The sequence below is a fragment of the Natrix helvetica genome (genome assembly GCF_964273705.1).
Source record: "Natrix helvetica genome assembly, chromosome: 13".
In the NCBI taxonomy this organism is placed as follows: Eukaryota; Metazoa; Chordata; class Lepidosauria; order Squamata; family Natricidae; genus Natrix; species Natrix helvetica.
In genome coordinates this window covers 4,790,227-4,926,017 of record NC_138557.1, presented here as the reverse complement: position 1 = coordinate 4,926,017, position 135,791 = coordinate 4,790,227, and the positions used below count along the sequence as shown (strand labels likewise).

At 47.1% G+C, this 135,791-nt stretch overlaps 2 protein-coding genes across 2 annotated transcripts; one reads left to right on the top strand and one right to left on the bottom strand.

Annotated features, from left to right (window-relative positions):
• Positions 1-2,846: 2,846 nt before the first annotated feature.
• On the bottom strand, positions 2,847-12,041 carry TMEM130 (transmembrane protein 130; the record flags this gene model as incomplete). Its single annotated transcript, XM_081965682.1, has 6 exons — positions 11,581-12,041; positions 7,664-7,780; positions 5,853-5,937; positions 4,811-5,013; positions 3,826-3,938; positions 2,847-3,032 (listed from the first exon to the last, which is right to left on the bottom strand). The coding sequence occupies exons 1-6, from the start codon at positions 11,654-11,656 to the stop codon at positions 2,847-2,849; spliced, it is 780 nt and encodes a 259-aa protein (XP_081821808.1). The 5' UTR covers positions 11,657-12,041.
• Positions 12,042-14,192: 2,151 nt separating this feature from the next.
• Positions 14,193-113,049, top strand: TRRAP (transformation/transcription domain associated protein). Its single transcript, XM_081965686.1, is given in 74 exon segments — positions 14,193-14,438; positions 15,898-16,068; positions 16,439-16,488; positions 17,799-17,909; positions 18,280-18,384; positions 18,501-18,584; positions 19,397-19,453; positions 19,683-19,808; positions 20,828-20,905; positions 21,601-21,689; positions 22,487-22,583; positions 22,737-22,875; positions 24,010-24,088; positions 24,529-24,763; positions 25,887-26,214; positions 26,520-26,617; positions 27,355-27,549; positions 28,555-28,746; positions 30,005-30,170; positions 31,388-31,644; positions 33,069-33,269; positions 34,619-34,770; positions 35,659-35,858; positions 36,943-37,160; positions 37,265-37,462; positions 38,322-38,582; positions 39,435-39,596; positions 40,609-40,705; positions 42,260-42,267; positions 42,269-42,382; positions 42,792-42,813; positions 42,816-42,961; positions 44,142-44,210; positions 45,735-45,788; positions 47,797-47,916; positions 48,719-48,838; positions 49,250-49,414; positions 50,605-50,786; positions 51,941-52,139; positions 53,239-53,367; positions 54,117-54,383; positions 55,443-55,649; positions 56,168-56,326; positions 57,226-57,360; positions 58,293-58,403; positions 59,469-59,615; positions 60,638-60,851; positions 62,785-62,910; positions 63,613-63,759; positions 65,008-65,210; positions 65,732-65,853; positions 67,845-68,058; positions 68,345-68,524; positions 69,490-69,636; positions 69,796-69,915; positions 71,731-72,018; positions 73,437-73,574; positions 74,769-74,881; positions 75,378-75,513; positions 80,193-80,384; positions 82,515-82,710; positions 83,545-83,810; positions 84,394-84,494; positions 86,444-86,645; positions 87,441-87,605; positions 88,439-88,529; positions 89,195-89,394; positions 90,104-90,365; positions 96,697-96,922; positions 98,944-99,161; positions 103,259-103,443; positions 106,042-106,245; positions 109,138-109,332; positions 111,767-113,049. Coding segments are annotated over 73 exon segments (11,565 nt in total). The 5' UTR covers positions 14,193-14,438; positions 15,898-15,968; the 3' UTR covers positions 112,052-113,049.
• Positions 113,050-135,791: the final 22,742 nt, after the last annotated feature.

The window sequence follows — 135,791 nt, the reverse complement described above, 5'->3', positions numbered from 1 at the left end:
CTTCTCTAGGAATCTGCTCGGATGCCCCGCGCCTTCTGCCTCCTTCTCTTGAACACAGTGGGGGGGGGGGAGGCGTTCAGCCTAGGGCACCCAGCCCCACTTCTGTGGCTCAGCGTTCCAGCAGGGATCTCTTTTGAAGCAAATTCCGCCTGGGGCTTTGAGTGAGTGGTACACACCATCTGATGTTTCTTCCTCCCAATGCTCCTGACCTAGTAGCTGCCTTCGCACAACTTATCTTTGCACAATAAGCCGATGGCCAACCGATGAATTCATGGGAGGTGTGAAGCAGAAATAAAGGGGGGTGGGATGCGAAAGTTGAGTCAACTTAACTTGCCGATATTTTTTGTGCCGATATTGCCTTTATTACAGAAAGTCCCCAACTTATGGCAGATTTCTGACCGAGGCTTCCCAAGAGCAGGAAGGAAACTCCTGGTCCCGACAAAAAACCCCTTTTATTAATTGACTGTGAATTCTGTTCCTTTGCATCCAGCAAAGTCTTTCAAGGGAGGATTTATGGTCACAGATCTTATCTGGCATGGAGAACTGCCAGGCCGATATCTGCAAAATTTAACAAGGAGTCTCGGAGAGTCATGAACCAATTAAGCGAACTAATGGCCTCCTGCAAACTCCACTCCCCTTCCACTCCTCTTTTATTTCCTCTGGGAGGGGCCATTCGTCATCCACCTGTGGCCTTACTCCCAAGTCGACCCCTGTTCTTTAGCTGTTCCCTTTGTCTGGCAACTCTGTGCATACGCACACTGGGAACAGGCTTCAGCTGTTCTTCTACCCCATTGATGTCTGACTCCGAAGGCAGCTGATAACTGTCAAATGGTCCTGGCCCCCTCTCTGCCTCCCACACAGAGCCCTCATCCGAGCCTTCCCCAGACTCCAGGACTGGCCCATGTTGCTCCCAAACTGCCAAGTGACTGCCAAGCCACTCCCACTCGGTCACATGGCTGGCAAGCCACTCCCACAAAGCAGGCCACACCTACAGAAGAGGTTCTAACAAAATTTGAAACCCACCACCGGTCCAGAGGTATTTCATGAGAAGAGACCTCCACTCCTCTGCTCACAATATGCCACCAGGTTCAAAATGTTGGGGTTCGACAACCTGGAACTACGCTGTCTTTGGTCTGACTTGAGCATAGTACACAAAATTGTCTGCTACAACGTCCTACCTGTCAACGACTACTTCGGCTTCAACCACAATAATACTCGGGCAAACAATAGATGCAAACTCAAGGTCAACCGCTCCAAACTCGATTGCAGAAAATACGACTTCAGCCACAGAGTGGTCAACGCCTGGAATGCTCTACCTGACTCCGTTGTTACGTCCTCAAACCCTCAAAGCTTCAACCTTAAACTGTCTACCGTTGACCTCACCCCATTCCTAAGAGGTCTGTAAAGGGGGTGTGCATAAGCGCACCAGCCTGCCTACCGTCCCTGTCCTACTCTCCCCATTTATTTGTAACCATTTCCTTTGTTCATGTCCATGTTTATACTTACACCTGTTATCTCATGCATGTTTGACTAACTAACTAAGTAAAATTGTTTACTACAAGTGTTACAGACTGCAAGCAATGATCCTCATTCAACATCCTCTTCAGATGTTCTTGGGGAAGAGAGACCTCTGCTGGCAAAATTTTACTTTATCTTTTATTTGTGGTTTATTTTTCTCTTTGCTTGGCAAAATACGACATTTGGAGGCCTTTGTGTATTCAGGGTCACCTACCTGGGGCGCTATTTTCTTACTGGATCACTTGACTATGTGCTCTGCACAAGAAATGAAAGTTATAATGCCATTTTCTCGGAGACTGTGCGACATAGGAAAACAGCCGTTATGGTTAAGGTAAAGGTTCCCCTCGCATATATGTGCTAATAGTTCCCGACTCTAGAGGGCGATGCTTATCTCTGTTTCAAAGCCGAAGAGCCAGCGCTGCCCGAAGATGTCTCCGTGGCCATGTGGCCAGCGCTGTTCCTTTCCCACCAAAGGTGGTTCCTATTTTTCTACTTGCATTTTTACGTGCTTTCGAACCGCTAGGTTGGCAGAAGCTGGGACAAGTCACGGGAGCTCACTCCGTTATGCGGCGCGAGGGATTCGAACTGCCGACTTTTCTGATCGACAAGCTCAGCATCTTAAGGAGAGCTACAACTTGTAAAAATGCACTGTATTTTTTTTAAAAAAATTCACGACTTAAAACAAAAGTGCTACCACTGCATTTCATTTGAGCTGGGGGGAAAAAACACTTAAAGGCTTTTTTGTCTTTCCCCAGAGAATAATTTGGTGACATTTTAAAAATACATTGAATAACAGAGCATCATTGATCAGGCTTTCGCCGAAGGCTGCTTAGGAATCTCCTGCTTTTTATTATTACTTTTATTACTATGATAGTATCTCTAATATCTTACAATTTCTTGAGTTTCCCTTGATTTGATCATGGTCCAAGGAAAGATATTAGCCAAAGCAACAATACCACCACCACCCTTACTCCTGGGGAGTTTTTCAAGTTCAGAAAAGACAGAGAATGAAGCCTGCAGCATGGAGAGAAGAATCATCAAAAACAGCAGCGCTTGGCATCTCCCACCGTTCACCCTTCTGAAATTCTGAAATTGCAAAGACATTTTTCAAGCGTCTTGAGCACAAGGCAGCACAACAGAAACCTCTTCCCCTGCCCCCTCCCCACCCCCAAAGGCTGCAAGGCAGATTTTTGGTAGAGTGACTGCGTGAAGCTTGCTCTCTTTCTGGACCGTCCATTCACCCAACCTCGGCGGAGTCACCGATGATTCACGAAGCACTGAGGAGCGGTGAAGCGAAGTCTCTAGACTCTCCCCTCCCCTGCCGTCTTTCAGGCACCGTACGGCTGTCTGGATTTGCAGAGGGGCTGAAGGAGGCGGTGGTTCTCTTTGGCTGGATGGCAAGGCTCCGGAGAGGACCAAGGGAAGCAGATTTCAGGGCACATTTGGCCGCAGCAGCTCCATCTGTCTCTGGAGGGCTTCTTGGTGGAGGTGGGGGAGAAGTCAAAATTGGCAACCTGTAACTCAGCAAGAGGCCAAAATCTTAGTTGGGCCGGAGAGAAACTCGGCTGCTGGAGGATTAGCAAGGAACTCTCAAGGGAGTGTCACGTCAGAGAACTAGAGAGGAGGACAAGGAGAAGACAGGGAGTAATAGGGAGGACTGGAGGTGGATGGGGGGACTGGGGGGACTGGGGAGGACTGGGGAGGAGGACTGGGAGGAGACAGGGAGGACTGGGGAGGACTGGAGGTGGATGGGAGGACTGGGGGAACTGTGGAGGACTGGGAGGAGGACTGGGGAGGATTGGGAGGAAGACTGGGAGGAGACAGGGAGGACAGGAAGTGGATGGGAGGACTGGGGAGACTGGGGAGGACTGGGAGGAGGACTGGGGAGGACTGGGAAGAGGACTGGAAGGAAGCAGAGAGGACTGGGGAGGATTGGGAAGAGGACTGGAAGGAAGCAGAGAGGACTGGGGAGGACTGGGAGGAGGACTGGAAGGAACAGAGAACACTGGAAGTGGATGGAAGGAGTGGGGGAAGACAGGACTAGGCAGGACTGGAGGTGGATGGGAGAACAGGGAAGACTGGGGAGGATTGGGAGAAGGCAGGGAGGACTGGAAGTGGATGGGAGGACTGGGTGGACTGGAGAGGACTGGGAGAAGGACTGGATGGGAGGCTGGGGGAGGGTGACAATCCTTGCACATGAACAAGTTTTCAATCTTGGCTTGGAGTATCTGGGAAGAGGTATCCAAACAAGGGATCAAAGCTACCAGGTTTACTAGTTAAGGGTCTAGTAAAATAAAGATTGCTCACCTCCACCAGATCCTTCTGCTGCACGGGGCGTCGAAAGGTCAAGTAGATGGCTAAACCCAGCATGGCCAGCAAAAGGACGACGCAGGGCAAGACGAAGAACACCGGGGAGATACCTGTTGAAGGAGAGAAGGAAAAATCCTTGAGCGAGGACCAGCAGCTGCCTGCTGGCCTCATTTAGGCAAGGCTCAGCTTGCAAACATTCACAAATCGCCAAGGTTTCTCCCAGTTCCAAGGACAACGAGAGCCGAGGAGAGCTTCCGAGGTCAAGAGAAGGATACCTTAGCGTGTTATATTTAGCAACAGCACTTAGACTTATGCACCGCTTCCCAGTGCTTTCCATCCCTCTCTAAGTGGTTTACAATGTTAGCATATCTCCCCCAACAATCTGGGTCCTCGTTTAACCGACCTCAGAAGGATGGAAGGCTGAGTCAATCCTGGATCGAACTCATGGCAGTGGGCAGAGTTTGCCTGCAATGCTGCATTCTAACCACTGCGCCACCATCAGTTATAAATGTACATCCCCATCTCCCCTTTTTCTTCTCTGGCTTCCCCAGGTCCTCCTCCCTGTGACCATGGGGGATGTTGTGAGAGTTGTTATATAATTATGCTAGTCATCATTTATTTTTTCCAACGCCACTGTAAATTCAGTCACTAAAAAGAATAGGTCGGTGTTATTACTTATGTTGACCCCCAGATGGCAGCACATGATGCTTCTAAACCAGGGGTGTCCAAACTTGGGAACTTTAAGACTTGTGGACTTCAACTCTGGGAGTTGAAGTCCACAAGTCTTAAAGTTCCCAAGTTTGGACACCCCTGCTTCTAAACCATTGGGACATCCATTCTGGCTTGAGAGTTTGACCTCCGTAGAGAGAACTTGCCTTCAAGCTGTAGAAGTATCGCAGGTGGGAAGGCGGAGGAGGAAATCAGGTGGAGAAGAATGAGGGGGCATAGGCAAAAGAGCCCCATAGATCCATCCACACCTCACCTGAGGGCCTTATCTGAATCTCCTGGTAGGACTGCAAGATATTGACTCGGTTCTCCACCCGGACACTAAGGCAGTATTGTCCAGCATAGTTGAAGGTGTGGTTCAGAGAGTATTGCGTGCTGTTCATCACCACTAGGTGGCACTGGTCTCCCCCAAGCGGGATACACTCCGTCTTGATTAACCAGCATAAACTCAGGGGAGGACTAAAAAAGAAACGAATGCAGAGAACAGTGTTGGGCTCCCAAAATAACAACAACAACAACAACAACAACAACAACAATAATGACACGTAATTCTTCCCAGCAGATTTCATTATTGTTCCTCACCTACAGACAGAATCTTGCCAAAATAGAGAGAGAAAGAGAGGGAGAAAGAGAGAGAGGGAGAAAGAGAGAGGGGGGAGAGAGAAAGAGAGAGAGGGAGACAGAGAAAGAAAGAGGGAAAGAGAGAAGGAAAAAGAGAAAGAGAGAGAAGGAAAGAGAGAGTGAAAGAGAGAGAGGGAGAGAGAGAAAGAGAGAGAGGGAGAGAGAGAGAAAGGGAGAGAGGGAGAGAGAGAAAGAGAGGGAAAGAAAGAAAGAGAGAGAAAGGAAAGAAAGATAGGGAGACAGAGAAAGAAAGAGAGAAAGAGAGAAGGAAAAAGAGAAAGAGAGAGAAGGAAAGAGAGAGAGAGAGAGAAGGAAAGAGAGAAAGCGACAATAGTTCATTTAGTAACCGTTCAAAGTTACAACGGCCCAGATACAAAGGACTTAGGACTTTTTTCACATTTACAACCTTTGCAGCCTCCCTACGGTCACGAGATCAAAATTCGAATGCTCGGCGACTAACTCATAGTTATGACGGTCGTAGCGTCTATGGGGCTCACGTGATCCCCTTCGGCGGCCTTCTGACAAGCAAAGTCAACTGGGAAGTGGTTCTACAATTTTATGATTCTAAGAATCCTAATGATACGATTTTAAGGATTCTAAGAAGAAAGAGGACAACTTGGGGGAAACATTTTGGATGTCTTTTTTTATTATAAAAACAAGCCAACCCTATGGCTTACCTCCCTTGGATATGCAGAGATAAATTCAAGTTTTCCATGACGCGAGCTTCGGTGGCGCCTGTGATATTAATGCTTCTCACAGCGTCTGGGAGACGGAGGGAGATAAAGGAGAAGAGATAACAAGGAAGGGTCAGCAAGAAAACTGCCCTCTTTGTCCTAACTTCTTAAGCTGAGAAGTCTCAAAGGTTGACTTTCCCGGTCTAAACAACCCACTGACTTAACAGCCGGGGATGGGCTGTGTTTCCCTTTGCTCTCCGGTCTGCTTTTCCTTTGGTGCAGCAAATTTGAGGGCAGGGCCACCACAGCTGAAGATTGGTACCCAATTCCAAGGAAATGCAACTCAGTTAATACGGTACCGGAAGCAGCTTAACCTAACTAAGAAGGGCGAGGATGGAATAGATCAGGGGTGAATAGGCAGGGGAAAAATGCTTTAAAAAGTGGGGTGGGGGGATGCTGCGAAAGAGAGAGAGAAAGAGAGAGAGGGAGGGAGGGAGAGAGAGAGAGAGAGAGAGAAAGAGAGAGAGAGGAAGGACCACAAACCTGTCACTAGATGCAACTTCAGAGGATGCCTTGAAAGAGCACAGCAATCCAGGGCTGGAAGGGACCTAGAGGTCATCTAGTCCAACCCCCTGCTCCAGGGGTTTGAGTTTCTGACTTTTAACCTCCCCCCCAGTCACATGACTACATAGCCAGTCACATGACCTCCCACCAAGCCACACCCACAACCGGTAGGAAAAAAAAATAGATTTCACCACTGGAATAGACAGTTATATGCATTTGAGAAGGGGGCATGTGGTTGGACCCAGCAGCAAAGCATTCGATTGGATATAGCCGCACGTGATATTTAGCGAGGGAATTTGGGGGAGGGGGGCTGTGAGCGTAGGACTACAAAGGCAATTATTTGGAGAGAACAAAGAGAAAGGGTTTCCTGATTATATATTCCCCCCCCCCCTAAGAAGTTACTATTAAACCGGCTTCTAGTTTCTACTGCTTTTATTAACATCAATTGGCCTTCTCTATGTGTTTTATAGCTGAGCTGACAAAGTGTGTTGGATCTGAAGTCCCTGGGGAGGCAGTTAGAGGAGGGGAATCGATAAAGGAGAACGTCTGGAGCTGGGGGTTGAAATGAGGGGCCCTTGGTGATCTCTGAGCTTGGGGGTTCTCTTGCAGACATCTCATTACCCAACTAGGTAACATCATCAGTGTGAGATGGGAGCGGGGTTTGTGGAGGAGGAGGAGAAGAAAAAGGGGAGGAGGACAAGGAGGAGGACTATGGGGGTCTTTGATGCTATCTGAGCTTGGTGGTTTTCTTGCAGACATTTCATTAGCCAACTAGGTAATATCATCAGTGCTAGAAGAGAGAGGTGTTTGTGGAGAGGAGAGGAGGAAGACTATGGGGGTCTTTGATGCTCTCTGATCTTGCAGACATCTCATTACCCAACTAGGTAACATCATCAGTGTGAGATGGGAGTGGTGTTTGTGGACGAGGAGGAGGAGAAGGAAAAGGGGAGGAGGAAAAGGAGGTGGACTATAGGGTCCTTGGTGCTCTCTGAGCTTGATTGTTTTCTTGTAGACCTTTCATTACCCAACTAGGTAACATCATCAGTGTGAGATGGGAGTAGGGATTTGGAGGAGGAGGAGGAGGAGGAAGAGGTTGTGGGATCCTTGGTGCTCTCTGAGCTTGTTTACTCACAGATGTTTCATCACCCAAACTAGGTAACATCATCAGTGCTAAAGTAAGCTGAATGTTTTTTAATATATTCATATTTTTCCCCCTAAAGCCCCTGAGATTTCCAAACTCTGCATCTTGCCTTGAATTTCTCGCTCTGCTTGGTCTTCCTCCAGCAACCTCAATGCCGGGATGAAATGCCCTCTTTTCTGGACAATCTCCTTGCGATCCGCCATGCTTGTTTCCTCTCGTCTCCATTCTGCAGCAAGAGTGAACATCACAAGATCCTGTCAATGGGACCTTACTAGGAAATAGAATCAGCCTTTCTAGCTGTGCTTCTTTTCTGCTGCACCTGGAAAGGTGATGTCAGTCTTGGAAATCCAAAGGTAACCAATCTCCCACTGCCTTCATTAACCATCTGTCCCATCAGGGTGGGTCTTCCTAGATTTTTTCCCCTCTGCCCATTAAGCCACTGGGGCTTCCCCACTCTCTTATCTGATGTTTTTCAAGGCATTCCTCTTCCCCCCAAGGTCATTCTCACATACCACTCTAATACCACTCTATAAAGCTTTAGTAACGCCACGCCTTATTAAGGGATGTGGAGGCTCAGTGGCTAAAGACGCTGAGCTTGTCGATCAGAAAGGTTGGCGGTTCGAATCCCTAGCGCCGTGCAACGGAGTGAGCTCCCGTGACTTGTCCCAGCTTCTGCCAACCTAGCAGTTCGAAAGCATGTAAAAATGCAAGTGGAAAAATAGGAAGCAGCTTTAGTGGGAAGGGAACAGTGTTCCGTGCACCTTCGGTGTTTAATCATGCCGGCCACATGACCATGGAGACGTCTTCGGACAGTGCTGTCTCTACGGTTTTGAAAGGGAGATCAGCACCGCCCCCTAGAGTCGGGAACGACTAGCACATATGTGCGAGGGGAACCTTTACCTAAGGCCACACCTAGAGTACTGCATCCAGTTTTGGTCACCACACTATAAAAAAGATGTTGAGACTCTAGAAAGAGGGCAGAGAAGAGCAACCAGGATGCTGAGGGGACTGGAGGCTAAAACATATGACAAACGGTTGCAGGAACTGGGCATGGCTAGTCCACTGAAGAGAAGTAGCAGTCTTCCCATATTTGAGAAGCTGCCACAGAGAGGAGGGGGTCAAGCTATTTTCCAAAGCACCTGAAGGCCAGAGAAGGAATCATGAATGGAAACTGATCAACGAGAGAATCAATCTAGAAATAAGGAGGAATTTTCTGATAGTGAGAACAATCAACCCATGGAACAGAAGTTGCCTTCAGAAGTTGTGGGAGCTTCATCCCTGGAAGGTTTCAAGAAGAGATACAATACAATAGTAGAGTTGGAAGGGACCTTGGAGGTCTTCTAGTCCAACCCCCTGCCTAGGCAGGAAACCCTAAGATTGAACTGCCATGTGTCAGAAATGGTGTAGGGTCTCCTGCTTGGGTGGGTGAGTGGGCTGGACTAGATGATCTACAAGGTCCTTTCCAACTCTGTAAATCTGTTTAAAATACCATTAGGCCCAATTCCGAAACCCACATCAAATCAAAGAAGAATTGAATAGTTGGGTGAGGCACATCTTTGTCCATCTTCAACTCCAAAAACTGAGTGAAGAATATCCAAACATTCATTGCAAATCGCAGGAATGATTTTTAGATGCCAGGGGTTGGCAACTTATAGCCCAGGGACTGCCTCTGCCCATGTAGCTGAAAATAGGTGGGGCAATTTTCCAACACGCTAAAATAAGGGACTTGCAGTGTAAAACCCTAAGAGAGATTTAATACAGATTTAAACAGAAAATCCAGAGGAACACTGATTTTATTTTAAACTATTCCTGCAATCTCATTCCATATTTAGTTCAGTCCTTTATCAGGGCTTTGACGTTTCTGATCCACTTTAAAAAAAAGTATCATTTATCAGGGTTTATTTTAGCTCCCTTCATTTCACATTTCTTGCTTTCCTGACCAAAGGCAGAGATATTTTCATTAAAGAAAGTCAGGATTTCTTTGGCAAAGAGTCCTGGCTTGTTTCAAGTCTTTGGCAAAGAGTCCTGGCTAGTCAAGTCATTGTGGCTTGATTTTTAAGTTTAAAAACTTAGCTTGGGTGCAAAGCCAACTAACTGCAACGGCCAACAAATCCTGATTGAAAAAAAAAATTCAAAGCTTGAAAGCATGAATCCAGCCAAAGCCAGTTTTTTTTTCAGAATATTCCCCCCCCCCCAAAAAAAAGTAGCTGATCAAACGTAAGCTGGTTGTGTAATCTCATTCAGTAGACCAAAATACTTGTCCCCTTGGAGTGAAATGTTTCACACATTTGTGTGATGAACTAAGCATAAAAGGTAACATTCAGAAGTTATTTAAAGCCAGCAAATTTATCATGATTGATGCAACGGGCTTGGTTTTGGGGGTTTCTTTAACATGGAGAAAGCAGACGGCCAAACAATGTTAGTCTAAACAGTATTCAGCTAATGAGGGCTTTACAGAATTAATTACAGGGCAACAGAGTTGGAAAGGACCTTGTAGGTCATCTAGTCCAACCCCCCCCCCTCTCCCAAGCAGGAGACCCTACACAGTTTTTGGACAGATGGCAGTCCAGTCTCTTCTTGAAAGCTTTAGCATGTTGTATGGATAATACAGCCACTGTCTCGGGGATACCGGCGGGTGAGTGGCTGGCTGGCTGTGTAGAATACATTTTAACTTTGGAATAATGTTTCAAAAATAAAATATTGAGCAGGCAGGGATGTTACTGAGCGGGCTCAATTCTGAGATGGATCTTTTCGCTGTATTGATTTATTTTCCCTAATCACCGTGCTTTGTAACAGAGCAGAACAGAATAATAGACTTGGAAGGGACCTTGGAGGTCTTCTAGTCCAACCCCCTGCTCAAGCAGGAGACCTAGTATACACCATTTCAAATGGGTATCCAACATCTTCTTAAAAACCTCCGGTATTGGAGCACTCCCAACTTCTAGAGGCAAGTCGTTCCACTGATTCATTGTCCGCACCGTTAGGAAATTCCTCCTTAGTTCTAGGTTGCTTCTCTCCTCGGTTAATTTCCATCCATCATTTCTTCACTTGCTTTCTGGTGCTCTGGAAAATAGGTTGCCCTACCTCCTTGTCTTTGTGGCAGCCCCCCTCCCAAATATCAGAACATTGCTCTCGTGTCAGTCCCTAATCCTTCCTTTCATTAAACTGGACATACCCAATTCCTGCAATCCAGAAGTGGGTCGCAGCCGGTTCGGCCCGATTCAGCGGAACAAGTAGTGGAATTCAGGCCTGGGTCACAGAACCGGCAGCGACCCAGGCTTAACATGCCCCTGAACCGGTTCCCTCGTTCCTGCTGATGTTGCCGCCATGTTGCATTTTACTGACTGCGGGTGCGCAGTTTACTTTAAATTGTTCTGCGCATGTGCGAGGGTTGGAAACCGGTAGCTGCGAGTATTCTTCGTATGAATTTGTTTGTTTGTTTGTTTTGTTTTTATTGGATTTATATGCCGCCCTTCTCCCAAAGGACTCAGGGCGGCGTACAACATTAAAAAACACCCATCCCGAAAGTTAAAAAGAAATTAAATACATATCCAAAAAAAAACAAACCCAATTTATAGCACAATACATTTAAAAAATGAGTTAACAGGCCAGGCTGGCTTGCTGGAAAAGCCAACTTTTTAGGGTGCGTTGGAAGGACCGGAGGTTTAGGGCGTGTCGGAAGGACCGGGGATTGGAGTTAGCCTCCAATTCCCTAATCTTCTTCTTGTCTCTTCTGCTTCCAGAGGAGACAGCAACATCTCCACAGCTTCAGGTTGGGCAACCCGGTCTTTTAATCTCTTAGGACTGCGAATCTTAAAAGTCATTTTCCTCCCCTTCCCCATTCACAGGGCCGAGAGTTCTGGAAGCCCCATAAGGTAAATAGAGCAACAGTCCTGGCATTATATGACGTTGGCCTCTGGAAGACGAGGGCATCTTATCATGAATCTGCAGCCAACGGTTTGACATTCCAGAACGTTGTCAGTCCTGTTTTCTTCCTTGTGGAAAAGAGCAGCTGGTCTGACTTACCTGCAGCTCGGGTGGCCAGAAATAGCAGCCCCCAAATCACCTGGACGAAACCGAGGGCAGAAAACGGCAGCGCCATTTAGGAGAGGAGGGTGGCCTTGGGAGGAAATCTTTTCTGCTGTCTGCTCAGCGCCAAGAGAGGGAAAGAGTCGGATGTCGTGTTCGGCAGCGCTGGCTTTGCTTTCCCTCTTACCTCCAGGAGCAAAAGAGCCCGTGGGTAGCTGCTGACCTCTGTTGGCAGTCGGGGAAAGGTGCCTACGCCTCCGCATTCTTCCAGCTCCTTCTGTAGCTGAGGCTGTCTCTCCACGCAGGAAAAGTTCTTGTGAAATGTTGCTCAGGATTCTCCCCTCCCCTCCCCACCCCACACACCCAGGCTGCCTTACAAGGAGCCATTTGGTTTAAGGCACCGGGTTAGAAGCTTGGAGACAGGGAGTTCTAGTTTTGCCTTAGCCATGAAAGCCGGCTGGGTGACTTTGGGCCAATACCCAGGAGACTGGGAGTTCTAGTCTCGCCTTAGGCATGAAAGCTGGCTGGTTGGCTTTGGGCCAATCACCAGGAGAGGGTGAGTTCTAGTCCCGCCTTAGGCATGAAAGCTGGCTAGGTGACTTTGGGCCAATTACAAGGAGACTGGGAGTTCTAGTTCCACTTTAGGCATGAAAAATGGCTGGTTGACTTTGGGCCAATACCCAGGAGACTGGGAGTTCTAGCTCCACTTTAGGCATGAAAGATGGCTGGTTGATTTTGGGCCAATCACCAGGAGACTGGGAGTTCTAGTCCCGCCTTAGGCATGAAAGCTGGCTAGGTGACTTTGGGCCAATCACCAGGAGAGGGTGAGTTCTAGTCCCACCATAGGCATGAAAGCCGGCTGGGTGACTTTGGACCAATCACCAGGAGACTGGGAGTTCTAGTCCCGCCTTAGGCATGAAAGCTGGCTAGGTGACTTTGGACCAATCATTAGGAGACTGGGAGTTCTAGTCTCGCCTTAGGCATGAAAGCTGGCGAGGTGACTTTGGGCCAATCACCAGGAGACTGGGAGTTCTAGTCCCACCATAGGCATGAAAGCCGGCTGGATGACTTTGGGCCAATTGCCAGGAGACTGGGAGTTCTAGTCCCACCTTAGGCATGAAAGCCAGCTGGATGACTTTGGACCAATTGCCAGGAGACTGGGAGTTCTAGTCAGGGGTGGGTTGCTCCTGGCATTACTGCCTTTAGGCAATATATACAATTATAATGATGACGATGATGTTTGCACTTTTGTATGTTAACACCTTGGACGCCTAGAGAGCAAACTGCTCAACAAAAACGATACAAACATTTTTATACGCCAGTTGGAACATCCTTGCTTTATTTCCAATCGAGTGAAACAAATAGAAACTGTAGCAACTAATTAAAGAGATGACTTTGGTGAGAAAAAATATGTAGCATTTTAAAAGACCCACAAGATGCATAATGGCCACAGTTGACTGCTTTATAGAATATAGAATAATGGAGTTGGAAGGGACCTTGGAGGTCATCTAGTCCAACGCCCCCCCAAAGCAGGAGACCCTACACCATTTCTGACAGATGGCAGTCCAGTCTCTTCTTAAAAGCCTCCAGGGATGAAGCTCCCACAACTTCCGAAGGCAACTTCTATTCCATGGGTTGTTCTCACTGTCAGAACATTTCTCCTTATTTCTAGGTTGACTCTCTCCTTGATTAGTTTCCATCCATTGTTTAGTACTTTCCCACTTTAAGGGGAACGTTTTATGTTTGCAGCGCTCGTCCCACTTTGCAAAGTCAAATAAAAGATGAAAGGCACCCAAAAGCCCCTAGAGCCCAAAACTACTGATAGGGAAGTTGTAGTAGTCCCTATACCTCTGGGAATCCTCCCCCTCCCCTCCCGAGGAGTCTGCAAGGCTCAGTTTTGTATTGTGCTGCAGAGGGTTGCATGGATTGGTTGAGAAGAGGCGAGATCGGCGCGCTGATTGGCTACATCTCAGAAGAGAAGGCGAGGAATAGAGATAGGAAAGTGTAAAGTCTCTGCACCCTTCACACATTGAAAGCAAAGCATGAATCTTCACGTGGGTAACAAAAAGCAAAATCTATGCACAAGGCATTACTCAGGACGAGGAATGGCTTTCTTTCTTTCCCTCCCTCCTTTCTTTTTCTCTTTCTTTTTTACTCTCTCCTTTCTTCCTTTCACTTTCTCACCCTTCCTCCTCTTTTTCTTTCACTTTTTCTCTATCTTCCTTTTTTCTTTCCCTCTTTTTGCTTTCTTTCTTTCCCTCCTTTCTTTTGCTTTCTTTCTCTCCCCCTCTCCCTATCTTTCATTTTCTCTTCCTCCCTCCTTTCTTTCTTTTGCTTTAATTCACTTTTTCTCTTCCTCCCTTTCTTTCTTTTGCTTTCTTTCACTTTCTCTTCCTCTTTCCTTTCTTTCGCTTTCTTTCACTTTTTCTCTTCCTCCCGTCTTTTGCTTACTTTCCTTCCCTCCTTTCTTCCTTCCTTCCTTTCTTTCTTTCTTTTCCCCTTCCACCCTTATTCATTCATTCGTTCCCGGATTTCTGGCTTGATTTTTTACACGCCTCCATTCTCAGTTCAGGGGCGCCTCCCATCTGCACTTTCATTCTTTGCTTTAGGTTTTTAAAGGCGCTTGAGGAGGAAGGCGGAAATGACGGCAGCGGGGCTCCTCTCAACTCCTGCCTAGCTCTAGGGAGGGTGAGGAGGAGGAAAGGACCGGAAGTGGCGCCGCCAAAGGCTTCCGCCGCGGGCAGGTGAAGCAGCGGAGCCAGGGAGGCGGCCGGGTCTCCGGGGCTGCTGCGGCCGCGGAGCTTCGGGGAGCCTCCGAGGCGGGCATGAGGCGGCGGCCGGCGCGGCCCGGGCCGGTGAGAGGAACCGGGCTGGGGAGGGGAGGGGCAGGAACGGATGGAGGAGAGCCACGCTTCCCCGCCCTTTGCGAAGCGCAAAAGTGGGCGTGGCGGGGAGGCGTGGCTTTCGCGCGGGAGGCGTGGCCGACGCGGAGATTGACAGTCGGGCTTCTGCCGGCGGGATGGGAGCGGGCTGCTTCTCCAAGCGGGCGCCCTCGGGTTTCGGGGACTGCCGCTCCCATCGTTCCCAGCCGAGCTGATCGTTCATGGGGGGGGGGGGAAATCCTTCTTGCTTCCTGCCATGCGAAAGGGGTGATGAGTCCTTTCAAGTTGGGGGGGGGGAGGTTCAAAGGATGCTGAGCCGGATTCAGGGGCGGCTGGGGATGATGGGAGTTGTTGCTTTGTGTTTGGAGCATGGAGTAGGAGTTAGGATAGATTCAGCCCTTGGGTACGTGTGTGTGTGTGTGTGTGTGTGTGTGGTGTGTGGCAGAGCTTTTAATCTACCGTAGATGCATTGGATTGATCTCTTGCTTTTTGCACAATGGATGGCAGGGCATGGAGTGTTGTGTTTGTCTCTGCAACAACAACCCTGCAAGGGAGGCTGGGACCGGTCTGAAGTCACCCATGAAAGCCATGAAAGAGTTGAGTTTATGCCAACCACTAGAAGAAGAGGGGGAGTTCTAGTCCCGCCATAGACTTGAGAGCCAGCTGGGTGACTTTGGACCAATCACCAGGCGATTGGGAGTTCTAGAGCTCTTAAGCATCAAAGCGAACTGGACTTTGAGTCTATCACCAGGAGATGGTGAGTTCTAGTCCTGCTTTAGGCATGAAAGCCAGCTGGGTGACTTTGGGCCAATCACCAGGCGATTGGGAGTTCTAGTCCTCTTAAGCATGAAAGCCAACTGGGTAACTTTGAGACTATCACCAGGAGACGGTGAGTTCTAGTCCCGTCCTAGGCATGAAAGCAAGCTGGGTGACTTTGGACCAATTACCAGGAGACGGTGAGTTCTAGTCCCGTCCTAGGCATGAAAGCAAGCTGGGTGACTTTGGACCAATTACCAGGAGATGGGGAGTTCTAGTCCTGCTTTAGGCATGAAAGCCAGCTGGGTGACTTTGGGCCAATCACCAGGCGATTGGGAGTTGTAGTCTTCTTAAGCATGAAAGCCAACTGGGTAACTTTGAGTCTATCACCAGGAGACAGTGAGTTCTACTCCCGTCATAGGCATGAAAGCCAGCTGGGTGACTTTGGACCAATTACCAGGCGATTGGGAGTTCTAGTCCCGCCTTAAACATGAAAGCCACCTGATGTCAGGCCTGGAAACTATCTGACACCTGAGTGACTTTGGGCCAGTCCATTTTGAGCCGCCTTGAGTTATTTAAAAAAGAAAAGTGGGGTAAAAATAAATAAATCTCTCCTGTAATATCACAGCATCCGTGTCGTGAGGCTAAAATAGCCCTGCTTTCTCTCTTCTTTTAGGCTGGCTGATCGCTTGAGCCCTTCGGTGTCTTCCTAAATATTCACTTCACCTTCAGAATTTTTTTTTAAAAATGGCGTTCGTTTCAACCCAAGGGCCCACCGTGGTCGACCAGACCACCTTAATGAAAAAATATCTCCAGTTTGTGGCGGCTCTCACCGATGCCAACACACGTAAGTTTTGTTTCCGTCGCTGGTTTCCTTTGGGCGCAAACGTGCAAGGATGCAAACTCAGATTTTTCTGCAGTGGTGTCATTTCCGGTCTTCTTGGAGACGTAACGGAGAAGCAAATGATGATCTCTCTTTCTCTTGAACCCCCACGAAAATCACATGGGTGTGAGTGCGTGGAGAGGAGTGTGTGTGTGTGTGTGTGTGTGTGTGTGAAGAGGCGTGGCTGGGAATGGTGACCTGTGATGCCTAAAGCGGGGGTCGTGTGAGCCAAAACTGATAAGATCTGATTGCTTCTTTCAAGGGGTTCAAATGATACCTCCCTCCTACAGGTAAGTATATATTTCAACGCCTGCCTTTCATTCTTGCTTTGCAGCCGATGAAACGAAACTGAAGATGATGCAAGAAGTTAGTGAAAACTTTGAGGTAACCGTCCCGGTTGAGAGGGGAGGGGGGGGTGCTTGATAGAGCTGGACATTGGGGCCATTGTTGATTGGGGTTCACTTCCTGGTTGGAAAGTTTTTTATTAGAAATCTGGGGAGCTGCTGGTAGATGTTGGAAAACTCTTATCATGACTACAAGTAACATAACAACAGTCCCCCAATATTTATGCGGGCGTCACAAAGAAGAGGGGGTCAATCTCTTCTCCAAAGCACCTAAGGATCGGAAAGAAATATAGGTAGTCCTTGACATTCAACCATTCATTTAGTGACCGTTTAAAAGTTAATCGGCACTGAAAAAAGTGACTGATGACACTTGCAGCATTCCCTTGGTCACATGATTAAAATTCAGACGTTCAGCCACGGACTCACAGATATGACGGTTGCAGTTTCCCGGGGTCATGTGATTCTCCTTTTGCAGCCTTCTGGCGAGCAAAATCTGTATTCTCTTGTCCTGGTTTTGGTTTGACAAATTCCAATAAAGAAAGAAAATAAATAAAAGTGAAGCCAGAGTCACTTAACAGCCGTCTCGCTAACTTAACAACTGCAGAGATTCGCTTAACAACCGCGGCAAGGGAAGTCGTAACACGGGGGCAACATCCACTTGACTTGTTCTCGCTTAGCCACAGGAATTCTGGGCTCAATTGTCGTAAGTCGAGGAGTACCTGTAACGGAGGCTGGCTGGGGGAATTCTAGGAGTTGGAAGTCCACCCATCTTAAAGTTGAGGTTGAGAAAGCATCGGACTTCTATAAAGTATGGAATAAAATGTACAAGTGGCTAGAAAACAGAAGCCAAGACAGACAATAGAGAATACAAATATATGGAGATATAAATAATGAATACTGTTATAAGTGTTAATACTAGGTTTGTGAAATTATAGGACAAGGTTATAGTGAGAGGAAGGCAACGCAGAAGGGAGAATTATAAAAGCCAAGAAGGAAAGCTGTTAAATTACTGTATATTGTTATGTATGTTCTGTGTTTTGTTTTGTCTTATTGTGTGTTTTTTTCTTTGCTGTGTCTTCCCTCTTGTTTTTAAAGGTTAAAACATTTAGTAAAAATTATTTATTAAAAAAACAACAAAGGAGATAAAAAGAAGTGGAAGAGACAGTACCTATGATAACAAGGAATTTGAACTGGGTTAAAATAAATATTAGTGTTTTACCTTTTAGTCCATAACGTGAACAATTAAAGGATTGGAGAAAAATGAAAAAGAAAAGAGAAAGCAGTATTTTACACCCTCCGCGTGGTTGGACCCCCCCCCCCAAAAAAAGTCTTTTATTTTTCTCTTGCTAGAATGTCACTTCATCTCCTCAATATTCCACATTCCTGGAACATATCATCCCTCGCTTCCTGACGTTTCTCCAAGATGGGGAAGTCCAGTTCCTGCAGGAGAAACCTGCGCAGGTATGCTACAGGAATAATCAGGCTTCGTTCAACTGGGATGGCTTTCAGCCTCTTTCATGGGCCTTTTTTCAAGCAGCTGGCTAAAATCCATGCTGTCCAAACAGCCAAAGAGGGGATGAATTTCCAAAGAAAAACAGATGTTTCCTTGTCTTGTAGATCAGGGGTGTCAAACTGGATTTCTTCGAGGGCCAAATCAGCATTGTAGTTCTCCTCTGTGGGCCAGTCGTGGTGGTGGGGGAGATGGAACGGCTGCCTCCTGCAGTACCCTGCTAGCCAAAACAGCGCATGGGTCTTACATTTTAACGTAAACATGTTTATCATTCAAAAACCAAGTTCTGTTCCTTGTTTTTTTCTCTCTCGCCTTCTGCAGCAACTGAGAAAATTAGTTTTGGAAATAATCCACAGAATACCAACCAACGAGCATCTGCGCCCCCACACCAAAAATATCTTATCTGTGATGTTTAGATTTCTAGAGGTAATCCTGTTTGATTCTTCTCTTCGCATTTTTGTTCCAAACAGTTTGCAGTATGCGGTGCTGATTTTTGCTATGTAATAAGCCCTTTTCCATCTCTCTTCCACCCTCATCTTTAGACCGAAAATGAAGAAAATGTTCTTATTTGCTTGAGGATAATTATTGAGCTTCACAAACAATTCCGGCCGCCCATCACACAAGAGGTAAATAGTTCCCTGGCCAAAGTTTTTAATTCAGTGACCTGCGGTTGCGTGGCATAGTCAAAGCTCACCAACTTTTGGGGGGTTTCCACGTGTAATCTTTGGGGGGGGGAGAAGAAAGTTAAGGTAGGGTGGGCAACAGGTCTTGGCTTGTGATCTCCTCAAGCAGCAGATCCTGGGACTCGGTTGGACTTCTTTGGTTTGGTTTAGTTTACTTTATTGTCATTGCACCTTGTCCAACAAAATTAAATGCCACCTTCAGGGTACATTATAACTATAAAAATAAAAACACAAATACACATCCTCCACATGCTATATAATTGAAGTTGAAAACCCCTGATATTGCATTAATATTGCACTATACTGTAGAATTCAATAAAAGTTACTGCTCTGAGATAGAAGCTGTTTTTCAGCCTATTTGTCCTTGTTTTTATTGTCCTGTACCGCCTGCCAGATGGTAATAGTTCAACAAAAAAGGGTGCCCAGGATGAGATGGATCTTTAAGGATGTTTCGGACTTTCTTAAGGCATCGGGAGCTATAAAGCTCTTCCAAAGAGGGGAGGGGGCAGCCCATGACCCTCTGGGCAATGACGTTGACCCTCTGGAGTGCTCTCCTATCTGCCACTGTGCAATTGGCAAACCAGACACAGGAGCAGTAAGTTAAAATACCCTCTTATGGTGCAGCGGTAGAAGGTCACCAGCCTTTTTTCATTCAATTGTTGTTTCCTGAAAAACAACAACTTCTTCTTCCAAGGCTAGAATGATTTCAGATTTGGAAATCAAATTTCTCACAACGCTGTCCCCTTTTCTGGCAGATTCATCACTTCTTGGATTTTGTGAAACAGATTTACAAGGAGCTTCCAAAAGTAGTGGTAGGTCGTACGATGATGACATTTACGTTCTCCTTCTATGCTGCATGAAAGTTTCATCGGAAAACCCTTGGTCTTAGTCCAGCAGCCCTGAATCGCTAAGGTTCCTTTACTGTTGGGCTGGTTTCCCTCAATTCCTTATCCCAGAATCCATCCGTTCCAATTTAACTTGCGCATCGCAGCCTGCGATCGGCAGCTCGAGTGACGCTTCGGTTGTGTTTCTTAACCATAGAATCGGTACTTTGAGAATCCTCAAGTTGTGCCCGAGAACACCATCCCTACCCCAGAAATGGTGGGCTTGATCACGACGGTTGTAGTGAAAGTAAATCCGGAGAGGGACGACAGCGAAACCAGATCGGTGAGTGCCACACCAGTCTTTGTTGCAGAAGTGGCAGAACCTGGGGGCAGAGTCAAAAGAGGAATTAGTCTAGAATCCCTACGTAGTCACAAGCGAACTAAGCCTTAACCTCCCTTGAGTGCTACTGATTATTACCTGTCTCCAAGCGGGTGCTGACCATGAGTTTAGAAGATTCCTGTGCATAGGGTGTTTAGCAATAAATCACTTTAATTGGACCTTCTTGTGTGAACCTGGCCTTATGCCACCTGGCAAGAAAGGTATGCAGAGAGAGATGGGTATTCTGATCCAGGCTTCCTTAGAAAGCAAGAATGAAAGTCTTGGTCCCGACAAAACCTCTTTTATTTACACAACTGTGAATTCCTTTCATTCAGAGTAAGCAAGGCTTAGTAAACAGTCTTTCAGAGGAATGTTTATCTACACACACCTTATCTCGCTTGGAGTGCTGCCAGATAACTAGTTTCCAAATTAGTCTAGGGCAAGGCAACACTTGGCACAGAGTCTCTTATAATCCCAAACAAAACTTTCCAGACTCAAATGAACAAATTGTTTCCTGCAAAAGCCCACTCCCCGTTTGTTCCTCTTTTGTTTCCTACGAGAGGGACCAATCACCTCCAAGGTGTGGCTTTACTCCTAAGTCAACCTTGCTTCCTTAGTTGTTCTTGTCTTCTGGCAGCTCTGCGCATGTGCACACTGGGAACAGGCTCCAGCTGTTCCTCTGCCTCACTGCTGGCTAGCTCCCTCTCTGCCTCCGACGCAGAGCCCTCGTCTGAGCTTTCCTCAGCCCCCAGGACTGGCCCATGTTCCTCCCCAACCTCCTCACTGTCTGACTCTGCTGCCAGCTCTGCTGGCCACAACAAGGGCGATAAGAGGAAGGAGATGTGTAGGAGAAGAGATGAGAAGAGAACCTAGGGTGGAGTTAAAAGAGGAATCGGTCTAGAATCCCTACATAATCACAAACGAACTATGTCTGAAGTCCTTTGAATTCTATTGACCATTCCATTTTTTAAATCCTTTTCCAGCACGCAGTCATTCCTCGTGGCTCCCTTTCCTTGAAAGTTTTAGCAGAACTTCCTATAATCGTGGTCCTCATGTATCAGGTTTGTATGAAACGATGTTCACCCATGTCTAAATTCCCATACTTCCCCCACTGCTTTTTTCTTCTTTCCCTCATCTTATTGTTCGGAGTATAAGACGCACCGCAGTATAAGACGCATCAAGATTTTGAAGAGGCAAATTGAAAAAAAAAGTTTTTGCACTCTGTAGACCTCCCAAAAACGGCATGCCGACCCTTTAGGAGACTTATAGAGGGCTGCTGGGGCCTGCCCTCCCCCCCCTCTCAATGAGCAAAACTGGTTCATTTTTCATGAAAATGGGCCCGTTTTCTGTCAAAAAAAGAGGCATGCATGGCCTTTAGGAAGCTTATAGAGTGCTCCTGGTGGCTGCGGAGGGAGGTTAAAAATGAGCAAAAAACGGCCCATTTTTCACTCATTTTTGCCCTCCCCAGCCCCCAGGAGCACTCTGGAAGTCTCCTAAAGGCTCTGCATGGCCATTTTTGCGAAGGGGGCGGGCTTTTGGGAGGCCAAAAATGCTGTATTCGGTGTATAAGACGTACCCAGATTTTCAGCCTCTTTTTTTTGAGGGAAAAAGGTGCATCTTATACTCTGAAAAATACGGCAGGTGTAATTTTGTGTGTATCTGAACATTGTTGCTGCCCTCCTCAAAAAAAAAAAGGGAAAATAAAAGGTGGTTTGGTTATCCTTGCCTTAACACACCACTTTGTTTTTTCCCTTAGCTCTATAAGCTAAATATTCACAACGTGGTAGCCGAATTTGTGCCCTTGATCATGAATACCATCATTATTCAGGTGTCCAACCAAGCCAGGTAGGTATAAGGGACTAAAACTTTTAACAAACTCTGAACTGTGTAAACAGACGTATTTCTATATTCCTTATTCTATTCTACTCTATGTCTATTCCATTTCTATTTCTATATTCCTTCTATTCTTTTCTATTTCTTTTCTATTTCTATTTCTATATTCCTATTCTATTCTATTTCTACTCTGTTTCTATATTCCTTCTATTCTATTCTATTTCTATTTCATTTCTATTTCTATATTCCTATTCTATTTTATTTCTATTTCTATATTCCTTCTATTCTGTTCTATTTCTATTTTATTTCTATTTCTATTTTCCTTCTATTTTATTCTGTTCTATTTCTTTTCTATTTCTATGTTCCTATTCTATTCTATTTCTATTCTATTTCTATTTCTGTATTCCTATACAATTCAATTCAATTCTATTTCTATATTCCTATTCTATTCTATTTCTATTTCTGTATTCCTATTCAATTCAGTTCTATTCTATTTCTATATTCCTATTCTATTCTATTTCTATTTCTGTATTCCTATTCAATTCAATTCTATTCTATTTCTATATTCCTATTCTATTCTATTTCTATTCTATTTCTATTATTTCTATTTCTATTCTTTTTCTATTCTATTCTATTCCTATTATTCCTATTCCTATTCCTATTCTTTTCTATTTCTATTATTTCTATTTCTATTCTTTTTCTATTCTATTCCTATTATTTCTATTCCTATTCCTATTCTATTCTATTCTATTTCTATTTCTATTTCCACTCTATTCTCATGATCAAATGTGCCTCCTTCCATAATTCAGGCAGAATAAAAACTACAATAAGGAATTGTACGCCGACTTCATTGCTGCCCAGATCAAAACGTTGTCCTTCCTGGCTTACATTATAAGGATTTATCAGGTAAGCCTGGTCATCGGATGAGCCAATCCCACCCAGTCCTTCCTCTTCCTTCCTCTTTTAAGTTCCCCTTCATTGGGGATGTAAACAACAGAGGTCCCATCCATCACAGGGAGGTGCATTTTCTTTTCTTTTTCTTTTTCCTCGCCTCGCCAGGAGCTGGTAGCGAAGTATTCCCAGCAGATGGTCAAGGGAATGCTGCAGCTACTGTCCAACTGTCCAGCAGAAACGGCGCACCTGAGGAAGGAGCTGCTCATCGCAGCCAAGCACATCCTCACCACCGACCTGAGGAGCCGTACGTACTTTGGCCCTCTTCAGATGGTTGCATGTAGTCCTCGACTTACAACCTCGACGTGAGCCCAGCGTTTCTGCTGTGAAGCGAGGCGCTGGTTGAGTTGAGCTTTGGCCCCTTTTTACGGCCTCTGTTGCCCTCATTGTGAAGGGAATCGCTGCAGGTGGTAAGGGAGGACCACGGCGGCGGCGGGAATCTGGCTTCCCCCATTGACTTTGCTCGTCACTAAAAGAGGATCACGTGACCTTGGGACGCAGCAACCGTCATGAGCCGGGGTGGCGCAGTGGTTAAGAGGCAGTATTGCAGGCTACTTCTGCTGACTGCTGGCTGTCGGCAGTTCGAATCTCACCAGGCTGAAGGTTGACTCATCCTTCCATCCTTCCGAGGTCGGTAAAATGAGGACCCGGATTGTTGGGGACAAGAGGCTGACTCTGTAAACCACTCAGAGAGGGCTGTAAAGCAGTATATAAGTCTAAGTGCTATTGCTTTCCTTCCTTCCTTCCTTCCTTCCTTCCTTCCTTCCTTCCTTCCTTCCTTCCTTCCTTCCTGTAAAAGAATGGTAAAGCAATATATAAGTCTAAGTGCTATTGCTATCCATCCTTCCTCCTTCCTTCCTTCCTTCCTTCCTTCCTTCCTTCCTTCCTTCCTTCCTTCCTTCCTTCCTTCCTTCCTTCCTTCCTCCCTCCCCACAGTGGTTAAAGTGAAGTATTGCAGGCTGACTGTCCCCACAGCTAGGTGTTCAAATCTCACCAGGCTCAAGGTCGACTCAGCCTTCCATCCTTCCGAGGTGGGTAAAATGAGGACCCAGATTGTTGGGGGCAAATAGGGTGACTCTGTAAACTGCTTAGAGAGGGCTGTAAAACCACTGTGAAACAGCATATAAATCTTATTGCTATAAGTATGAACTACTTGGCAAGCCTCTGAATTTTGATGACACAATCATGAGGAAGCTACAAAGTGTGAAAAACGTACCTCCTAAGTCACCTTTTCCAGCACCGTCGTGACTTTGAACGGTCCCTAAAGGAACCGTTGTAAGTCCAGGACTACCTGTGCCATCTTAAGTTAATTGAAGCATCTTAATTAAACCCTGTTGCTTTCCTTACGACCCTCTCATCCTGTTGCAAATTTTTGTTGCAGAGTTTATCCCGTGCATGGACAAATTGTTTGATGAATCCATACTCATAGGCTCTGGCTACACGGCCCGTGAAACGCTCAGGTGGGTAAACGCGCGCTACTACCTGGAGGCCTTTACTTACCCACTGCCATGATTCACTTAACAGCGGTGGCCAGAAAGGTCATAAAATGGGGTAAAGCTGAACAAACGCCTCGCTTAACAACAGAAATTTGGGGCTCCATTGTTGCCATGCGTCGAGAACCATCTGTAACATTCAACCCTGTTGAATGGGGTTTGTTCCCAGGAAAGCACAAAACGTTGGCTCACGACATAGGGCCCCACCCGAATTAATATTTAAGTAATTTAATATTTCATTTTACTTACCGTAAGTAAGTCTTTTAATTGCATGGACCAATTGGGAGGACCCCGCGTCCGTTAAAGCCAAATGTTCGCGAAACCCAACGTTACGTAAAGCCCGTGAATGTTACGTAATGTTCATAATATTTATGTCATGTGCTTTACAATTCCCCCCCCCCCTTTAGGCCCCTTGCGTACAGCACCCTGGCCGATCTGGTCCATCACGTCCGGCAGCATTTACCCCTCAACGACCTCTCCCTGGCTGTCCAGCTCTTCGCCAAGAATATCGATGACGAATCTCTGCCCAGCAGCATCCAGACCATGTCGTGCAAACTTCTGCTGAACCTGGTGGATTGCATTCGGTCCAAGAGCGAGCAGGAGAACGGAAACGGCAGAGATATCCTCATGAGGATGTTGGAGGTAGGAAGGCTCGTACGAGGGAACGAGGGGACCACGGTGGTGGGAATGCTAGCCTGAGATGAAAGAGGCAGAAGACGACCCCTTTCTAACGGTTCCCAGAGTCTATACTTTGTGGTATTTTATGTCTAACCTCGGCAACTTTTTAAGACCTGTTGTCTTCAACTTCAACGTGGCTGGCTGGGAGATGAAGTCCGCAGAGCTTAAAAGTTGCCACGGTTGGACAATCCAGCTTTATGGAGATGGTAGCATGCTTTAGTTCGGCAAGATTCTTCTATAGGTGAGAAACAATAAACCAGTCGGCTTGAAGGAATCACAACATGTTCGGAGCTAGGCTTCCCCAAAAAGCACGAGGCAGAGTCCTGGTCCTGACAAAACCCCTTTTATTAAACAAATGTGAATTTCTCTCATTCACATTCAGCAAAGGCCTGGTAAATAGTCTTTCAAAGAAGTATTTATGACCACAGAGCTTATCTAGCTTGGGAAGCTGCCATGTAAATATTTTCCAAATGAGGTTCTGTGCAAGGAAAGACTGGGCACAGAGTCTCTTGAGATTCACGGACAGATCTTCACACTCCTGAAACGAGCGAACAAATTGGTTCCTGCAAAAGCCCATTCCCCTTTTGCTCCTCTTTTATTTCCTATGGGAGGTTCCAATTACCTTCCACCTGTGACTTTACTCCTAAGTTGACCCTGCTTTCTGAGCTGTTTTTCTACGAGCTCTGCGCCTGCGCACCCTGGGAACGAGCTCTGCGCCTGCGCACCCTGGGAACAGGCTCCAGCTGTTCCTCTGCCTCACTGCTGTCTAGCTCCGTAGGCGCCTGATCACTGCCAGATGGCCTTGGCCCCATCTCTGCCTCCAACGCAGAGCCTTCGTCCGAGCCTTCCCCAGCCTCCAGGACTGGCCTGTGTTCCCCCACAACCTCCTCACTGTCCCACTCTGCTGGCCACTGGCGGGCCACAACATATGTCTTCTTTGGCGCCTGACAATGAAGGGGGCATTTAAATGACTTCAAAGCAAAAGGAATTCCAGCTGCTTCCTTCCTCCACCCCCTATGGTACTTTAATGCCAGTGTTATTCCTGATCTCCCTTCCTCTTCTCCTTCTCCTCCTCCTCATTCCTTAGGTATTCGTCTTGAAATTCCACACCATTGCCCGCTATCAGCTTTCCATTATCTTTAAAAAGTGCAAACCCCAGTCAGAGCTGGGGGCAGGAGAAGCCGCTTTAACGGGCGCACCGGCAGGAGGAAATGCACTTCCGGTTACGGTGCCCTCCCCTGCGCCCACCACCCCGGTAGCCCCAGCTTCAGGACCGGTCTTTGAGAAGCAAGGGGAGAAGGAGAAGGAGGACAAGCAGACTTTTCAAGTCACCGATTGCCGGAGCTTGGTGAAGACTTTAGTCTGCGGGGTCAAGACCATTACATGGGGCATCACATCTTGTAAAGCCCCCGGAGGTAAAACTGACTGATGTTTAATTTTAATTTAGTTTAATTTAATTTAAAACTGACTGTTTAATTTTAATTTAATTTTTCTTTAAAAAAAAAAGAAAGCAGAATGTCTCTTCAAAGATATTTGTTGCCTGCCCAATTGAAGGTGGCATCTTTTTATTGCATTAAGATGTTGGAATAAATTAATTATGCTGGATAAATAGAACAAATGGGGCAGCGCTGTTTTATTGTTATGCAAACTAGTGATCTTTTACGGTTAAAATAAAACTCTGATTTCAGGGATTTCTTCTCTTCCCTCTGTTTTTATTTAGAAGCCCAGTTCATTCCCAATAAGCAGCTTCAACCTAAAGAGACCCAGATCTATATAAAATTGGTCAAATATGCCATGCAGGCTTTGGACATTTATCAGGTATGTATCAGGATGGATGCGGCTTATAACTCTAGTTTGGAAGATGATTATAGGTGGTTCTTGACTTATGACTGCAATTGGGATTTGGAACTTTTGGTCACTATGCAGTGCAGTCATTAAGTGAATCCTGCAACATTGTACAACCCTTTTTGCCATATTTGTTAAGTTTGTTATCTCTCTATGTCTGTCTGTCTGTCTGTCTGTCTGTCTGTCTGTCTGTCTGTCTATCATCTATCTATCTATCTATCTATCTATCTATCTATCTATCTATCTATCTATCTATCATCTATCTATCATCTATCTAATCTATCCACTCATCCACCCACCCACCCACCCACCCATCTTGCTATCTATCCATCCATCCATCCATCCATCCATCCATCCATCCACTCACCCATTCATCCATCTCTCCATCCATCTCCATCCATCCATCTCTCTCTCCATCCATCTCTCTCTCCATCCATCCATCCATCCATCCATCCATCCATCCATCTCTCTCTCCATCCATCCATCCATCTCTCCATCCATCTCCATCTATCTGTCTCTCCATCCATCCATCTCTCTATCCATCCATCCCGCTATCTATTGGTTGATGCTTTATCTAAACCTATATATTGGTGATGACCTCTGTAGGTTCCATATGCTGAATCAAGAAATAACAAAGCTCAGTGTTTTCTCATTAAAAGTCATTAAGGACTCCTTATTTTAATTCTGTTAAATTTATCATTTGCACCCAGGTCCAAATTGCCGGGAATGGGCAGACGTACATTCGGGTCGCCAACTGCCAGACGGTCAGAATGAAGGAGGAGAAAGAGGTCCTGGAACACTTTGCTGGGGTCTTCACCATGATGAACCCCCTGACTTTCAAAGAGATCTTTCAGACGTCTGTCCCTTACATGGTGGAAAGGATCTCCAAGAACTACGCGCTTCAGGTAATATATTTGGTCTACTTCACAGTGACCGACCCATGAAACTAGGCATCAAAGATCAACCATTCTTCTCCAGCACCGATTTCTAACAGTCAGGGGATTTTATTCGGAGCACATAGTTGCAGGGAGGCTTTGCACCAGACGTGGTTTTCAGCAGGTTCCGACCAGTTCTGGAGAAATTAGTGGAAATTTTGAGTGGTTTGGAGAACCGGCAAATACCACCTCTGGCTGGCCATGCCCCCATCTATTCTCTGCCTCCCGAGTCCCAGCTGATCGGGAGGGAATGGGCATTTTGCAGTAACCTTCCCCAGGAGTGGGGAGGGAATGGGCATTTTGCAGTATCCTTCCCCTGCCACGCCCAGTAAGCCACGCCCACAGAACTGGTAGTAAATTTTTTTGAATCCCACCGCTGCTGTGCATCCGAGATTGGACTGTGACCGTCACGATTGAAGATGAAAATAATTGAAGTGGGAAGATCTCTCTAAAAAGATCCACACCCAACTGATCTAAAAGAGATTCCCCCCATCCCATAACAACAACCCTGTGAAGTGATTTGGGCTGGTCCAAAGTCACCCAGCCAGCTTTCATGGCTAAGGTGGGACTGGAACTCTGAGACACCTGGTGACCGGCCTTAAAGTCACCCAGCTGCCTTAGATGCCTGAGGCAGGACTAGAACTCACTGTCTCTTGGTGATTGGCCCAAAGTCACTCAGCCATCTTTTATGCCTAAGGCGGGACTAGAACTCCCAGTCTCCTGATGATTGGCCCAAAATTAACCAGCTGGCTTTCAGTGGGACTAGAACTCACAGTCTCCTGGTGATTGGCCCAAAGTCACCCAGCCAGCTTTCATGCCTAAGGCAGGACTAGAACTTACCAGTACTTGATTTCTGGCCTGTTACCTTACCTGCTGGACCAAACTGGTTCTCAATTTAACATTTTTAATATTTTAGCATTAACGTTGCAGTTTTGGAGGGAACTAAAAATCAATTGCTTTTTTCTCTTTTGACAGATCGTTGCAAATTCTTTCTTGGCCAATCCTACGACGTCCGCTTTATTTGCCACCATCCTGGTGGAGTATCTGCTTGACCGATTGCCTGAAATGGGTTCCAATGTGGAGCTCTCCAACCTGTATCTCAAACTCTTCAAGTTGGTCTTTGGTTCGGTTTCGCTCTTTGCTGCGGAAAATGAGCAGATGTTGAAGGTAAAATTGCTAGAGAAATGGAGAATGACCACAATAGAATAGAATAGGATTCTTTATTGGCCAAGTGTGATTGGACACACACGGAATTTGTCTTTGGTGCATCTGCCCTCAGTGTACATAAAAAGATAAGATAGATTCGTAGAGAATCATAAGGTACAACACTTAATGATAGTCATAGGGTACAAATAAGCAATCAAATCATACTAGGAATCAATCAATATAAATCGTAAGGATACAAGCCACAAAGTTACAGTCATAAGTGGGAGGAGATGGGTGATAGGAACGATGAGAAGACTAATAGCACATTTTAGGGCACGGTTTGTTGAAAGAATTCAACAGGCTGTTGATTAAATCCAGAACACCTTAACACGTCACCTTGACGTTAGGAAGTGAGGTCTCTGTGTTGAATAGACCTATCAAAAGCTAGAGAGGAAAATAATAGCAATAGCACTTAGCACTTAGACTTATATACCACTTCATAGTGCTTTTACAGCCCTCTCTAAGCGGTTTAAAGAATCAGGCTGTTCCCAAAATATCAGCATACCTTCTGGCAGAAGCCACCGGAACCAAACCCCTTTTTCAAATAGATTTTTCGCTAGAAGCGAATATTTTTTTCTTTTATCTCTGACTTTCTTTGGGATTTGTTTCAGGATGACTATCTCTCTATCCTTGTATTTTAACATTTGCCCCCTTTGTGCACTCAGTATCTCATCTCTTGTAGCATTTACCACTTAGACTTATATACCACTTTATAGTGCTTTTACAGCCCTCTCTAAGCGGTTTAAAGAATCAGGCTGTTGCCCCCAACAATCTGGGTCCTCATTTTACCCACCTCAGAAGGATGGAAGGCTGAGTCGACCTTGAGCCGGTCAGCTTCGAATTGCCAAACTGCAGCTAGCAGTCAGCTGAAGCAGCCTGTAGTACTGGACTCTAACCACCGCAGATTAAAATTGGCATCCACTTCTCCTGAACCGGCTAAAATCCCACCCCTGACACTCATCTCAATCAATGACTTTGGGCAGTTTGCCATTAAAAATTTTTTTTACGATCAAAACCATAATTTTAAAACAGTAAAACACATTCGAAATAAATAGACTCGGCGACTTACTTAACCGTTCTTGCAGGAGACGCTTAACCTGCGATCCAGCGTCCCGACCATTTTAGCCATTCAATGCTTCCTCCAGACAGATAACTAGCAAACGGGTTTCATTTTTGACTTGGTCAGTAATCGCCCCCCACCTTCCTTTCTGTCTTTCAGCCACATCTCCATAAAATAGTCAACAGCTCCATGGAGCTTGCGCAGACGGCGAAGGAACCTTACAACTACTTCCTGCTGCTGAGGGCCCTTTTCCGATCCATCGGGGGAGGCAGCCACGATCTCTTGTATCAGGAATTCTTGCCCTTGCTGCCTAACCTATTACAAGGTCAGTAATACTCTAGGATTGGGGTCCCCAGCCCCATGCCTGTGGACTGGCCACTGGGCCACTGCATGCCAAAAACTGGGCCGCTCGAACAAACGAAGCCCCGTGGGATACAGGCAGCACTCAAAGCCACGTCCCCCTCCAGTCCACACAATAACCTCTGTCCGCGGAAGCGGTCCCTGGTGTCCCAAAAGGTTGGGGGCTGTTACTCTAAGCTCATCGAGCACCCTCCCCCATCCTCCTCCTGCCGCCCTACAGGTGGGCCTCGACTTCACAGCCGGTTCTTTAGTGGCCGTTCGGAGTCACCAAAATAGCAATAGCACTTAGACTTATATACCTCTTCACAGTGCTTGACAGCCCTCTCTAAGCGGTTTACAGAATCAGCATATTGTCTCCCAACAATCTGACTCCTCATTTTACCCACCTCGGAAGGATGGAAGGCTGAGTCAATTTTGAGCCGGTCAGGATTGAACTGCTGGCAGTGGAAAGTCAGCTTGAACGTCTGCATTCTAACCACTGTGCCACCAGGGCTGGCTGGCTGGCTGGTTGGCTGGCTGGCTGGCTGGCTGGTTTCCTTCCTTCCTTCCTCCTACCTACCTACCTACCTACCTACCTACCTACCTACCTACCTACCTTTACAAGCAATAGCAGACTTATATACCACTTCACAGTGCTTGACAGCCCTCTCTAAGCGGTTTACAGAGTCAGCCTCTTGCCCCCCAACAATCTGGGTCCTCATTTGACCCACCTCAGAAGGACGGAAGGCCGAGTCAACCTTGAACCTGGTGAGATTTGAACTGCCAAATTGCAGACAGCTGGCAGTCAGCAGAAGCAGCCTGCAGTACTGCACTCTAACCACTGCGCCACCGAGGCACAACGAAAAGGGGGATTTCCAACCCAAATTCCAACTTCTGATGACTGCCTCCATCCAGGGTCACATAACTAAATTTTGGACACTTAGCACCAAATTTCTGGCCATTTGCAGCATCCCACAAGCACATGACCACGTTTTACGATGGTTTTTTTTTTTTACCAAAACTAGCCTTGGTCAGAACAGGTGGTAACTATGAAAAACAGGCCAAGGTCCTTTTTTTCAGTGCTGTCATAACTTCGAACTGTCACCAAACGATCCGTTTGTAAGTCGAGGATTACCTGTATCTCCTCCTTACGGTTTGGGGGTGGGCTAGATGATCTGGCTTTTGCTCCTTGTCTCTCTCCAGGTCTCAACATGCTCCAGAGCGGTTTGCACAAACAGCACATGAAAGATTTATTCGTCGAGCTCTGCTTGACCGTCCCGGTTCGCCTCAGCTCCCTCCTCCCTTACCTGCCGATGCTGATGGATCCCTTGGTATCCGCCTTAAATGGATCCCAGACGCTGGTCAGCCAAGGCCTGCGCACCCTGGAGCTGTGCGTGGATAATCTGCAGCCGGATTTCTTGTACGATCACATCCAACCTGTCCGGGCTGAACTGATGCAGGTAAAAGGTGTCATTCCGTGAACAGCAACCTTTGCTTTCGTTACCGTATTTTTTCAGAGTATAAGACGCACCTTTTTCCCGCAAAAAAGAGGCTGAAAATCTGGGTGCGTCTTATACACTGAATCCAGCATTTTTTGCCTCCTGAAACTCCGCCCACTTCACCAAAATGCCCGTGCATAGCTTGTAGGAAGCTTTTAGAGAGCTCCTGGGGGCAGAGGAGGGCAGAAATGAGCAAAAAAACAAGCCGTTTTTTACTCAATTTTGCCCCCTGCAGGCCCCAGGAGCACTCTATAAACCTCCTAAAGGGTATGCATGCCCTTTTTCTGACCAAAAATGGGCCCTTTTTTGCAAAAACGGGCTCTTTTTTGCTTGTTTTTGCCTCCCCCCGGAGCACTCTGTAAGCCCCCTAAAGGCTATTCATGCCTTTTGGTGGGTGGGGGGGAAATCGGCCCGTTTTTGCAAAAAACTGGCCATTTTTGGGAGGTTTGCAGAGTGCAAAAATCTTTTTTTTCAATTTGCCTCTTCAAAATCTTGGTGTGTCTTATACTCTGGTGCGTCTTATACTCTGAAAAAGACGATAATTCAGAGAATTAATCTCTGAATTAACCATCTCTCAGATTATGATTGAAAGTGGATGATGGTCTGTTAAACAGAACAAGCAAGCTTGCTTTCTGGCGAAGCTGCTGAAAACTGGAAACGGTTGGCAATTAGTCGGAGGGAGGGAAAGAGAAAGGTTTGGCCTCTTTGAGAACTGTTGAATTGTAACAGGGGAAGTGTGAAACTGTAGCTTGCATGAATTCCTGCTAGCCAGGATGAGTAGTTCATTGTTACGGCTAAAACATGAAGAACGGTTGCAGGAACTGGGCATGGCTAGTTTAATGAAAAGAAGGACCAGGGGAGACATGATAGCAGTGTTCCAATATCTCAGGGGTTGCTCCAAAGAAGAGGGAGCCAAGCTATTCTCCAAGGCACCTGAGAGCAGGACAAGAAGCAATGGTTGGAAACTAATCAAGGAGAGAAGCAACCTAGAACTAAGGAGAAATTTCCCGACAGAACAATTAATCAGTGGAACAACTGGCCTCCAGAAGTTGTAATGCCCCAACACTGGAAGTCTTTAAGAGGCTGTTGGATAACCATTTGTCTGATGTAGTGCAAGTAGAAAAATAGGAACCACCTTTGGTGGGAAGGTAACAGCGTTCCGTGCGCCTTCGGCATTGAGTCATGCCAGCCACATGATCATGGACAGCGCTGGCACTTCGGCTTTGAAACAGAGATGAGCACCGCCCCCTAGAGTCGGGAACGACTAGCACAAATGTGCGAGGGGAACCTTTACCTATACCTATATTGCGTTGAAGAGCTATGAAGGTTTGGAAAACTCATCCTTCTGAGCTCTCCCTTAGAGCTTTCACCCCCTTGCTTCTTAGGCTCTGTGGCGGACTCTGCGCAATCCTGCCGAGACTATTTCTCACGTGGCTTACCGCGTGCTGGGAAAATTCGGTGGAAGCAACCGGAAAATGCTGAAGGAGTCCCAGAGGTTGCACTACGTGGTGACCGAGATTCAGGGGCCTAGCATCACGGCGGAGTTCTCTGACTGCAAAGCATCCATTCAGCTGCCCATGGAGAAAGTAAGGCCTACCTTGAGTTCTTTTTGGATTGAGCATTTTCAGCCTGAAAAAAAATTGCATTCGCATACAGATTCTGGTAGAATTCTGCGGTGGCCTGGAGATGGCGCTCTCGCCTCACAATCGGGAGGCTGTGAGTTCAATCCTAGGCAGAGGCAGATATTTCTCTCTCTCTCTGTCTCTCTCTCTGTCTCTGTCTCTCTCTCTCCAAAATGAGAATATATCTGCTGAACAAAACTCCGCATTGGTGACAGGAAGGCATCCGGCCAGTAAACACTCCACTCCATTCACCCTGCAAAGGGATTATGGGGTCGTTTTAAAGACGTTGATGGGAGCATATAAAGATATCATTCGGAAAATCTTAAGATTGTGCCGAGATGGACAGACTGACTTTAAAAATAAAAGACAAAAGAAGACACAGAATATTACTTGACATGGAATAGGTTTTATGAGTGGTTACCGACAGGAGGTAGAAATTAGACGACCAAAGATCACTGCTATGTATGAATTAAACAAAAAGAGGATTCATCATTATAAATACGGCGATATAATCAACAGAAGCATAAATAAGCCAATATAAAGACAAATTTCGCTAAAATTACTCTGCTACATTTCTACTATTATTAAGTGTGTGTGTGTGTAAAAGAAACAGACATTGCGATCTCCAGACCTTTAAAATATATTGCTCACTTTAGCTTTCGTTAGCCGCTGCTAACATCGTCAGGGTGTAAGAACCATTAAAGAGATAACCTGCCTTTATACACTATTAATCATTTTAGCCATTGTGCGCGCGATAGGCCCATCCACCCGCCTCCCACCTGTAATGAGCTTTGTTGGTTTGACATCAGGCATGTTAATCGATGGCCAAATTGATTAATAGTGTATAAATTGAAAACGTCTTTAATGGTTTTTACACTCCGACGACGTTAGCAGGGGCTAACGAAAGCTAAGCGAGCAATCTATTTTAAAGTTCCAGAGATCGCAATGTCTGTTTCGTTTATAACGACACCCGGGACTCCTATTTTTAGGATCATTCGCAATATACTACGCGCTGCATTCAAAAATGTTTTATGAATAAAAAAAGATGACCATGATGATATAGATTCTGGTAGCCCCGAATGTCTCAATTTGGGTCAGATTTGACTTCTGGTGAGAGTTATTCCTGGTGGCGCAGTGGTTAGAATGCAGTATTGCAGGTTGACTCTGCCGAGTGTCAACAGTTTGATCCTAATTGGCTCAAGGTTGACTCAGCCTTCCATGCTGAAAGAGCAAGGGTTGGGTGTTTTCCAACGTGGTGGTGCTTTGGGGTTTTCGACCGGTTGACCAAGAAAGATCCTTTCCCATCATCGTAGGCCATCGAGACGGCCTTGGACTGTTTGAAGAGCGCCAACACGGAACCCTACTATCGGAGGCAAGCTTGGGAGGTCATCAAATGCTTCCTGGTCGCCATGATGAGCCTGGATGACAACAAGCACGCTTTGTACCAGCTTCTTGCCCATCCCAAGTAAGGACACAGGTGGATCCGTAAAGGAGAATATCTGGAGCTCCGAGTTGACACGAAGGGTCCTTGGTGCTCTCCGAGCTGGCTTGTTTTCTGGCAGACGTTTCATGACCTGGTCATGTAACATCATCAGGGCTAGGAAGGAGGGGGATTTGAGGAGAAGACGAGAACCAAGGAGTCTCTGGTGCTCTCTGAGCTTGTTTGTTTTCTTGCAGATGTTTCATGACCCAACTAGGTAACATCATCAGTGTTAAAGTAGGAGGTGGAGGTGGAGGAATGTGGGGTCCTTGGTGCTCTCTGAGCTTGGTGGTGGTTTTCTTGCAGACATTTCATGACCCAACTAGGTAACACCATCAGTGTTAGAAGAGAGAGGGATTTGTGGAATGGAAGAGGAGGAGAGAAGGAAGAGTACTGCGAGGTCCTTGTTTTCTTGCAGACGTTTTATTACCTGACCAATTGATGTCATCAGGGTTAGGAGGAAGGGAGGGGGTTTGTGGAGAGGAAGAAGGCCAGACAAGGAATAATGGATGGAAACTGACCAAAGAGAGATTCAACCTAGAAATAAGGAGAAATTTTCTGAGAGTGAGAACAATCAACAGGCGGAACAGAAGTTGCCTTCAGAAGTTGTGGGAGCTTCATCCCTGGAGGCTTTCAAGAAGAGACTGGACTGCCATCTGCCAGAAATGGTGTAGGGTCTCCTGCTTGAACAGTGGGGGAGAGTTGGACTAGATGACCTACAAGGTCCCTTCCAACTCTGTTAATCTGTTATCTGTTTCCTGGATCCCTTGCTTGGATCCCACAGCTTTCTTTCCCCCAGGGAGACATCCCTCGGAGTAAATTGACGGGGTTCTTCTTAGTGTGTGTGTGAGTGTCTCGCTTTGGTTTTGACAGCTTCACGGAGAAGTCCATCCCCAACGTCATCATCTCTCATCGGTACAAGGCCCAGGACACGCCGGCCCGGAAGACCTTTGAACAGGCCCTGACTGGGGCCTTCATGTCAGCCGTGATTAAAGACCTGCGACCCAGCGCCCTGCCGTTCGTGGCCAGCCTGATCCGCCACTACACCATGGTGGCAGTGGCTCAGCAGTGTGGTAAGGATTCGGCAACGAGCCAGACGTAACCGCAAAGTACGTTTGTCCCCGATTTTGCCTGCCGGCGTAGAAGCTGGTAACCTGTAAGAAATCCTGCATCCAGTTTTGGTCGCTACGATGTAGAAAAGATGTGGAGACTCTAGAAAGAGGGTAGATAAGATCAACAAAGAGGATTAGGGGATCTGAGACTAAAACATATAAACAACGGTTGCAGGAACTGGGTATGTCTAGTTTAATGAAAAGAAGGACTAGGGGACTCATGATAGCAGTCTTCCAATATCTCAGGGGTTGCCCCAAAGAAGAGGGAGTCAAGCTATTCTCCAAAGCACCTGAGGGCAGGACAAGAAGCAATGGGGGGAAACTAATCAAGGAGAGAAGCAACCTAGAACTAAGGAGATAGACAGACAGACAGACAGACAGACAGACAGACAGACAGACAGACAGAAAGATAGAAAGATAGATAGATAAGGTATATAGACATAAGAGATAGACAGACAGACAGAGAGGCAGACAATATAGATAGATGATAGATAGATGATGGATGGATATAGATACATAGACATAAGAGACATAACAGACAGACAGGCAGATGATATAGATAGATAATAGATAAATAGATAGATAGATAGATAGATAGATAGATAGATAGATAGATAGATAGATAGATTGATGATAGATTGATAGATAGATAGATAGATAGATAGATGATAGATAGATGATAGATAATAGATAGATAGATGATAGATGATGGATGGAGACAGGAGATATAGATTGATAGATGATAGATTGATTGATAGATAGATAGATAGATAGATAGATAGATAGATAGATGATAGATAGATAGATAGATAGATAGATAGATAGATAGATAGATAGATAGATAGATGAGAAATTTGGAAATGGAACTGTGGGGCCTTTGATGCTCTCTGAGCTGGGTTGTTTTCTTGCAGACGTTTCATGACCCAACTAGGTAATGTCATCAGTGCTAGAAGGGAGTGTGTTGTGTGAAGCCAAACTACCCCTACGCCCTTCTTTAATGTCCTCCTTCCCTTCTCCTTCCGTTCCCCATGTGGCCGACCCCCAGGCCCTTTCCTCCTCCAGTGTTACCAGGTGGGCAGCCAGCCCAGCACTTCCATGTTCCACAGCGAGGAGAACGGGTCGAGAGGCATGGATCCCTTGGTGCTGATCGACGCCATCGCCATCTGCATGGCTTACGAGGAGAAGGAGCTCTGCAAGATCGGGGAGGTGGCCCTGGCGGTCATCTTTGACGTGGCCAGCATCATCCTGGGATCCAAGGAACGGGTAAATCCCCTGGCCACCCGGCCACCCTCTCCTCCTTCGGAAGGCTTCCCTCCCTCCCTGGCCCTTTGGGTGACCCCTTTTCTCTTCTCCTTCCTGCCCTCCAGGCCTGCCAGCTGCCCTTGTTTTCCTACATCGTGGAACGCCTCTGCGCTTGCTGCTACGAGCAGGCCTGGTACGCCAAGCTCGGCGGGGTGGTCTCCATCAAGTTCCTGATGGAGAGGCTCCCTCTGATTTGGGTCCTCCAGAACCAGCAGACCTTCCTCAAGGCTCTTCTCTTCGTCATGATGGACCTGACGGGAGAGGTGGGTCCCTCTTAGGAAGGGCCAAGGTTGACTCGTCCTTCCGTCCTTCCGAGGTCGGCAAAACGAGGACCCAGTTTGTTGGGGGCAAGAGGCTGACTCTGTAAACCGCTTAGAGAGGGCTGTAAAAGCACTGTAAATTTATGTGTTATTGCTATTCCTTCCTTCCTTCCTTCCTTCCTTCCTTCCTTCCTTCCTTCCTTCCTTCCTTCCTTCCTTCCCTCCCTCCCTCCCTCCCTCCCTCCCTCCCTCCTTCCCTCCTTCCTTCCTTCCTTCCTTCCTTCCTTCCTTCCTTCCTTCCTTCCTTCCTTCCTTCCTTTCCTCTTCCCTCCCTCCCTCCTACCTTCCTTACCGTCACATACCGGAATAGAATAGAGAATAGAATAGAATAGACAATAGAATAGAATAGACAATAGAATAGAATAGAGAATACACTAGAATAGAGAATACACTAGAATAGAGAATATAATAATACAATACAATACAATAGTAGAGTTGGAAGGGACCTTGGAGGTCTTCTAGTCCAACCCCCTGAATAGAATAGAATAGAGAATAGAATAGAATAGAATAGAGACTAGACTAGAAGAGAACAGAAGAGAACAATAAAACAGAACAATGGAACGGAATGCAATGGAAATGCAAAATAGAATGGAACAGAACAGAATAGAATACAGGGCTGGAAGGGGCCTTGGAGGTCTTCTAGTTCAGCCCCCTACTCAAGCAGGAGCCCCTGTACTACTTCAGTGTTGGAGCATTCACAACTTCTGGAGTCACGCCCTTCCACTGATTAATTGTTCTAACTAATTTTTTTTAAAAAGTTTCAAATAAACTTTCCTTGGGGGTCCAACGCCCGCCCTCCCAGGTTTCCAACGGGGCTGTGGCCATGGCCAAGACGACCCTCGAGCAGCTCTTAATCCGATGCGCGACGTTGTTGAAAGAAGAGGAGAAGACGGAGGAGATCCTCACCGCCCAGGAGAAGTCCTTCCACCACGTCACCCATGACCTGGTGCGGGAAGTGACCTCGCCAAACTCCACCGTGAGGAAGCAAGCCATGCATTCCCTCCAGGTGGTGGCCCAGGTGACGGGCAAGAGCGTCACGGCAATCATGGAGCCCCATAAAGAGGTGAGGCTGTGCATTGTTGGCCCGCAGTTCCACAATTGAACCTTGAATGTTTTCTTGCGGCATTGTTTACCCCTAGTCCTCGTGTTCTGCCCCAGCTCCCCAAACACGACAAAGCCTCTGACGTGAACTCAGAAGATTCCTTTATTAGGAGCACCAGCAGCTCCGGCAAAAAGTTTCTCTCTCACCGCAGGCTAACAAGTCCATCCGGCAGGGAGATGAATAGTTATCTGCCACATCTATTCATCTCCGCTCTCTGCCTTTGATCCCCAGAGCTAGGGTGGGGCTTCGCTAGCAGCGGTGGCTCTTCTGTCCCAAGGACCGGCCCATAGATTTCCACTGCTCTCCTTTCCTCTGTCTTCTGCTCAGCCGCGTGTCAGGCACTGACATTTGAACATTGGCACCTGACAGGCCTGCAGCCATCTTTTCTTTTGGATCTTTGGCCTGCCACACTTTCTATTATTCTACTATGCATTGTGGGAAAATGGGACGGGGGGATTGTACAGAGTTCGATGATATGTAGCCATAACAAAATTCTTTCTAAAAAGCTCAAGGTCATCTTTTGTCTCTGCACCTCTGCACCTGACCGGAACTGGATGGGTGAAATCTGTCTTCATGGCAATGGGAGATTGGACCGTGTGATGGACTTGTGGGTGTGGGGGGGCAAGATCATGAACTTTCAATTGGGTGGGGAAACTGGAAGCTTTCAGATTCGGGTTTCCCCAGATGTGCCAACGTGGCTCTCTTAATTGGAACTTGAGCCATACTTTGCCTCGGACTCTGATTTAATTTTGGATGCTATTGGGGACCCTGACAACATCATGTTCTTGATCACCCCCCCCCTCCCCTTATTAGGTTCTCCAAGACATGGTTCCCCCCAAAAAACATTTGCTTCGACATCAACCTGCGAATGCCCAGATCGGTTTGATGGAAGGGAATACGTTTTGCACCACTCTGCAACCCCGGCTGTTCACGATGGACCTCAACGTGGTAGAGCACAAAGTCTTTTATACCGAGGTATTTCTCCTTTGTTGCTTTTGGATCGTTTTTTTTTTTTAAATTGAGCCATGTAAATCCGCAGCCCTGTGGATGCTTTGATTCATCACGAGTGAAAAGGTTTGCCATTCATGAATCTTTTTATACTTGCGTATCTGCATGGGACACGGTGGCTCAGTGGCTAAGACGTTGAGCTTGTCGATCCGAAAGGTCGGCAGTTCGGCGGTTCGAATCCCTAGCGCCGCGTAACGGAGTGAGCTCCCGTGACTAGTCCCAGCTTCTGCCAACCTAGTAGTTTGAAAGCACGTAAAAAATGCAAGTAGAAAAATAGGAACCACCTTTGGTGGGAAGGGAACAGCGTTCTGTGCGCCTTTGATGTTGGGGCATGCCAGCCACATGACCACGGAGACGTCTTTGGAGAGCGCTGGCTCTTGGGCTTTGAAACGGAGATGATCACCGCCCTCTAGAGTCAGGAACAACTTGCACATATGTGCGAGAGGAACCTTTACATTTACCATAGTGTACCTCTGCTTGGATTATTTTCTCCTAACGTCGGGTTTTTTAATGTTGAACACAGAGATTATGAACAAGGGATCCCAAGATAAATCTCAGAGGGTTTTGGTACAGAAAGGACAACTTTGGGTCCAGGAATCTCTCTATCTGAAATGTAGATTTTCATTCAATAGCACGTTAGAGGCAAGGAAATAATTCACAGTCTCCAGACCTCCTAAATCCCACCACGAAATCTAGCCTCATTGGTTTTTGCCTCACTGGTGCAATCCATAACAAAAAATACAAGCAACATAAATAGCATAAAGAATAATCCCTATGCAACTCATTAGGTGGGGGAAAAGAAAGGAAAAGAAAAACCAGTGCGTGGAGTGATCGTGGTTGTGTTTTAAGAGTGTTGACAACCCAAGGATAGAAACTGTTTTAAATCTAATTGTTCGGCTGGCTATGCTTGGTTTCTCTTTGGCCTGGAAGTCAACCAGGTTGTGTCCAAAGCTGACTTGTCTTCTCTTTGAACTTCCAGCTGCTGAATCTGTGTGAGGCTGAAGACTGTGCCTTGATGAAATTGCCCTGTTACAAGAGCCTGCCTTCTCTGGTGCCCCTTCGAATCGCAGCTCTGAGTAAGTCGATCCAGCTTTGAAGCAGAGCTAGTAGAGGCTTGCTGCATGAAAGGAGCCAGTTCCAAGCCTTAAAGACATCTGTGTTGGGCAAAAAAAAAATGGTATTTGTTGGCTCAGCGGTTCACCCTGACCTTGGTGTAAAATTTCCAGGATTCCTGGCCAAAATTACTAGCAATGAGGGATCCTTGGTGCTCTCAAAGCTTGGTTGTTTTCTTGCAGACGTTACCAAACTAGGTAACATCATCAGTGTACAGTCCTCCTCCTCCTCCTTCCTTCCTTCTTCTCCTCTTCTTCCTTCCCCCTCTTCCCTTCTCTTCTCTCCTCCTCCTCCTCCTCCTCCTCCTCCTCCTCCTCCTCCTTCCTTCTTTCTTCTCCTCTTCTTCCTTCCCCCTCTTCCCTTCCCTTCTCTTCTCTCCTCCTCCTCCTCCTCTTCTCCTCTTCCTTCCTTCTTCTCCTCTTCTTCCTTCCCCTCTTCCCTTCTCTCCTCTCCTCCTCCTCCTCTTTCCTCCTCCTCCTCCTTCCTTCTTTCTTCTCCTCTTCTTCCTTCCCCCTCTTCCCTTCCCTTCTCTTCTCTCCTCCTCCTCCTTCCTTCTTCTCCTCTTCTTCCTTTCCCCTCTTCCCTTCCCTTCTCTTCCCCCCTCCTCCTCCTCCTCCTCCTCCTCCTCCTCCTCCTCCTTCCTTCTTCTCCTCTTCTTCCTTCCCCCTCTTCCCTTCCCTTCCCTTCTCTTCCCCTCCCCTCCTCCTTTTCCTCCCTCCTCCTCCTTTTTCTATCTTCTTCTATCTTCTTTCTATATATATATATAAATGGCTGTGTGTTCCACCATAATTCTGGAACACCTCGAGCAATTTCAACCAAACTTGATACACGGATTATTTACCCTTTGTAAACAAATACCGTGGGGGATAAGACACCCCTAACATTCCCTCGGGGTGTGTGCTCTGCTAAGATACAGCCTGTGCTGCCTTACAATGGCTTCTACCGTCCTGCCATAAAATGGCTTTCTACTGTGCAGCACAGTGGAGTCGTCATGGTAACGGCTTCACCGTACTCCGCAAGGGGGCTCCCTCAGGCAAGGGGGAAAATCCAACATTAGAAATTAATGGGGTATCCCTTGGCGCTTTTGGGGGCACAAGGAAAACATTTGGAAAGAATGTAATTGTCGCCGGCTTTTCCTGTCTAATACAGGATTAGTGTCAGCGGTCAGGTGCAGAGACAAAGGATGACCTTGGATTTCTAGAAGAATATTGTTATGGCTACATATCATCTAACTCCGTACAATCCCCTCCTCCCATTTTCCCACAATGAAAACTGCATAGTAGAATACCCGAAAATGTGGCAGGCCAAGAGCCAAAAGGAAGATGGCTGCAGCCTGACAGTTAGGATTAAAAAAAAACCTGGGCAGCATCGGTTATTAGCTAGTAATGAAATAAAAAAATGGGGGACTCTTGATGTAGCAGAATATCCACCAGAAGAGGCTGGGGTGTTTTGCTTGGGTTCTGCGTTTTGAATTCCCGCTTCAGGAAGGGGACTTCCTTTCCCCCCGCTTCACGCAGATGCCTTGGGCTGCCTGCAACTACTTGCCCCAGTCTCGGGAGAAGATCATCGGTGCGCTCTTCAAGGCCCTCAATTCGACCAACAATGAGCTTCAGGAAGCGGGCGAGGCCTGCATGAGGAAGGTTGTGAGGTGGGGGTGGGAATGAAGCTTTGTCAGAGCGTGGCTACTATTAGGAGAAAACTCAGGGGCGAAACGCAGCATGCATGTTGGTTGATATACAGCATACACCCGAAATATACGTGGTAGCAAATACAATTCGCTATGGGCACCGTTTGCCAAAACCGGAAACGCTGGTTTTGGAGGGAAAACCGCCTTAAAAACGTGGTCGCGTGCCTGTGGCATGCTGCAAATGGCCCCGTGGAGGTTGTAACTTGAGGACGACCCATACCGTAGATCACAAGATCTTTGTCGGTCCAGTGATAATAGCCAAGAATGACGTGGCTCTACTACGATTGTGGTTATGGAAGTGTCATGGGAGCATTTGCGTTCTCGGCGTTTTCTGATCCTTCCCTCTTTTCGGCCCCTCACAGTTTTTGGAAGGCGCAACCATCGAAGTGACCAGATCCACACCCACATGAGGCCGCTGCTTATGATGCTGGGTGATTATCGGAGCCTAACCCTCAACGTGGTCAACAGGCTGACATCGGTGACGAGGCTCTTTCCCAATTCGTTTAACGACAAGTTTTGTGACCAGATGATGGTAAGGCTCTGGAAGGAAGGCAGAAGTTATGGGGGAAGGTACTGACCGTATTTTTTTAATGTCTACGGAGATTCTCCGTCATCCAGGTCATGGTTGTCCCAAAGGTGTTGTGTTTTAGGAGGCAACTGGACTTTCTGGTTTTTTCTTTTTCTTTTGAAGACTTTTCACTTCTCATCCAAGAAGCTTCTTCAGCTCTGACTGGATGGTGGGGAACAGAAGGATTGATACTCCTTGCAGAGAAAGGAGTCATTTGCATCCTTTTAGAGAGTCCTTGAGGCCACTTGTAGTTTTGTCTATGTCCTCAGAGTCACCCGAGAGGTGTAAATGGATGTGGAGCCTTCTTGGAACTGTTGAAAGGACCGTGTTGTAGACTGGAGATAGATGATGTCTCATCCCTCCTCCTCTGTTGAGAGAGGGATGTCCAATTTGGACATAGATGACCTCTTCGACCCCTCTTCTTTCAAACTAACCTCCAAGTGACCTCAATGACTCTCTAAAAGAATGCAAATGACCAGCTGTCTTGTCATCCAAGACGCTTCTTCAGCTCTGACTGGATGGTGGGGAACAGGAGGATTGATATTCCTTGCAGACAGAGCTGGTCATTTGCATCCTTTTAGAGAGTCCTTGAGGTCACTCGGAGGCTTATCTGTGTCCTCAGGGTCACCCGAGTGGTGAAAATAGGCGTGGAATCTCCTTGGAACTCAAGGATAAATCTCCAAGTGGCCTCAACGACTCTCTAAAAGAATGCAAATGACCAGCTGTCTTGTCATCCAAGACGCTTCTTCAGCTCTGACTGGATGGTGGGGAACAGGAGGATTGATATTCCTTGCAGACAGAGCTGGTCATTTGCATCCTTTTAGAGGGTCCTTGAGGCCACTCGGAGGCTTATCTGTGTCCTCAGGGTCACTCGAGTGGTGCAAATGGTTCCTGTAGCCTGCAATTTTTCCCCATTTGGAAATCCCTTCATCACCCAAATCTAATTTTGGAAATTTGGCGCTTACAAAATAAAAATCAAAATAATGGCGCGGAAGGGGAAATCGACCACAGGAAAAACAAAAATTGTGGATTTTTCGGTCGGGACCCCATTTGCTCGTGGTCAGAAGGGTTGGGGACTACATCCCTGCCAGTCAGAAATCCTAGCAGACAGGATCTGACGGGGTCTCTTTAATCCCCTTTGTAGCAACACCTTCGTAAATGGATGGAGGTAGTGGTCCTTACTCATAAAGGAGGCCAGAGGAGCGATGGAAACGTAAGTCGCAGGTTCTTTTTTTGTGGGGGGGGTCTTTGAACGCGGAAAGAGAGACGCTTACGGTAGAAGGGAGAAACGTCACGTTTAACTGCCAGGTTTCGATTCTTTTCAACTTCATACGTGTTTTTTCCTAGGATGGAAGCATTTTTTTTTTCATAAGGTAGCCCCTCCATGGCATTGAGAGGCAGCTGGTGGGACATAAGCTGATGGAGCTGAAGTGCGAGGAAGGCCCCCTTTCCCCCCTCCCCCGAGTGAATGGTGTGTGAGATCTTTGTGGGGTGGAAAGTGTGGCTGGACCACAACGTTGGCAATTTCTTCTCAGTGAATTGCTTGCTCGGTTGTTCCCAAACTTCACCCTTGGAAGCTCTTCTTGTTATCTCCACTGGGACTGGAGATAATTATAGAGCACCAATGAGGAAGGAAGGAAGGAAGGAAAAATTAGAAGAGGGAGGAAGGAAAAATTAGAAGAGGGAGGGAGGAAGGAAAAATTAGAAGGAGGGAGGGAGGAAGGAAAAATTAGGAGGGAGGGAGGAAGGAAGGAAAAATTAGAAGAGGATGGAGGGAGGAAAAAATAGAAGAGGGAGGAAGGAAGGAAAAATTGGAAGAGGGAGGATGGAGGAAGGAAGGAAAAATTAGGGGAGAAAGAAATTAGAACAAGAGAGGCTGGGGGGGGGAAGAAGGAAGGAAAAATTAGAAGAGAGAGGAAGGAAAAGTTAGAAGAGGGAGAGGAAGGAAGAAATGAGAAGAAGAGAGGGAGGGGGGATGGAAGGAAAAATTAGGGAGGGAAGGAAGAAAAAATAGAAGGAGAGAGGGAAGGAAGGAAAAATTGGAGGGAGGAAGGAAAGAAGAAAGGAAGGAAAAATTTGAGGAAGGGACAAAGGAAAGAAAAATTAGGGAGGGAAGAAAGAAAAATAGAAGGAGAGAAGGAAGGAAGGAAAGGAAAAATTGGAGGGAGGAAGGAAAGAAGAAAGGAAGGAAAAATGTGAGGGAGGGACAAAGGAAAGACAAATTAGGGAGGGAAGGAAGGATAGATACCGATGATTTTGCTGGGGAAGAGTGACTGGGGAATTCTGGGAGTTGAAGTTCCCTAGTCTTAAAACTTTCCACGTTCGGAGCCCCCGATCCAGGGGGTCTCAAAAGCGGGTGCTTCGTCCTGTCCTCTCGCCAGAAATCCATCTCTCCACTTGCATGTTTTTTTCTCTCTCCCTTATTTGGACGGTTTCCTTAAAACATTCCGGAAGTCGTGTTTGCGTGTATGTGAGAATGAACAAGACTGATGCTCTCTGGGTAGCCTTTTTGCCCCTCTCTCAAAGAACATGAGTTCTGCTTCTCAGTGTCTTGTCCAGCTCTAAATCTTCCCTCCTCCCCTCCCCGACCCCCCCCCCCCAGTCTGCTTTGGTTTTTGTTTTCATTTTTGGAAATACGGGGAACTCTTGTGTATTCCGTGTGTGTGTGTGTGTGTGTGTGTGTGTGTGTTTTCCAAGAACAAAAAAGAAGAGAAAAAGTTGCTTTTCCCATCCTTAGGACAGTATTGCAGAGAGCAGGAAATGTTCCTTGTCTTCATTCGGTCAGTTGGAGGTGAGAAAACACGAATCCCTTCTTTAAATACCAATAAAAATCAAGTTGTTGGTTGTTTGTTCTTTTCCTTCCCTGACTGCAGTCCAAAGCAAACAGCACATCCACGGTTTTTGTTTTTTGTTTTTTTGTTTTTTTGGCATTTGTGTCCCCTTTTTTGTTGTTTGTTCATGCTGTGAATTTTTGTTTTTTCTTTTCTTTTCTTTCTTCTGTTGTTTGGTTCAGCCTGCCGTGGAAGGGGTAGAGGTGAGAATTGATGGTAGAGGCACAAGGAAGTGGTGATTTCTCCTCTCCTTCCCCCTCCTTTTTCCTTCTCAGCTTCCTCTTCCTCCTCCTCCTCCTCTTCACCTTCCTCCTTCTATTCATCCTCCTCCTTATCTTCCTCTGTCTCTTCCTTCCTTGTTATCTTTCTCCTCACTTTCCTTGTCATATCCTTCTCCTCCTCCTCCTCCTCTTCCCTCCTTCCCTCCCTCCCACCTCCCCTCCCCTCCCCTCCTCCTCCTTTCATTCCTTCCCTCCCTCCCCCTCCTCCTTCTGTCCTTCCTTCCCTCCCTCCCCCTCCTCCTCCTTTCATTCCTTCCCTCCCTCCCCCTCCTCCTTCTGTCCTTCCTTCCCTCCCTCCCTTCCCTCCCCTTCTCCTTCTGTCCTTCCCTCCCTCCCCCTCCTCCTTCCTTCCCTCCCTCCCTTCCCTCTCCTTCTCCTTCTGTTATTCCTTCCCTCCCTCCCTTCCTTCCCCCTCCTCTTTCTGTCCTTTCCTCCCTCCCTTTTTCTGTCCTTCCCTCCCTCCCTTCCCTCCCCCTCCTTTTTCTGTCCTTCCTTCCTTCCCTCCCTCCCTTCCCTCCCCCTCCTCTTTCTGTTCTTCCCTCTCTCGCTTCCCCCTCTTTCTGTCCTTCCTTCTTCCCTTCCCTCCCTCCTCCTCTTCCTTATCTCTTCCCTTCCTCCCTCCCTTCCCTCCTCTTCCCCCTCCTTTTCTTCCCTGTCCTTCTTCTTCTTCCCTCTTTCCCTCCCTCCCTCCTCCTCCTCCTCTCTTCCTTCTTCCCTCCCTCCCTCCCTCCTCCTCCTCCCCCCTGTTGTTCCTTTTTACTACCTTTTTGGTTCCATTGTTACCTTTGCTGTGTGTTGTTAGTTGTCTTTGTTGCCCATCGGGGCCGAAAGCATTGTTCCTTTGAGTGCAGTGCTGTGATTTGTCCTCTTGTTTTCTTGTCTGTGACAGAGTCGTTTATGTAACTCTTGCCGTGCGAAGGACTTTTAAGCATGTTCCTTATTTTTTTTTTCCACTAGGAGATTTTGGTGTGTGTGTGTGTGTGTGTATTTATATATCTCTGAATGCTTTGAGTTGTCAAATGCCAAAGCGCCAAGAAATAACCGAGAGATTTCCCCCTTCTGGAAGCTTCTCTAAATCCTTGGAAATGCAGTCACACCTTTCTAGATTTAATACAGATTTTATTTATTTTTTGGTTTTTTTTTTTTTGGCAATCCCGTGTTAAAAAAAAAAAAAGCTGGTAGAAAATGGCAACCTTGTAAAAAGAGCTTTTAAAGCCGCTAGTCCTCATGAGTGGCAAGCATTGGCTTTTAAAGCAGCTAGACCTCATGAATGGTAAGCGTTGGCTTTTAAAGCAGCTAGTCCTCCTGAATAGCACAAGTGCCGTGCTGGAGAAAAATCTCTTGAAAGCCAGAGAGATGCAGTCTAATTCCGCTTCTACTGTCAATTCCTTGAAAAACAAAGGTGAAAAGATTTCACTGCCCAAACATAACACAATGATCTCAGATAACACACACATACACACATACCCCTTTTCCAAACCAGTGCAACTTCTTAAATGGCCTGGGGTAAGTAACCATGGTTTAACTCCTCACTCTCTGGCTTACTAGCCATCATCCCCCATAGAAAACAGGGCTGTAGCTTCAGGGTCAGCCATGGGGTGAAAAAGATAAATCTATCTATCTATATATATATATAGAGAGAGAAAGAGCTGCTGGAGGCTGTCTGATATTTCCGTTTTGTCTGCAGGAAATGAAGATTTGCTCAGCAATTATAAACCTGTTTCATCTGATCCCGGCTGCTCCTCAGACTCTGGTCAAACCTTTGCTGGAAGTGGTGATGAAAACAGAACGAGCCATGTTGATTGAGGTAAAAGGACCCTGACTTCCTTCATGTTTTCCAAGTTACAGTTGTTTCTTCTATTTTTTCCCCTCCCTCCCTTCTCCCTTTTTCCTTCCTTCCTTCCTTCCTTCCTTCCTTCCTTCCTTCCTTCCTTCCTTCCTTCCTTCCTCCGTCCCTCCGTCCCTCCCTTTCTTCTTCCAGCCCTCTCTTCTCCCTTTTTCCTTCCTTCCTCTCTCCCTCCCTTCCTCCCTCCCTCCTTCTCCCTTTTTCCTTCCTTCCTTCCTCCCAACCTCCCTCCCTTCCTTCCTCCCACCCTTCTCCCTTTTTCCTTCCTTCCTTCCTCCATCCTTCCCTTCCTTCCTTCCTTTCTTCGTCCAGTCCTCTCTTCACCCTTTCTCCTCCCTCCTCCCTCCCTTCTCCCTTTTTCCTTCCTTCCTTCCTTCCTTCCTTCCTTCCTTCCTTCCTCCGTCCCTCCGTCCCTCCCTTTCTTCTTCCAGCCCTCTCTTCTCCCTTTTTCCTTCCTTCCTCTCTCCCTCCCTTCCTCCCTCCCTTCCTCCCTCCCTCCTTCTCCCTTTTTCCTTCCTTCCTTCCTTCCTCCCAACCTCCCTCCCTTCCTTCCTCCCACCCTTCTCCCTTTTTCCTTCCTTCCTTCCTTCCTCCATCCTTCCCTTCCTTCCTTCCTTTCTTCGTCCAGTCCTCTCTTCACCCTTTCTCCTCCCTCCTCGCTCCCTTCTCCCTTTTTCTTTCCTTCCTTCCTCCCTCCCTCTTAAAAACCAACCGGTGGCCCTTTCCGCCCGCTCACATGTTAACTTTGGAACCCACTGTGCAGGCCGGCAGCCCCTTCCGAGAACCATTGATAAAGTTTCTGACCCGCCATCCGTCTCAGACGGTGGAGCTCTTTATGATGGAAGCGACCTTGAATGATCCACAGTGGAGCAGGATGTTCATGGTAAGAACCAGCTTACCACCAAGGCTGTTAAATGGCAGTTTAGCATGGAGGCCTTGGGCCAGGGGTGAAATCCAGCAAGTTCTGACCAGTTCTGGAGAGCCGGTAGCGGAAATTTTGAGTAGTTTGGAGAACTGGCAAATACCACCTCTGGCTGGCCCCGCCCCCATCTATTCTCTGCCTCCCGAGTCCCAGCTGATTGGGAGGGAATGGGGATTTTGCAGTATCCTTCCCCTGCCACGCCCACCAAGCCACGCCCACCAAGCCACGCCCACAGAACCGGTAGTAAAACAAATTGAATTTCACCACTGCCGTGGGTCTTTTTCGTAAACGTTTCATGGCTATCCTCACCAAACAGTTTTTCTTTTCCTTTTCTCCCCTTTCAAAAACCCCCAACGACCCCCGAAACTCCAGAGTTTTTTAAAACACAAAGACGCCAAGCCTTTGCGGGACGTCCTGGCGGCAAACCCCAACCGTTTCATCACCTTACTCTTACCTGGTGGGACCCAGGCGGCTGTTCGGCCTGGTTCTCCCAGCACCAGCACCATGCGGCTCGATCTCCAGTTTCAAGCCATTAAGGTACGGCGATTCCTTTTCAACGTGGGCTGCTAAATAAAAGGTAGCCAGCTGGGTTTAAGAGAAGCCTGGTGGCGCAGTGGTTGGACGGCGGTATTGCAACCTAATTCACTGCCCACTGGCAGCAGTTCGATCCTGATCAGGGCAAGGTTGACTCAGCCTTCCGTCCTTCCGAGGTGGGTAAAAGGAGGACCCAGATTGTTGGGGGGCAAGAGGCTGACTCTGTAAACTGCTTAGAGAGGGCTGGAAAGCTCTGCTCTTCCTTGGGAGGGAAGGAAGGAAGCCAGGAAGGAAGGAAGCCAGCCGTGGTGGCCCAGTGGTTAGAATGCAGAATTTCAAGCTGACTCTGCCCACTGCCAGCAGTTCGATCCTGACCGGCTCGAGGTTGACTCAGCCTTCCGTCCTTCTGAGGTTGGTAAAATGAGGACTCAGATTGCTGGGGACAAATGGGCTGACTCTGTAAACCGCTTAGAGAGGGCTATCAAGCACCGTGAAGTGGTATATAAGTCTGCTATTGCTTGTGAAGGTAGCTAGCTAGCTAGCTAGGTAGGTAGCTAGCTAGGTAGGTAGGTAGGTAGGAAGGAAGGAAGGAAGGAAGGAAGGAAGCAAGCCTGCCGTGGTGGCGCAGTGGTTAGAATGCAGCATTGCAGTCTCTGCCCACTGCCAGCAGTTTGATCCTGAAAGGCTCCAGATTGACCTTCCGTCCTTCCGAGGTGGGTAAAATGAGGACCCAGATTGTTGGGGGCAAGAGGCTGACTCTGTAAAGCGCCTAGAGAAGGCTGTAAAAGCACCATGAAGTGGTATATAAGCCTGCTATTGCTTGTGAAGGAAGGAAGGAAGCCATGGTGGCACAATGGTTAGAATGCAGAATTTCAAGCTGACTCTGCCCACAGCCAGGAGTTCAATCCTGACCGGCTGCAGGTTGACTCAGCTTTCCATCCTTCCGAGGTGGGTAAAAGGAGGACCCACATTGTTGGGGGGCAAGAGGCTGACTCTGTCAACCGCTTAGAGAGGGCTGTAAAATATAAGTCTATTGCTATGGCCTCAGCCTTCCATCCTTCCGAGGTCAGTTGGGGGCAAGATGCTGACTTCGGCAACCGCCTTGAGAACATTAAACGGACATCAACTGACCGACCACCCGCCGAAAGGCAATTTATCTTGGTTTATTTATTTTCTTCTTCTTCTTCCAACAGATCATCAGCATCATTGTCAAGAACGATGAAGGCTGGCTGGCCAACCAGCATTCCTTGGTGAGCCAATTGAGGCGTGTGTGGGTCAGCGAGACTTTCCAAGAGGGGCACCGGAAGGAGAACATGGCGGCCACCAACTGGAAGGAGCCGAAACTTCTGGCCTACTGCTTACTGAATTATTGCAAGTGCGTCTTTTGGGGAGGGGGGTCATTCAAATGGAGCCCCCCATCCCCCCCCCCGGCCTTTCTGGTTATGGATGGACCTCGTCCGGTGGGCTGGTCCCTCCCTCTCGCAGGGAACTCCAAAAGGGAATGGGATGAAGCTCCGGAGGGAAGGGGGGGTCTTAGGGGGAGGGGGGAGGTAGGGAGGGAGAAATAAATGAAATAGACGATTTCTTACAGGCTTGTCTGTAAAATTTACTTTTTTAAAAAATTGAGGGTCCTTTCCCCAACTTTTCTTTCCCTTTCCTTTCTTCTCTCCTTCCTCTTTTCTTTCTTTCCTTCTCTCCCGTCTCCCTTTCTCCTCTCCCTTTCTTTTCCTTTCCTTTCCCCTCCCTCCTTCCCTTCTTCTAATTTTTCTTTTCCTTCCTTCCTTCCATCCCTCCCTTTCTAATTTTTCCCTCCCTCCTTCCCTCCAATTTTTCCTTCCTACCTCCCTTCGATCCCTTCCATCTTCTACTTTTTCCTTTCCTTCCTTCCCTCACTCCCTTTCTAATTTTTCCCTCCTTTCCTTCCTTCCATCCCTCCCTTTCTAATTTTTCCCTCCCTCCTTCCCTCCATTCTTCTAATTTTTCCTTTCCTTCCTTCCCTCCCTCCCTTTCTAATTTTTCCCTCCCACCTTCCCTCCCTCCCTCCATTCTTCCAATTTTTCCTTTCCTTCCTTCCATCCTTCCCTTTCTAATTTTCCCCTCCCTCCTTCCCTCCAATTTTTCCTTCCTTCCTCCCTCCCTCCCTTCCCTCCCTTCCATCTTCTACTTTTTCCTTTCCTTCCTTCCCTCACTCCCTTTCTAATTTTTCCCTCCTTCCCTTCCTTCCTTCCTTCCTTCCATCCCTCCCTCCCTTTCTAATTTTTCCTTCCCTCCCCTTCTCTCCCTCCCTCCAATTTTCTTTCCTTCCTCCCTCCCTCCCTTCTTCCCTCCTTTCCATCTTCTACTTTATCCTTTCCTTCCTTCCCTCACTCCCTTTCTAATTTTTCCCTCTTTTCCTTCCTTCCTTCCTTCCTCCCTCCCTCCCTCCCTCCCTCCCTCCCCCCTCCTCCTTTCCCCTCAGGAACAAGGCAGACCCTTTTCCCACACAAGGGGACTCTCTTCACCCCCGGTTTTCCCTCCTCAACCCCTCAGGAGGAACTACAACGACATTGAGTTGCTCTTCCAGCTGCTCCGAGCATTCACCGGCCGCTTCCTCTGCAACCTGACCTTCTTGAAAGAGTACATGGAGGAAGACATCCCCAAGAGTTACACCATCGCCCAAAAGAGGGCGCTCTTCTTCCGCTTTGTCGACTTCAGCGATCTCGGTTTCGGCGACGAACTAAAAGCCAAGGTAAGAAAAAGCCATCTTGGCCCTTCCTTGTTCTCCAGCCACAAGGAGCTCCTGCCTTTTAAGGGTTTACCCCAGGCAGTCCTCGACTTACAGCAGTTCATTTAGTGACCGTTCGAAGTGACCACGGCACTTACGGAAAAATGACTTGCGGCCGTTTTTCACCCTTGGGACCGTTGCCCCCCCCCCGATCAAAATTCAGACACTTTTGGCAACTGACTCGTATTTATGACGGTCGCAGCATCCCTGGGTCATGTGTTTCCCCTTTTTCACCAGCAAAGTCAACGGGGAAAGGCAAGAGTACCCTCTTACTAATGTAACATTGGCCGTGATTCACTTAACAATGGGGGCAAGAAACCCCCTGAAACAAGGGGGTAGAACTCACAAATGGCTCACTTGGTAACAAAAGTTTGAGGTTCAATTATGGTTGTAAGTTGAGGACTTTGAGGGACGCAGTGGCTCAGTGGCTGAGACGGTGAGCTTGTTGATGAGAAAGGTCGGCAGTTCGGCAGTTCGAATCCCAAGCGCCGTGTAATGGAGTGAGCTCCCGTTCGTTGTCCCAGCTTCTGCCAACCTAGAGTTCGAAAGCACATAAAAAATGCAAGTAGAAAAATAGGAACCACCTTTGGTGGGAAGGTAGCAGCGTTCCGTGCGCCTTTGGCATTAAGTCATGCCGGCCACATGACCACGGAGACGTCTTCAGACAACGCTGGCTCTTCGTCTTTGAAATGGAGATGAGCACCGCCCCCTAGTCAGGAACGATTAGCACATATGTGCGAGGGGAACCTTTACCTTTAAGTTGAGGACTATCTGTCATTAACTGGTCCATTTCTGGAAGAATTTTGTACCCATGGAACAGAAATAAGAATAAAAGTCAGGAATTGATCCGACTCCTTTTCAAATATGCCTCTTTGGGGATATGGGTGCCTGAAGCTTTTCGGCGAAAGAGATTGAATTTCAGGACGGATCTTCGTGTCCTTTGGAGATCTACTTAGGCTTTTTTCTCCCTAATATTGTAGCTCGTTGACTCCCTTCCGGGTTTCACCTGGGCAGGTTTTAAAAAAATCATGATTTCCTTTTCCTTTCCCCTTGGCGCCTGTAGGTCCTGCAGTACATTCTGAATCCTGCTTTCCTGCACAGCTTTGAAAAGGGGGAAGGGGAGCAGCTTCTGGGCCCCCCCAATCCCGAAGGAGATAACCCTGAGAGCATCACCAGTGTTTTCATAACAAAGGTAGTTTTATCAGTCTGTCTGTCTAATCTATCTCTCTTTCACCTATATCTGTCTTCCTCTTTCTCTGTCTGTCTGTCTCTCTGTCTCTCTCTCTCTCTCTCTCTCTCTCTATTTATATCTGTCTTGTCTGCCTATCATCCACCCATCTCTCTCTTTCTCTCTATCTATCCATCTATCTGTCTGTCTGTCTGTCTGTCTGTCTTCTATTTACATCTATCTGTCTTGTCTCTCTCTCTCTATTATACATCCATCTCTCTCTCTCTCTCTGTCTCTGTATCTATCTATCCATCCATCCATCCATGTCTCCATCCATGTCTCCATCCATCCATCCATCCATCCATCCATCCATCCATCTATCTCCATCCATCTATTGTCTGTCTGTCTGCCTGTCTCTTTCTCTCTCCATCTATCTATCATCTCTGTCTGTCTGTTTGCCTGTTTGTCCGTCCATCCATCCATTCACTCATCCATCCATCTATCTCTAATCTCCGTCTCTCTGTCTTTCTTTTGATGTCTTGTCTCTTTGCCCATGGGGACCCGGGTTCACTTAACAACCAGGTTCACTAACTGATTCGCTTAACAACCGTGGCCAAGAAAGGTGGCAAAATGGGGGGGGGGCAAACCTGCTTCAGCAACGTCTCCCATAACCACGGACCCGTTGGTGCTCAGCGGTGGTCGTACGCTCGAGGACTGCCCGTGTGCGCTTCTGGACCTTTCTCTCTCCTCTCCCCTCCCTTTGGGCGATTCAGGTTCTGGATCCAGAAAAGCAAGCCGACATGCTGGATTCGCTCCGGATTTACCTCCTGCAGTTTGCCACTTTGCTGGTCGAACACGCCCCGCACCACATTCACGACAACAACAAGAACCGCAACAGCAAACTGCGCCGCCTGATGACCTTCGCGTGGCCCTGCTTGCTCTCCAAAGCCTGCGTGGACCCGGCCTGCAAATACAGCGGGCACCTGCTCCTGGCCCACATCATTGCCAAATTCGCCATCCACAAAAAGATCGTCCTGCAGGTACGCGTGCGGGGCGAATGAAGAGGTGGAAGCATCTTTTGGAAGCAGCCTTCTGCCATCGTGGTCGTTCTGGGTTTATCCAGCCCTGCTTTTTTTCTGTTCTCGTGTCCATAAACGAGGAAGGGTCTGAATTAGGTAGGCAGGATGAGAGCAACAGCACTCAGACTTATATACCGCTTTACAGCCCTCTCTAAGCGCTTTGCAGAGTCAGCCTCTTGCCCTCCAACAATCTGGGTGCTCATTTGACCCACCTTGGAAGGACGGAAGGCTGAGTCGACCTTGAGTTGGTCAGGATCGAACTCCTGGCAGCGGGCAGAGTCAGCCGGCAATATTCTAATCATTGTGCCACCAACAATCTGGGTCCTCATTTTACCCACCTCGGAAGGATGGAAGGCTGAGTCAACCTTGAGCCTGGTGAGATTCGAACTGCCAAATTGCAGGCAGTCAGCAGGCAGCAGAAGTAGCCTGCAGTACTGCACTCTAACCATTGTGCCACTATGGCTGTTCTATGATGATGTTATCCATGGAGTCTTGTCTGACTCTTAGTGATTTAATGGGCCAGGTCTCCGTACCTTCTCCACATTGAAATCATGCCTACCTTAAAAAATAATAATAACAGAGTTAGAAGGGACCTTGAAGGTCTTCTAGTCCAACCCCTTGCTCAGACAGGAGATCCTATACCATTCCGGTTGTCCAAACCCTACATCACTTCAGACAAATGGCTATCCAACATCTTCTTAAAGACTTCCAATGTTGGGGCATTCACAACTTCTGAAGGCAATCCATTCCACTGATTAATTGTTCTAACTGTCAGGAAGTTTCTCAGTTCTAAGTTGCTTCTCTCCTTGATTAGTTTCCACCCATTGCTTCTTGTTCTACCCTCTGGTGCCTTGGAGAATAGCTTGACTCCCTCTTCTTTGGGGCAGCCCCTGAGATATTGGAAGACTGCAATCATGTCTCCCCTGGTCCTTCTTTTCATCAAACTAGACACACCCAGTTCCTGCAACCGTTCTTCGTGTGTTTGAGCCTCCAGTCCCCTAATCCTCTTCCTCTGTTCAGGTGTTCCACAGTCTCTTGAAGGCTCATGCAATGGAAGCTCGGATCATTGTCCGACAAGCCATGGCTATCTTGACCCCTGCGGTACCTGCTCGGATGGAAGATGGCCACCAGATGTTGACTCACTGGACCAGGAAGATCATCGTGGAAGAAGGCCACACCGTACCTCAGCTGGTCCACATCTTGCACCTGATAGTTCAGCACTTTAAGGTAGGAACGCAGCCTATACAAAGGTGATGCAAAGCAGGGGGCCGCTATGCTACTCTTAACTGCCTCTTAACTACTCTTAACAGTTTGTGCAGTGACCGAAGTTACAATGGCACTGCAAAAAAAGCGACTTAGCGTATTTTTTGGAGTATAAGACGCTCCGAAGTATGAGAGGCACCTAGATTTTGGGGAGGAAAACAAGGGGAAAATATCTGCCTCTGCCTCCCAGCAATTTGCCTCCTTGCAACAAACAGCAAACAGTACAGACAATATACACAGTTTGTAGTGTTATATTTCAGACTATACTTGTACAGATGCTGTTAAAATCGATGTGCTGTCTGGGAGTATAGTTATCCTCTGCTATTTAGAAGAATAGCACTTTTTAAAACAATAGCGCTGGGCGTCTTCGGATCAAGCGTTTATTTTTTAAAAGGTCGACCTATTTCGCTAGTGCCTTTCTCAGCCGAAAGGGCCAAGTTTGGAGCAATTTTCCCGAGCTCTTCGGTGACACCCCTTTGCAGGTGTACTACCCGGTGAGACACCACTTAGTGCAGCACATGGTCAGCGCCATGCAGAGGTTGGGCTTCACCCCCAGCGTGACCATCGAGCAGAGGAAGCTGGCGGTGGATCTGGCGGAAGTGATCATCAAGTGGGAATTGCAACGGATCAAAGATCAGCAGGTAAACCCATTGGGGGAAGCTGCCTGCGGGAAATGGGGGAAGGAACGAATGTGTTGTTGCTTGTCGGCCACTGGCCTCTCCAGCAACTGAATAAGGGGAAGAGGAGGAGTGGGAGTCAGTCAGCATCAAGGCAACCTGAGAGCTCTCTTAGAGAGGAAAGAGGGAATGGAGCTGGCAGAGAGAGAGAGGGAGGGAGGGAGGGAGGGAGGGAGGGGGGAGCCTGGGCTGTCCGTCAGTCCTCAGGTGGAGAGTCAACAGCCCCCAGGTCTGGAGGTGGCTGATGAGGAAGAGGAGGAACAGCTAGGTCCACTGCCTGACGCGCAGATGCATAGAAGGCAGAGGAGAGGAGAGCAGTGGAAATCTATGGGCCGGTCCTTGGGACGGAAGAGCCACCGCTGCTAGCAAAGCACCACCCTAGCTCTGGGGATAAACGACAGGGGGCGGAGATGAATAGGTGTGCAGAAGACAGAGGGGAGAGGAGAGCAGTGGAAATTTATGGGCCGGTCCTTGAGATGGAAGAGCCACCGCTGCTAGCAAAGCGCCACCCTAGCTCTGGGGGATAAAAGGCAAGGGGCGGAGATGAATATGTGTGCAGAAGACAGAGGGGAGAGGAGAGCAGTGGAAATCTATGGGCCGGTCCTCAGGACAGAAGAGCCACTGCTGCTAGCAAAGCTCCACCCTATCTCTGGGGATAAAAGGTAGGGGGCGGAGATGAATAGATGTGGTAGACAACTATTCATCTCCCTACCGGACAGACTTGTTAGCCTGCGGTGAGAGAGAAACTTGGAATAACTTCAGAGGGTTTGCCGTATTTGGGGAGATGGGTCAGAACAGAATGGGGGCGATTTCCGATTCCTGAGCCTCTGCTTTCTCCCTTTCTTTCTCCCCTCCCCCAAAAGCCGGATTCAGACATGGACCCGGGAGCCAGTGGCGAGGGCGTGAGTACTGCCTCGTCGGCAGTGAAAAGAGGACTCTCGGTGGATTCCGGTCAGGAAGTGAAGCGGTTCCGAACGGCGACCGGAGCAATGAGTGCAGTAAGGATTTGTGGGTTTGGGCATCCCGTCCCTCGTTTCTTTGATTCCCTCGGGGCTTGTGCTGCTTTTCCTTCCGAAGGAGCCCAGAGAAGTTTCATTTCTTGTACTTCTTTTTAATCCCACATTTTTATTTTATTTTTATGAATAACTCAGATTGGCAAACGTAGCTAAGGCTCCTACCCTCTGCTATTTGCTCCGCAGAGACAGCCCGGTCAGGTGGGTTAGGCAGAGAGAGAGTCACTGGCCCCAAATTACCCAGCCACTTCTTATGCTAAGGTGGGACTAGAACTCACCGTCTCCTCGTGATTGGCCCAAACTCATCCAATCGGCTTTCATGCCTAGGGCAGGACTAGAACTCACCGTCTCCTGGTGATTGGCCCAAACTCCTTCAGTTGGATTTTTTGCCTAAGGTAGGACTAGAACTCACTGTCTCCTGGTGATTGGCCCAAAGTCATCCAGTTGGCTTTCATGCCTAAGGCAGGACTAGAACTCACTGTCTCCTGGTGATTGGCCCAAAGTCATCCAGTTGGCTTTCATGCCTAAGGCAGGACTAGAACTCATCGTCTCCTGGTGATTGGCCCAAAGTCATCCAGTTGGCTTTCATGCCTAAGGCAGGACTAGAACTCAACATCTCCTGGTGACTGGCCCAACATCACCCAGCTGGCTTTCATTCCTAAAGCGGAACTAGAACTCACTGTCTCCCGGTTTCTAGCCAAGTTCCTTCACCAGTAGACCAAACTGTTGATTAAAGAACATTTTAAAAAAGGGGAGGGGGGAAATAATCGGCCATAAAACTCAGCAATCCTCAAAATAAGGACCCAGGAAATGCAGAAAAACTGAAGGACCAACCGTGCCTGGTGACATAATTAGAGCACCTTGAACTGGGTGTCTGTTCTGTTGTAACATCTGGCTAACCCTTTCCATGTCCTCAGGTGTTCGGCCGGAGTCAGTCCCTTTCTGGTACGGATGCTCTCTTCTCCAAGTCTATCGATAAGCAACATACTGACACGGTGATCAATTTCCTGATTAGAATTGCTTGCCAGGTACGATGCTCTTCTGAAGTAAACACGGTCTGGCTTGATTAGTATCAGAGTGTTGTGGCCCACTAGTGGCCATCGGAGCTGGCAGCAATTTCGGACAGTGAGGAGGTTGGGGAAGGAACATGGGCCAGTTCTGGAGTCTGGGGAAGGCTCTGATGTTGGCTCTGTGTTGGAGGCAGAGAGGGGGCCAGGGCCGTATGCCAGTTATCAGCTGCCTTCAGAGTCAGACATCAGTGAGGCAGAAGAACAGCTGGAGCTTTTTCCCCAAGTGTGCATCCACAGAGTTGCCAGACGAAGGGAACAGCTAAAGAACAGGAGTCAACTAGGGAGTAAGGCCACAGGTGGACGGTAAATGGCCCCTTCCAGAGGAAATAAAAGAGGAGCGACAGGGGAGTGGAGTTTGCAGGAGACAATTAGTTTATTCCTGCATTCTTGCCAAATATTCTGAGAGATATCAGCCTGGCCGCTCTCCAAGCCTGATAAAGGTCGGTAATTATGAACTATCTTGAAAGACTGTGGGCGAGGAAAGACTTTGCTGGAGAGAAATTCACTGTCAATGGGGCCGTGCGTCCTAGTCGGGAACGTGCGCTGCGCATGCATGTGCATGCCACTGCCTTGCGACACCCAGCTGCTCAGCGGAGGATGTGCAGGCACCACACGCTGTGCGCACATGTACATTTGGCCGATCACATTATAAACAGCTATGGAACGCGGGCAGGGGGTGGGCCAAACAAGCCACCATACCGGTACGGTGGCTGCTGCTCCTGGTACGACCGTACCAAGCTGTACCGGCCAAAACCCATCACTGGATACGTAGGTGATATTTTCCCCATTTCTCACTTCTACCTCTATCCCAGTTCTCATGCACCACAACTCCTGACTCAGAAGGTATTCTACCTCTATCCCTCCGCCATTATCCTTAATCAGTCATCTCCAGGTCTGTTTGGAGAAGCGAAATGCCATTCCCCGCGTACGCGGGAGGGACGGTGGCCTTAAAATATTAATGAGCTCTAAAAGATGATGATGACAAATATTTGCCACCGGGTAATTATTCTGCTTAATTGCTAGGTAAATGACAACTCAAACACTGCCGGCTCTCCAGGAGAAGTGCTCTCTCGGCGCTGTGTTAACCTTCTAAAGACAGCTTTACGGCCAGATATGTGGCCAAAATCGGAGTTGAAACTGCAGTGGTTTGATAAGCTCCTAATGACCGTGGTAAGTTGTGAGCGGTGGCTTTTGAAAGACCTCATCAGCGTAATTAAGTGCTTCATAAAGCACCTTGGTGTTTGTTATTATGGGCTGTCCTGCGGTGCCCATTCAGTTTTCTTGTTTTTTGTTTTTAAACGACGGAGGAAACGAAATCGGTTGCAAAGGGCTGTTCTGTGGATGGGAGTAAAATGTCATGTTGGCTTCTTTAATGGCCAATTTAATTTGGTGTCATGACTTGGAAAATGCTCAGCGTAATGGGATTGATTTATCGTCTCAAATAATTAACGCTCGTCCCCCGTTCTGGACTCGGGGATGAAAAGTCGATGGCTTGTGAATGGGGACGGAACGGCGAGGCAGGAATGCTGGGCCTCGAGATGGGATGTGGATGAAATGTTAGCTGCTTGTCTTTTTCCTCCCCCCAAGACAAGGCTCCTCTTTTTAAAACTTTTTGAGTTTCCAGAGAATTATTTCCGAGATGAGCATTTAGGTGTCTGATGGGAGCTTCGTTCTTTCAAGTAGCTCAGAATAGCTTAAACCTAATGAGCCAGCCGTGTGCAGCAGCTGCCAAAAAAGCCAACACAGTTCTAGGCTGCATCAACAGAGGGGTAGAATCAAGATCACGTGAAGGGTTAATACCACTTTATAAGGCCTTGGTGAGGCCAAACCTGGAATACGGCATCCAGTTTCGGTCTCCACAATGTAGAAAAGATGTGGAGACTCTGGAAAGAGTGCAGAGAAGAGCAACAAAGAGGATGAGGGGACTGGACACTAAAACATATGAAGAACGGTTGCAAGAACTGGGTAGGTCTAGTCTGATGAAAAGAAGGACTAGGGGTGACATGATAGCAGTCTTCCAATATCTCAGGGGTTGCCACAAAGAAGAGGGAGTCAAACTGTTCTCCAAAGCACCTGAGGGTAGAACAAGAAGCAATGTGTGGAAACCGGAAGCCTCCTTAGATGGCCATGCAGGTGAATTTTGGGGTTGTGCCGTCAACTTCTCTTCTTCTGTGTCCCATGTTTTCTTCCAGGAGCAGCCCAACCAAGCCAACTTCGCCAACATCTGCACCGGGTTGGAAGTCCTCAGTTTCCTGCTCACCGTCCTCCAGTCTTCGGTGATTCTGAGCAGCTTCAAACCACTTCAGCGAGGGATCGCCTCCTGCATGACCTGTGGGAACACGAAAGTCCTGCGAGCCGTCCACATGCTTCTTTCTCGCCTAATGAGCAACTTCCCCACCGAACCAAGTACGTAATGGCCGCGGGGAATGGAGACGGCCTTCCAGGGGCCTCCTTGGAAATCAGGGGGGGATAAAAAATGATGCTTTAAAAAAATAGATTTTTTATTTAAATCAGTTTTTTATTTAAATAGGTTTTTTATTTAAATCCCTTTTTTATTTAAATCCCTTTTTTATTTAAATCCCTTTTTTATTTAAATCATATTTTTTATTTAAATCACTTTTTTATTTAAATCACTTTTTTTTATTTAAATCAGATCTCTTTATTTAAATCATTTTTTATTTAAATCAGACCTTTTATTTATATCGTTTTTTATTTAAATCAGCATTTTTATTTAAATTGGTTTTTTTATTTAAATCGGTTTTTTAATTTAAATCGGATTTTTTATTTAAACTGGATTTTTAAAATTTAATTTGGATTTTTTAAATTTAAATTGGATTTTTTATTTAAATCGGATTTTTTTTATTTAAATCGGATTTTTTAAAATTTAAATCGGAAAAATATATATTTTATATTTTTATTAAATTCATTTTAATGAAATGCTTTGGGAGTAAACATCTATCTAAAAATAGTTTTCTATTTAAGAGACATTAATAACTTAGGGACGCAGTGGCTCAGTGGCTAAGACGCTGAGCTTGTTAATCAGAAAGATCGGCGGTTCAGCACCGCATAACGGAGTGAGCTCCCCTTCCTTGTCCCAGCTTCTGCCAGCCTAGCAGTTTGAAAGCACGTAAAAAATGCAAGTAGAAAAATAGGAACCACCTTTGATGGGAAGGAAACAGCGTTCCGTGCGCCTTTGGCGTTGAGTCATGCCAGCCACATGACCACCGAGACGTCTTCAGACAGCGCTGGCTCTTTGGCTTTGAAATGGAGATGAGCACTGCCCCCTAGAGTCAGGAACAACTAGCACATATGTGCGAGGGGAACCTTTACCTTTACCTTAATAATTTAGTTTATTCAGCATGAAACGGAGCTTCGTTATGTAGCACGAGGCTCCATATTCTGCAGTATTGGGACTATCCGTATGTCAACAGCAGATCAGAGGAGGAGCTGCTGTGGGACAGAGATGACAGTTGCTCTTTAAAAATTGGGATTTCAATCAAGTTGATTTCAATCAAGCTTTTTTACTAGTGATTTAAATCATGATTTATATTGACTTGATTTAAATCAAATCCACCCTCTTGAAAACAGGCAACTAAGAACCCAGGGCACAGCATTTCTCTTATGTCTCTTTTCTCCGTTGTGCTTGTTCCTTCTTTCTTTTATTATTTTGAAAGTTGCACTCACATTACCCCAATTGAAACAATAATAATAATTAAATATATATATATATGCGGAACTAGGAAACCACTAGAAATCCATCATTATCCGGTGGCATAAAAACTTAATAACCTGTGGCAGTTATTACTTTGGCTCAAGAAATGCATGTCATAAATTTAATGTCTTTTTTTTTTTTTTTTGCAATTACCGGGTTTTTTTTCCCCCTCCAGCTTCGGAAGCGCTGTTTTGTTCAATTGTTGCACATGGTTGTATTAATAAGACAAGGAAGGGAAATTAGTTGTAAAGAGAGACTTTTGATAAGACAGAGAGAAGGGAAGACAATTCTTGCCTGGGGAGAGGCCTCACCCGTCTTCTAAATCAGGGGTCCCCAACTTTTCGGACCATAGGGGCCACTAAATTCATCATTTTAAATCCCGCTAATATGATCTGCCTAACGACCGACTGGGTGGGCGTGACCAGGTGGGCATGTGACTGGGTGGGCGTGGCCAACTCAATGTCACTCACGTTGAGGGGCGCCTCACCGGCCTCTCCTCGCCCCTCCCCTCCCAGCCCCTCCTCGCCTGCCCGCCCGGACTCCTTAGGATTCACTCAACAACCGTGTTGCTGACTTAACAACTGCAGTGATTCACTCTCTCACGTTCTGTCTACTCCTCTTGTGTAGGTACTTCAAGCGTGGCCTCCAAATACGAAGAGTTGGAATGTCTCTACGCAGCTGTTGGGAAGGTCATTTACGAAGGTCTCACCAACTATGAAAAAGCTGCCAGTGCGAATCCTTCTCAGCTTTTTGGTAAGGCCTTTGATTGATGGCATCGTTATGATTCAGCACGTAATCGGGAACATTTTTTTTTTTTGCCCTGTTTCATTTATATTAATATTTTGAGAACTGCCAAGGAGATTGCTGATAGGAAAGCAAAGTTGGAAGGGACCTTGGAGGTCTTCTAGTCCAACCCCCTGCTTAGGCAGGAAACCCTACACCACTTCAGACAAAGAGTTATCCAATCTTTTCTTAAAAACTTCCAGTGTTGGAGCATTTGCAACTTCTGGAGGCAACTTCTGTTCCACTGATTCATTGTTCTCACTGTCAGGAAATTTCTCTTCAGTTCTAAGTTGCTTCTCTCCTTGAATAGTTTCCACCCATTGCTTCTTTTTCTACCCTCAGGTGCCTTGGAGAATAGCTTGATTCCCTCTTCTTTGTGGCAACCCCTGAGATATTGGAAGACTGCTATCATGTCACCCCTAGTCCTTCTTTTCATTCAACTAGACATCCCTAGTTCCTGCAACTGTTCTTCATATGTTTTAGCCTCCAGTCCCCTAATCCTCTTTGTTGCTCTTCTCTGCACTCTTTCTAGAGTCTCCACATCTTTTTTACATCGTGGCGACCAAAACTGGATGCAGGAATCCAAGTTTGGCCTTACTCTGTACTTTTTCCAGATGGGATTGATCCTCTTCTTCCAATAATGCCCGGTTCTGTTTTCTTGATCTCTTGTAGGTACTTTAATGATCCTCAAATCTGCCTGCAGCAATAACCCGAGTTATATCGACAGGCTTATTTCGGTCTTCATGAGATCCCTGCAGAAGATGGTGAGGGAGCATTTGAACCAGCAGGCTCAGTCAGGGACTGCGGAAACCAATACAGGTAGGCTGCGAGATTGGAACTGCCTACTTGCCCCGTTGAACTTCGTGCTGGAGTGAATTTTGATCCCTGGAGAGTTTGGCTGGTTTTCGTGGAAGGATTTGTTTTTCATAGCTATCGTTTCTTGTTTTGGAAAACAGAGAAAACTTGTTCGTTCATGAAAAGGAGATCCAGAAATATCCCCTCTTACGGAATCGATCAAATGGCTAGCATAATTGTATTTGTAACCGCTGTTGAGTGTTGGTCATTTTTGGGGGGGTTTACGTGGTGGATTCTTAATGCTTGCAAGTCACAAAGGTGTTTTTTGCATAAGGCAACTGGACTTTATTTTTCATTGAAGACGTTTCGCTTATCGCCCAAGAAGCTTCTTCAGGGTGAGAAGCAAAACGTCTCCAAGGAAAAACAAAGAAAGTCCAGTTGTTTCTTGAAAAAACACCTCTGGGACATCCGTGACTTGGATGACTGAGAATTTCTGTAGGCATTAATGTTGTAAGCTACCTGGGCGAGTTGGGAGGCCGTAACGATTCATTGAATAAATAAATAATGGTTCTGACCGAGGCTTCCCAAGAGCCTGAAGCCAACTCCTTGTCCCAACAAAAAACCCTTTTATTAATTGACTGTGAATTCTGCTCATTCATATTCTGCAAAGTCTTTCAAGGGAGGATTTACAGTCACAGACCTTATCGGGCTTGGAGAGCTGCCAGGCTGATCTGTGCAGAACTTGACAAAGAGTCTCGGAGAGTCACAAATCAATTAAGAGAACTGATTGTCTCCTGCAAACTCCACTCCCTCTTTTGCTCCTCTTTTATTTCCTCTGGGAGGGGCCATTCATCGTCAACCTATGGCCTTACTCCCAAGTTGACCCCTGTTCTTTAGCTCTTCCCTTTGCCTGACAGCTCTGCGCATGCGCACACTGGGAACAGGCTCCAGCTGTTCTTCTGCCTCACTGATGTCTGACTCTGAAGGCAGCTGATAACTGGCATATGGCTCTGGCCCCCTCTCTGCCTCTGACACAGAGCCCTCCTCAGAGCCTTCCCCAGACTCCAGGACTGGCCCATCTTCCTCCCCAATCTCCTCACTGTCCGAATCTACTGCCAGCTCTGCTGGTAGGCTGCAACAATAATAAAGAATTAAGGGGTTCTGGACCCTCATTGTGTTAAACTGGATTTAAGACACTGAATCGTGCCTTAAACCATGGCCTGTTGGTTGAGCCACACTCGATCCGGGTTGCTATTTTGGTTGTGTTTGCAGCTGGCACCAGTGAGTTGGTCATGCTGAGTTTGGACTTAGTCAAGACCCGCTTGTCTATGATGAGCATGGAGATGAGGAAGAACTTCATTCAAGGCATCCTGACTTCGCTGATCGAAAAATCAAGCGATGCCAAAATCCTGCGCGCGGTGGTCAAAATTGTGGAAGAGTGGGTCAAAAACAGCTCGTCCATGGCTGCTAACCAGGTAACTTAACGGGAGTATGTAGAGGGGGAAGAATAGACTTGGATTTGGTCTTGTGGTTAAGGGACCAGGCTAGAAAGCTGGGGACGATGAGTTTTAGTCCCACTTTAGCCAAGAAAGCCAACTGAGTGACTTTGGGCAAAATCACCAGGAGGACGGTGAGTTCTAGTCCTGCCTTAGGCATGAAAGCCAGCTGGGTGATTTTAGGCCAATCACCAGGAGATGGGGAGTTCTAGTCCCACCTTAACAGGCATGAAAGCCAGCTGGGTGACTTTAGGCTAATCACCAGGACACTGTGAGTCCTAGTTTCACCTTAGCCAAGAAAGCCAACTGGGTGACTTTGGGCAAATCACCAGAAATAGTGAGTTCTAGTCCCCCCCCTTAGCCAAGAAAGCCAGCATTGATATAGGTAGTCCTTGACTTATGACCGATGTCTTAACGATTGTTAAAAGTGATCGAAACGGGGTGGGGGTGGGGGAAATGAACATATTTTTTTTCCTCCCTTTTTCTTTTTCCCTACACAGATTCCAACGCTGCGCGAGAAGTCCATTCTGCTGGTAAAAATGATGACCTACATTGAAAAACGTTTTCCCGAGGACCTTGAGTTAAACGCTCAGTTCTTAGACCTTGTTAACTACGTCTATAGGTAAATTACAGCAATTAATCAAACCCAGCTCATAATTTGTGCCATGGGTGACCTTAAGAAGGCATCATTCATCTTTTGAAGTCAAAAGCCGAGGGATCGGGAAGACGGTTTGCGGCAAGGGGGGGGGGGATGATCAATTTTCAGCTCCCCAAGGTTTTAGCTCTTCTTCATGCCGCTCAAACCTTAAATGTCGATCTCTTGTTGGTTCTTCGAAAGGAAATTCGATCCCCCCCCCCCGATCCTGTAGATCAGGGGTGTCAAACTTGATTTCATTTTTAAAAAAATGTTTTTTATTTATTTTTTATTTAAAAACAAACATTTCATCATTCATCGGTGTGTCGTCTGAGTACGCATTTTTTGTGTGTGTAATAGAAAATTACAAATTGTAGGGAAAAAAATGCAGTGTGCAGAGATGGATAAGCTCACGAAAGAATTAAAAGAGAAAGAATAATCTGAATATTACTCCCTATGGGATTCATGGTACAATTGGCTAGAGCAGGGGTGTCCAAACTTGGGAACTTTAAGACTTGTGGACTTCAACTCCCAGAATTCCCCAGCCAGCTGAAGTCCACAAGTCTTAAAGTTCCCAAGTTTGGACACCCCTGGGCTAGAGGAAAGGGGGGAAAAACAGGAATGCAAAAAAGAAAGGAAGAGCAAATAAATAATAAGAAATGGATATAAAATAACTCAAAGGTAATAAAGGTTGTTATACATTGAAATAATATCAATGCAGATATGTATAAAGTTATAAAAGACTTATTTGTACAGATAAAAGAATCACAAAAGATATGTAATGTGTTGCAAAGATGGGAAGTTTGTATAAACAAAATAATGATTTTTTTTAAAGAAAGAAAATTACAAATAGTTTTTGCAACAGTTGTAGCTTGCCACCAAATTCTTTATCTACATCTGTTCTTATTTTAACGTTACAACTTAACGTATCTCCCGTTATAACATTTCTCTTCTGAAATTAGTTAACTTTATATATTTTTATCCATATTCATTTTCTAACCAATGATAAAATAACCCCCTTATATTATAATTAATCCGATTCTTCCTTTCCTTTAATTGCTAGTCTTAATCTACTCATTTCTGCACAATCTTAATATTTTCTTCACCACGTTTTCATCTTTAGGGATTTCTTCAGCTTTTCTAATTTTGTGCAAATAGAATTCTAGCCGCAGTTAGGACATGAATAATCAAATATACATTTTCTTTACTATATTTCCCTGATAAGATACCCAACAAGGACAGGTTTTAAGTCAACGTGTTTCAATATCAATGAAACCGAACTGGTAGTAAAAAAAAAAAAAATGCTTAAAATTAGTAAAAAAAAAAACCCAAACCTTCTGACCTTAGGCTGTGGTCAATAATCTGTGCCGCGTGATTTCTATTCCTTAGAAAGCAGAAAATCCTGCTTTCTGGCAAATCTAACTCACGCGGCAGAGCTGTCCCCCCCCCCCCCTTACTGTTTTACTTACCTTATTTTTTGGAGTATAAGACACCGGAGTATAAGACTCACCAAAGTTTTGAAGAGGCAAATTAAAAAAAAAAAAAAAGCTTTTGCACTCTGCAAACCTCCCAAAAGTGGCTCGTTTTTTTGCAAAAACTGGCCCGTTTCTCCCCCAAAAAATGGCATGAATAGCCTTTAGGAGGCTTGCAGAGTGCTCCTGGGTGTTGGGAGGGGGGGGGGAAATGAGCAAATAAACGGTCCGTTTTTTGGGAAAACAGCCCCTTTTTTGTTAAAAGATCGGGCATGGATAGCCTTTAGGAAGCTTATAGGGTGCTCCTGGGGGCGGGGAAGGGCTCTTATACTCCGAAAAATACGGTACCTTTGCAGACATTTGGAGCGTATGTACAGCCAAAGCAAACCCGTAGCAGACTTCAGGGCCTTTCACCCCTGCTTTCAACCCAGTAGCTTCTGAGACAACTGCAAAACAAACAAACCATCAGGAGCAACTTAAGTTCCTCCTTCCTTTGTTTCTTCCTAGGGATGAGAACCTTTTGGGGAGCGAGCTGACCGCCAAACTCGAGCCGGCCTTTCTCTCCGGCCTGCGATGCACCCAGCCGCTCATCAGGGCCAAGTTTTTTGAGGTCTTCGACAGCTCCATGAAGCGGCGAGTCTACGAGAGGCTATTGTACATCACCTGTTCTCAAAACTGGGAAGCCATGGGGAACCATTTCTGGATCAAGCAGTGCATCGAGGTGAGGATACAAAGAGGATGGGTTTTCTGTGTCTCCTCCGGAAGCAGGAGAGACAAGAAGATGATCAGGGGGGAAACACACCAAGGATGGTTGCAGGAATTGTTTGGTTTAATAAACAAAGGTCCAGAGGTCACACAGTAGCAGTTTCCTTGTACTTGTTGACAAATAAAAATAAATAAGTCAATTAATTAATGGACCAGGTTTCGGAACCCCTGGTCTAAAGCGGTTAAGCATGTGTACGGGTTGTGTCTCTACATCCTCCTCCCTTTTTAAAAATCCTTTCCAGCTCCTGCTGGCAGTTTGCGAAAGAAACACGACCATCGGGACCAGCTGTCAAGGAGCCACACTTCCCTCCATCACCAATGTCATCAACTTGGCGGATAGTCACGACCGGGCCGCGTTCGCTATGGTGACCCACATCAAACAGGAACCTCATGAGCGAGAAAACAATGAATCCAAAGAAGAGGTAAAGTTTTATTTCATTTCTCCCCCCCCCCCCCCCCCCCCTGTCTCCAATGTTACTGTGGTGGCCTGTCAATGGCCAGCAGAGCTGGCAGCAGATTCAGACAGTGAGGAGGTTGGGGAGGAAGATGGGGCAGTCCTGGAGTCTGGGGAAGGCTCTGATGAGGACTCTGTGTCGGAGGCAGAGAGGGGGGCAGGGCCGTATGCCAGTTATCAGCTGCCTTCAGAGTCAGACATCAGTGAGGCAGAAGAACAGCTGGAGCCTGTTCCCAGTGTGAGCATGCGCAGAGTTGCCAGATGAAGGGAACAACTAAAGAACAGGGGTTGACTTGGGAGGAAGGCCACAGTGGAGGATGAATGGCCCCTCCCATGGGAATAAAAGAGGAGCGAAAGGGGAGTGGAGTTTGCAGGAGACAATTAGTTCCCTTACTTGGTTTGTGACTCTCCGAGACTCCTTGCCAGGTTTTACAGATCTCAGCCTGGCAGCTCTCCAAGCCAGAGAAGGTCTGTGACTGTAAATCCTCCCTCGAAACACTTTGCTGGATGTGAATGGGAAGAATTCACAGTCAATTAATAAAAGGGTTTTTTTTTGCAACGAGTTCGCTTCACGGTCCTATTTTTCGCCCTCCCCGAGCCTCCGGGTGGGCCCCGCACTTACCTGCATTCAAGATGGGCTGCGTGAAGACTCCTAGGAGGGGAGGGGCAGGCGGGGTCAACTAGGAGTGGGATTTGGCGGTTCACCGAACTGCACAGCATCTTCGAACCTGGGCGAAGCCAGAGCAGCCCACTCCTGCTAGCAGTCCCTTAAAAAGGCCATCAAATCGACCGTCCCGCGTTATGACCACAATGGGCAGGCTTTATCACCGTCGTAACTCGAGGCTTTCCTGTATCCCTGTACATTGCTTAAGTAGAGGCATTTATGGGGATACCTGAACGTTTTTAGTTGCAGCTTCTCCCCTTTATCAACAGGATGTCGAGATAGACATCGAGCTGGCTCCCGGCGATCAGACGAGCACCCCGAAAACCAAAGAGCTCTCCGAAAAGGACATTGGCAACCAGTTGCACATGTTAACCAACCGGCATGACAAATTCCTGGACTCTTTGCGCGAAGTGAAGGTGAATTCCGTGGGGCCCTTTAGAGCATCGGAGCCTATCCTGCTGTACATGCGCGCGACTAAAACCCCTTTGGGTGGGAGAGAGGTTGCGTTGCAGGTCATTCATTAGGATGTCTAATTATTCATCCTTGAGAATGCCTAACCAGCAGTTTTGTTCCAGACGGGAGCTCTGCTAGGGGCCTTCGTTCAGCTTTGTCACATTTCCACCCCTTTGGCTGAAAAAACTTGGATCCAGCTGTTTTCCAGATTGTGGAAAATCCTTTCAGACAGACAGCAGCATGTAAGTGTCGTTTTGAAAAACAAAGTGGTGATGAAAAACTGGTGAAATATTTTGGGTCTGTCTGTCTGTCTGTCTGTCTGTCTTCCTTCCTTCCTTCCTTTTTCTTTCTTTCTTCCTTCCTTCCTTCCTTTTTCTTCCTTCCTTCCTTCCTTCCTTCCTTCCTTTCTTCCTTCCTCCCTCTCTCTCTCCCTCCCTCCCTCCCTCATTCCCTCCCTCCCTCCCTAGTTGTCTGCTAGGTTGGTTAGGAACCTATTGGAGCTTCCACTTGGTGCAGAGTTTGTTTCCAAGTTGATGTCAGGGTAGTTAAAATCCCCCACTACTATTGTGGTGCGCTTCCTACATACCTTAGTTAGCTGACTAGCAAAAAGTTCATCTACTTCCTCTGCTTGGTTAGGTGGCCTGTAGTATAGACCTATGGCAATGCCATTTCCCCCCCCCCCCCAACCTTTAATATTGACCCAAATGCATTCAAGATAGTTCTCATCATCACCCTTCTTCTATCCGTCCCTCCCTCCCTCTCCCTCCGTCCTTTCCTCTTCTTTTCGCTCTCCTTCTCCCTCTGCCTTTCCTCCCATCTCTTCCTCTCCTTCTCTTTCTCCTTCTCCCTCTGCCTTTCCTCCCATCTCTTCCTCTCCTCTATCTTCCTCTCCTTCTCTTTCTCCTTCTCCCTCTGCCTTTCCTCCCATCTCTTCCTCTCCTCTATCTTCCTCTCCTTCTGTTTCTCCTTCTCCCTCTGCCTTTCCTCCCATCTCTTCCTCTCCTCTATCTTCCTCTCCTTCTCTTTCTCCTTCGCCCTCTGCCTTTCCTCCCATCTCTTCCTCTCCTCTACCTTCCTCTCCTTCTCTTTCTCCTTCTCCCTCTACCTTCCTCTCCGAGTTATAATTTGCAAAAAAAAAAAAAGCCCTTCTCCAAAACCAGGAAAGGATTGTAGCCTCAGATGCTTAGATTTGCGTGAAAGGAACAACATGTTCATGGGCTTATTGGCTGATCGATCTGACGTGGACGCCGCCAGTTCTACCTAACCAGTTGGGGTCCGGCAGAGAAAATGTCCTTGATTGATCACGTTTGATCGGTTGCTGGATCCAAACGATTTGACACAGGCGGCTGAGAGGGAAACCGAAATGTTTCATTCATGGCTTTAAATGGCCAGAGCTGCCTTCTGAATCTTATAGGAGACCCTGCTCAACAAGGCTTGTCTCTCTAATCCCAAAAGCGCAAAACCTCCCCGTTGAAAGCATACCATATTTTTCCGAGTATAAGACGCACCAAGGTTTTGAAGAGGCAAATTTAAAAAAAAAAAAGCTTTTGCACTCTGCAAACCTCCCCAAAACGGCCCATTTTTTGAAAAAACGGGCCCGTTTCCCCCCCCCAAAGGCATGAATAGCCTTTAGGGGGCTTGCAGAGTGCTCCTGGGGAGGTGGGCCCCCCAAAACGAGCAAAAAACAGCCCGTTTTTTGCAAAAACGGGCCCGTTTTTTGTCAAAAGGCATTGATAGACTTATGGAGGGCTTGCTCCTGGGGGCTGGGAGGGCAAAATTGAGGAAAAAACGGCCTGTTTTTCACTCATTTCTGCCCTCCCCAGCCCCCAGGAGCACTCTGGAAGCCTCCTAAAGGCTCTGCCATTTTGGTGAAGGGGGCAGGGTTTCGGGAGGCAAACAAATGCTGTATTCCATGTATAAGACGCACCCAGATTTTCAGCCTCTTTTTTGAGGGAAAAAGGTGCGTCTTATACTCCGAAAAATACGGTAATTACTGCTTGGGATGCCAACTTTGCCCTCGGAATAATGACCGGTTCCCTCCCCCCTCCTTTTTTTAGGCTCTTGCTGGAGAAATCAGCCCGTTCTTGTGCAGCGGAAGCCACCAGATGCAGCGTGACTGCCAGCCAAGCGCCTTGAACTGCTTCGTGGAAGCCATGTCCCAGTGTGTGCCCCCCACCCCCATCAGGCCCTGCGTGCTGAAATACCTGGGGAAGACCCACAACCTCTGGTTCCGCTCCACCCTCATGCTGGAACACCAGGCCTTCGAAAAGGGGCTCAGCCTGCAGATCAAACCCAAACAGACGGCGGAGTTTTATGAGCAGGAGAGCATCACTCTGCCCCAACAGGTAGCCCCCCCCCCTGCCCCACCCCATTTGGGATATCTGTGCTGGAAGGCGCTGGGCATCTGTGCCTGGGCAAAGAATGATCCAGCAAGGTGTTGTGGCCCCCCAGCGGAGCTGGCAGCAGTGAGGAGGTTGGGGAGGAACCTGACAGTGAGGAGGTTGGGGAGGAACCTGGGCCAGTCCTGGAGTCTGGGGGAGGCTCTGATGAGGGCTCTGTGTCGGAGGCAGAGAGGGGGCCAGGGCCGTATGCCAGTTATCAGCTGCCTTCAGAGTCAGACATCAGTGAGGCAGAGGAACAGCTGGAGCCTGTTCCCAGTGTGCGCATGCGCAGAGCTGCCAGACGAAGGGAACAGCTAAAAAACAGGGGTTGACTTGGGAGTAAGGCCACAGGTGGACGATGAATTGCCCCTCCCAGAGGAATAAAAGAGGGGCGACAGGGGAGTGGAGTTTGCAGGAGACCATTAGTTCACTAAATTGGTTCGTGACTCTCCGAGACTCCTTGCCAAGTTTTGCAGCTCTCCAAGCCAGAGAATATCTGTGACTGTAAATCCTCCCTCGAAAGACTTTGCTGGATGTGAATGAGAGGAATTCACCATAACTTAATAAAAAGAGGTTTTTGTTGTGACGAGGTTTTTGCTGCTTCATGGTTTGGGGAAGCCTAGGTCAGAACACAAGGGGAGTAAACCTGGGTAGAGGACAGATGTGAAGTCAGTGGAGCTAGGCAGTGTTTAGAACCAGAGCCCTTAAGGCTCACAAAGGTAACTTTTGCGTCCCCGGCATAATGGTGGGAGTAGGAGGCAGTCACTCAGTGAGGGCCGCCTGCATGCCCCTTCAAAGTCATTTGCAGTTGGAGTGACCGATAGATCTGGATAAATAAATAAATGCCTTAATGCTGCCACGCCCTTATGTCTGGATGTTTGATCTTTGTAAGGACCGTAGGGAAGGAAGGAAGGAAGGAAGGAAGGAAGGAAGGAAGGAAGGAAGGAAGGAAGGAAGGAGGAACGGCAATTTTAAAGAGGAAGGGAATTAGGGAGAGGGAAGGAAGGAAGGAAGGAAGGAAGGAGGAAGGGGAAGGGAGGAAGGGCAATTTTAAAGAGGAAGGGAATTAGGGAGAAGGAAGGAAGGGAAGGAAGGAAGGAAGGAAGGGCAATTTTAAGAGGAGGGGAATTAGGGAAGGAAGGAAGGAAGGGGGAAGGAAGGAAGGGCAATTTTAAAGAGGAAGGGAATTGGGGAGAGGGAATTAAGGAAGGGAAGAAAACTTTGAAAAGGAAGTGAGAATAGAAAAAGGAAATTGATTTTGAAGAGGAAGGAAGGGAGAGAGGGAGGGAGGAAAGGAAGGGGGGAGGGAAGGATATCTCGATGGTTCTACCAACTTAATTATCAAGTAATCCTTATTGATCTTTTTTCTCTCTCCCTCCCAGGAAATCCTCGACTCGCTGGCCGAATTGTATTGCTTGCTACAAGAAGAGGACATGTGGGCCGGATTGTGGCAGAAACGGTGCAAGTTTCCAGAGACAGCCACCGCGATTGCCTACGAACAGCACGGCTTCTTCGAGCAGGTGTGTGTGTGTGTGTGTGTGTGTGTGTGTGTGCGTGTATGTGTGTAAAATCCCCTCCCACCAGGGGTGAAATCCAGCAGGTTCTGACCAGTTCTGCAGAACTGGTAGTGGAAAATTTTGAGTAGTCTGGAGAACCGGCAAATGCCAACTCCGTATGGCCCCAGAGTGGGGTAGGAATTTTTGCAGTATCCTTCCCCTGCCACGCCCACCAAGCCACGCCCACCAAGCCACACCACGCCCACAGAACCAGTAGTAAAAAGAAATTGAATTTCACACTGCCTCCCATGTACGAAAGACAAGACTATAAAAGTCAGCTTAAGGTTGTCATTTCTTTGTCATCAGAAACAGGTGATGTGTTTCCTTTATTGATGAACAGTGGAGGCTGTTGGTGACCTTAGCCAAGGGCCTCTGGCAAGCCAGGATAAATCCAAGCCCTGAAAATTTAAATTAAGGACTTCTTCACAAATTTGAGGTGCTCAGCGGTAGATGCATTCGAGGCTGGAAGTAGCCTTTTCTAGCCGAAATCCTTCCTAAAGAAACTGTTCTGAGCTAGGATGCCCAAGAGCATGAAGCAAACTCCTTGTTATGACAAATACCCCTTTTATTAATGGACTGAATTTCTCTCATTGACATCCAACAAACTCTTTCCAAGGAGGATTTACAGTCACCGACCTTATCTGGCTTGGAGAGTTGCCAGGCCGATCTCTGCAAAACTTGGCAAGGAGTCCCGGAGTCACAAACCAATTAAGAGAACTAATTGTCTCCTGCAAACTCCACTCCCCTTTCGCTCCTCTTTTATTTCCTCTGGGAGGGGCCATTCATCGTCCACCTGTGGCCTTACTCCCAAGTCGACCCCTCTTCTTTAGCTGCTCCCTTCATCTGGCAACTCTGCGCATGCGCACACTGGGAACAGGCTCCAGCTGTTCTTCTGCCTCACTGATGTCTGAAGGCAGCTGATAACTGTCAGACGGCTCTGGCCCCCTCTCTGCCTCCGACACAGAGCCCTCATCAGAGCCTTCCCCAGACTCCAGGACTGGCCCAGGTTCCTCCCCAACCTCCTCACTGTCTGAATCTGTTGCCAGCTGTGCTGGCCACTGGCAGGTCACAACACTCTGCTCCAAAAACCAGTGGGGACTGGGAACAGGCTCCAGCTGTTCCTCTGCCTCACTGGTGTCTAAATGCTTTCCTTTCAAGGCCCAGGAAACCTACGAAAAAGCCATGGAAAAAGCGAAGAAGGAACACGAACGAAACAACGCTTCGCCTGCTATTTTCCCTGAATATCAACTCTGGGAAGACCATTGGATTCGGTAAGTTGGTGGAACCTGATTGCTGCTCTCTTTTTTTTTTCTTTTTTTTTTTTTGAGGATGTTATTATGAATGTTTGAGGGCGGCTCAGTAGCTAAGACACTGAGCTTGCCGATCAGAAAGGTCGGCAGTTCAGCGGTTCGAATCCCTAGCGCCGCGTAATGGAGTGAGCTCCCCTTCCTTGTCTCAGCTTTTGCCAACCTAGCAATTCGAAAGCAGGTAAAAAATACAAGAGGAAAAATAGGAAGCAAATTCCTTTTTGGCCTACCGGGAGTTCTAAAAGTCTTCAGAAGGAGTTTTCGCCCTCCTAGAGGCTCGGGGAAAGCCTCCAGGGTTTGAGGAGGGTGAAAACAACACCCCCCCCTTGCCGTGAGGAGGCTGAGGAGGCCACACCCTGCTTAGCCCCCCCCCCCCAGCATCCGGTTGCTAAACTTTTTCAACCCCACCCGTTCCTCTTGGACTAGGAAACGGGATTGATGTTGCTTTTCTCGTTCCCAGGTGTTCCAAGGAGTTGAATCAGTGGGAAGCTCTCACGGAATACGGCCAGTCCAAGGGTCACATCAACCCCTACCTGGTTCTGGAGTGCGCCTGGCGTGTTTCCAACTGGACAGCCATGAAGGAAGCTCTGGTACAGGTGAGCTGCGAACGGGACCAAAGGCTCTGGCCCCGTTGATCTGGCAGAAGGGAAGATTCTAAGGCGATGGAATCTCGGGAGTGGCTTGAATATACTGCAAAATCTCCATTCCCACCCCACCCTGGGGCCAGACAGAGTTGGCATTTTCCCGGTTCTCTGAACTACTCAAAATTTCCACTACCAGTTCTCCAGAACCTGCTGGATTTCACCCCTGCTCCGTACTGGTGCTCCTTTGGCTTTTAAATGGGCACAATGGGGAAATTGCCAAATTGTCTGAGAATTAGAATGGAGCCGGAAGGAACCTCGGAAGTCTTCTGGTCCAACCCCCTGCTCAGGCAGGAAACCCTACGCCCTTTCAGACAAATGGTTGTCCAGTCTCTTCTTAAAAACCTCCAGTGATGAAGCACCCGTGATGTCAAGAGGCCAGCTGTTCCACTGGTGAATTGTCCTCCCTGATAGAAAGTTCCTCCTTAGTTCCAGGTTGCTTCTCTCCTTGATGAGTTTCCATCCGTTGTTTCTTATCCTGCCTTCAGGTGCCTTGGAAAATAGGTTGCCCCCTCTCCTCTTTGTGGCCCCCTCTCAAATACTAGAATGCTCTATTTTTATCTTCCTTTCATTTTCCTTTCTATCTCTCTTTGTGTTGTTTGCTTGCTTAATGCCAGCTCTGGAAGCAGAGGCACTTATAATCCTGCTGGCGCTAATTGAGATGTATTTCAGTTTGGATGGCATGATTTCAAAGGAAAAGTGCATTAGGGATCAGCCGGCCCCGGTTTTATTTCACATCGCCGTGCCCTGCGGTATGGCCGTGAGTGGTGGCGAAGATTGGCAACCCAAAAAGGACCAGAAATCAATTTGATGCACGGGAAGATTTTATCTGGGAAGATTTTAGCGTGTTGCAACAATCCCGAGGCACGGTGGTGCAGTGCAGTACTGCAGGCTACTTCTGCTGACTGCCGGCTGCCTGCAATTTGGCAGTTCGAATCTCACCAAGCTCAAGGTTGGATTCAGCCTTCCATCCTTCCGAGGTGGGTAAAATGAGGACCCAGACTGTTAGGGGCAAGAGGCTGACTCTGTAAACTGCTTAGAGAGGGCTGTAAAAGCACTATGAAGCGGTATATAAGTCTAAGTGCTATTACTACCTTCCTTCCTTCCCCCTGCCAGTGGTTAGAATGCAGCGTTGCAGTCTAACTCTGCCTACTGCCAGGAGTTCGATCCTGACTGGCTCAAGGTTGACTCAGCCTTCCGTCCTTCCGAGGTGGGTAAAATGAGGACCCAGATGGTTGGGGGCAAGAGGCTGATTCTGTAAATCGCTTAGAGAGGGCTGTAAAAGCACTGTGAAGCAGTTATATAAGTCTGCTATAGCCTAGGAAGGAAGGAAGGAAGGAAGGAAGGAAGGAAGGAAGGAAGGAAGGAAGGAAGGTAGCAGTAGCATTTAGATTTATATACTGCTTCACAGTGACTCACAGCCCTTTCTAAGCGCTTAGAGAGGGCTGTGAAAGCACTGTGAAGCGGTATGTAAGTCTGCTATAGCCAAGGAAGGAAGGAAGGAAGGAAGGAAGGAAGGAAGGAAGGAAGGAAGGAAGGAAGGAAGGAAGGAAGGAAGGAAGGAAGATATTTCTCTTTGGGCACGCAGGTTGGCACACGGTGACGAAAAAGGTTCGCCATCACTCTGCTAAGTCACCTCCACACTTGAAAGGAATGTGCTTATTCCTTTCTCTGCAGGCAAACTGTTTCGGTGAAATTTGAGATAAGTAAGCGCTAGAGAGAAAGGCTGGTTTTCAAAACACGGCTTCTCTTCCCGAAACCTGCTGAGATATTGGAGAACTTCAAAGATAATGGTGCTTTAAAAAAGCAAAACAAGAAGAAGCCTCTTTGTATAGCTTGCTCAAGTGTGTATTTTAAGTAGGTCCTTAGCGGGGGTTTATCCAAGGTAGTCTGCCAAGAACCCAGCGGAACCGTCCTTAAGCGAAATGATACTTCAGTTAAATCAGTGGGTCTCAACCTTCCCCATGCCGCCACTCTTTAATACAGTGCCTCATGTTGTGGTGACCCCCAACCATAAATAGAATAAGGAAGGGTAGGGTAGGGTAGGGTAGGTAGAAAATTGGTGTCTCGGTTCCTAAGACCATCGAAAATATGTGTTTCCCGATGGTCTTAGGCGACCCCTGTGAAAGGGTCGTTTGACCCCCAAAGGTCGACCCACGGGTTGAGAACCACTGAGTTAAATGGATGCGGCATTAGAGGCACTAAATTATATATATATATGTGTGTGTGATAGTGATGCCCCTGTTATTCTATCCTATCCTATCCTACCCTACCCTTCCTTATTCTATTCTACCCTACTCTTCCCTACCCTACCCTACCCTTCCTATTTCTATCCTATCCTACCCTACTCTTCCTTATTCTATTCTATTCTACCCTACCCTTCCCTACCCTTCCCTTCCTATTTCTATCCTATCCTACCCTACTCTTCCTTATTCTATTCTATTCTACCCTACCCTTCCCTACCCTTCCCTTCCTATTTCTATCCTATCCTACCCTACTCTTCCTTATTCTATTCTATTCTACCCTACCCTTCCCTTCCTATTTCTATCCTATCCTACCCTACTCTTCCTTATTCTATTCTATTCTACCCTACCCTTCCCTACCCTTCCCTTCCTATTTCTATCCTATCCTACCCTACTCTTCCTTATTCTATTCTATTCTACCCTACCCTTCCCTACCCTTCCCTTCCTATTTCTATCCTATCCTACCCTCCCCTTCCCTTCCCTCCCCTTCCTTATTCTATTCTATCCTCCCCTCCCCTCCCCTTCCTTATTTTATTCTATTCTATTCTACCCTACCCTACCCTACCCTACCCTACCCTTCCTTATTCTACCCTACCCTTCCCTACCCTTCCCTTCCTATTTCTATCCTATCCTACCCTACTCTTCCTTATTCTATTCTATTCTACCCTACCCTTCCCTACCCTTCCCTTCCTATTTCTATCCTATCCTACCCTCCCCTTCCCTTCCCTCCCCTTCCTTATTCTATTCTATCCTCCCCTCCCCTTCCTTATTTTATTCTATTCTATTCTACCCTACCCTACCCTACCCTACCCTACCCTTCCTTATTCTATTCTACCCTACCCTACCCTTCCTATTTCTATTCTATTCTATTCTATCCTCCCCTCCCCTTCCTTATTCTATTCTATTCTATCCTCCCCTCCCCTTCCTTATTCTATTCTATTCTATTTATTCTATTCTATTTATTCTATTCTATTTATTCTATTCTACTCTACTCTACTCTACTCTATTCTATTCTATTCTACCCTACCCTACCCTACCCTTCCTATTTCTTTTCTATACTTTTCTTTTCTCGTCTATTCTATTCCATTCCCTTTGCACACCTCCGAAGATAATTGTATAACGAGTGTATCTGGGCGGCCGAGATTTGGTGTGCGTTTGTCTGTGTGTACCTCGACTGCAGCTGTGCGGTAAAGAATAAATTGCTGGGTAGGCTAAGAGGCCTTGAATTTGCAGCCGAGTGAATAGATCATTTGTGACAGCTCCTCCTCGCGTAGTAGGCTGGCGAGCTAAAAGGATGAGACAGCCCACCGGGATTTTGGACTTTCTCTCAATGGGCTTGGGGAGAATGAGAGATGTTCGATCATGAAGATTTTACTAATGAGGGGAGGGTGAAACTCCCGTTCCCCCCCCCCCCCAAAAAAAACCCTAAGGGTATAAATTGAGCTGCTCTTGATTTTCTTCTTATTTCCTTTTTTTTCCCTCTTAAAAAAAAAAAGAAGAAATTCCATAAATGTAATTTTGCAAAGCAGTAATTATCTTCACGCTGCTGGTTTGCCTTGGTGGACTTTCCCTGGGAGGTCGTTTAATGTCCAGAGAGTCTCGACTTAATGACCGCAACCAAGCCCCGAATTTTTGAGACATTGGTTCAGTGAGCTGTCCCCCCCCCCCCGTTTTACGACCTTCCTGGCCACCGTTGTGAAGTGAAACACCGCAGAGAATGAATGAGTCACCCAGTTGTTAAGTGAGTCCAGCTTCCCCATGGACTTGGCTTTTTTTTTTTTTTTTTTTTGCCATCACCGTAGCAGAAAACAACAACAAAAAACCCCCATAAAATGGAAAATGAGTCACTTAACAACTGCCTTGCTTAGCATCAGAAATTCTGGTCCCAGTTGTGGTCTTAAATCGAGGACTACCGGAAAACATATCAAAATTGATTTCCTTAGCTCTTTCACAACCGAAGGGCCCCGTTTTGAGTAATTTTCCTGAGCTGTTAAACAATTAGACTTAATTGAATGAAAGGGAAAGGAAAAAAAACCAAGAACCTTTGATGCAATTAATGTAGGTCGCGATTTCATCTCATATCTAAAATCATCCATTGTTTTTTCTTGCAGGAGGGGGGGGATCCAGGGGTGAAATCCAGCAGGTTCTGACTGGTTCTAGAGAAGGAGGGATTGGAGATTTTGCAGTATTCTTCCCCTGCAGTGGGGAGGGAATGGAGATCTTGCAGTATCCTTCCCCTGGAGTGGGGAGGGATTGGAGATTTTGCAGTATCCTTCCCCTGACACGCCCACCAAGCCATGCCCACAGAAGTAGTAAAAAAAAATGAATTTCACCACTGGAGGAATTCCCCTCGTTCCTGACATCTTCTCTGTGCTCTTTGTTTGCTCCAAGGTGGAGCTCAGTTGCCCCAAAGAGATGGCATGGAAAGTCAACATGTATCGGGGATATTTGGCCATTTGCCACCCTGATGAACAGCAGCTGAATTTCATCGAGCGCCTGGTGGAAATGGCCAGCGGCTTGGCCATCCGAGAGTGGCGAAGGCTTCCACAGGTGGTTTCTCACGTCCACACCCCACTCCTTCAGGTAAGACCGGTTGACCTCTGGAGGTGCTCAAGTCTCTTGAACTCTAAAACCCAAGAGACACACGCTAAGGTACTTCTAAGTAGCTTCCTTTATTGCAGCGGTGTCTAACTCGCGTTGTCACGGCAGAGTCACGTGATGTATCGGGACTTTCCCCCCCTTTTGCTAAACCAGGTGTGGGTGTGGCCAGCGCTTCATGCATCCGGCCAGCGGGCTGCGAGTTTGACAGCCCTGCTTTATTGTTCTTCACCTATAGACAGAACCTTGCCAAACTAAAGCAGACTACTTGCTCCATAAAACATAAGACTCTGGGAACTGTTGAGGAGGAGCTGTCTTCACCCTCTTTCTCATACACAAACTATCTAAACAGCATTGTCTCTCACTTCCCTGGAATGCAGCCTCTCCCTCCTGGGAATGCAGGCCACATTCTACACGGTGGCTCAGTGGCTAAGACGCTGAGCTTGCCGATCAGAAAAAGTCGGCTGTTTGGCGGTTCGAATCCTTAGTGCCGTGCAATGGAGTGAGCTCCCATGACATGTCCCAGCTTCTGCCAACCTAGCACGTTGTAAGCTTTGTAAGCACATAAAAAGGCAAGTAGAAAAGTAGGAACCACCTTTGGTGGGAAGGTAACAGCGTTCCGTGCGCCTTCAGCATTTAGTCATGCCGGCCACATGACCACGGAGACGTCTTTGGACAGCGCTGGCTCTTCGGCTTTAAAACGGAGATGAGCACCGCCCCCCTAGAGTCGGGAACGACCAGCACATCCGTGCGAGGGGAACCTTTACCTTATTCAACAAACTTTGGTTCAACCAATGGTGGCTAAGAGGGAAGGATGACCTCAATCATCATCTCATTATTCGGTTGCTTAGGTGGGCTGTGAATGACAAGTGAGCAACACAGCAATAAAGCAACTCCACAGTAATTACTCCCCCCCCCCCACTAGATCAGATAGTAGTTGATTAAGCACCTGCTTGAAAATTAAATTTGTATGATGAATGGGGTAGGAAGAAGGTGAAGCTATTGCGGGAAGCTGATACTGTGGCAATTATGGGTGAGTGGGAGAAGGAGGCCACTGGGCTTAATTTATTTTATTTCCAGAGCTGGTGCCAGAAGTCTAACTTTTTGGGGTACAAGAGACAGTTCCCCGAGTTCGTTGATGAATAGCTCACACAAATCTTATCTTTCTGGAAGGAGGTCTGCAAATGGCTTATATCAGTTTACTGTCTCTCTGGGATTTGAATTCCAGCCATGTTCCTACGTCTGCTGGGACTGGCTATGTAGAGTCTCTCTCTGTGAAACGGCTGGGGAAATGTCCCTGGTTTCTGTGCCTAGTAAGTAAAGTTACTCCTCGGCTTGCAGCCTCGATGGACTGAGTCCGTTATAGTTGCAACTCGAGGACAAGCTGCATTGGAATCTGTTAATGTGTGAATGAAGTAAGGAAATAGAATGTAGAATATAGAAAATATAGAATGTACGGTGATAAATACGTTGGATGATTCTTCTTCTTCTTCTTCTTCTTCTTCTTCTTCTTCTTCTTCTTCTTCTTCTTCTTCTTCTTCTTCTTCTTCTTCTTCTTCTTCTTCTTCTCCTCCTCCTCCTCCTCCTCCTCCTCCTCCTCCTCCTCTTCTGCTTCTCCTCCTTTTCTTTCTCCTTTTCCTCCTCCTTCTTCCTCCTCCTCTTCCTTTTCCTTCTTGTCCTCCTCCTTCTCTTCCTCCTCCTCCCCTTCCTCTTCCTTCTCCTTCTCCTCCTTCTCTTCCTCTCTCTCTTCCTCTTCTGCTCCTCCTGCTCCTCCTTTTCCTCTTCCTTTTCCTCCTCTTCTCCTTCTCCTCCTCCTCCTCCTCCTCCTCCTCCTCCTTCTCCTCCTCTGCTTCTCCTCCTTTTCTTTCTCCTTTTCCTCCTCCTTCCTCCTCCTCCTCTTCCTTTTCCTTCTTGTCCTCCTCCTTCTCTTCCTCCTCCTCCCCTTCCTCTTCCTTCTCCTTCTCCTCCTTCTCTTCCTCCCTCTCTTCCTCTTCTGCTCCTCCTGCTCCTCCTTTTCCTCTTCCTTTTCCTCCTCTCCTCCTCCTCCTCCTCCTTCTCCTCCTCCTCCTCCTCCTCCTCCTCCTCTTCCTCCCCTACTTCCTCCCCCTCCCCCAGGCTGCCCAGCAGATCATTGAACTCCAAGAAGCTGCCCAAATCAACGCAGGGTTGCAACCGGCCAACCTCGGGCGGAATAACAGCCTCCACGACATGAAAACTGTGGTGAAGACCTGGAGGAATCGGCTGCCCATCGTGTCTGACGACCTGTCTCACTGGAGCAGCATTTTCATGTGGCGGCAGCATCATTATCAAGGTGAGAGACCCTCTCCTTGGGCGGACCCCCTGGGGATTCTTTTCCTTAAGACCGTCGGAATTTCCGCCCGTTTGCGAAGCCGAAGGAAAACACTGATGGCCTCGTCAGCACCCCAAAATTGCGTGATCCACATTTGCAGTCTTGCCAGCTGACTTCGCTTCAGCAAACGAAGTTGGTGGTGGGGAAACCGGATTTGCTTAATGACTATGTGTGACTTGCTGAACGACGGCTTCACAACCAGGACAAAAACGCTCATTACATTGAGCACAGCTCTCATAAATCTCTTGCTTAGCAGTAGGAATTCTGGTACCCATTGCGGTCGTACGTCGAGGAGTAGGGGTAGCTGTGTCAGCGCTCCAAATATCATCCAGAATTAAATCAGAGTACAAGGCGCCTCTTTCCTCGAAGTTCCAATTTAATAAGAGAGACACGTTGGCACGTCTGTGGGAAACCCGAATCTGAAAGCTTCCTGGGTTTTCCCCATCCAGTTGAAAGTTCATGATCTTGCCCCCCACACCCATAAATCCATCACATGGCCCAATCTTCTTCAGCCACGCTGGCATTTCCACCCATCCAGTTCCGGTCAGGTGCGGAGGTGCAGAGACAAAGAATGACCTTCGGCTTCTAAAAAGGAATGTTTTATTTTGACAGCAACACATTCTACAATTCTACTCCTTACTATTCCCCTTCCCAGTCCCCCCACTAATGAAACAGCATAGTAAAATGAGAGAGAGAATGTGGCAAGCCAAAGATCCTAAAAGGAATATGACTGCAGGCCTGACAAGATGCTCATGTCACGATGTTTCTAAACCTCCTTTCTTACCACTTTCCCAGCCATTGTGAGCGCCTACGAGAACAGCGCCCAACACGACCCGAGTTCGAACAATGCCATGTTGGGCGTTCACGCCTCGGCCTCCGCCATTATCCAATACGGCAAGATTGCTCGGAAGCAGGGCCTGGTCAACGTGGCTTTGGACATCCTGAGCCGCATTCACACCATTCCCACGGTGCCCATTGTGGATTGCTTCCAGAAGATTCGACAGCAAGTCAAATGCTACCTCCAGCTCGCGGGCGTGATGGGCAAAAACGAATGCATGCAGGTACGGCAGCCGTGTTCTCCAGATAGGGGTTTCTCGACCTTGGCAGAGGCGTGGTCTGCAACTCCCAGAATCCCCCAGCCCCCATGTTTTAAGCTATGTGGCCTGCAACTCCCAGAATCCCCCAACCTGCATGCTTTAAGACGTGGACTTCAACTCCCAGAATTCCCCAGCCTCCACCTTTTAAGCTATGTGGCCTGCAAATCCCAGAATTCCACAGGCAGCTATGAGTATGTGGTTTGCATGCAGCTAGTCTTCAGTTTATGACCAATCGCTTAGCGACCACTCAAAGTTACAACAGACACCCTCCCCCCCTAAAAGGTCCTCCCGATTTCAACGTTCCGACAGTTGCATCCTCATCCCACAGTTGCCTTTTGGTAACTTAGCAACTGCCCTTTAAAACCCCTCAGGGTGTGTGTTCTGTTAAGATGCAGCCTGTTGTGCCTTTAAACGGCTTCTACTGTACAGCACAGTGGAGTTGCGACACTAACGGTTTCACAGTACTCCACAAGGGGGCTCCCTCTGTTAAGCGGAAATTGGAAATTACGTTTAGTCCAGACATTTCCCCCCCCTATCTTTTCGACAGGGCTTGGAGGTAATTGAGTCCACAAACTTGAAGTATTTTACCAAGGAAATGACGGCTGAATTCTACGCCTTGAAGGGGATGTTTTTAGCGCAGATTAACAAGTAAGTATGCTGGCTGAAACGTGACGGGCAACAACCTCTGAAAATGTGTGTAAACAACAGGCAGGGATTCGGAGGCTGGTTTGCTTTTCTTAATTCTCAAGGTCCTGAGTGCCAAGCGAGAACTTCAGCGTGGGCAGTGAGTAGTCATAATAATAGTTACTTGCACCCTGGGCAGTACAGCAGGAAGACGGAGGGGTCCTGCCCACTTCTTCGTTTAGCCTTTGACTTGGGTTTCCGAAGTTAAAACGAGATGCGATAGAAGAATAATTTGTTTCCCTTCTTTATCCTTGAACAGCCTTGAAAGAAAGGCTTGCGAAAGAGATGCCAAGTTAACCTCTGTTCTGGGTAATTAATATCAGCCCTTTAAATCAGGGGTCACCAACCTTTTGGACCTCACTAAATTCATAATTTTAAATCTCGCGGACGGCTAATAGGATCTGCCTAATGACTGGCTGGGTGGGCGTGGCTGGGTGGGCATGTGACTGGGTGATTTATCCAAAAAGTTATCAAAAGTATTCACGATCGAAAACCCCAGACAGGAGGCAGAAATGGAAGCAGCAGCCGCAGCAGCTGGAAGACAAATCCAGTGGTTTAGCCATTGAAAGGAGAAATATGGCTGGTCATTTATCAGCTTATTTGGGAATAAGTTGTTCGGCTTTGCAAGCGTCTCTGGGACGCTTGAAAGCCATTAGCCGGAAAGGAGCAGACGAAGAAGAGGACAGAACTGAGTTAATACCGAGGCTAATTAGCTCTTTAATAAGCTATTTGACAGGGCTATTTTGCATTTGGTGATGTGTTTCACCCAGTCTCAGTCCCCTTTTTTCTTTTTTTCCCTGCACGGGAGACAAATTCCTTGTGTGTCTAATCAACTCCTGGCCAAATAAATTTGGTCTGGTCTATATTTTGTTCTGTTCCGTTCCGTTCCGTCCCATCTCATCCCATCCTATTCCTTTCTCTCCTCTCCTCTCCTCTCCATTCCATTCCATTCTATTTTCTATTCTATTCTATTCTAAATTTCTATTCCATTCCATTCCTTTTTCTATTCTATTCTATTCTATTCTATTTTCTATTCTATTCCCCATTCTATTCTATTCTTAATTTTTATTCCATTCCATTCCATTCCATTCTCTATTCTATTCTATTCTATTCCCTATTCTATTCTACTCTCCTATTTTCTATTCTATTCCCTATTCTATTCTATTCTATTTCCCATTCTATTCTATTCTTAATTTCTATTCCATTCCATTCTCTATTCTATTCTATTCTATTCTATTCCCTATTCTATTCTAATCTCCTATTTTCTATTCTGTTCTATTCTATTCCCTATTCTATTCTATTTCCCATTCTATTCCATTCTTAATTTCCATTCCATTCCCTATTCTATTCTATTCTATTCCTTATTCTATTCTATTCTACTCTCCTATTTTCTATTCTATTCTATTCCTATTCTATTCCCTATTCTATTCTATTTCCCATTCTAGTCCATTCTTCATTTTTATTCTATTCCATTCTATTCTATTCTTAATTTTTTTTCTATTCTATTCTATTCTTTATTACGCATCATTCATTCATTCATTTTGTCCCGTTTATGTAGTGTATATTGGAGGTGGTCACCCTTTTTGAGAGCTGCGCGCAACGAAATTTCATTTCAATCCGTGCCGATTAGTGTACATTCAAAGTGGCAATAAAAGTTATCCTAAGTCTAATTGCGGTTGTAAGTGAAGGTCTGTCTATAAACTGCTTGGCTTCTGATGTCAGAGGCAGCAGGATTTGGGAATTTTTTTGGGGTTGTGGTAGTGTTGTATGTGTGGTTTTGTTATTTTTCAAGCCTGGGAAGAAACAACAACAATTGTCCGGCTATTTGAACTGGCCAAGTTCCATCCTTGTCTTCTCCATGTTGTTGGCTTAATGCGCCGCCCATAAACTTCCCATCCGTGATCTCCCGCCAGGTCTGAAGAAGCCAACAAGGCTTTCTCGGCAGCCGTCCAGATGCACGATGTGTTGGTGAAGGCCTGGGCCATGTGGGGGGATTACCTGGAAAACATCTTTGTCAAGGAGCGCCAGTTGCACCTCGGGGTCTCCGCGCTGACTTGCTACCTCCACGCCTGCCGGCACCAGAACGAAAGCAAATCCAGGAAGTATTTAGCAAAGGTGAGTGTTTTCTTTTAGAGAAGAAATGGCCTTGAAGGGGAGATGTGGGCACTTTCTTTCTTGGCAGAATCCTTCCTGATCTCGGAAGGATGGAAGGCTGACGTGAACCGCTCAGGATCGAACTGCTGGCAGCTGGCAGAGTTAGCCTGCAGTACTGCATTCTAACCACTGTACTATCGCAGCAGTAGCTATTAGACTTACATACTGCTTTGCAGTATGCTTTCCAGCCCTCTCTAAGCAGTTTACAGAGTCAGCCTCTTGCCCCCAACAATCTTGTTCCTCATTTTACCGACCTCGGCGGGATGGAAGACTGACTCAGTCTTGAGCCGGTCAAGATCGAACTCTTGGCAGTTGGTAGAGATAAGCTGAAATACTGCTTGTAATAACTGTGCCACTATGCCCTCCCTCCCTCCCTCCCTCCCTTCCCAAGCTATAGCAGACTTATATACCACTACACAGTGCTTTTACAGCCCTCTCTAAGTGGTTTACAGAGTCTCCATATTGCCCCCAACAATCTGGGTCTTCATTTTGCCCACCTCGGAAGGCTGAGTCAACCTTGAGCCGGTCAGAATTGAACTCCTGGCAGTGGGCAGAGTTAGACTGCGATACTGCAACCTTTTACTTCTTATTTTGCAATTTGCTTCAGTCCCAGAGTTGCGGGGGGGCTCCATCCCTGGAGGCTTTTGGGAAACGATTGGGCAGCCATTTGTCCTGGATGTATAATAAGGTCTCCTACTTTCAGCAGGGGGTTGGACTAGAAGACCTCTAAGATCCCTTCTACTTCTGCGATTCTAGGTTCTTTGGCTCCTGAGCTTTGATGACGACAAGAATACGTTGGCCGACGCCGTGGATAAATATTGCATTGGCGTCCCTCCCATCCAGTGGCTGGCTTGGATCCCACAGCTGTTAACGTGTTTGGTCGGATCTGAAGGAAAACTCCTCTTGAACCTCATTAGCCAGGTACGGAGGTGGAGGAGGTGAAGATGGAGCCACCATTGTCTTACCCCCACAGTATTTTAATCCAGAGACTGTGTACCACGTTTGGTTGAAATTCACTCGAGGCATTCCAGAGTTACGCTGGAAACACACACACACTCAAGACATTTATTTTTGGGATTACAAGACACAGCTGACTATAAGACACACTTCGATTTAGAAGAGGAAAACAAACAAACAAAAAAGGTTTTTTGCTTCTGCACGATGCATTTTCAGTCCTTTTTGGGGCGTATTTTCAGCCCTTTTCCAGCCTTTTTTCTACCCATTTTTAGGGGTTTATGGCCTGTTTTAGAGGCGCTTTTTTGGCTGTTTTGTTTCAAAAGAAAATGGGCCAAAAAAGCCTCAAAAACGGGCTGAAAAAAGCCTCAAAAATGGGCCGAAAAAACCCTCAAAAACGGGCCGAAGAAAACCGAACAAAAGGTGCCCCAAAAAAGCCTCAAAAATGGGCTGAAAAGAGCCTCAAAAACAGGCCGAAAAAAAGTCTCAAAAACGGGCCACAAAAAAGGCTGAAAAAAGGCATGAAAATGGGGCGTTGAGAGGCCAAAAAAAATGGCCGGCGGGTTGGGCAATATTTGGTTTATAAGTCACACAGACATTTTCACCCCCTTTTAGGAGACAAAAAGGTGTGTCTTATAGTCTTTTTCAGAATATACAGAATATAGATGATGACTTGATTTCACAGAGTCAAAAAGCTAGACGTGAAGCGGTGGGCAGATCTCCGTGTCACCATACTTCAGAGACGGCTGTTGAATTTTAACGCACACTTCTTCTTCTTCTTTTTTCCTTCCATGCAATAGGTTGGACGTGTGTACCCTCAAGCGGTTTATTTCCCCATCCGGACTCTCTATTTGACTTTGAAGATAGAACAACGGGAGCGCTACAAGAGCGGTAAGCGGGGAATATCGCCATGCCACATCCTCGGGGGGGGGGGGGCGATGGTTGTTAGGTCAGGGGAAATGGAGTGCCTTGGCCGCGGCTGGAGAGACGAGGCAGATTCTTCGTTAGCCGCCTTTGCTAATTAAAGAACGGGATTGGATGGTCTTCGTTGAACCGCCTTGAATTGCCGCATTAATGATATTTTCAACGAGGGATGGAATTTTAGCCGTTCTAAAATTGCGGCTGCAGTCACTGATTTGTTTGCTGCTGTTTGGTGCTCTCTGAGCATGGTTGTTTTCTTGCAGACATTTCTTGACCAAACTAGGCAACATCATCAGTGCTAGAAGGGAGTGGGGTTTGTGGGAGGAGGAGTTAGAGGAGGAGGAGGAGGAGGAAGGGGAGGAGAAGGGGAAGAAGGAGGAGGAGGAACGTGGGATCCTTGGTGCTCTCTGAGCTTGGGGGTTTTCTCGCAGACATTTCTTGACCAAACTAGGTAACCTCATCAGTGCTAGCCCTTGAACTTGGATATATAAAGCACTAGACATGTCCCCCCCCCCCCTTCTGTTATTACAACCTATAACAATACAGAGTTTTCCCGAAGTCTCTGTTGTATCGCTTTCCCAACTTGGTTACTTCGAAGGGCTGACCCTTTCTCCTTCCCATTCCCCCAACCAAAGATTCCGGTCAGCAGCAGCCGAGTTCTGTCGGGAGCCAGTCTCATTCCGCGTCGGACCCTGGGCCGATCCGAGCAACGGCCCCGATGTGGCGATGCAGCCGTATCATGCACATGCAGCGGGAGTTGCACCCGACCCTCCTCTCGTCTCTGGAAGGGATCGTGGATCAGATGGTCTGGTTCCGAGAAAACTGGCACGAGGAGGTAGGCCGTCCTTGCGAATCAGCCGGTGGGCTGACATTGCGGAGTTGGGGGGCTTAAATTCCCTTTTGCCGAAAATAGGACATTTCGATGAACACGACACAAAAATCATCAGGTTTTCAGGATCGTGTTGGGTTTTTGGCTACCTGTGGGTACTTCTTGGATCTCTTGCAATATTATGTTGTGGGTTTGTTGTGTATTTTCCATTCACAAGACCTCCTTTGTGTTCTTTCTCTCTCCTTCTCTCCATTATTTTTCTCCCTCTCTCTCTTTCTCTCCTCTATTTTTCTCCTTTCTCTCTCTCTCTCTTGCTTTCTCTCCTCTCTCTTTCTCTCCATTCTCTTTTTCTCATCTCTCCTTCCTCTTTCTCTCTCTGTATTTCTCTAATCTGTTTTTCCCCTTTCTCTTTTTCTCTTTCTGTCTTTCCCTCGTTCTCTCCCCTCTCACTCGCTTTCTTTCCTTCTTTTTCCCTCTTTCTCTCCTTCTCTCTTTCTCTCCATTCTCTTTTTCTCCTTCTGTTTTTTTACTCTTTCTCTCCTCTCTCTCTCTTTCTTGGTCTCCCTCTTTCTCTGTCTCCCTCTCTGTTTCTCCTCTCTTTCCCTCTTTCTCTCTCTCTTTTTCTCTCTCCCTCTTTCTCTTTCTCTCTCTCTCTCTGTCTCTTTCCCTCTTTCTCTCCCTCTCTCTCTCTGTCTCTGACGTGTCCCACTTTTAGGTTCTTCGACAGCTTCAGCAAGGCCTCGCCAAGTGCTATTCGGTGGCCTTTGAGAAGAGCGGGGCAGTTTCCGATGCCAAGATCACACCGCACACCCTGAATTTCGTCAAGAAGCTGGTCAGCACCTTCGGGGTGGGCCTGGAGAACGTCTCCAACGTCTCCACCATGTTTTCCAGTGCGGCTTCCGAATCGCTAGCCAGGAGGGCTCAGGCCACAGCTCAGGATCCCGTCTTTCAAAAACTCAAGGGCCAATTCACAACAGGTGAGATATATTCTAGATGGGCCAGAAATTCAGCTTGGATTTCTTTTGTCCTGATCCTGACCTCTGTTTTAAATTAACCGGGTTCCCCAAATGTTGGAATTCAGAACATTCATGCTTGTCTTTGAAGCAGGACATGCTCTCTTCTGAATTTGAGAGGAGGGGGTGGTGGTGGAATTCATTTATGGCTTTCTTCATCCTGATCTTGTCAACTCGCAAAGCATTCCTGGCCTGCTCTCGAGTTGCCATAGGCAGGAGGGGGGGAGAACTGACGGAGCAGCTCAGCAGCCACGACCGGAAGCACATTCCATGCATATCTTTCTCCAGGCTGTCTCTCAGGTTCCCAGAGCCAGCCGGAGAGGCGTGTTTTCTACAGCCCAGGAAAGTGCTCTGTTGGAGAATGTGATTTATGACACATGCTGGGAGCAGGGGGGAAACAGGGTCATAGTTGGGTCGTAAAGTACGTGGGGCAGAGCTGACTTCACTGCACGTGACACACTGCAAACAGGCTCCAGCTGTTCATCTGCCCCACTGATATCTGACTCCGAAGGCAGCTGATAACTGTCATACGGCCCTGTCCCCCTCTCTGCCTCCGACACAGAGCCCTCATCAGAGCCTTCCCCAGACTCCACGACTGGCCCACGTTTCTCCCCAACCTCCTCACTGTCCCAGTCTGCCCCCAGCTCTGCTGGCCACTGGCGGGCCACAACAACCCCTTTCAAAAATCTTCAGAGTCTTTTATTTTTCAATTATGATTAGGCCCGACTAATTAAGACGAAAATAGCCTTTTTTACGTCGCCCCAAAATGAGATCGCTTGTAATCTGTTCAAAGTTGGGCCTTTGAAATAATGTTGAAAGATGGAGGGGAAACGGCTGCTATGAAATCAGTCAGTTTGGACTTCAGGTTTGGCGTTGTGGGATTTAATTCATTTGGCGGAAAATAAGAATTTTGATTAACGGGAAATGGGAATAGCCTCTCCGTGCGGCTGGATTAATGGCAATTTAATCACCCTATAGTTCCGCAGCTGATGAGAATCTTCCGGATTTAGAATTTCTTTGCTGCAGTTGTACAGGCACCGTGTTTCCCAGAAAATAAGAAAATAATTTTCTTTTGACCCCCGATATAAGCGCTTGGCCTTATTATTTTTGAGGTGCAGGAGGCGGCGAGCGTGGTCACCTCATGGCTTCTGCTGTGTGGCAATATTTTCGGGGAGGTCTTATTATTTTTGAGGTGCAGGAGGCGGTGAGCGTGGTTACCTCATGGCTACCACTGTGTGGCAATATTTTCGGGGAGGTCTTATGATTTTTGAGGTGCAGGAGGTGGTGAGTGTGATCACCTCATAGCTGCCGCCGTGTGGCAATATTTTTGGGAGAGCTTATTATTTTTGAGGTGCAGGAGGCGGTGAGCGTGGTCACCTCGTGGCTGCCGCTGTGTGGCAATATTTTCGGGGAGGTCTTATTATTTTTGAGGCGCAGGAGGCGTCGAGCGTGCTCACCTCATGGCTCCTGCTGTGTGGGAATATTTTCGGGGAGGTCTTATTATTTTTGAGGTGCAGGAGGCGGTGAGTGGGGTCACCTCATGGCTGCCGCTGTGTGGCAATATTTTCGGGGGGGTCTTATTATTTTTGAGGTGCAGGAGGTGGTGAGCGTGGTTACCTCATGGCTGCCGCTGTGTGGCAATATTTTCGGGGGGGTCTTATTATTTTTGAGGTGCAGGAGGTGGTGAGCGTGGTTACCTCATGGCTGCCGCTGTGTGGCAATATTTTCAGGGAGGTCTTATTATTTTTGAAGTGCAGGAGGCGGTGAGCGTGGTTACCTCATGGCTGCCGTTGTGTGGCAATATTTTCGGGGAGGGCTTATTTTAGCACATGCGCTCAAAAGCCCGATTGGGCTTATTATCTGGGGAGGTCTTATTTTCGGGGAAACAGGGTAGAGTCAGTCCTCCAATGCCAAAGCTCTTAATCCACCTGTCAGTTATTCCGGGGTTTCGGGAGAAAATTCAGAGCCGAGTCACAAAATGTACCTTTCCTTCAACTCGATTGTCCTGTTTTTGTTCCAAGTCCGAAGCCCTTCAAAACCACCGCAGGTAATCAAAGATTGGATTTCGGGATTGATGCCAGAAAGAGATTTTGTTTCTAACCTCATTAAGCTGCCGGCAGAACGGGCAACCGCGGCGGCTCGTGCCATTCACGTTGCCGGTAATCCTTTGCCTCCCCCCCCTTAAAAAAAAAAAAAGTCCTGGATGTCGTTAGACGAGGCCAGCATGAAGCCTTTTTTTATATACGAACAAAGGCACCTGATTAATTGCGTCGCCTCTCACCATTCTCCTCTGGCCCCAGAAAGCCAAACAAGAACCAGGAGGAAGACAGAAGGGAATCTCCTCTCCTCTCCTCCTTTCCCTTTCTCTCTCTTCTCCTCTCCTCCCCTTGCTCCTCTCTTCTCCTCTCCCTCTTTCCCTTTCTCTCTCCTCTCCTCCCTTGCTCCCTTTTTCCTTTCTCTCTTCTCCCCCTTTCCCTTTCTCTCTCCTCTCTTCTCCTGGCCTCTCCTTGCTCCTTTTTTCCTTTCTCCTCCCCCCCTTTCCCCCCTCTCTCTTCTCCTCCCTTGCTCCTTTTTTTCCTTTTCCTCTCCTCTCTTCCCCTCTCCCCCTTTCCCTTTCTCTATCTTCTCCCTGCTCCTTTTTTCCTTTCTCCTCTCCTCTCTTCTCCTCTCCCCTCTCCCTTTCTCTCTCTTCTCTTCTCTTCTCGCTCCTTTTTTCCTTTCTCCTCTCCCGCTTTCCCTTCTCTCTCTTCTCCTCCCTTGCTCCTTTTTTCCTTTCTCCTCCCCTCTCTCATCCTCTCCCCTCTCCCTTTCTCTCTCTTCTCTTCTCCTTGCTCCTTTTTTCCTTTCTCCTCTCCCGCTTTCCCTTCTCTCTCTTCTCCTCCCTTGCTCCTTTTTTCCTTTCTCCTCTCCTCCCTCTTCCCCCTCCTTCCCTCCCTCCCTTCTTTCAGACAATGAAACCATCTGCTTCCTCAAAGTCCAGCTGGCCTGAGTCGAGTAACAACCTCCAGGACACTCGACTTAAAACAAAATGTTTTTGGCGGAGGAAAAACGATTCCTGCCGTGCAAAGAATGACTCACTTTTTTAAAAAACCTTAACACTGCTGATTTTTTTTCCCACCCCGATTTTGCATATAGTTGGCAAAGAGCTTGTATTTCCCCGTTTGATGGGGGGGGGGGGAGCGCATATTTTGGCGCTTCAGGTAACTGGAATTACCAAACGCGACTGCGTCTTTCTCACTCGTCCGCCAAACCTTTTACTGCAATTGTTCACTAGAGGGTAGACTTGGAATTAAAGTTGAGTTGTTGTTTTTTCTTCTTCTAACCTTCATGATCGAGCCAGGAGATGCTGGAAAAGATTTGGGGCATTTCTTTTCTTTTTTTTCCCTCCTTCTTTTAAATGTGTTTCGTACAATCAATCTATGGTGAGGTGAATACGAGCCATCCATTTCGTTCTTAACGGGGGCATCCTGCAAAATGTTTTTGATCGGTTGGCCTGTTGGTAAATGATTTGTTGACCAAGGCACACAAGCTGGTTGGGTATCGCGATGCATTATCAAGCGGCTGGACGGTCCTCCGATCGAACGCGAGGACATAAATCTAAGCAAATCAACGGGTTGGCTCCCCGCGAAACCCGCCGGGGAGACCACATCTCTTTCCTGCTCCACCTGTCCTCAGGTACGCCCGCTATTCAACGAGGAGGCTGTTGACAGAGATGAGTTGAAGCCGCCTCAAAATGGAAGAGGCCCTTTTTGTATTCTTTCTCCCCCACCACCTCTGCAAATGATTGGGTTATTTTGATGTATGGGTCGTACTCCGGAGCAGGGCTGAAAATTTTTAGTTTTGAGATGGCAGCTTGTTTCCATCTTCGGTTCCCTCTGGGCTGGCAGGGGATGATGGAGGAGATTGTCAAGCATATTTAGAGGGCATCACATGGGTAAACACGGGGTATGACTGTCTTTCCGCAGCTTTGAAGACTGGGGAGGGCGGTTGGGGATGTTTTGAGAACCACTGCGATGTGCGGATAGCCTGTCTTAGTCCCTCTTCAAGGGATTAAAAATATTGGTATTTGAAAACGGGGGAATCCAGGTGTTGAAAGCTGCTCAGCAAATCTTTTTAATGTCTTGCTTTTGAGTAACATGGGAGGAGGGGGAAGGGAGGAGGAGGTGCAGGAGAAGAGGAGAAGCACAAGGAAGAGGAGAAGGAAGGAGGAGAAAAGGAGGAGAAGCAGGAGAAAAGGAGAAGAAGCAGAGGAAAAGTAGAAAGGAGGAAGAGAAGGAGGAGAAGCACAAGGAAGAGGAGAAGGAGGAATAAGAGAAGCAGGAAGAGGAGAAGAAACGGGAGAAAAGGAGGAGCAGCAGAGGAGAAACAGAAAGGAAAAGGAGGAGAAGCAGAAGGAGGAGAGAAGCAGAAAGAGGAGAAGCACAAGGAAGAGGAGGAGGAAGAAGAAGAGAAGCAGGAGAAAAGGAGGAGAAGCAGAGGAAAAGTAGAAAGGAGGAAGAGAAGGAGGAGAAGCAGAAGGAGGAGGAGGAGAAGCAGAAGAAGGTGAAGGAGAAGCACAAGGAGGAGGAGAAGCACAAGGAAGAGAAGAAAGGGGAATAAGCAGGAAGAGGAGAAGAAACGGGAGAAAAGGAGGAGAAGCAGAGGAGAAACAGAAAGGAAGAGGAGGAGAAGCGGAAGGAGGAGAGAAGCAGAAAGACGAGAAGCTCAAGGAAGAAGAGGAGAAGGATGAAGAAGAGAAGCAAGAGGAGCAGGAAGGAGAAGCAGGAGAAGAGGAGAAGCAGAAAGGAGGAGGAAGTGGAGAAGCAGAAAAAAGAGGAGGAGGAAGAGGAGATGCTGAAGGAGAAACAGAAAGAAGATTAAGGAGGATGGGCAGAGGCAGAAGGAGGAGGAGAAGCAGGAGGAGGAAGAGGAGAAGGAGAATTCCAGATAGAAGCCTTTTATTAAATATATACATTTCTCTTTAAGGAGTATTAACCTTACCACTCACCCATTTTTTTCAGGATGGCCCTGAAAATAGAGATTTCCATTTTGAGTTAACGTGGAGCATAACAAATCCCAGCCACCAGTTTCTTTACTTAAACACAGCGGGTGGCTTTGGCGTAAAAATACTCCAAAGACACCGAAGTCTTGTCTTTTCCCATCCTCGGATTCCTCTTTCAATTAAATTTTATACAACCCTTCCAAAGCGTCTCACAGTAAAGCAACTAATAACACAGAATCTGGTGTTATTAAATATGATTACAGGGCTAATAAAAGCGAGACGTTTAGGGGACAAATGGAATGCAAAGTAGAAGGCAGGACATGAAAATAACAGGGTGGGGTGGGGTGGCGGGGAACCCCGGATTAAAACTATCTAGTGTCAACTGCCTGTCAATTGCTGTTTAGGAACTGTCTTAATGAAAATGCCAGACCAAAATAGAAAATATATGTGCTGTCAAAAATCTTGAAAGGCAGATATTGGCAACTCTCGGCAAGATAATTCCGGTGGCACTAACAACTCATCTATTGCTATTTTCCTGATTTAACTGTTACGGATAGTCTTTTCTTTCTTTCTTTCTTTCTTTCTTCCTTCCTTCCTTCCTTCCTTCCTTCCTTCCTTCCTTCCTTCCTTCTTTCTTTCTTTCTTTCTTTCTTTCTTTCTTTCTTTCTTTCTTTCTTTCTTTCTTAGAAAAAAATGTTTTCTAACCTGTTATGAAAACAGAATAACAGAGTTGGAAGGGACCTTGGAGGTCTTCTAGTCCAACCCCCTGCTTAGGCAGGACACCCTACACCACTTCAGACAAACAGATATCCAACATCTTCTTAAAAACTCCCAGTGTTGGAGCATTCACAACTTCTGGAGGCAAGTTGTTCCACTGATTAATTGTTCTCACTATCAGGAAATTTTCCCTCAGTTCTAAGTTGCTTCTCTCCTTGATTAGTTTCCACCCATTGCTTCTTGTCCTGCCCTCAGGTGCTTTGGAGAATAGCTTGACTCCCTCTTCTTTGGGGCAACCCCTGAGATATTGGAAGACCCCTATGGAACAGCTTGCCTCCAGAAGTTGTGAATGCTCCAACACTGGAAGTCTTTAAGAAGATGTTGGATAGCCATCTGTCTGAAACGGTATAGGGTTTCCTGCCTAGGCAGGGGGTTGGACTAGAAGACCTCCAAGGTCCCTTCCAACTCTACTATTGTATTATTGTATTATTGATAACCAACTTACAGAGTCTGCACCACAGACGCTTAACGCTTTTCATCCCAGTTTCTAACAGACGGTTTGTGTCGTCTTCTTTTTTTCCCCTTCTCTCTCAATAGATTTCGACTTCAGCGTGCCTGGTTCCATGAAACTCCACAATCTCATCTCGAAGCTGAAGAAATGGATCAAAATCCTGGAGGCGAAAACCAAGCAGCTGCCCAAATTTTTTCTCATCGAGGAGAAGTGCCGTTTTCTTAGCAACTTCTCTGCCCAGACAGCCGAAGTAGAAATTCCTGGGGAATTCTTGATGCCAAAACCGACGCACTACTACATCAAAATTGCCCGGTAAGGGAAGGCTGGTAAAATTGAGAACTTGGTTGTAGTTTTGTGTGGTTCTGGATACGGTTGTCGTAAGTTTTCTTTTAAGGGATATTTGCAACTCAGGGTTTGAACTGTGGGGTCCTTGGTGCTCATTGAGCTTAGTTGTTTTCTGGCAGATGTTTCATTACCCGTCTAGGTAATGTTATCAGTGTTAGATGGAGAAGAAGAGGAGGAGGAGGAAGGAGGACTGGACAGGGACTAGGAAAACGGCCCAAAAAACAGGCACGTGTGCGCCGGCCAGTTAGTCTTCGCTGCAGCGCGCCGGAAAACTGCCTGAAAACACCCCATCAAACAGCCTGAAAACAGCCCGAAAACACCCCAACAAACAATCTGAAAACGGCCTGGAAACACCCCAGGAAACAGCCTGAAAACGGCCTGGAAACACCTCAAAAAACAGCCTGAAAACGGCCTGGAAACACCCCAAGAAACAGTCTGAAAACAACCGAACAAACAGCCTGAAAATGGCCTGGAAACACCCCAACAAACAGCCTGAAAATGGTCTGGAAACACCCCAGGAAACAACCTGAAAACGGCCTGGAAACACCCCAAGAAGCAGCCTGAAAACAACCGAACAAACAGCTGAAAATGGACTGGAAACACCCGAAGGAACAGCCTGAAAATGGCCTGGAAACACCCCAACAAACAGCCTGAAAATGGCCTGGAAACACCCCAGGAAACAACCTGAAAACGGCCTGGAAACACCTCAAAAAACAGCCTCAAAATGGACTGGAAACACCCGAAGAAACAGCTTGAAAACGGTCTGAAAACACCCCAACAAACAGCATGAAAAACAGCCCGAAACGGCCAAAACCCAGGCCATTTTCCAGGCTGTTTTCTGGCCTGTTTTTCAGCCATTTTTGGGGAAATGGAGCACCTGAAAATGGCCCCCAAAACAGGCATGCGCGCACCAGCCAGCTGATCTTCGGGTTTTCAGCTCTCACACATGAACTTGCATGTGTACCGTGTTCCGGTTTGGCCACTCAATGCCGAAAAAAGTTTGCCATGACCGACCTGGCATACAGACCAGCCTTTCCCAAGGTGGTCCAAGCTTAAAGCAGACTGGGACTCATGGAGCCTGTAGTCCAATCTTCCTTGAGGATGCTGGAATTCAACAAGGCTGCCGCTCAGGAAATTCCATCCTGCCTAGGGGTTGTGTTGTTTCTGGCTCAGCAAACGTCTTCCTTCTGTCTCCCTCTGCGCGTGTTTGAAAGGCGTTTTTGTCGTTCCATTCGGAGGAAGGCAAAAGGACCCCGCGTGGATCTCCAGAAGCTTTTCACGGAAAACACTCCGCTCAGCTCAGCCCCATAATAGAAAAATGCCCTTGCTTAAAAGCTTGTATCATTAGAAAAATTCATAATGCCGGTCTTCGCCGAACGGCATCATGTGCTTCCTATTGTTAGCTTTTTAAATAAGGTAATAGAATTTCTCCACTCTCTGTCTCTCTCTTTCTCTCTCTGTCTCTCTTTTTGTCTCTCTCTTTCTGTCTCTGTCTGTCTCTTTCTGTCTGTCTCTCTTTCTCTCTCTCTCTCTCTGTCTCTGCCTCTCTTTCTGTCTCTCTCTGCCTCTCGTTTTGTCTCTCTCTTTCTCTCTGTCTCTTTGTCTCTCTCTCTCTCTCTCTCTGTCTCTTTTTGTCTGTCTCTGTCTCTCTCTCTTTCTGTCTGTCTCTCTCTGTCTCCGTCTCTCTCTGCCTCTCTTTTTGTCTCTTTCTGTCTCTCTCTGCCTCTCTTTTTGTCTCTCTCTTTCTCTCTGTCTCTCTTTTTGTCTGTCTCTCTCTTTCTGTCTGTCTCTCTTTTTGTCTCTGTCTCTTTCTGTCTGTCTCTCTTTCTCTGTCTCTCTTTTTGTCTCTTTCTGTCTCTCTCTCTTTTAAAAAAATGGCTTTCATCTCAAAGGAGAGAAACGAAGCTTTAGAATTGGGGAAACTCAGCTCCTTTTTAATCTTGTTTTTCCCCCCTTGTTCTCTCTTCTTCTCTCCTCCCCCCCGATAGATTTATGCCCAGGGTAGAGATAGTGCAGAAACACAACACGGCCGCTCGAAGGCTGTACATCCGAGGCCATAATGGGAAGATTTACCCCTACCTTGTCATGAACGACGCTTGTTTGACCGAGTCGCGTAGAGAGGAACGAGTCCTGCAGCTCCTTCGCCTCCTCAACCCTTGTTTGGAAAAGAGGAAAGAAACCACAAAGAGACACCTGTTCTTTACCGGTGAGTTTGAGAAGATGGAGAGGCCGCTCCCCCCCCCCCCCCAAATGCCATGCTCAGGCCTGGAAGCCATCTTGGGCCTTGGATCTTCAGATCCTGGCACATTTAGTCCTGTGGGAAACTGGGAGAGGGAATCGCATGGAGCTGGGGAGAGACGTAATCAAAATAACATTCCTTTCTCCAAGAGTCAAGGCCACTCTGCCGTGTACCTGGTGGGGTGTGACTGGGCAGTATCTCCAGTTAGGACGGTGCATTGATTGGACATGGGATGGACCTGTGGGCAGGGACTTGGACTTCCTTTTGGGTGGGGAAAACCCGAATCTGAAAGCTTCCAGGTTGGGGGGGGCTCTTCTTTTGTTGGGGGTGTTACTTGGAATTCTGACAGCTTTATCGTTGGGGAAGGAGAGAGATTGCAGTGGTGGCTGAATGGCAAGAAGAATGGGCCAAACAATTAGAATAGAATAGAGAATAGAACAGAATAGAATAGAATAGAATAGAATAGAATAATAGAATAGAACAATAGAATAGAATAGAATAGAATAGAATAACGAATAGAATAAGAAATAGAATAGAGAATAGAATAAAATAGAATATAGAATAGACTAGAATAGAGAATAGAATAGAGAATAGAATAGAGAATAGAATAAGGAATAGAATAAGGAATAGAATAGAAATGAATAGAATAGAGAATAGAATAGAGAATAGAATAAGGAATAGAATAGAAATGAATAGAATAGAGAATAGAATAGAATAGAATAGAATTCTTTATTGGCCAAGTGTGATTGGACACACAAGGAATTTGTCTTTGGTGCAGATGCTCTCAGTGTACATAAAAAGACAAGATACATTCATAGAGAATCTTAAGGTACAACACTTAATGATAGTCATAGGATACAAATAAACAAATCATATTAGGAAACAATCAATATAAAGTTTTTAAGAAGATGTTGGATACCCATTTGTCTGAAATGGTGTAGGGTTTCCTGCCTAAGCAGGGGGTTGGACTAGAAGACCTCCAAGGTCCCTTCCAACTCTGCTATTCTATTCTATTCTTCATTGGAGGTCCACGGACAGAGGCTGGATGATTATCTTTCAGAGCAGCAAGTTAGACGGTCGTAAATGGTCATAAAAGTAGACATTATACACTTAACAACCATCTTGCTTAGCAACAGAACATACAGTCGCAGTTGTAGTCTTACCTGTAAAATGTCTGTTGGCAAAATAGCATAATACTGGCATTGTTAATTCACAGCACTCTCTTAAAACCTCAGATCTCTCTTCAGTTGCAATTTCGGGGGTTTTTTTTTGCTTCTCAATTATATTTGATTACAGTATTCAAACAAAACCTTTTGATTCTGGAGGCTTTATTTATTATATTTAGGTTTTCAACATTCCGTGAGTTTTACTGATGGCTGACTATATATAGTGGCCAGTCTCACAGTAATTCTTTGCGTACAATAAAAGAGAGAGAGAGAGAGAGAGAGAGAGAGAAAACCAAAACCACCCACCAAGAATATGCTTGGAAAGTAAATACGTCAATCAGAGTCCTTTTTTTAAACAACCCATTTGAGATGGGATGTATTGTTACTTTAATGCTTATTTTTCCCCCCTTTCTCTTTTCTGCACCCAAATTTTGACAGCCCTTATTATTTGCAACAAAGTCCAGTTCACTCTATCCGAGCCTGGCAAATAAAAACCCGATGTAGCTTTTAATGTATATATTTTAATTTTATTTATTTAGTTTGTCAAACATGCACAAGATAACAGATGTAAGTATAAACATGGACATGAACAAAGGAAATGAGTACGAATAAATGGGGAGAGTAGGACAGGGACGGTAGGCATGCTGGTCGCTTATGCAGGCCCCCTTTACGGACCTCTTAGGAATGGGGTGAGGTCCACGGTAGACAGTTTAAGGTTGAAGCTGTGGGGGGTTTGAGGACGTAACAACGGAGTCAGGTAGAGCATTCCAGGCATTGACCACTCTGTGGCTGAAGTCGCATTTTCTGCAATCGAGTTTGGAACGGTTTACTTTCAGTTTTTATTGATTGTTTGGTTTGCCAGGTTGAGTGTCATCTCTGGATGGTCTTACTGTGAGATATCTGCCTCTCCCCCTCCCTCCCTCCCTCCTTTTCTCTCTTTCTCCTTCTGTCTCTCTCTTTCTCTTCTCTCGTTCTCTCCTCTCTCTTTCTCATTCTCTCCTTTTCCTTCTCTCTCTTTCTCTCCTTCTCTTTCTCCTCTCTCTTTCTCTCCTCTCTTTCTCTCCTCTCTTTCTCTTCTCTTTCTTTCTCCTATCCTTCTCTCTCCTTCTCTCTCTTCTTCTGTCTCTCTCCCTCTCTCCTCTTTCTCTCCTTCTCTCTCTTTCTCCTGTCTCTTTCTCTCCTCTCTTTCTCCTTATGTCTCTCTCTGTTTCTCTTTCTCCTTCTCTCCTTCTCCCTTTCTTTCTCCTCTCACTCCTCTCTCTTTCTCTCCTCTCTCTTTCTCCTGTCCCTTTCTCTCCTTCTGTTTCTCTCCTCTCTCTTTCTCCTTCTGCCTCTCTTTCTCTCCTTCTCTCTCAGACGGGCAAAGACCAAGACGCTCTTCTCTTAATCATCTCAGCTTCCTCATAATGATGGATGAAACACGAAAATAGCTTTTTTTCAGATGGGCTGATCTCCCAGTCCTTTGCTCTCTCTTCCAATCTCCACCCATTGTTCGCTCCCTCCCTCCTCCAGAGGTTACCTCGGAAGCAATCCAAGCCTTGACGATAGAAAAGGCTGCCCACCCATCGCAAAGCATACACTGGCACACGAGGGCCTCACGTTCCTCCCTTTTCTCTTCCGCAGAAGAGGGCGTGCCACGTTCAGAGTTGCAGCTGTTGCCTCTCGTTGTAAGGGTTCCAGTAGAGAGTCGGAAAAACTTCAAAAATGTGCCGACTGAATATTCCCCCCCCCCCCCCCCCCAGGATCTGCAGTGGGTCAATCAGCTCGATATTGTAGCTGTGATATTGGGGGTGGACAAACCTTGCAAGGCTTTGAGTGAAAAATCCAGAGTCCAACCTGCTCAACGCAGAGGCTATCGTATTTTTCGGAGTATAAGACGCACCTTCCCCCCTAAAAGAGCCTAGAAATGTTGGTGCATCTTATACACTGAATAAAGCCATTTTTGGTCTCCCGAAGCCCCCCCCCTGCACTGCATTATTGTGAAAAACGGGCGAAAATAGGCCGTTTTTCACCAAAATGGGGGTGTTTTTGCCTCCCCCCACCCTCCCAGAAGCACTCTGCAGGCTTCAGCAGGGCTGGGGGAAGGGAAAAATGCCCCCGTTTTGGTGAAAAGAGGGCTCCTGGGGGCCAGGGGGGAAGACAAAAACTTTTTTTTCTCTTACTTACTGTATTTTTTGGAGTATAAGACGCAGCAAGGTTTTGAAGAGGCAAATTTAAAAAGAAAAAGTTTTTGCACTCTGAAAACGGGCCTGTTGTTTTTTTTTTCAAAAAAAAGGGCATGAATAGCCTTTAGGAGGCTTGTAGAATGCTCCTGGAGGCTGGGGAGGGAAGAAATGAGCAAAAAACATCCCATTTTTCACTCATTTCTGCCCTCTCCAGTCCCTAGGAGCACTCTATACGCCTCCTAAAGGCTATGCACGGCCATTTTTGTGAAGGGGGCGGGGTTTCGGGAGGACGAAAATGCTGCATTCAGTGTATAAGACGCACCCAGATTTTCAGCCTCTTTTTTTTCCGAGGGAAAAAGGTGCGTCTTATATTCTGAAAAATACGGTATGTGCGAGGGGAACCTTTCCCTAATAAAATGGAACTTGGAGGAAACTCGAGCCTCGGAGTCTTCTTTCGTTGGGAGTGTTACTTGGAACCCTGACATTAACCCGAATCTGAACGCTTCCAGGTTTCCCCCACCCAAAAGAAAGTCCAAGCCCCTGCCCAGCACCCACAGGTCCATCACATGATCCAATCAGGCACCACCCAAAACTGGAGATGACTCCCAGTCACACCACTCCAGGTGCAGGGCAAGATGACCTTGAGACTAGGATGTTCTGGATCTCTTAGTGATGGTCCTTCCTGCTGTTTTCCACAAAATGAATTGGCTTCCTTTCCTCCTCCTCTCTCCAGTTCCCCGCGTTGTGGCTGTCTCTCCCCAGATGCGCCTCGTGGAGGACAACCCTTCTTCTCTCTCCCTGGTGGAGATCTACAAGCAACGTTGCGCCAAGAAAGGGATCGAGCATGACAGCCCCATTTCCCGCTACTACGACCGGCTGGCCACTGTCCAGGCACGAGGGACCCAGGCCAGCCATCAGGTATTGGGTCCACTTCGTGTCCACTTCTGGTTACCACCATTCCCAAAAAAAGAGATTCAGGTTCTAGAAATAGTGCAGAGAAGAGCAACCAAGATGATTAGGGAAATGAAGGATAAAATGTAGGAAGAAGGGTTGCAGGAATTGGGAACGTCTAATGCAGAGGTTGGCGGCCCGTGGCTTGAGCCGCATGTGGCTCTTTCATCCCACTGCTGCGGCTCCCTGTTGCCCGTCGGCTCCACAATTGATAGGGTGAGGGTTAGGGCTTTCGGTTAGGACAGGTAGCTGAAAAAGGACGCTGTGCTAGGAGGAGACTCTATGGTGGGGGGAACCGGACTTCCGGTCGGTAAGGGAAAAAGGACGGCGCACTAGGAGGAGAAGACTCTATGGTGGGGGGAACGGACTTCCGGTCAGCAAGGGGAAAAGGACGGCGCACTAGGAGGAGAAGACTCTATGGTGGGGGGAACGGACTTCCGGTCAGCAAGGGAAAAAGGACGGTGCACTAGGAGGAGACTATGGTGGGGGGAACCAGACTTCCGGTCAGCAAGGGAAAAAGGACGGCGCACTAGGAGGAGACTCTATGGTGGGGGGAACCAGACTTCCGGTCAGCTCCAGAATTGAATGGGGGATCTTCTGGTTAGGACTTTTGTGGCTCTTTGAGTGTTTAAGGTTGCCGACCCCTGGTCTAGTGAAAAGAAGGACTAGGGCTGGCATGATAGCATCTTCCAATATCTTAAGAGGTCGCCACAAAGAAGAGGGGAGGGTCAACTTATTCTCCAAAATGCCTGAAGGCAGGACAAGGAGCAACGGATGGGAGCTAATCAAGGAGAGAAGCAACCTAGAAGACATTTCTTGATGGTGGGAACAATCAAACATTGGAACGACTTGCCTCCATCACTGGAGGTTTTCAAGAAGACAGCCGTTTGTCCAGAATTAAATAGGGCCTCCCGCTTGATTAAGGGTTGGGCTAGAAGACCTCCAAGGTGCCTATTCTAACCCTATTCTATGTTCTTGAGTTGTTCACTCAAGCGGTTGGCCTTTTACCGTTGGCATTTAAACCCTGTTCCTGCGCCTTCCCCTTAATTTCCTTACTCTGACTAAAACACAATTTGACCCTTCCTAAGAAAGGGGTTGGGGCGTATTAATCTTCCATTACCATCCTTACTTATCCATTTCTGATCCGAAAGGGCTAGCTTAAAAGGTTTAAAATTTATAGGCAGACCGAAGGTTGCCCTTGACCCGTTTTTAATTCCAGCTGCACCGTATCTCTAAAGTTCACCTGTTAATAAGCAACCTTTCATTCTTTGCCCAGCCTAAAAAAAAAATCAAGTGGCTTGGAACATCTGTCTCCTTTTCTTTTTTTCCTTGCCTTCGGCGCGCAGAAATTTTGTCTCCCTAAATAATTTAATTTGAGCAAGTGCCGTGATTGTTCTTTGCGAGCAGCTCCCCTCTTTATTTCCAACTCCAATTAATTAAGGCCTGGCCCTGCTGTAGTAATTCATTACGGGTGACTTACAGATATTCACACGTGAGACTCAGCTTGCCTGTAGAAGGAGCAAAAAACTCTGTAGAGATTTGAGGCTGATCTAAGGCCTTTGGAGACCAACCGAACTGGTGTTTTCTCAACCTCACCAACTTTAAGATGAGTGGACTTCAACTCCCAGGATTCCTCAGCCAGCCATGGATGATAGAGTTGGAAGGACCAGTAGTAGTAACTATGAGAGGGATCTTGGAGTCCTAGTGGACAACCATTTAAATAGGAGTCAGCCGTGTGCAGCAACTGCCAAAAAAGCCAACACAGTTCTAGGCTACATCAACAGAGGGATAGAATTAAGATCACGTGAAGGGTTGATACCACTTTATAATGCCTTGGTAAGGCCACACTTGGAATACGGCATTCAGTTCTGGTCGCCACGATGTAGAAAAGATGTGGAGACTCTAGAAAGAGTGCAGAGAAGAGCAACAAAGATGATTAGGGGACTGGAGGCTAAAACATGAAGAACGGTTGCAGAAACTGGGTATGTTTAGCTTAAGAGAAAGAAGGACCTGGGGAGACATGATAGCAGTCTTCCAATATCTCAGGGGTTGCCACAAAGAAGAGGGAGTCAAACTATTCTCCAAGGCACCTGAGGGTAGAACAAGAAGCAATGGGTGGAAACTAATCAAGGAGAGAAGCAACTTAGAACTGAGGAGAAACTTCCTGACAGTCAGAACAATTAATCAGTGGAACAGAAGTTGCCTCCAGAAGTTGTGAATGCCCCAACACTGGAAGTCTTTAAGAAGATGTTGGATAACCCTTTGTCTGAAATGGTATAGGGTTTCCTGCCTAGGCAGGGGGTTGGACTAGAAGACCTCCAAGGTCCCTTCCAACTCTGCTGTTGTATTGTATTGTATTGTATTAAAATACACCGATCAACGTCTAACAAAACAGAGAGATAACAGCCATTCTGGCTCCCTCTTATGGCCGCTTGAGGTAACAAGCCAATTACATCTCTTAAGCATTTAAAATAACAGTAAAATAATCATAGCTTATGTACATTGCCAAGCCAAGTCTAGGGTTACAATCCCTAACACTGATCAACGCTGCTCTTCCCTTCTCAGGTCCTCCGGGATATTCTGAAAGAGGTCCAGGGCAACATGGTGCCACGCAGCATGCTGAAGGAATGGGCTCTTCACACGTTCCCCAACGCCACTGACTACTGGACGTTCCGCAAGATGTTCACCATCCAGTTGGCGCTGATCGGTTTCGCGGAATTTGTCTTCCATCTGAACCGACTCAATCCTGAGATGCTGCAGATTGCTCAGGTAGGTTTCGAGGGAGGGTTGGTGCTTAGGAACCTTGTCTGCGAGAAGTGACCCACGCGCCTTTCGGCCACAAGCCTCTCCAGCAGCCAAATCAGAGGAGGAGGAGGAGGTCTGGGAGTCAGGGTCAGCATCAAGGCAACCGGAGAGCTCCGAGGGGGAAGTGGGAATGGAGCTGGCAGAGAGAAAGACAGAGGCGGAGCCTTGGCCGTCCGTCAGCCCTCAGATGGGGAGTCAACAGCCCTCAGGTCTGGAGGTGGCTGACGAGGAAGAGGAGGAACAGCTGGGTCCAGTGCCTGACGCAGGAATGTGCAGAAGGCAGAGGAGAGGAGAGCAGTGGAAATCTATGGGCCGGTCCTTGGGACAGAAGAGCCACCGCTGCAAGTGAAACCCCACCCTATCTCTGGGGATAAAAGGCAGGGGGCGGAGATGAATAGGTGTGCAGAAGGCAGAGGGGAGAGGAGAGCAGTGGAAATCTATGGGCCGGTCCGGACCGAAGAGCCGCTGCTGCTAGTGAAGCTCCACCCTATCTCTGGGGATAAAAGGCAGGGGGCAAAGATAAAAGGCAGGGGGCGGAGATGAATAGATATGGCAGACAACTATTCCTCTCCCTGCCGGATGGACGTGTTAACCTGCGGTGAGAGAGAAAATTTTTGCCGGGGCTGCCGGCGCTCCAAATGAAGGAATCTTTGAGTTCACGTCAGAGGGTTTGTCGTGTTTGGGGAGCTGGGTCAGAACACCCAATAAGACTCTGGGGAGAAACCACCCTTACACAATAGATACAACGGGTCTGTTCTTTGCCCCACTACCCGTACACGTAAATGCAACACATTAGTTCGCCACAGAGAAGGAACCTCAGGTATCTTCTCCGGCCACTGTGGAGAAGCGAAGAAGTCGAGAAGGAAGTCCAGAACTCTTCCCGTCTTTTCCTGGACTTACTCTTAAGGCGGAAAGATGCTGAGTTTCTGAACGTTTTAATGGACCCTTCCCCCCCTCCCCCTCCTCCTCCTCCTCCTCCTCCTCCTCTTCCTCTTCCTCTTCCTCCTCTTCCTCCTCCTCCTCCTCCTCCTCCTCCTCTTCCTCCTCCTCCTTCTCTTCCTTCTCCTCCCCCCCCTCCTCCTCCTCCTCCTCCTCCTTCTCCTCCTCTTCCTCCTCCTCCTCTTCCTCCTCCTCCTCCTCCTCCTCCTCCTCCTCCTCCTCCTCCTTCTCTTCCTTCTCCTCCCCCCCCCTCCTCCTCCTCCTTCCAATTCTCAACCGTTCCTTTTCCGCCGCATTGTCAGGAAGAACGTCAAAAGTTTCTGTCCGGCGAGAGAGAGAGAAAAGCAGAAACAAGAGCAATTTTTCCTCTCCCCCTCCTCCCCCCCCCCTTCCCCAATCATGCCAACCCAACCGGCCGCAGAACAAAAGAAGCCCATTATTCAGGATTGATATCTTGCTGAGAGAGCTTATACCTGTCATCTTTGTACGCCGGTTAATAGAGGGCTGCGTCTGTAGCTGGATTTCTTGTTAACCTCGCTGTGCCGATCCTGCCTGAGCGGGTTGGAAAACCGGCTCTTTGCATTCCGCCCGAACGTCAACCTTCTCTATCAGACACGCCGCCTACAATTAAATAGGGGGAGGGATCCCCCCCGCTTTTTCTCCCCCAATCTGAAATCTCCAGGGCAGTGGTGGCACCGAGGGCCCCTAACCGCAACATGCATGCGTTGGTGTGTGTGTGTGTGTGTGTATGCGTTGGAGTGCCAAAAACCCAAAGACCAGCTTGCCGGCACACACGTCTGCTTTTTGGGCTGTTTTGGGGGCCGTTTTCAGGCTGTTTTTGGCCTGAAAAATGCCCCCAAAACAGCCTGGAAATGATCCTGAAAACAGCCTGAAAAATCTGTTTTTCAGGCTGTTTTCTGGGCTGTGTTTAGCCTGTTTTTCAGGCTATTTTTAGCCCGAAAGATGCCCCCAAAACAGCCTCAAAAACAACCTTTTTGGTGGTTTTTTGGGCCGTTTTCAGGCGCTCTGGCACCCGCGAAGACCAGCTGGTGGGGGGGTTGGGGGTGAGGATTAAGGTCTAAACCGCTGTCATTAAAATTGCGCTAATTGAACGCAACCGCACTTAACCACTGAATGGGACTCCTTCCACGTCCTAAATTGTACAGGGAACTTCTACTACCTCCTCCAGTCCTATGTTTAATTTATTTATTGTATACTTATAACATGTATATTTACTGTTCAACTATTTTAATATGACTGTACACCGCCCCGAGTCTCTTTTGAGAGAGGGGCGGTCTAGAAATCCAATAAAGTTAAGTTAAGTTAATACAGGAAGTCCTCGATGCGCGACGGCAACGGAGGGTCACCATTTCCACCCCTGAGCGGGATGTTGGTTTAAGTGAGTTTTGCCCCATTTTACGAGCTTTCTCACCGCAGACGTTTGAAGAGAATCACACTTGGTTGTAAAGTGAATCCGGCTCCCCCATTGTTTGCTTGTCAGACGGTCGCAAAAAAGGGGACCACGTGACCCCGGGACATTGCAACCATCCTAAATAGGAGCCAGTTGTGTGTTAATTTTAATCACGTGGCCGTGGGGCTGCTGCATTGGTCGTAAGCATGAAAAACGATCGTAAGTTCCTTTTTTCCCAGTGCGTTGTAACTTTGAACGTCCATTATACGAACCATCGTAAGTCGAGAACTGCCTGGACGTCGTCTCTTTCCATCACGTTAACAATTAATATTTGGGTAGAAGTGTTTGAAAGCCTCGGGCGGGGGGGAGGAGGTCACCCTGAAGATTTTGGAGGACCCCCCGGTGGCCCCAGGTTGTGCACTATTGTTTTGGGAGTAGATTTTCTTTCCCCCTTTCTCTGTCGTTCCTTCCGCAACGTTGTGCTTGTCTTTCGTTCCAAACTTTAGGATACAGGCAAATTAAACGTGGCCTATTTCCGGTTCGACATCAACGATGCTACCGGGGATCTCGATGCCAACCGACCCGTCCCGTTCCGGCTCACCCCAAACATTTCGGAGTTCCTCACCACCATCGGGGTCTCTGGGCCCCTCACAGCCTCCATGATTGCCGTGGCTCGTTGTTTTGCTCAGCCAAACTTCAAAGTAAGTGTGTAGTAGCTGTTCTGGTGCTGGGCCAGGGTGCTGGGAGGGGCACCAGGTCACTCCCTTGGCTGCCAGGAAATTTATGGATGGATTGATTGATTATTTGTATGCTGCCTTTATTATTTTTACAAGTAACGTAAGGCAGTGGACATATCCAATATGCCTTCCTTCTGTTTTCCTCGCAACGACAACCTTGTAAGGTGGGTTGGCTGGGAGAAAATGATTGGTCTGAAGTCACCCAGCTGGCTTTCATGCTTAAGGTGGGACTAGAACTCCCAGTCTCCTGGTGATTGTTCCAAAGTCACCCAGTTGGCTTTCATGCCGAAGGCCGGACTAGAACTTCCAGTCTCCTGGTGATTGTTCCAAAGTCACCCAGTTGGCTTTCATGCCGAAGGCCGGACTAGAACTTCCAGTCTCCTTGTGATTGTTCCAAAGTCACCCAGTTGGCTTTCATGCCGAAGGCCGGACTAGAACTTCCAGTCTCCTTGTGATTGTTCCAAAGTCACCCAGTTGGCTTTCATGCCGAAGGCCCGACTAGAACTCCCAGTCTCCTTGTGATTGTTCCAAAGTCACCCAGTTGGCTTTCATGCCGAAGGCCGGACTAGAACTTCCAGTCTCCTTGTGATTGTTCCAAAGTCACCCAGTTGGCTTTCATACTGAAGGCAGGACTAGAACTCCCAGTCTCCTGGAGATTGGTCCAAAGTCACCCAGTTGGCTTTCATGCCGAAGGCCGGACTAGAACTTCCAGTCTCCTTGTGATTGTTCCAAAGTCACCCAGTTGGCTTTCATACTGAAGGCAGGACTAGAACTTCCAGTCTCCTTGTGATTGTTCCAAAGTCACCCAGTTGGCTTTCATACTGAAGGCAGGACTAGAACTTCCAGTCTCCTTGTGATTGGCCCAAAGTCACCCAGATGGCATTCACATCAAAAGTGGGACTAGAACTCACCTGTTCTTGGTTTCTAGGCTGGTGCCTTAACTAAACTATTTCTCTTTAGTTTCTATTTATTATTAAATTTATATGCCACCCATCTCATTGTCTAGAGCTACTCTGGGCAGCTTACAGCTCTATAAAAGCATAAATATAAGGGTATTAAAAGCATTAAAATTAGGATTAACAACAATTAATGAAAAATTCCATCTGCAAAGCAAATTTTTGTCTGTGTGGACTTTTCACAACTATCCTGGTATTGTCCATACAGGTTTGGATATTCTGAATATTTGAGTTATCCGTTTAGTCCTGTCGGTTAATGACCGCAATAGACAAAATTTACATTCCTAATAAATTATGATTATCACCCTGAAGGCATTATCATAAATTGTGCCAAATTAGCATCAATTGTAACAGATTGTGTGATGGTGGCCCAGGATAAATGATGATAATGGTAATAAATTGTGATTCTTATTCTGGATAAATGATTGTAAATGCAACCTCCCCCCCCCCCCCATTCACCAAAAGAGGATCAGATTAAAATATTTTATCTGATTGCCTGAAACCTCCGTTAAAGAGAGATCCAACCTAGAACTAAGGAGAAATAGAGATGAAATGTTGGCAATCCTCCAATATTTGAGGGGCTTCCATAAAGAAGAGAGGTGTATGATTTATTCCCCCGAAAGCACCTGAGGGCAGGACAAAAAGCAATGGATGGAAACTAAACAAGGAGAGAAGCAACTTGGAACTGAGGAGACATTTCCTGATAGTGAGAACAATGAATCAGTGGAACAGAAGTTGCCTCCAGAAGTTGTGAATGCTCCAACACTGGAAGTTTTTAAGAAGAGATTGGATAAACATTTGTCTGAAGTGGTGTTGGGTTTCCTGTCTAGGCAGGGGGTTGGGCTAGAAGACCTCCAAGGTCCCTTCCAACTCTGTTATCCTATTCCTATTCTATTCTATTTTACTCTACTCTACTCTACTCTACTCTACTCTACTCTACTCTACTCTACTCTACTCTACTCTACTCTACTCTACTCTATCCATGAAATGGTTGCAGGTCTTCCCTCTGCTTGGATAGCCTATGCTCGTAGTCCTCAGTGAGGAGCTTCTGCTGAGCCTCCTTCTCGGTCAGATCCAATTTGAACTGAGCTGTTTTGCCAACTCTTTCTCCTGGTGGCTGCTTAGCTCCAGCAACAGCTTCCTTTTGGGGCCCTAAAGAGCCTAAGTGGGCAGGTGAGGAGTGGCTGGGAGGGGAGGAGTGAGTAGAGGCCAGTGAGGCGCCCCTCAACGTGAGATGACATCAACCTGGCCACGCCCACCCAGTCACATGACCACCTTGCCACACCCACCCAGCCGGTCATTAGGAAGATCCTATTAGTGGCCCGCAGGATTTAAAATTATGAATGTAGTGGTCCCTGAGGCCCGAAAGGCTGGTGACCCCTGGAGTAGAAGACCTCCACGGTCGCTTCCATCTCTTACTCTGTTCTTCCGTTCTCTTCTAGGTCGACGGCATCCTGAAAACAGTGCTGCGGGATGAAACCATTGCTTGGCATAAGAAGACCCAAGAGGATACCTCCTCTCCGCTCTCGGCAGCCGGGCAGCCGGAGAACATGGACAGCCAACAGCTGGTGTCGCTGGTTCAGAAAGCTGTGACCGCCATCATGACCAGGCTCCATAACTTGGCTCAGTTCGAAGGTGGGGAGAGCAAAGTCAACACCTTGGTTGCGGCCGCCAACAGCTTGGACAACCTGTGCCGCATGGACCCAGCGTGGCATCCGTGGCTCTAGGCGTGCCCTTGAAGACTTGGACGGTAGTGAAGCCCGTTGAGATACGATGAGGACCTTCAAGGCCCATCACGGATGGTTCTTCGCCCATCTCGGCCCTGGTGTTTCCGGCATGATCATGTTCCCATGAGCTTGTTGTGTTTTTAGACTCTCATCTCAAAAAGTTTGGATTCCTTCTTCCTCATCATGCTGACATCTCTCCGTTCTGAGGAAATCATCCAAAGCAGGTCTCCAACCATGGCAACTTGAAGATTGGTGGACTTCAACTCCCAGAGTTCCTCAGCCAGCAAAGCTTTGCTGGCTGAGGGACTCTGGGAGTTGAAGTCCACCAGTCTCAAAGTTGCCAAAGTTCCAAAGGACGAGATTTGAACTTTTGCACGTCGGAAAACCGTCTCATTTTACGCCACGAGCAAGACGAGCGAAGATGCCGGCGAGAGTTTTGAAACTTGCCTGGGATTCCTCGCCAATTTGGGTTTTTTTAAAAAAAGGAATTATCCCCTCCTCAAGGATACCGATGTGCGGAGCTTTATTTTTAAAACTTTACTTTTTGGCCGGTGACAAAGACAGTTGAAAAATCATTTTAATCCAGCCAAAAACTTAGGCGTTGTTACTGGGCATTGTACAGTGATTTTTGTAAGAAAGATATACAGGGGGCGGGTGGGGTGGGGGGGGGGAGAAACCTCTTGTTTTTGTTGGTGTTGTTAATTGTTTCAGTTGCTAGTTGGTAAAAAAAAAAAAACCCAACCCTGGAAAGGATCAAATTGTGCTACTTCTACGAACTTTCTACGGTGAAAGTGGACTCATTTCTGGGTTGGCGAATCCTTTCGGCCACCCAGGGCCTGCCTAAAGCTGAAACTGTTGTCCGTTTTAAAACAAGTATTTGGAAGTAACCCATTTGCTCAAATGCCCCCCCCCCAAAAAAAAACTTTTGAAAAGCCTTTTAAACTCGTTTTGTTTGTTTTTCAGCTCTGACCAATTTAAATGTAGATCCTTAAACAACTTCCCCGTGGAGCTGTTATGTCTTATTTTTTTATTTTTTTGTTTTAGTTTTAGCTGTGTAATTTAAAAGAAAAAAACCCACAAAGAAATTGTTTTTATTGCATCCATCTTAGCCTTTATATATATATATATATATATATATATATATATATATGATTTATATATATATAAAACCGTATTGCAATATTGAGAATGTTCCAGTTCAAATTTGTACGGAGTGAACTTTTCTTCGGAATAAATATTTTCTAAAAGGTCAGGAATGGCCCTTATTGAGCCCATAGGGGTGCTCAGAGGGGGTGGGGGTGGGGGCAGAGTGTAGGGTGTGTTAAAACAAGGGATTGTTTTCCCCCTGGAATTTAGGTTGCACTAAACTCCTTAAAGTGGGATGCGGTGGCTCAAATGGCTAAGACGCTGAGCATGTCAATCAGAAAAGTCGGCGGTTCGAATCCCTAGTGCCGCATAGCAGAGTGAGCTCCCGTGACTTGCCTCAGCTTCTGCCAACCTAGCAGTTCGAAAGCACGTAAAAAATGCAAGTAGAAAAATAGGAGCCACCTTTGGTGGGAAGGGAACAGCATTCGGTGCGCCTTTGGCATTTAGCCATGCCGGTCACATGACCACGGAGACGTCTTCGGAAAGCGCTGGCTCTTCGGCTTTGAAGCGGATATGAGCACCGCCCCCTAGAGTCGGGAACGACTAGCACATAGGGGAACCTTTAACTTTTCCTACATTCGTTAATTGCTTTGCTTAAACAGCAGTTGCAAAATTGCTTTGATATTCAAGCATCCTAAGAACCTGGTGCTCTCTCCTCCCTCCCTCCACGTGAGTTACTTTTCCTTGGAAAGCATTTCTCAAATGACTCCATGTTCCTTGGAATTCCCGAAAGAAAACTGGTAGCTGGTGAGATCTTCTGAAGATGAGAGTCCACCTATCAGGATCTCCAAACCTAGAAACCTAAGGCAGGAATCTTGCCAAACTAAAGCAGATTTCAGTTAGCCTTTGACCTTTGACCGTAATGGAGCCTGTCCACGCTGGCTTAACTCACGTTTTGCTAACATGGGGAACATTCCTTCCCCAGGGTCATCTCTGCAGCAGAGATCTTGGAAGGAGAAAGAGAGTTGAGGAACAGCCAGAAACAGCCTTGCCAGCTGGCCTTCTGAGATACGGGTATTTTGAATTGCCAACATCTGCCCTTGGATCCAAGGTGGACCATAGAATGCAAGAAGAACCAGTCCCATCCAAGAACTCAAAGGAAGGACAGTTGCCTCTTTTAAGGCAACAATTGGCAAGGACACACTCACGCACTTGGGATGTGTGTTTGCAGACACAAGATACACTACAACAGCTATCCTTGGCATGGTGGAAGGAAGCAGAAGAAGACAAACGACGCAGAGGACATCCTGAAGATGGCAACTGGCCTCAAAAATTAACGTCTACTATGCTTAGAAGAGGGAACAATCTTCTCTCTTTGGAATCCTCTCTCTTGGATGTCTACCTGTTATATTTTGGGCTTTAGCAATTGGTACGGCAAGATCCAGAACAGATTTGGATCTGGGTCGAAAGATTTCCTGGAACCTGCTCTCAGACGTCCACCTGTTATATTTTGGACTTAGCAATTATTCAAATTTAAGATACAGGAGGACAGATTTAGACTTGGGTACCTCGGTGGTGCAGTGGTTAGAGTGCGGTATTGCAGGCTACTTCTGCTGACTTATCGGCTGCCTGCAATTCGGCAGTTCGAATCTCACCAGGCTCAAAGTTGACTCAACCTTCCATCCTTCCGAAGTGGGTAAAATGTGGAACCAGATTGTTGGGGGCAAAAGGCTGACTCTGTAAACCGCTTAGAGAGGGCTGGAAAGCACTGTGAAGCGGTATATAAGTCTTAAGTGCTAAGAAAGGCAGGCAGGCAGGCACGAAGGAAGGACAATGAGAAGGAAGGAAGCCGTAGTGATGCAGTGGTTAGAATGCAGTTTTGCAGGCTGACTCTGCCCACAACCAGCAGTTCGATCCTGCTGGCCCGAGAGGTCTGCTCTTTGGATCAGCGGTCAAGGGATCCACCCCATTGGCTTCAGGCGGGGAAGGATCACCAGGCCTGGCATTTTATTCTTTCTAAAGGTGACATTTGCTTCGTAGAGTAGAGCTGCTGCAGTCAACGTCCCCATCTTCAAGCCATGCTTGATGGCTGTTTTCCTTGGGGGAGACGGGGTATTTATCCGCAGCGGCTGTCAGGATCCCAGCCTCATCCATCAACGTTTGTCCTCCCAGGTGCTGACTTTGTAAGTTTTCTTAAGAAAAAGCTTCCAATCTGTTATCTTAGGAGGACACGGGCCCTTGGTGACTTTTGACTTCTGAGCACATTAATTCTTGTCTTCCCCAGCGCACTGCCTGGGGACATTAATGGATCAAAATCCTCTCATTCAGCAAGATCTTTTTTGATCAGGGCACATTGCGCCGTGTTGGGCACTTCGAAATGGGATATGTAATGGTCCGTAGGAAACGATTTTGGGAGACGGGAGGAAGAGATGGGCGTTTGAGATTCTGTTAATGTAACCTTAGAAATAAAGCTAGTCCAGGGGTCCCCAACCTTTCGGACCTCAGGGGGACCACTAAATCCATAATTTTAAATCCTGCAGACCACTAATAAGATCTGCCCAATGATCGGCTGGGTGGGGTGTGGCTAGGTGGTCATGTGACTGGGTGGGCGTGGCCAACATGATGTCACTTACTTCGAGGGGCATCTCGCCAGCCTCTACTCGCCCCTCCCCTCCCAGCCCCTCCTCGCCTGCCCAACCGGGCTCCTTAGGGCCCCAACAGGAAGCAGTTGCTGGAGCTAAGCAGCCGCCAGGAGAAAGAGTTGGCAAAACAGCTCAGTTCAAATTGGATCGGACCGAGAAGGAGGCTCAACAGAAGCACCTCACTGAGGACTACGAGCATAGGCTATCCAAGCAGAGGGAAGACCTGCAGGAGTGCAAGACCAGGGACCGGCGCCTGGAGGCTCAGTGGGCTGAGATGGTCAGCCAGTTCCAGGCCATGATGCAATCCCACTGGAACGAGACCATCAGCGATACTTCCCTCCAGCCTTCGCCCAAAGCCCCCCACCAGGAGGCTGAAGCAGACCCCAAGTCAGAATTCTGCCCCCCCCCGACCCGCACAAAAAGACCCCGAAAGGGGAGACTCTCTGCAGCAACACAAGCGTTCATTGCACGTATTCATACCAGCAGACGTAGTTTGAGGACCGATTTACTGCAATATAATAAAATGCAAATTATTTTTCTGTGGACCAGAAAAATCCTCGAGCCTCCGAGAGGGTGAAAACGGCCCTCTGGAGGCGAGCCCCATTTCTGGACTTCCCGAACTTCCCATAGGCCCATTTTTCACCCTCCCCAAGCCTCCGCGCCCCCCCTGCACTTACCTGCATCCAAACCAGGCCGCATGGGGACTCTTGGGAGGGGCGGGGTGGAGTGAGCGGGCCAGCCAGGAGTGGGATTTGTGGGGGTCTCTGAACTGCACAGAATCTTAGCCAGAGGTTCTCCCTGTGACCCCCTAGCAGCCCACCCCCGTATAGTCACACACGTTGCAAGCTTCCTTCCACAGCTGAGCTAAAAATCCCTCTCTCGCCCACCTCCTCGGGGGAAAAACCCAGCAATTATTCTATAAAACAGAGGTAGAAGTTGATAGATGTATTTTTAAAGTAATATAAATTGTGTAGGCGGCAGTAGGGGTTTTTTTCCCCCTCCCTCCTTCCTTCCAAGGTAATTCCGTTGCTCTTTATTATATCATCTTTAATAGAATCAATTCTTTCTCATATAACAATAATAGGTAAAAACAGACGGTTGTCTATCATGCTGAAACAAAACAGAGGCTTCGTTCTGTTCGCACAACACGTTTTACCAGATCAGTAAAAACCTTGTGTTACATCAGCACAACATGCTAAGCTAAGGATCTTTTTTTTGGGGGGGGGGGGAATCCATTTTGTTTCATTTAGGTTTGGATATAATTTTTCTAACCGAGGCTTCCCAAGAGCAGGAAGCCAACTCTTTGTCCTGACAAAAAACCCTTTTATTAATTTCCTGTGAATTCTGCTCATTCACCTCCAGCAAAGTCTTTCAAGGGAGGATTTACGATCACAGACCTTCTCTGGCTTGGAGAGTGGACAGGCCGAGATCTGCAAAACTTGGCAAGGAGCCTCAGAGAGTCACAAACCGATGAAGCGAACTAATTGTCTCCTGCAAACTCCACTCCCCTTTCGCTCCTCTTTTATTTCCTCTGGGAGGGGCCATTCATTGTCCACCTGTGGCCTTACTCCCAAGTCGACCCCTCTTCTTTGGCCGTTCCCTTCGTCTGGCAGCTCTGCGCATGTGCACACTGGGAACAGGCTCCAGCTGTTTTTCTGCCTCACTGATGTCTGACTCTGAAGGCAGCTGATAACTGGCATACGGCCCTGGCCCCCTCTCTGCCTCCGACACAGAGCCCTCGTCCGAGCCTTCCCCAGACTGGCCCATGTTCCTCCCCAATCTCCTCACTGTCCGAATCTGCTGCCAGCTCTGCTGGCCACTGCAGGCCACAACAATAATCTGAGATTCCTGAAAAAGGAATACATCAATAATTCTAGTCAAAGGTTTCCTGGTTTCTTTGCAGAGCTTGCATTTTTGAGTTCTCAAGCGTTTTAAGCTGCAAAATAAACAAATGTTTACGATCCAGTTCCAGCCGTCAACCTAGCTACAAAGTCTGATCCTTTGGGAATTGTGTAAGAGGTGTGGATTGACCATTCCTATTATACCTTCTGGAATTTGCACAAGGAAAACCATGCATTCGAAAAATAACCACACAGTTATTTTGACAAAACTCCCTCCAGGCTGAATGGTTGCTATAATTGAGATTTTTTTTCCCTCTGGACTGTTAGCTGCTGTTCAGGAAGTCCTAACAAGAACCCCAAATCCAGTTCTGGACCCATGAGACATAAAGATCTGCCTCAACATGTCACCATCCAGTAAAAAGAAAACTCCGCAAACACTGTCCTATACATTGGCAATAAAAATCAGAATACCAAATACAAGCTGGGCGGATACGATCTCATAGACACCCTGCCCCTCTGTCAAGGACCTAGGAGTCCTCATCTCAAACGATCTAAGCCCCAGAGCTCACTGTAACAGCATTGCCAAAAAGGCATGAAGAGTTGTGAACCTAATTTTGTGAAGCTTCTTCTCCGGAAACATTGTACTGCTAATTAGGGGATGCAAAACCTTTGCCAGACCAATCCTTGAATACAGCTCGTCTGCCTGAATCCACACTGTATATCAGACATTAGTACGATTGAACGAGCCCAGAGGTATTTCACAAGAAGAGTCCTCCACTCCTCTGCTCACAATAAAATCCTTTTGCCACCAGGCTCGAAATTTTGAGCTTTGACAACCTGGAACTGCACCACCTGCGGTCTGACCGAAGCATAGAACACAAAATTGTCTGCTACAACGTCCTACCTCTCAACGACTTGTTCAGCTTCAACCTCAATAATACTCGGGCAAACCATAGACACAAACTCAAGGTAAACCATTCCAAACTCAATTGCAGAAAATGCGACTTCAGCCACAGAGTGGTCAACGCCTGGAATGCACTACCTGACTCGGTTGTTACATCCTCAAACCCCCACAGCTTCAACCTCAAACTGTCTACCGTGGACCTCACCCCATTCCTAAGAGGTCCATAAGGGCATCAGCGTGCCTACCATCCATGTGCTGGGATCTATTCTAGAATCTAAACCCGCCATCCTGGGCCCACCGTTTGGGAAGCCAGGCTCTGCCTGTCACAAGCCAGGACAAAGGGTGAGTGATGGAGGAGTAACACCTCCTTAAAAAACCTTGGTCCAGCTGGCCCGGCTGGTAGCACCTCGTAAGGGCCCCTTTCCAGGGTTACAGGAGAAGATGGTCAATGGTTTTGAAGGCGGAAGAGGGCTCTATGCCCCAAAGGCAGATAAAGTGGCAGAGCCATCTTTTAGGAGAAGGGAAACTCCGATTACAAACCTCCCCTGCCTTGTGGCTCTATCCACTCCTGGAAAAAGCTTCAGGAGTCAACCTCCAGGCAAAATCCGGAGCCGGAATCCCGGAAGCAGTTCGTAACTGTGTACAATCACGTTCTGGTGACGCAGCTGGAACCCGTCGTATCAGCTCTGCCGTTCCATTGGACTATTTCAGCGACCTAGAGAGGGGGGGGGATCTGCTGTTTGGGCAACAGTCTATCCTCCATATTAGTCTACCCATGCCTCGTGCTCTGGAGAGGACACTCCAGCGTTATCTCTTTGCAGAGCACAATACCAAAGTCTTTTGAGACTGAAGGATGCCAATGCAGAATAGAATAGAGTGCAGAATAGAATAGAACAAAGAGTAGAATTCTATTCTATTCTATTCTATTCTATTCTATTCTATTCTTCTTTTCTTTTCTATTCTATTCTATTCTATTCTTTTCTATTATTCTATTCTATTATTTTCTATTATTCTATTCTATTCTTCTATTCTTTTCTTTTCTATTCTATTCTATTCTTTTCTATTATTCTATTCTATTCTATTTTCTATTCTACTATTCTATTCTATTCTTTTCTATTCTATTCTTCTATTCTTTTCTATTCTATTCTTCTATTCTGTTCTTTTCTTTTCTATTCTTCTATTCTATTCTTTTCTATTCTATTCTTCTATTCTGTTCTTTTCTTTTCTATTCTATTTTCCTTTTTCCACCACTGTTGTAACTTCATCACTGAAAGAAATGATTATAACTTGAGGACTTCCTTCCAATCCGTTAATAATGAGGAATATTAGATTTTTTTTATTTTTGGAAATCATTTGAGCTGGGTGTAACACTTTCATTATCACTGACCTGGATAGCTTTCCAGCATGTCTCTCCTATTAAAACCCCCACACACACACCCCATGTTCATGGGTTTTCTTTCCATCAACCAATAACGAGGACTGGCAGATCTGCATATTTTCCAAGCGAGTTCAGAACGCAGGCAAATGCTCCATTTTATTACTACCTGACAGAGACATAATGATTTTCCTAGAATCTCATTACCATCATATTACGTGGTGATTTAAGTTAAAGCAGACACACTCACATCCGTTTTGTTGTCTGCAGGAGCCCAGAGGGGTTGGAGTTGGGGTGGGGGAAGCTGAAGAGGGGAGGCGGAAGAGGGGAGAATGGAAACCCTTTTAAGATATCCGAGCCCAGGGGGGAAAAGAAAATCAACCTGTGGATCCCCCAGTGACTTTGAGCCCAACCATCTCACTTCAATTTATATTCCTCCAAGCTTTTAAGTTTGCAGAGAGCTCCTTGGAGTATATGCCATGGCGACAGTTGAGAGTGAGGCAATTTAAGGAATTGCCTCTGCGCTGCGCCGTTTCATCTGCAGGGAACTTGGCGGGCACAGGAAAGACGCAGAATGGTTGGGGAACGAGCTATAAGCAGTGACAATGTCAACTAAGGTGAGTATCTCTAGGTTAGAGATTGGGCCTTAAGCTATTATAGGCAGGCTGCGCCACGGTGGCGCAGTGGTTAGAGTGCAGTACTGCAGGCTGCTTCCGCTGCCTGCCGGCTGCCTGCAATTTGGCAGTTCAAATCTCCCCAAGCTCAAGGTTGACTCAGCCTTCCGTCCTTCCGAGGTGGGTAAAATGAGGACCCAGATTGTTGGGGGGAAATGGGCTGACTCTATAAACCTTGAGCCTGCTGAGATTCGAACTATTGGAAGGAAGGAAGGAAGGAAGGAAGGAAGGAAGGAAGGAAGGAAGATAGATAGCAGTAGCATTTAGATTTATATACTGCTTCACAGTGACTCACAGCCCTTTCTAAGCGGTTTACAGAGTCAGCATATTGGCCCCAACAATCTGGGTCCTCACTTTACCCACTTCAGAAGGGTGGAAGACTGAGTAACTTGTGAGCCCAATGAGATTTGAACTATTGGCAGTGGGTAGAGTTAACGTGCAATACTGCACTCTAACCACAAGGAAGGAAGGAAGGAAGGAAGGAAGGAAGGAAGGAAGGAAGGAATCTAGTTACAGGAAGGAAGGGAAAGGAAAGGAAGGAATCGATGCAAGGAAAGGAAGGAAGAAAGGAAGGGAAGGAAGGAAGGGAAGGAAGGAGGGAATCTATACAAGGAAGGAAGGAAGAAAGGAAGAAAGGAATCTATACAAGGAAGGAAGGAAGGAGAAAAGAAACAGCAATAGCACTTAGACTTCTATATCACTTCACAGTACTTTTACAGCCCTCTCTTAAGTGTTTACCCACATGGGAAAGATGGAAGGCTGAGTCAACTGCTCAGCCTACTGAGATTCGAACTATTGGCAGTGGGTGGAGCTAGCCTACAATACCGCACTCTAACCACAAGGAAGGAAGGAAGGAAGGAAGGACTTTCCTTGCGGTTAGAGTGCAGTATTGCAAGCTAACTCTATCCACTGCCAATAGTTCGAATTGGGCAGATCCGGAGCAAGCTGGAGATACGCCAACGGTGATGGCTGATCTGAGTAAATGAGCCAGCAAACCCATCGAAGTTCCGATGGCATCTCTCCCACCCCCCACCCCGCAAACGACAGTGTTGCTCTCATAATATCCATTTCTGGCTTCCTTTTCCCTTCCCCGCCTTCGTAATTCTTGCATGGAGAAAAGGGGCATTGCATTGATTGTATTGACTAGTAAGAAATAAGGTCACTGCACAAACAGACTTTTGAATGGAAGGCAGTTACCGAAGCGGCAGAAAACCGTGTTTTAAATGAGCTTAAGGGGACTTTATGGCCAGACAATATTCTGTCCTATTTATTTCCGAGCAAGCTGTCAGAGCCATTATGGTGCAGGAGAGTTAAAAGGGAAGGTTTTCTCCGACCCAGCGCTGCGATTCTTATTTTTCTTTTGTCCCCCACAAGGAGGAGGTTTAATTGGTATTTAATTGAAAGTTGTGGGCACGGCCAAACTTCGAAGGCAGGAAAACCAAGGTGGACTTTTTTTTTTCCTTTGTAGAAAGTTAGCACTTTCCTCTCCTAGAAGAATGGAATATTCTAGTCCAGCGGTCACCAACTGGTGGTCCGTGAGAAAATTTTGGTGGTTTGCAGAAAAAAAATATTTGCCTTTTTGATATTGCACTAAATCAGGAGTCCTCAAATTTGGGCCCCTGGGATGGAGACATGCAATGAACGCTTGTGTTGCTGCAGAGAGTCTCCCCCTTCGGGGTCTTTTTGTGTGGGTCGGAGGGGGGCAGAAATTCTGACTTGAAGTCTGCTTCAGCCTCCTGGTGGGGGGCTTTGGGCGAAGGCTGGAGGGAAGCACCGCTGGTGGCGAAGAGCCGGTGGGCCTCGTTCCAGTGGGACTGCATCATGGCCTGGAACTGGCTGACCATCTCAGCCCTCTGAGCCTCCAGGCGCCGGTCCCTGGCCTTGCACTCCTGCAGGTCTTCCCTCTGTTTGGAAAGCCTATGCTCCTAGTCCTCAGTGAGCTGCTTCTGCTGAGCCTCCTTCTTGGTCCGATCCAATTTGAACTGAGCTGTTTTGCCAACTTTTTCTCCTGGCGGCTGCTTAGCTCCAGCAACGGCTTCCTGTTGGGGCCCTAAGGAGCCCGGGCGGGGAGGCGAGGAGCGGCTGGGAGGGAAGGGGCGAGTAGAGGCTGGCGAGGTGCCCCTTGATGTAAGTGACATCTAGTTGGCCATGCCCACCAAGTCACATGACCACCTAGCCACGCCCACCTGGTCATTAGGCAGATCATATTAGTGGTCCGCGGGATTTAAAATTATGAATTTAGTGGTCCCTGAGGTCCCAAAGGCTGGGGACCCCTGTTCTAGGAAATATTAAAAAGGCAGAATATTTCCCCTAAAAGAGAAATAAAACTCTTAAAGGAAACAGAAAAAGGACCTCAGCTCCCTGCCCCCAGCAGATATTTTGGGTGCCGGCCTATCTACGAAACAAAAGATCTCCAGCTCCAGGATGATGGGATTATCCTTCAGGGCAAAGTCATTCAAGGCTTCCTGTCCTCTACCATCCTCTGGAGTCCATTCAGGCTCACACCGACAACTGCTTCGGTGACTCCATCCAGCCACCTCTTTCTCTGCCATTCCCTTCTTCTTTTGCCCTCAATCGTTCCCAGCATGAGGCTCTTCTCCAGGGAGTCCTTCTTCCTTCTCATTAGGTGGTCAAAGTCTTTGAGTTTCCTCTTCAGGATCTGGCCTTCTAAAGAGCAGTCAGGGTTGACCTCCTCTAGGACTGACCGGTTGGATGGCCTTGCAGTCCAAGGGACTCAATGCAGGAGTCTTCTCCAGCCCCAGAGTTCAAAGGCCTCCATTTTTTGGCGCTCAGCCTTCCTTATGGTCCAACCTTCACAGCCATCCATTGCAACTGGGAAAACCATCACACTTTTGTTGGCAGGGCGATGTCTCTGCTTCTTAGTACAGTGTCTAAATTTGCCATTCTGTTAGCAGGTCTCCATAAACCTATAGTTCCAGTCATCCTGTGGAATGATCTCTTGATCTGATCCACCTTCCAGGACTGACCGTCATCATGTCTGATCTTCTTGATGGGGTAGAGGAAGATGGGAAGATGCAGGAGTCTTCTCCAGCACCAGAGCTCAAAGGACTCCATTCTTTGGCACTCAGCCAGCCTAGATATCAAATATCCCGCCATGATTCCGGGCAACGAGATTTAGAGATCTTGGTCACCGCGAGGCAAACATACGACAGTAAAGACGGCTTCACCGTTGCCTGGTGAAATTCCTTGCCACTCCGTTCTCATATCTGCACAGACCCCGGCCAGCTAATTAATTTGGCAATTAAATCTGAAGGAGTTCTTTGCTCATTGTTTACGTACACGTGTCAAAATGGAAGGCATTGTTTGCAGACACTGGTTAATTAATTAATGGGCTCTCATTAGCTGGGAGGCAGCCTCAAATCTGTTCCTTTGCAAGGAAGGACCTCTGAACTCTGCTCGGGAGTGTATTTTCTGAGAAGGCAAATATTAGACGCTGCTGTTAATCTCCTCTTGGGCTACTCTTTGGGGCAATCTACAAATGAGGTAAGAAATCCAACTCTGGTAAAAAACAACAACATTAGAGCCCCGGAAAAATAGCGTATCGATACCAGGTGCTCAGCACAGTGGGATGGCTGCCATCGCTTGTTTTTATTTATCTATGCTCTGACTTTATTATCTTCACAAACAACTCAAGGTAGGGAACATCCAACACCCTTTCTTCCTCCTCTTCTTCCCACAACAACCACCCTGCGAGGTGGGTTGGTTTGAGAGAGGGGGGGACTGGCCTACTGTCATCTAGCTGGCTTGCATTGCTAAGTCCGGACTAGAACTCCCAGTCTCCTGGCGAGTGGTCCAAAGTCACCCAGTTAGCTTTCATAGCTAAAGTGGAACTAGAATTCACGGTCTCCTAGTGATTGGAGCTAAGTCCCCCAGCCAGTTTTCATGCCTACAGCAGGATTAAAACTCGTGGTCTCCAGCTTTTAACCCTCCCCTTCTCTCCCCTCCCCTCCTTTCCCCCTCCCCTCCTTTCCCTTCTCTCCCTTCCCCTCTCCTCCTCTCCCTCCTTTCCCCCCTCCCCTCTCCTCCCTCCCCTTCTCTCCCCTCCTCTCCCTCCCCTCCCTCCCCTTCTCTTTCCTTCTCTCCCTCCCTTTCCCTCCTCTTCCCTCCCCTCGCTCCCCTTTTCTTCCTTCTTCTCCCTCCTCTCCCTCCTCTTCCCTCCCCTTCTCTCCCTTCCCTCCGCTCCCTCCCCTTCTCTTCCCTTCTCCCTCCTCTTCCCTCCCCTCCTCTCCCTCCTTTTCTCTTCCCTCCTCTCTCTCCCCTTCCCTCCTCCCCCTCCCCTTCTCTCCCCTTCTCTCCCTCCCCTCCCCTTCCCTGTGGCTGGCCAAATTGTTTTGTTATTAAAAAGTCCACAGTTCTCCAGTGTTTGTGAACAGATGCTTTTCCCCCCTTTCTTTGGTGTGCTGAAAATGAAATGCTGTTTGTTGTGTGCTCCTTGGAGTGGAGAGCTCAGTGGTGGCAATTAACAATCAAACACCCTTTTCAAAGCTGTCCTAGCATTTGCCAATAATGATGTGCTAAGACAACACAGAGAATTTCAAAAGCCAAGTTCATTTTAGGCTTTGCAAGGCAGAGGAAATAAAAAAGGGTTGCCTAGTGAGCGAAAACGTATGTGAAAAAACAGAATGGCTTTTGCTTCTGGCCTGTCCAGTATGGTTTTTTTAAAAAAGAAAATTGTAATAAACGAAGAACAAAAACAAAAGTGTGTTTCTGTGTTATAAAAAAATAATAATTCCAATGTGTCTGGAAGGAGTAGCAGATGACTGTGATAGATTTGCTATCAGGTCTGCGATGTAAAAATCTAACTGGCCACTAGAGGGTAGGTAAGATTGGAAGTTGTCCCCTCCACCTCTTTGCTGACATCTAGTGGATGCTTGGAGTTTGCAACTCAAATTTTATATTCCGAAGGTGCTTTTTTCAAGAGGCAATTGGACTTTCCGGTTTTTTTTCTTTGAAGACGTTTCACTTCTCCTCCAAGAAGCTTCTTCCGCTCTGACTTCCATTCCTTACCATCCAGTCAACCTCTAATTTCTGTTTTAGCCTCTAATCCCCTAATCCTCTTTGTTGCTCTTCTCTGCACTCTTTCTAGAGTCTCCGCATCTTTTTTTTTACAGATGTGGAGACTCTGGATCATGATTTTAATTTGTCGTGGGCTAGAATGTTTTGCAAATATAGCTGTTGAAAAAAATGTTGTTGGTCCTTTTAGAAGGGGATCTAAAGGGGACATTTGAGAGGGCGGAGTTTGCAGCCGCTCTTATGGCCTGAATATCAAAGATTTACAATTGGTCCAGGCTGGTTTTGGAGCAACTAGTCTGCTCAGTAGTGAAATAGTGCTCTCCATGGTCCTGAAATCTGCCCTTTTTTTGCCGAGAGCGCTTTGTTGGCTTCTCTCTCTCTTTCTCCAGTTGATTGCCCTTTCTTTCTTGTGCCCATCTAAGCGATTGTTGTGAAAAGTAGATGAATTTCACCCTGTTGGACCAGGGTGCTTTTCGCCCTGCGAACAAAGTAAATTAAAATGTTTTGAGGAAGTAATTGGCTCTAATAAGCACTCTTGTAGCTTTTTCATGTTGCATTAACTCTGAGAACAAAAACGAAAAAAGACGGGATGCTGGGTTCCTGGTTGTAGAAGGTTACAAAATTCTCGTTTTCTGCCGAACTCCTGCTGGGTCTTAAAGGGCCAGCATCCCATTTCAAGGGCTACATTTGCAAAATAATTCTGCTTTTTTTTAATGCTATAGTAAATCTGAGGGGATGCCTCCCCTGATTACATCAGCCTGTCCCATTAGCTCTGGCAGAGAAGGCATGCTGTGAGTACCATCTGCTAGAGACTTACGTTCAGTGGGGCCCAGGAGAGTAGCTTTACCTGGCGTGGTGGCTGCCTTGTGGGGAATTCTACCCACTGAAGTCTGATTAGCTCCGTCTCTGTTAATATTCCAGACGTTCTAGCTATCTATCTTCTATTGATTGATAGATTGATCAATCCACCCACCCACCCACCCATTTTCTGTCTGTCCATTTGTTTCCCATTTATCTTTCTCTCTCCCCACCTGCCCATCCATCCGTCCATCCGTCCATCTATAGTATCCCTCCCTCCCTCCTTCTCTGATATATCTATTTCATTATGTCTAAATAATTCTCTCTATCTCCAGTCTGTCTGTCCATTTATCTATCTCATTCTGCCTCCATCCATCCATCTTCTTAAAAGAGGTCAAAGTAGCACCATCAAAGGTGACTGGCCCAAACTCAAAGGGGAGTTTCATTTTTCTCTTGTCACATAAAAAACATCCACTTCATGGCTTGGCTCCAAAAGACGCAGTCAGGACAGTGTGTGTGTGTGTGTGTGTGTGTGTGTGTGTGTGTGAGAGAGAGAGAGAGAGAGAGAGAGAGAGAGAGAGAGAGAGAAAGAAAGAGAGAGATGAGAGAGAGAGAGAGAGAGAGAGAGAGAGAGAGATGAGAGAGAGAGTGAAGAGAGAGAGAAGAGAGAGAGAAAGAAAGAGATTATATATATATATATATATATATATATATATATATATATATATATATATAGAGAGAGAGAGAGAGAGAGAGAGAGAGAGAGAGAGAGAGAGAGATGGAGAGAGAGAGAGAGAGAGAGAGAGAGATGGAGAGAGAGAGAGAGAGAGAGAGAGAGATGGAGAGAGAGAGAGAGAGAGATGGAGAGAGAGAGAGAGAGAGAGAGAGAGAGAGAGAGATGGAGAGAGAGAGAGAGAGAGAGAGAGAGATGGAGAGAGAGAGAGAGAGAGAGATGGAGAGAGAGAGAGAGAGAGAGAGAGATGGAGAGAGAGAGAGAGAGAGATGGAGAGAGAGAGAGAGAGAGAGAGAGAGAGAGAGAGATGGAGAGAGAGAGAGAGAGAGAGAGAGAGAGAGCTCCGCATGTCCACCACCCCCCAACCTGGGTTCAATGGCCCATTGCCTGTCCAACAGAAACACCCATCGCAAGTAGGGCATCTAATCTTAGCCAGGCCTCCAATGTGCAAAGCCAGGGGAGACCCATCTTTGCCGCGGTCCCTGAAACTACCCAGAAAAATAAATAAACAAATAATTAAGCCTTGGAAGAAGACTTCACATTTCAAAAGCTGGCAAAAGAATAGGTGCAACGGAGCAGAGCGCCGTGTGCCCAGGAAAAATGGGAATGGAGAGATAGGGCTTGTACAGCTGTTTCCTAATCCCTTAATCCCCGGCCGAGTGGCGAGAGGAATCACACTCTTTGGCTGCCTTCCTCCCGCCCTCCCACCGCCTCCTGTTTGAGTTGTGTCATTGCACGGTTTGGTAACTTCCACTGCCATAAAATAAATATCGAAAAGTTGAGGAAGCTGGCGTGGCAAAGGGGTCCCCCAGACCGGCAAAGGCAGGAAGTCCGGTCGGAAGCCGAGAGGGGAGTTTGGAATAGGACATTTGGCTGCGAGAACATCCGGTGTTCTGGGCATTCTGGATTCAGACAGACAGACAGACAAAAAGAGATAGAATGTGATAGGTGGGTAGGTAGGTAAGAAGGGGGATGAATGGAGATAGACAGACAGACAGACAAAAAGAGATGGAAGGAGATAGGTGGGTAGGTAGGTAAGGGGGATGAACGGAGATAGACAGACAAAAAGAGATAGAAGGAGATAGGTGGATAGGTAGGTAAGGGGGATGAATGGAGATAGACAGACAGACAGATTACAGATAGACAGTACTGGATAGATAGGCAGGCAGGCAGGCAAAGTGAGATAGAATGAGAGAGGTAGGTAGGTAAGTAGGGGAATGAATGGATAGATAGACATATGAGAAATAGATAGATAGACAGACAGACACAGCCAGTCAGTACTGGTAGACAGACAGACAGAAAGACAGACAGACAAAATGAGATAGAATTAGACAGACAGATAGATAAGTAGGTAGGTAAGTTGGGGGTGAATGGAAAGATAGACAGACAGATGACAGACAGACAGAAAGATAGGTAGTACTGGCAGGTAAGTATGTATATATATATTTTACCCACCTTGGAAGGGTGGAAGGCTGAGTCAACCTTGAGCTGTTCAGGATCGAACTCCTGGCAGGAGGGAGGGAGGGAGGGAGGGAGGGAGAAAGAGGGAGAGGGAGAGGGAGAGGGAGAGAGAGAGAGAGAGAGAGAGAGAAGATGGATGTGGATAGATGGATGGATGGGCAGACAGGGAGAAGAAGGGGGGGGGATTCAGCCAAGTGTGCTCTGATCATTCTGTTTTTTAGGAAGATTGTGCTCACAGCAGGGCTGAATTATACAGAAAGGAACTTTTGTGCTTTTTCACAAAAGAATTTGTCAGAGAAGCCTAAGTCCCGGAGATTTCTTACTGTGTAAATCTGAAAGTATTTTTTTTCTAAAAAAAATACAATCTTGCTGAATGTTCTCCATTGTTTCTCCTGTGCTGGTATGACGATTTCGTTTTCTCACTGTGACCGTTCCCTCTTTCCTCCTTTTCTTTCTCTATCACTTCTTCTTTCCTTCCCTTCCTTCCCATGCATTGCAACACGCAAGGGAGATTAACAATCAGCAAAATATTCCTCCCTCCCCTTTCTGCTTTGTCTTCTATACTTCTCCTCCTTTCCTGCCATCTTTCTTTCCTGAATTTGTTATTAATATCTCCGTTGCAACAAATAATTGCAATGGAGATATCAATTTATTTTCCTTTCCTTTCCCTCTTCTCTCCTTGTTGTTCCTTTCCTTTTTGTTCTAACCCTAACCCTTCCCTTCCCCTTCCTCCTTTTCCCTCCCCCTCTTCCTTTCCTTTCTCTTCCCAACTTTTCTTCTTTCTTTCCTTCCCTTCTCTTCCCCTTCCTCCTTCTCCCTCTCCCTCCCCCGCTCTTCCTTTCCTTTCCCTTCCCTTCCCAACTTTTCTTCTTCCTTTCCTTTCTTTTCTCTTCCCTTCCCTCCTTTTCTTCTTCCTTTTATTGCCTTTTCTCATCCCTCCCTCTCTCCTCCCTCCCTCCCCTTCTTCCTTCCCCATTGCTACTTTTTTCTCTCCTTCCTTCCTTCCTTCCTTCCTTCCTTGCCCTATTAATGGTTTTGAAAAAGCGGGAGGGTTTTTTTTGTACTCAACTCTTCCCTTTTTGGAATTGAAAACCGAAGGAGGCTGCCAGAGCTAATAACCCAACGAAAAGCTTTCAGCTTTCAGCCTTGGGAAAATGTCAGACACCCCCCCTCCCCAAGCCCCACTCTGTGAATATTTCATGAGCCCCGTTTCCTTTGGGGTGGGGGGAAAAGGCAAGAGAAGACGCCTTTCATTGAAATGATCAAGTAGGAGGTAACCCCCGAAGATGAAATTTTTCCGCATGACCTTAATCCTTTTGCAAGAAAACACCCAGATTTAAGATTTTGGAGATCCTCCTTGATGGAGGGCAGGTTCCTCATCCACCTGCTGCTGATTTTAATTGGAAAAAAGAAAAAGAAAAAACTAACCACACACACTCCTTGTATACTAATGATTTCTTTAATCCACACTTTGGTGCTCCAAGAGGAAGACACAGCAGATTTCCAAGGATAGCACTATATTATAAATTTTGAAATGGTGATTTTCCTCCTCCCCCTCCTCCCCCTCCGCCTCCCCTCAAGCACTGATGATGTTACCTAGATGGGTAATGAAATGTCTGCAAGAAAACAACCAAGCTCAGAGAGCAGCAAGGACCCTTTAGCCCTATTTCTCCTACCCCAATTCCTCCTCCTCCTTCCTTCTAGCACTGATGATGTTACCTAGTTGGGTAATGAAATGTCTGCAAGAAAGCAACCATGTTCAGAGAGCACCAAGGACCACATAGTCCTCTTTCTCCTCCCCCATCTCCTCCTCCTCCTCCTTCCTTCCTTCCTTCCTTCCTTCCTTCCTTCCTTCCTTCCTTCCTTCCTTCCTTCCTTCCTTCATTCATTCATTCATTCATTCATTCCAGCACTGATGATGTTACTTAGTTGGGTAATGAAATGTCTGCAGAGAGCACCAAGGACCACATAGTCCTCTTTCTCCTCCCCCATCTCCTCCTCCCCTTCCTTCCTTCCTTCCTTCCTTCCTTCCTTCCTTCATTCATTCATTCATTCATTCATTCATTCCAGCACTGATGATGTTACCTAGTTGGGTAATGAAATGTCTGCAGAGAGCACCAAGGACCACATAGTTCTCTTTCTCCTTCCCCATCTCCTCCTTGTTCCCCCCTCCTCCTCCTTCTCCTCCTCCTCCTTCCCCCCTCTTTCTCCTGCACCAGGTGGAGGTGGAAATTTTAATTCAGTGCTTTGCTTTCATTTTCCTGGGGTTTGTGGTTTTCTTCACATCAGTAGCTCCCCGGTATATTATTCTTGTAATGGAAATTCCCTCTCCCCACCACGCAGCAGCGTAGGAGTTAGAATTACCTGTTTCATTTCTTCTCCCTCGGAGACGACGCGAAACGCTTCAAGCTCGCTCTCCCGTGAAATCCGAGCGAAAGGATACAAGCGAGCATTGGGGGCTGCGACTCAAACAGCGAAGCACCGAGGACCCTTGGCTTTGTGGAACTGCCCATTGTTGGAAAGAGGTGGGGAGGGGGGCTGCGGATGAATGCAATGCCTGGACCCGTTCCCTGAAATATCAGGGTCTCCTTCTGGTATGGTAGAACCAGATGGAGGGTTCAGGATGGGCCTGGTGGAGAGACGCAGCCAGAGGAGGAGGAGGAGAAGGAGGATACCCAGTTCCTGCAACCGTTCTTCATATGTTCTTTCAAAGAACTTTTGAAGTCATGTCTCTTTCATCAAACCGAATGAGGACTAGCAAGGGGGGGGGTTCCCCCCCCTTGCTAGTCCTCATTCGGTTTGATGAAAGAGACATGACTTCAAAATTATATATCAAATCCCAGTAAGGGTATGGCTAGCTGATGAGAGCTAAATAGCTTGAAATAGATCTATACTAGTCTCCCTTTATTTATTTATCAGCACAAATGCAACACAAACATAGCAAAGGCAACATTAAAAATAAAAATACGGTTTTCTGCCTGGATGGTCCTCTGTAATGAGCCGAAGGACAGAAAGGGGGAGTAGTGAGCTCCCTCCCATATTTGGGCCACACACACACACACACACACACACACACATATATTGTACCTCCCAGGAAATCAATCTTCACTTCATAATTTTTCTAATAGCTTTCCTCTGCTTCCCCCGCCAATCGCAATTGGGAAGAAAGTCTTCCAAAAAACGTTCTAATCCATCACGGAAGACATGCGTGCGAGGACCCTTCAACCAACATGCCGATATTGCAAAACAAAGATGTCTCTTGCCCAAATCATCGGTAATGAGTGCTTACAATACACACACAAAAAGTGTGCTGCACGGATTAAAGGATCAAAAGGGGAAGGTTGTTTATCCCCCTTCCACCCCTTTTCAAATATGACAGAATAACCTTTGTTAAGGAAGCCAAGAAATCAAAAGAGGCTTGCTCCTGGGGAGGAAAGCGATGGCAAAGCTAGACAGCATCCTAAAAAGCAGAGACATCGCCCTGCCAACTAAGATGTGTCTAGTCAAGGCTGCCGTTTTCCCAGTTGCAATGTTTGGCTGTGAAGGTTGGACCATAAGGAAGGCTGAGTGCCAAAGAATGGAGGCCTTTGAACTCGGGTGCTGGAGAAGACTCCTGAGGGTCCCTTGGACTGCAAGGTGATCCAACCGGTCAATCCTAGAGGAGATCCACCCTGACTGCTCTTTAGAAGGCCAGATCCTGAAGAGGAAACTCAAAGACTTTGGCCACCTGATGAGAAGGAAGAAGGACTCCCTGGAGAAGAGCCTCATGCTGGGAACGATGGAGGGCAAAAGAAGAAGGGGACAACAGGGAAGGAGGTGGCTGGATGGAGTCACTGAAGCAGTCGGCGTGAGCTTCAATGGACTCCAGAGGATGGTAGAAGACAGGAAGGCCTGGAGGCCATTGGGTCACAATGGGACGGACATGACTTCACAACTAACAACAACAAAGAAAGATGTTGATGAGATTTCCAGGCTGCGGCCATTAAGCAACAGTTGAGTTATTGATTTGAATCAAAAAAGGGCCAAAATAAATAAATAAAATCAAATAAAGAGAACTAACCTGGAGGCCAAAAAAAGTGAAAAGGACGGCATAGTTGGATTGCTTTTGTTTAAAACAAAAAACAAAGAAAGAGTCATTTTTAAAATGATGGGTTTTTTGCCCAGAATCTTGTCAGACTAGGCTGGTGTTTTTCAACCGTAGCAATTTTAAGATGTGTAGACTTAAACTAAAGGGATGTGGTGGCTGAGTGGCTGAGCTTGTCGATCACAAAAGGTCGGCAGTTCGGCGGTTCGAATCCCTAGCGCCGCGTAATGGAGTGAGCTCCCGTGACTTGTCCCAGCTTCTGCAAACCTAGCAGTTCGAAAGCACGCAAAAAATCCAAGTAGAAAAACAGGAACCACCTTTGGTGGGAAGGGAACAGCGTTCCGTGCGCCTTCGGCGTTGAGTCATGCCGGCCACATGACCAGGGAGACGTCTTCGGACAGCGCTGGCTCTTCGGCTTTGAAACGGAGATGAGCACTGCCCCCTAGAGTCTAGCACATGTGTGCGAGGGGAACCTTTGACTTTACCTAGGGACGTTTATTCTCGGATTCTAGATGGCTGGACTTGCAATTTCCTTCTCATAAACATTCTTTTTTTAGATGTTTCTCCTGAAGAGGCCTGTTTGCAATCCATCCACACCCAGCCTTGAATTGTGGGAATTGATCCATCTCAGCCAAGGAATGGGAAAATTATATACCTCTGTTGTCTAGCAAAACTGCCTTCTTATCCTGAAGTCTCTCTGAAGAGGGCTTTGAATTACTAGCTGTTTGTGTCAGGTTGCTGACCTTCTCCTTGCTGTGATCTGACAAATGGTGTCGTCATTGGCCAGGAATGGTTGTTCAGATCTCTCTATTATGCCATGTTCCATTTGGGATGTTTACTTGAAGCAGTCTTGTACCTTGGTCATTGGCAAAGAATGTGCAATTGTAGGAGAAGGATGGGTAGAAGCTGGGGAGGAGTTAAGGGAGGGATCACATTAGCATCCCTACGTTGCCATAAAGGGAACTGAATCCAACTTCACTTGAGTGAAGTTATTTCTTATTGGACCCTTAAGAGTGTTGACTGCAGTGGGGGAATCCTACTGGTTTAACACCACCCACCCGTACCTGTTGTGTATTCTACGCATCGCCCCACTTAGGGTTAGAGTTAGCTCCCCATGAATTCGGGCAGCAAAATGGACCTCGCCAACGGATTCGGAGCGCATTGTTATGTTTAGGAGAATGCCAAGTTTATTTTATTTTTCCTGCAAAAACAGCTGGGAAGATCCCATCGGTGGGATCTTGGTGAATTTGGGAAGATTACTGTATAGAGAAAAAGTGGAGGAGGTAGAGCTTGGCGGCCTTCAGCTTTTCGTCTGAGCCTTTTCAGGGGCCGCCCCGAAAAGAGTTTTCATAGAACTTGGTCATGCTGTTCGAGCATCTTTTTACTTTCATCCTTGAAAGTCAAAACCATTTTCATGCTCTGCTTCTCCTCCCTCCTCCCTTGGCTATCTTCTAAGTTTGATTGGTATTTTTGGTTCACTTCCTGATTTTTGGGGCGGAGAAGTATTTCTTTAGATCTACCTTGGACTGTTACCCGAAGTAAGGGCATGCATGGCCCTCGGTAGAAAAAATATATATGGTTTTATTTGTGATATTAATACCAAACTTCACTTTAAGAGGGCTTGAACACATTGCCAGTTTTATTAATGTGGGTGTTTTGTGTTAACATGGGACGGGGTGGCTCGGTGGCTAAGACGCTGAGCTTGTCGATCAGAAAGGTCGGCGGTAAGCTCATGTTGTTGGCCCGTCGGTGGTGGGTAGAAGAGTCAGACAGTGAGGAGGTTGCGGAGGAACATAAGTCAGTCCTGGAGTCTGGGGAAGGCTCGGATGAGGGCTCTGTGTCGGAGGCAGAGAGGGTGCCAGGGCCGTATGCCAGTTATCAGCTGCCTTCAGAGTCAGACATCAGTGGGGCAGAAGAACAGTTGGAGCCTGTTCCCAGTGTGCACATGCGCAGAGTTGCCAGATGAAGGGAGCAGGTAAAGAACAGGGGTCGACTTGGGAGTAAGGTCACAGGTGGAGATGAATGGCCCCTCCCATAGGAAATAAATGGGGAGCGAAAGCAGAGTGGGCTTTTCCAGGAAACAATTCGTTCATTTAGATTCAATTCAGGAGTGTGAAGATCTGTCTGTGAATCTCAGAGACTCTGTGCCCAGTCTTTCCTTGCACTGCACCTCATTTGGAAAATATTGACCTGGCAGCTTTCCAAGCTAGATAAGGTCTGTGGTCATAAATACTCCTTTGAAAGACTGTTTGCTTTGCTGAATGTGAAGGAGAGGAATTCACATTCGTTTCATAAAAGGGGTTTTGTTGGGACCAGGACTCTGCCTCCTGCTTTTTGGGGAAGCCTAAGTTACAAAGGCACTGAAAAACGTGGCTTATGACCACTTTTCACACTTATGACTGTTGCAACCTCCTCAGGGCCCACGATCAAAAATTCACTTAGCAACTGGCATGTATTTATGACAGTACTGGGACCACATGAGTGCCATTGTTAACCTCCCTACCCAACTTCCCACAAGCCAAGCCCATGGGGGAAGCAACATTCACTTAGCGACTGCATGTTTCTGCAATGATTCACTTAATGGCGGTGGCAAGGACGGTCGTAAAATGGGTCAAAGCTCGCTTAACAAACTCCCTTGCTTCTCAATAGATTTTGGGCTCCCTTGTGGTCGTACGCCAAGGGCCTTCGTCAGTTTAGTTTGTCACCTGAGGTTTTTCCAGCCCTACTTGGTGAATCTCGGCCTTCCGTTTTTTTATTTTTTTATTTTGTCCGTGTTAAGAAAAAGCATCCTTTTATTGAGCTGACACTTATTGTTGCTCTGAGCCCAGCAGCCTCCCATAAATTTGGTTTCCTCAACTTCGATCCGAAGCAAACGCTGTAAATTTTAATAAACATTTTATCGGAAGCAGGCCTGGAGTTCTTTTCCCTTACAAAAGGCATTTTTAAGAGGTCTCCTGAGTTTTGAAAGCAGAATTTCCGAGGACTAAAAAAAAATGGATGCAGGATGCTTTTATTTAAACATTTCATAACTTTGTGTGTGTGTGTGTGTGTGTGTGTGTGTGTGTACTGGCCAGGATACAGTCGAAGAAGTCTTTAAAAACGTGTCTT